The following is a 144,179-nucleotide window of genomic DNA, read 5'->3' on the forward strand; positions in this document are numbered from 1 at the left end:
ACTCCTCCTTAACCCTTGGGTGGATTACAACGAAATTTGGTGTGAAATATTATTGGGGGAGGGCAATCATATTTTATATAACTGAGACTGGTATGACCCCTAGGGTCATAGGGGCGGGGCCCCAAAAGGGAAACAACTTTGGTGATTTTTTGCTATAAAATCCTACTCCTCCTTAACCCTTGGGTGGATTACAACGAAATTTGGTGTGAAACATCATTGGAGTAGGGGAATCATATTTTATATAAATGAGGCCTATGTGACCCCTGGGGCCGAGAGAGGTGAGGCCTAAGGGCGGGGCCCAAATGGGGAACTTTGGTGAACTTTTGCTATAAAATCCTTCTCCACCTTAACCCTTGTTTGAATTACAACCAGTTTTGGTGTGAAACATTATAAGGGGATGGCAATCACAATTTATATAAATGAGGTTTGTGGGGCCCCTGGGGCCCGAGGGACGAGGCCCCAAAAGGAGAACTTAGCAAAACTTTTGCTTTAAAATCTTATTCCTTCTTTAAGCCTGTATTGATTACAACCAAATTTGATTTTAAACATCTTAAGGGAACAGCAATCATAATTTATATAAATGAACCCTGGGGAAAGAAGGGTGGGCGCCCAAAAGGAGCACTTAGATTAAATATTGCTTTAAAATGCTACTACTCATTATTGCCTTAATTGATAACAACAATATTTAGTATGAAACATCATTGGGGAAGGGAAATCCCTAAATGAGGCTTGTTCCACCAATTGGGACAGTGGGACATGCCCCAAAAATGGGAACTTGGCTGAAGATGCTGCTCCTCCTTTAGGCCAAAATGGATAAAAACCAGATTTGATCTGAACCATATTAACTGACTGGGTATAGATAATTTATGGTAATGATGCTGGATTGAGGGGTGTGTCCCTGCTGTAAGTGTTTGTCAGATGACCGTTAAGGCCCATGGACCTCTTGTTTTTCATAAAATATTACTTAAAAGAATTTGATAATAATTCAATGGTAGGAATATGACTGGTTCATTTTTCTTAGTAAAAAGATAAAACCACCTAACTTATTCATTGTACAATTTTGGACCGGGTCACCTTCTACCTAGCTGAAAATATACTCGGGTCATTTTTTTCCATAGTAGAAAGTATACCCGGGTACTTTTTCCACAGTAGAAAATATACCCGGGTCACATTTTTCCATAGTAAAAAATATACTCGGGTCACTTTTTCTCAGTAGAAAATGTACCTGGTTATTTTTTTTTTTGTAGGTGACTATAATTTTTTAACTTTTTTACCCGATCCATTAACCTATTGAAGAAATCATACTCGAGATACACATGTGTTACTTATCTGCAGCAGGAAAATAGACAGAGGCCACTTTTAATCTCATTTTCCTTCCCTAGGGTTTCCAAATCAAAACACATCTAATTTGTAATTACAGTAGAATTGCAGTACCAATTCATTGGATTGAAAGGAACGAATGAGGATGTGTGTGTAAAATATTGATCGTAGATTGAATAAACCCCAAATAATGTCTTCAAAAATGTCATAAATATCTAATTTTCTCTAAATTATCTTTAAATACTTTATGAAATATTGTTATTTTGTTTGATTACAAATCTTTAAGGGACGGACCTATCAAACTGATGCCTTCGCAACAGAATGCCTCACCCCGGCACACTTTCTGACCGGGGCATGCTGTTGGGCGATTGTTGAAATATTTGGGCCTATTTATTAAGACTTATATAAATCTGAATTATTAGAAAACACAATCTTAAGATCTGCAAAATTGAGTTATTCTCTTTAAAACAATGGGATCTTCATCCGAGTCAACAACAGTGAATCATGCATGACTTCTCACCCAGGTAAGAAAATGGCCGTCACGTGCGCGAATGGGGGTTTGTAAATATTAAGTATGAACTACATAATGTAGATTGAATCAATGTTTTATTAAAACATGGAGTTAAGACAGGGAGGGGGCTGGGGGCCAATTCCGGGTCATTTCATATTAAATAACCGTTTTCTGTGTCAACCAATGGACCAATACTATCCATTTACATTTGTATTCAAAGCTTTTTCTTAGGGTATAGGGTGTAGAGGACATTTTTCTTCTTTAAAGTTGACATTCTCTGGCACGTATCGTATCTCTCAATGAATGCTTTTATACTCTCATACAAACTTTTTCAGAAGCAGCATTCTCTAATCTTTTCGACGGCTTGGAAACTGGAGATGGCCTCCTTGTTTCATATACCCCTTCTTGATAACTTTTGAGATATCCTCTTTGTTTACGACTCTTAATCGTTTAATCTTTGCCTTTCTTTGTTTTATATAGCGTTTCATCGTCACCTCCTAAACAGAATTTTCTACATTTTCTTCTCAAGTTTCTTTTGCGTCACGCCCCCTAAAATTGAATGAATCTATCGAGAAATACACTAGAATGTAGGATTTTGCATTTACCTGCTAAATTTTTTCCCGTCCCTCCATTTTGAAAGTAAATCTAGTTGGTTATCAGTGATTTTAATTAGCAGGTGGGTAAGAAATAGTGTATATAGTTTATGAGTATAAAGTTATTGGTAAAAAGATATTTTACCTGTATTTGTGATTATTTTTGGTAGAATCAAATGATTAATATACAATTTTTTAGCTCACCTGCCCGAAGGGCAAGTGAGCTTATGCCGTGGTGCGGCGTCCATCGTCCGTCCGTCCGTCCGGCCGTCCGGCGTCAACTTTTTCATTTAAACAACTTCTTCTCAATAACCAAGAGGCCCAGGAACTTGATATTGGGCCTGTAGCATGCTGGGGGTGAAGGGCTACATAGTTTGTTCAAATAAAGGACCTTGACCTTCATTCAAGGTCACATGGGTCAAATAGGCTATAATCTTCAAACGACTTCTTCTCAATAACCAAGAGGCCCAGGGACTTGATATTGGGTCTGTAGCATGCTGGATAAAGGGCTACAAAGTTTGTTCAAATAAATGACCTTGACCTTCATTCAAGGTCACATGGGTCAAATAGGCTATAATCTTCAAACAAGTTCTTCTCAATAACCAAGAGGCCCCGGGACTTGATATTGGGCCTGTAGCATACTGGGGTGAAGGACTACAAAGTTTGTTCAAATAAATGACCTTGACCTTCATTCAAGGTCACATGGGTCAAATAGGCTATAATCTTCAAACAAGTTCTTCTCAATAACCAAGAGGCCCAGGGACTTGATATTGGGCCTGTAGCATACTGGGGTGAAGGACTACAAAGTTTGTTCAAATAAATGACCTTGACCTTCATTCAAGGTCACATGGGTCAAATAGGCTATAATCTTCAAACAACTTCTTCTCAATAACCAAGAGGCCCAAGGACGTGATATTGGGCCTGTAGCATACCAGGGTGAAGGGCTACAAAGTTTGTTCAAATAAATGATCTTGACCTTCATTCAAGGTCACATGGGTCAAATAGGCTATAATCTTCAAACGACGTCTTCTCAATAACCAAGAGGTCCAGGGACTTGATATTGAGCCTGTAGCATGCTGGGGTGAAGGGCTACAAAGTTTGTTCAAATACATGACCTTGACCTTCATTCAAGGTCACATGGGTCAAATACTAGTAGGCTTTAATCTTCAAACGATTTCTTCTCAATAACCAAGAGGCCCAAGGACTTGATATTGGGCCTGTAGCATGCTGGGGTGAAGGGCTACAAAGTTTGTTCAAATAAATGACCTTGACCTTCACTAAATGTCACATGGGTCAAATAGGCTATAATCTTCAAACAACTTCTCAATAACCAAGAGGCCCAGGGACTTGGTATTGCGTCTGTAGCATGCTTGGGTGAAGGGCTACAAAGTTTGTTCAAATGAATGACCTTGACCTTCACTAAAGGTCACATTGGTCAAATAGGCTATAATCTTCAAATGACTTCTTCTTAATAACCAAGAGGTCCAGGGACTTGATAGTAGGCTTATAGCATGCTGGGGTGAAGGGCTACCAAGTTTGTTCAAATGAATGACCTTGACTTACATTCAAGGTCACAGGGGGTGAAATCGGCTTAAATCTGTAAACAATAATTTTGCAAGAGCCAAGAGCCTCCGAGACCTGATATTAGGCCAATAGAATGCTGAAAGAAGGACTAGAAAATTTATTAATATGAATAAACCTAGCTTACTATGATATTTGAATAAAGAGGTAATCAGCATAGTATCTGTAGAAATGACCTTAATCAACTTCAAAGTTGCTGTAGAGCCAGGTGAGCGATACAGGCCCATTGGGCCTCTTGTTGTACAAAATGTATGTACATTTACATTTTGTAGATGTTAACAGGTATATCGATGGACAAAACTATGCGATATACGCTATGCAGGAATAGCTACGATCGACGTATTGCGAGCGACCATCGTTATTTCCCAAGTGTTTGATGTTTACACTTTAATATGACAGCTCATGTCCCAATTATTTTCTACTTAATCATAATTCGTCATATTAAAACCATACGCCTGTATTTGTTCTACACATGAAGAAGCATGTACATGTACAATGTATGTACACATAATTATCATTTTAGGTCCACGTCATATACATTACTTGAGGTAAGCATTTAGCCCGAGTTTTCACTGGTCCTGCCACCAGACTTAGACATTCTATCGCAGTGTTAATCTCTCTGACATATTATCAAAAATGATTTGTATAATATTAAAAATAATAATAATAATAACATGTTTCTATATAAAAGGGAATTTTAGATAATTCAGAATTCTATATTTTCTTCAGAGAGAGAATAATTTAATTACTATGTTTTCTCCAAACCCGCATTACTTAGTATCGGGATTATAGAATGTTTCCTTTACAAGGCAAGATTTTCAACATGTCCGTGGTAAACATACAGTGTATGTGCGCCGCGCTCGTATAAGTCTGTTTGTTAGGCTGATTCCCGGAACGCCTACATTTTTTGTACAGTAATCATAGCCTGTTCTGGTGAAGTCACTTAATTATAATAAGTCACCTGTATTTTACTGGTTCATTCCTGTCTAGCCAACATTCTGATTAAACACCATTCCACTCTGACCAACATTTCCATTTAAGTTTGGTGTTAGGGCCAGAGGAAACTCGGGCTAGTAATTAAGTATCCTGACATCAACAGGATAGCGGATCAACATAATCCTGTTGAAATTTCAATTGTACATTCTCGAGGGAATTTTTTCTGCATTTGGTAGTATTCATATTCCTTACTATTGTGATTGTACATGTACAACAATGGACGTAGACATATCTACCATTGTACACGTACAACAATGGACGTAGTCATATCTACCATTGTACATGTACAACAATGGACATAGTCATATCTACCATTGTACACGTACAACAATGGACGTAGACACAATGGACGTAGACATATCTACCATTGTACACGTACAACAATGGACGTAGACATATCTACCATTGTACACGTACAACAATGGACGTAGTCATATCTACCATTGTACACGTACAACAATGGACGTAGTCATATCTACCATTGTACACGTACAACAATGGACGTAGTCATATCTACCATTGTACACGTACAACAATGGACGTAGTCATATCTACCATTGTACACGTACAACAATGGACGTAGTCATATCTACCATTGTACACGTACAACAATGGACGTAGACATATCTACCATTGTACATGTACAACAATGGACGAAGACATATCTACCATTGTACATGTACAACAATGGACGTAGTCATATCTACCATTGTACACGTACAACAATGGACGTAGTCATATCTACCATTGTACACGTACAACAATGGACGTATACATATCTACCATTGTACACGTACAACAATGGACGTAGTCATATCTACCATTGTACACGTACAACAATGGACGTAGTCATATCTACCATTGTACATGTACAACAATGGACGTAGACATATCTACCATTGTACACGTACAACAATGGACGTAGTCATATCTACCATTGTACACGTACAACAATGGACGTATACATATCTACCATTGTTACATGTACAACAATGGACGTAGACATATCTACCATTGTACACGTACAACAATGGACGTATACATATCTACCATTGTACACGTACAACAATGGACGTAGACATATCTACCATTGTACACGTACAACAATGGACGTAGTCATATCTACCATTGTACACGTACAACAATGGACGTGGACATATCTACCATTGTACACGTACAACAATGGACGTAGTCATATCTACCATTGTACACGTACAACAATGGACGTAGTCATATCTACCATTGTACACGTACAACAATGGACGTAGACATATCTACCATTGTACACGTACAACAATGGACGTAGTCATATCTACCATTGTACACGTACAACAATGGACGTACGTAGTCATATCTACCATTGTACACGTACAACAATGGACGTACCTTACTACAACAATGGACGTAGACATATCTACCATTGTACACGTACAACAATGGACGTAGTCATATCTACCATTGTACACGTACAACAATGGACGTAGACATATCTACCATTGTACACGTACAACAATGGACGTAGTCATATCTACCATTGTACACTTACAACAATGGACGTACGTAGTCATATCTACCATTGTACACGTACAACAATGGACGTACCTTACTACAACAATGGACGTAGACATATTTACCATTGTACATGTACAACAATGGACGTAGACATATCTACCATTGTACATGTACAACAATGGACGTATACATATCTACCATTGTTACATGTACAACAATGGACGTAGACATATCTACCATTGTACACGTACAACAATGGACGTATACATATCTAACATTGTACACGTACAACAATGGACGTAGTCATATCTACCATTGTACACGTACAACAATGGACGTATACATATCTACCATTGTACACGTACAACAATGGACGTAGTCATATCTACCATTGTACACGTACAACAATGGACGTGGACATATCTACCATTGTACACGTACAACAATGGACGTGGACATATCTACCATTGTACACGTACAACAATGGACGTGGACATATCTACCATTGTACACGTACAACAATGGACGTAGACATATCTACCATTGTACACGTACAACAATGGACATAGACATATCTACCATTGTACACGTACAACAATGGACGTAGTCATATCTACCATTGTACACATACAACAATGGACGTAGTCATATCTACCATTGTACACGTACAACAATGGACGTATACATATCTACCATTGTACACGTACAACAATGGACGTAGTCATATCTACCATTGTACATGTACAACAATGGACGTTGACATATCTACCATTGTACACGTACAACAATGGACGTAGTCATATCTACCATTGTACACGTACAACAATGGACGTAGACATATCTACCATTGTACATGTACAACAATGGACGTAGTCATATCTACCATTGTACACGTACAACAATGGACGAAGACATATCTACCATTGTACACGTACAACAATGGACGTAGTCATATCTACCATTGTACACGTACAACAATGGACGTATACATATCTACCATTGTACATGTACAACAATGGACGAAGACATATCTACCATTGTACACGTACAACAATGGACGTAGTCATATCTACCATTGTACACGTACAACAATGGACGTATACATATCTACCATTGTACACGTACAACAATGGACGTAGTCATATCTACCATTGTACATGTACAACAATGGACGTAGACATATCTACCATTGTACACGTACAACAATGGACGTATACATATCTACCATTGTACACGTACAACAATGGACGTAGTCATATCTACCATTGTACACGTACAACAATGGACGAAAACATATCTACCATTGTACATGTACAACAATGGACGAAGACATATCTACCATTGTACACGTACAACAATGGACGTAGTCATATCTACCATTGTACACGTACAACAATGGACGTATACATATCTACCATTGTACACGTACAACAATGGACGTAGTCATATCTACCATTGTACACGTACAACAATGGACGTATACATATCTACCATTGTACACGTACAACAATGGACGTAGTCATATCTACCATTGTACATGTACAACAATGGACGTACCTTACTACAACAATGGACGTACGTAGACATATCTACCATTGTACATGTACAACAATAGACGTACCTTACTACAACAATGGACGTACGTAGACATATCTACCATTGTACACGTACAACAATAGACGTAGACATATCTACCATTGTACATGTACAACAATGGACGTAGACATATCTACCATTGTAAGTCCGTGGTACAATACTTTTACGATTACTTTACATACAGTCTGCTGATTAAATTAATTAAAACAGTTTCAACATTCTTGGACTCGTCAGGGTTTCTATGGATCAAAAGCATGGAAACCCGGAAGGGAAAACCAATACCTAAACCATGTAAGTGCCCAAGAACTAATCCTCATGTTTTTTAAGTTACATTTTTCTTTTAACTAGTCTGATATGGATCAAACTATTCTTAAGGCCGATAAAATATCAGAAACCTTCGGATTACCAAAGGACGTGTTCATGGTATCGCCTCTGAATATTTAGCCATTGGTAATTTAATTGTCGCCAGTGCGACGTCTATTTTACTCCAGGCACGTGGGTTATCTACAAAATACAGTTAAATTAAGTTCAGGAAAATTATAGTCAGAAAAACAAAAATTTCGTAAATGAAAACAAGTATTTTGTTTAATTGAAATCGTTGGTCAACGATGTGACACGATCGAAACACCAAATAAAGATGCTTGTGGCGACAAAGTATGTTATTTACAAATATTTCACAGTAATCATTATCTGAAATCTCAGAATTATTTGCAGAATCATATCGTTGCATATTTACTTCGTCATTAGATACACAGAGATCCATTATACATGATGAATAATTCATTAATAACGGCAGCGCTCGCGCACCAGGTGAAAATGAAAAGTTGATAGATGGCCCTCAGGAGAGAGATACGCGGATATCATTAACTTGCCATCCGAGTTTACAGTCAGTGTCACGGTAAAATCCGGTCACAACGACACCAGGTAAGCTATTCATTTGTAAGTCATATTCAACCACGACACCAGGTTAGTTATTCACTGGTAAATCCTATTCCACCACGGTACCAGGTAAGCTATTAATTGGTAAATCCTATTCCATCACGACACATGGGAAGTTATTAATTGGTAAATCATATTCCACCACGGTACCAGGTAAGTTATTAATTGGTTGATAAATTATATTTCTATTCGAAACCGGGTGCACGTGCTAAGAATGGGATGATGTTTGTACCGGAAACTGATAAAAGCGTCTAGGAATAAAAAGGCAAGTAATATAAATAGCCACACCATGACATACAATCACTGGCTTGTGTAAGTAAAACATATTTAGACAAATCTCTATATATACTGTGTATTGCTTTGTCAGCATCTTTTATTGTTTGACTCGACCGATGTATTGTTTGACGCGGACATTGTGTTTATTAACTCGAATAATGTGTTGCTTGCGTGAACAATGTGTTAATTGATCCAAACAATGCTTGTTTGATATGAACAATGTGTTGTTTTACTTGAGCAATGCATTTTTTGACACGAGTATTGTGTTGTTTGACGTGTACAAAGTGTTGTTTGATTCTAGCAATGTGTTGTTTGACATGAACATTGTATTTTGACTCCAGCAATGTGTTGTTTAACGTGTTAAAATTATTGTTTGATTCGAGCATGGTGTTGTTTGACGTGAACATTGTGTTTGTTGATTCTAGCAATGTGCTGTTTGACGTGAACAATGTATCTTTGACTTGAGCAAAGTGTTATTTGACGTGAACAATTTTAAGTGTTCTTGACTCTAGCATTGAGTTGTTTGACGTGAACAATGTGTTATTTGACGTAAACAATGTGTTATTTGACGTGAACAATGTGTTATTTGACGTGAACAATGTGTTATTTGACGTGAACAATGTGTTATTTGACGTGAACAACGTGTTATTTGACGTGAACAACGCATTTTTGAAGCTGGTTACCGCTGTCTTTACCGTCTGTATTTTGGTTCTTTTGTCCAATAGCACTGTCTTTACGAATGTGGGGTAGTTTAGCGAGCTATAGGTAAACGTGTCCCCCTAAGGCCATCTTACAGTTACTCCCATTATTTGACTTTTCAGGTTTTACACGACTGGATTCCGGATTATCGAGATTAGTAATCGGGCACTAATTTAGTTAAGCTGTTTTTGATTTGATACCTACTTTATATACATAATGTACTATCAATACCGCCACACCTGTCTCAGCTGAAACTCAAAATTGCATTACAATACTTAAACTGTTTGTGATTTAACTTGCAGGGCAGGACAATCACAAATAATGGATTATATGGTGATTTGGATGTGGACGTCGGTGTTTCTCGGGACTGTCACATGTACATTGGCAGTGAACAGGAAGTATGCTACCTATTCTGATAGGATAGCTGCTCGTGAGAAGGTAGTTAATGTAGAAAACGCCTTCCTTAGATTTGTTCTTGAAAAACAAATACTGTTTTGCCCAAGTATTAGTACTTGTACCGTGAAGAACTCGATGTCCTCTGTTTCATCGTGTTGCTCGCCCTGTAGTTGTGACGCTGCCTCCTCACCTATTGAACATTGCCCTGACTACACCGGAAAGGATAACCGATTTGCTTGTCTTCGACCCCAATATATCTACAAACAGAATAAGACAAAATCCAGCATCGAAAGTTATTTCATGATAAATCGATGTCCAGCTAGCTATGAAGACCCTTCTATTGAACGGTTATGTATGCGAGGGCATTCCTTAGACCCGTACAATATCACCTTGGTGTTACCAGTAACGGATATCACTAATGAAATAACATACAAGAACTTATTCTGTGCCATGTGCAACTCAAGATTAGAAGGAGATCTTATAGCCTGGTCTGGCAATGTGAACTGCTCTAGACAATCAACCTCAGAGCCTAAGACTGTTCGAGATCTTCTGGAGATCATTGCTAGTGACGACCAATGTAATATTTTGTTTGAGCCGCCAGTGAATATGTCTTTGACTAAGTGCGACACGTTGGGCAAGATTTCTGAATGTAACGTGACCGGACATTGGAGTGTATTTGATGATGACCTTGACCGGGCGTGTACTAGTTATCGGTCAGTTTACAGGACCTCGTATCAGAACATACACTGTTACATCTGTAACGTCATTGACGAACCGTACCGGTCATGTGACAGAAGAGACACCTTAACACGCTCACAACTATTTCCGTTTCCGCCGATACCGACCTTCTCTGGAGCTATTGACCCGAGTTTGATATCCGACTTACTGTTCCATCGCCATGACGACCAATCAACATGTCCTCCCGGGACTCGATATGACGGAATCAAGGTATCACTCAATGATTTACTACTTTTAGTTTTTGAATATAATTCATACCGTATCCATAGATATTGAAAGACGCATATCCCAAACATCAATATATAAACGAAATGAAATGTAACTGATGACACATACCATAGAACGTTTGTATTTCTTATTTCAGAACACTTGTCGGAAGATTTTCTGCAGCGCTCCACTTGATTACAGAAAAGACGTCTGTACAAGTATCTACAAGTCCGTCAGTCTGCGGCGATATTTCGTCAATCTTATGATAAGTCCACATTATAATGTATCCTACAAATGGCTTCCCGATCCATGGGTGGCAGGGCAACTAGCAGGCTACAGTAAGGAGTATCTCACCAACATATTATTCCCGTTACAGATAGAACAATGTTCTTTTGGTGTTGTAAATTTTGCCAAAATGATTAAAGTGGATTTTAATCTATTTCCCAGAAATAACGAAACTCGGGTCATTTATGTTAACGTTCCTACCGAATTTGTTGTTACCGGCGTGTACAATGACGTCACAATTATGAATCGGGTTATAGAAAGTGAAGTGGAAAGTTACAACACGACTATACGAAATGGCGACATCTTTTTTGACATTTCACCTCTGACGTATGACAAGATGGCGACACTAACAAGGGAGCCTGTGTTCATTAACGGTATCGAACTAACGGATATGACACAACTACCAAGCTTTAGGGGTCAAAGCAGCATGGGAGCGTGTGGGTCCCGTATGCCCACGTACAAGTTATCGAGGTTTACATTTTGTCCAAAAATAAACATTACGAATGATGAATACAATACTACGACAGTTAATGACTCCTTGTGTCTTCCAGACCTTGACCTTTGTTTCAGTCCGGAAGAATTTGAATACAGTGACGTATATATTTCATTATGCAGCGAAAAGTTCTTTGAGAGAGTTGATAAACTGTCGTTAAATAATGCAAAAAATAGCACTACAGATGATACTGTGGAAAGCCGTGTGGGACTGGCGCTGGTTAGCCTGTCTATTCTGTGTCTTGGCGTTACATTCTTGGGTGTTTTTATTATCTACAAACCTCGGACCTCTATGTCATACATGCTAATGGTGCTAGTTGTTTGCCTCATACTCTACAACATAGTGCTGCTCAGCGTTCCGTTTCCTTACGCGTCGTCTTACAGCTGTCGCGTGACAGGTGCCTCACTGCAGTTCACGTCCACCTTGTCTGTTGCCTTATTACAACTCTGTGTACTCCATGTTGGGTTCATGATGCGAGCCAATCAGCACTTCCAAAACCCCTATATTCTAAAAATAATGTATGTGTCTTATCCTGTCATCATGGCATCTATCGTTGCTTCAGTGACGTATTGGTATGTTGCCAGCCATCCACATGACGTCACTGTCCCTTGGATACCATGGGGACTGCCGTGTTACTCCGCTGTAAATTCACTCTCACTTTACATCTCGTGTTTTCCCGTCCTCGCCATGTTAGCCTTGACCTTCTTAGTTTGTCTGGCGCTAGCTGTTTACAGCTATGCCATATCCTTTGAGAAAGATGAAGTTGAACTTGTTCATGTCTTCGGTTTTTATAGCAAACTATCTTTCCTTTTGTTGCTTGTGCAGTCATTCTGGTATCTGATATCTTTCGCGCGCTGGACAGGAAATATTTACCTCTTCCTTGTAATGAACCTTATTTCATCGTTGTACATCATGTTGTGTTCTCTTACGGATTCAAAGCTTAAAGCAGTTTGCACAACTACTGTGGAGAACACTGAAACACACGATCGCAAAATAACTTCCGGTTGTCCATGCAATCCAGCTCGACGACAACCGAAGGATTTCCAGCCGATTAGTGAGGCGATTTCAGAAAATGGCGAGAGTAGGCGAACTTCGAGCCATCTGTAGCTACATTTGTATGATAAGTTTTGCAATTTGTAGTTTCACTTTAATTACACACTAATTAGTTAATTGTCGTTAAATGAAGTCTAGTCGTCCAGAAGTCCAAGGTTCAATCACTAACGAACTGTTGGCATTGCTATTTTGACAACTATGTAGGGAAATCCTTGATAATGAAATGATAAAAATATTACGAAGTGTAAAGATACATAACCATCAGGTTTGCCCGGAGTTGGTACCTAATTCAACATAAAATCAAGTGTAATGTAAATCATCGTGACAGAGAGATACAATTCACCACAGGGTATGGTGAGTTTATAGAAGATAATGCAGTATTCAGAAGGAAAGTTAGAAATATCAATATCAAGACGGAACAAACTGTAGCATTCTTTTTGATATCTCGCTACAATATAACATGTTTTCCATAGTTAAAGAAGCGTCCTGATTGATACCGCTAGAATTGTATCTTATAGCAATAACATCCATAAAGATCCTGTGAAAACATGTTCACAAACTACTGCACTTCTTTTGAAAAATTTCAGGTCAAATTAAAAGAGGAAAATAGTCAATTCATGTCAAGTTCAGGGCAATTTCAGGGCAATTTTACCTCGACGTTTTGCCTCTGTACGCACGATTTCCTTAATACAAATTCCATATGAAGACACAATTGTTGTTGATCATCAATAAACTGTGATATAAATCCTAAATCTCGAACGTCTCCAGTCATGAGTAATACTATAACAGGAGGTTTTACTCTTAATACAGCGGTTAAGGTGTAGAAATTCATATTAAAAGTATTGTTATTATTACTGTTACATAATTAATTGTCTAGTGTTTGTACGCAGAATACGGCTTTCAGATTTTTTTTCATACCTCTTTGAAAAAAATCCGAAAAATGGCGCAAAATATGTGACGTCACAATACGGCCATTGACATTGAGTATTGATTTGTGAAAAAGAATCCCTTATAAGATCAGTTCAATTGTACAAAAAACATGTTATAATTTTGAAAATCGTTTTTAAAAATTAATTATAAGCGTTGATGTCAATTATTTTTTAGTTTCATAGGGGTATCAAAAATAAAAAAAAAAATTTGCAAACTTTTGTAAGAATCCGCGTAAGGATTCATTCAGTTTGGAAACAAGTTTTTTCATACCCCAATGAAACTAAAAAAAATGACATCAATGCTTAACACAAGATTACTGTATGGTTATGATAATCATGATTTGTTTTGTGAATTTTATATAATAAAACATAAATATTTGTATTATGTGTGTACAATCCTTGTTTCTACTATAATGGGTGGATGCTATTCAACTCCCAAGGCATGAAATAATCATTAAAACTGTTGAATAACATTCAGTCGATATCACGCGTGGAATAAACTCTAAATGCGTTTTGATTGGATGACACGTTGACCCTTACCGGGACTATTTTCAATCACGTGGCTCAATGCGATTTGTTGGCTATTACTTCAAGGCCGCTTCACGATGTCCCGAAAATGATAACACAGTACTTTCCTCTGAGCTTGGTGATAGAAGGCTTCTTCTGGTGAACCGAAAGCCTCAAAGTGAAAAAGAGCTGAACTCGTTTAGAACTAACTTCATGTATTTGCAGTTTGTTAAGGATCATGACTTCTTTCCCTACCACATGTCTTTGCTTTCAAAAGCTTCTGATCGAAATGTTCAGCACGGGGATTTCTTTGTAATTTTTTAATTGTATTTATCTATTTGTGGTTGGTCTTGAGGACATAATGTATGTGCCATTAAATTTAAGATACTGATTGGTTTTTAAAACCAGATCATACTGGAATTACGTGTTTCTCTGAGGGAAAATTGTGTATCTATGGCAACAATTTGTGTATCTATGGCAACAATTTGTTTATGTGTACCTGTTTATGTGTACCTGTTTATGTGTACCTGTTTATATGAACCTGTTTATCTGTACCTGTTTATCTGTACATGTTTATGTGTACCTGTTTATATGTACCTGTTTATGTGTACCTGTTTATATGTACCTGTTTATGTGAACCTGTTTATATGTACCTGTTTATGTGTACCTGCTTATGTGTAATTGTTTATATGTACCTGTTTATGTGTAATTGTTTATATGTACCTGTTTATGTGTACCTGTTTATCTGTACCTGTTTATATGTACCTCTTTATGTGTACCTGTTTATATGTACATGTACCTGTTTATGTGTACCTGTTTATGTGTACCTGTTTATGTGAACCTGTTTATATGTACCTGTTAATGTGTACCTGTTTATGTATATCTGTTTGTGTACCTGTTTATATATACCTGTTTATGTGTACCTGTTTATCTGTACCTGTTTATGTGTACCTGTTTATGTGAACCTGTTTATCTGTACCTGTTTATCTGTACCTGTTTATATGTACCTGTTTATATGTACCTGTTTATGTGTACCTGTTTATTTGTAATTGTTTATATGTACCTGTTTATATGTACCTGTTATATGTACCTGTTTTTGTGTACCTGTTTTTGTGTACCTGTTTATGTGTACCTGTTTATATGTACCTGTTTATATGTACCTGTTTATGTGTACCTGTTTATATGTACCTGTTTATGTGTACTTGTTTATGTGTACCTGTTTACGTGTACCTGTTTATATGTACCTGTTTATATGTACCTGTTTATGTGTACCTGTTTATCTGTACCTGTTTATATGTACCTGTTTATGTGTACCTGTTTACGTGTACCTGTTTATATGTACCTGTTTATATGAACCTGTTTATATGTACCTGTTTATCTGTACCTGTTTATATGTACCTGTTTATGTGTACCTGTTTATGTGTACCTGTTTATGTGTACCTGTTTATATGTACCTGTTTATATGTACTTGTTTATGTGTACCTGTTTATATGTACCTGTTTATGTGTACCTGTTTATGTGTACCTGTTTACGTGTACCTGTTTATATGTACCTGTTTATATGTACCTGTTTATCTATGATAAAGGTTTCGTTAAAGTGTATCTGACGCTATTGTTGTTGTTGTTGCTGTTGGTGAGTTTGTCATGCTAATAAAATATAGAGAAACCATTTGGGACACGTCGTGAATAAAACCGCTCAATGATAACTATCAAATATTAATCAATGTTGGACTATGTTGACCGAGCTGACGTGTCAGATGGCATATTGGGAATAGAACACGTGACCGTGGGCTGATTTATAGGTATTGCACGATTACAATAAAGATTCACAATCAATTCTGGTGGCAATATACAGTATATATTAGCGACACAGCATTTTCGAACTTTAAAGGACAAATGTCATTTATTCACAAAGCAACAATTATTTCACCAAGAACTGCCACAAAATAGAGTTCCTCACGAATTATACAAACTGTGTCCTGTTTAGACGATAAGAAAGGCAGACAAAGCACATAGACATTAAACACAGGTACACGACAGCTTAATATGTATAGACAATTCCGATCGTAAAGCCAAATAATCAAGAAGCATTCTATAACCGGAGTAAGGTTCAAGATTTAATCACTGATAAAATGACATCTATCACTCTGAGACGGGTAAAATAGTGATGTATACCAGCAGTGATAAGATGACATCTATCACTCTGAGACGGGTAAAATAGTGATGTATACCAGCTGTGATAAAATGACATCTATCACTCTGGGACGGGTAAAATAGTGATGTATACCAGCTGTGATAAAATGACATCTATCACCCTGAGACGGGTAAAATAGTGATGTATACCATATGTGATAAAATGACATCTATCACTCTGAGACGGGTAAAATAGTGATGTATACCAGCTGTGATAAGATGACATCTATCACTCCGAGACGGGTAAAATAATGATGTATACCAGCTGTGACAAAATGACAGCTATCACCCTGAGACGGGTAAAATAGTGATGTATACCAGCTGTGATAAAATGACAGCTATCACTCTGTGACGGGTAAAATAGTGATGTATACCAGCTGTGATAAAATGACAGCTATCACTCTGGGACGGGTAAAATAGTGATGTATACCAGCTGTGACAAAATGACATCTATCACTCTGGGACGGGTAAAATAGTGATGTATACCAGCTGTGATAAAATGACAGCTGTCACTCTGTGACGGGTAAAATAGTGATGTATACCAGCTGTGATAAAATGACAGCTATCACTCTGGGACGAGTAAAATAGTGATGTATACCAGCTGTGATTAAATGACAGCTATCACTCTGGGACGGGTAAAATAGTGATGTATACCAGCTGTGATAAAATGACAGCTATCACCCTGGGACGGGTAAAATAGTGATGTATACCAGTTGTGATAAAATGACATCTATCACCCTGAGACGGGTAAAATAGTGATGTATACCAGCTGTGATAAAATGACATCTATCACCCTGGGACGGGTAAAATAGTGATGTATACCAGCTGTGATAAAATGACAGCTATCACTCTGGGACGGGTAAAATAGTGATGTATACCAGCTGTGATAAAATGACAGCTATCACCCTGGGACGGGTAAAATAGTGATGTATACCAGCTGTGATAAAATGACATCTATCACCCTGGGACGGGTAAAATAGTGATGTATACCAGTTGTGATAAAATGACATCTATCACCCTGAGACGGGTAAAATAGTGATGTATACCAGCTGTGATAAAATGACAGCTATCACTCTGGGACGGGTAAAATAGTGATGTATACCAGTTGTGATAAAATGACATCTATCACCATGAGACGGGTAAAATAGTGATGTATACCAGCTGTGATGAAATGACAGCTATCACTCTGGGACGGGTAAAATAGTGATGTATACCAGCTGTGATAAAATGACAGCTATCACTCTGAGACGGGTAAAATAATGATGTATACCAGGTGTGATAAAATGACATCTATCACCCTGAGACGGGTAAAATAGTGATGCATACCAGCTGTGATAAAATGACATCTATTACTCTGGGACGGGTAAAATAGTGATGTATACCAGCTGTGATAAAATGACATCTATCACTCTGGGACGGGTAAAATAGTGATGTATACCAGCTGTGATAAAATGACATCTATCACTCTGGGACGGGTAAAATAGTGATGCATACCAGCTGTGATAAAATGACATCTATTACTCTGGGACGGGTAAAATAGTGATGTATACCAGCTGTGATAAAATGACATCTATCACTCTGGGACGGGTAAAATAGTGATGTATACCAGCTGTGATAAAATGACATCTATCACTCTGAGACGGGTAAAATAGTGATGTATACCAGCTGTGCCCATTTGTTAGGTGATTAAGCTAATCAGAGTTGAACAACAATTTCAAAATCCTGATAAAATTATTTCTAGTAAAACTAACTTTACCAAATTTTATGAAACTATAACACTCGTCTATCTCTTCCTTCCTAGCCATTTTAAGGAATACAAATCCACAGATTTTAAAGTAATAGAGAAATGAAGATTTCACTAATCAAGTGATTAAGCTCATCACCTTTTGAACAACTGGGCCCAGAGTGTTAAGGTTAAAAGCAATGACCAATCGGAATAGTGATTCCTGTTTACTATCTACTCTGCATGGTAGACGGAAGAATTGTACCTGTTGATGCCATAGCATGATAAGAGGCGACTAAATATGGGATATTATCCTTTGTCGTCTTCCCAAACATCTTTCTCCTTCCAAATGTCTCCCTTGACACTGCCTCACGTTTTGCCATTAGGTGAACGTTCGCATCTGCGAGGAAGACTTTGGGTTCTGTCGCCTCGCCCAGGCATACCAAAGTATATTCAAATGGTAGTTACGACTCCTGCTAAGCACTCATCTTATTCGGAGTGGGGCGACTGGTTGTTTCAGTGCGGTCGCACTATGAAATATTCCCCCGCCGAGCGAAGAGCGAGAATGCGATAGTGCCCATGCAAATAGCGACAGTGCGCCATTGTCGCTCTTCGCATATCGCATTGTCGTTCTTTACTTGGCGCATTCTCTATCTTTTCATGGCGCACTTCCGCACTGTTCGCGCTACCACACGGAGACAAATCACGAACATACCACCGCCTCCCAACCACTGACACGCATATATCTCGCAAATAGGGGAGACCGTCCTTAACAATAAAAAAACATAACAAACCTGTTTTCTACCCTGAAACTCTGGATAGTTTGATTAGATCTGCAATGACAAAGGGTATAACACATACTGAAACAAACAATGACATAGAGGTGTCGACATACTGTTTACATTGTGACTACCACTTGTCTGAAAACCACCGATTGTAACAGGATATAATTATCATCAGTCAATAAAGAGTTTCCGATTGACTGCATAGCCTAGACCTATCATTTTAGGTATCGTGGTTAATGTCATGTATTATTTAGTTTAGGTTATATTTCCATGCAGGACATAAATTTGATCGAAATATCATTGTATTTATCAAACCTAAATGTTAGCTCTGTAATAGTTCATCCAGTCATTAACGGTACTGGTTTCATTTCCCTTCTGTCCCCAGGGGTCACATCAGCCTCATTTACATATATATATATAATATGGTTGCCCTACCCTTAGTTACCTATAACATGTAACAACCAAGTATGTAGTAGTACGTGCAGACAATGGTGTTGTTTTACCTTTGTCAAAGAGGACTTGAATGTGGCATGTTCGATACCAAAATCAAGGACCTCGAGGTCATACCAAAACGAGGCTCACAACAGTCAAACATAGGCTTAACACTAAACACCAATTTTCTCCGCATATTGTAAGGATATGACACCAGGGCCTCTAAAGGGCAACTTAGGTGATTTTTTTTTTATTTAAAACTCTACCCCTCCTTTACCCATAGTTTGATTACAACCAAATTTAATGTGAAACATCATTGGGGAGCGAAACCATATTTCATATGAATGAGGCAGGTCTGACCCCTCGAGACAGAGGGACAGGGTCCCAAAAGGGGAACTTTGCTGTAATTTATAAGTGAGGCATCACCGATCTGGTTTTAAATTTCAAAACATACCAAAAAATTTAAACAAGATTGCTTATTAGAAAAGCAGTATACATATAGTTGAAGCATTTCAATATCTTAATGTGATAATGATTTTACATATCGTTCAAGATGTATTTAATACCGTATACAAATATTAATACCGTTAAACACCGTATTTAATATTCAAAGCATGATTGCAAACTTGGATGAAAGTCAGATGGACGTTAAGGTCCTTTTGTACGACAGCCCATATACGCCTGGACAATATACACATAAGCAATTGATGTTTGTCCGAGGTTTCCAGAAAAATGTGGTCAAAAACTGCATATGCAGTTGTTTTTTGCCAAGTGTCGGACGCATTTCATCGTCAGATTTTGCTTTGCTTTTTGTTTATTTCGACAACGCAGTGTTGGCCCATAACCGCCTTGGCACATTTCGAGCTTTGCTCAGGTAACTTACATACAATTTGATAATTTCAATTTATGATGATTAGTTATAATGTTAATTCTTAGATTTTCAATCAGGTAGGATACATTATCATGGTCCCAAAGTATATATATGCTATTGTTTCCGGTTGTGTTTTGCAAAAGGAGCAGAGATTGCTGTTGGATTTGCCAATTTTGAAGAGGAAAGAGTTTGCAGTAAGAGTTCTATGATTTATTATGTATTGAAGCCAGTGAAGGTTTGAATTAATGGTGGTATTGAAAGGGGGATGTATATTTCTTTTCCATGTATCTTCATTAAAGTTAAAAATATGGTTCCATTCCTTTGTGCTGTAGGTTTTTAATTGTTTTTGCGAAGTGCTTTTTGAAAATTCCTGAGCGCTTTTTTTGTTTCTATAAGTATGGAAATAAGAGTTAAGGCTGGAAATATATATACAAATGTATATTTTTCTATCTTTCTTGTTCCTTATGAAAGGCTAGATATAATGTTCGACTGGACACTTCTACTATCAACCCAGAACATACCAAGAGGAATAACTCGTGCAAGTTGTACATGGAATGTCATATATGGCATTAAACACTTCAGATCGCACATCACATGGTGAACAAGAAACCGTTGAAACTTTCCCGGTTACATAGTACTATTTGTTAAACAAACGGTAATCCAAACATGTTCAAGGTCATCACGTGTATGTGTGACAATGTTTAATGACATTCACGCATTTTTGAAGCATTTGATGCTACTACAAAATACATTATATATTTCATGTATCAATCCTGAGAATTTATTCAACACAAATATGGCTGAATATTACTTTATTGCACAATTAACATATCTGACCATTTTACGTGTTTACAAAGTAGAGTTGTTCTACAAAATATTTTGAATATCAAATCTGTATCTTCAAATCAGTGATATATCAAAATGCTGGAACACCAATCTACGAGAATTACATATTACTTCAAAACCCTGACTCCTTTTATCAAGCTGTTTCCGATTTAACCTTTAAATAATTATTCAAGTTATGATCATCATGTTGAATTTTTCAGTTTATTTTTAAACAAGTTACATAAGATATCAATAACACAAACCGTGCGTGTACTTATCGGAGTTGTCTTTCTTTGAGTGTAAATAGAACAACAACTCTTCACGCTGACTGCTTGGTAGTCCACAGAGGACCACTTAATACTTTAGATATTTATTACGTTACAGATATCTTCTTAGTATAGTCTTTCTTTTATTCATTTATATCACCTCCAAAATATCTCGAAATAAAAAAATAAAATAAAAAAAAAACAATAAGAAACGGACAGGTTGTATTCTGGGAGTTTGGAAGTTATACAGTTTGCAGCATATACTGAACACCAAAGGAAAACCACGTTAACATATCATAACATGACAATTTTCAACTGTAGACTTTTGATGAGGTCGATAAATGGTTTTATCAACACGAGGAAAATGTTAACCGACGACGAAGATCGAGGTTGATGGAGTTTAAACATGGGAAATAGAATAATTTCAATTCTAAGTTCTTAGGGATTAAAACACCAACATACCTATATGAGAGGTACACACGAACGAGCAGCATTTTTACCAATAGATACAATGGGTTTTTTTTAAATAATGAATGCAATTGTAGCATACAGTCTCTAATAGTCCATCAAGGGTTTCTCAGTGATGCCGAGGTAGCATTTAAATAAAATGTCGCTTTATGTAAGTTAAAACGAACGAAATTATCACATTACTGAAATACTTAACGTTTAATGAATAAACCGAACCATTATCAGCTGCATGAAATTGATGCATAATGCAAATGCGGGCACAACGTTAGATATGCAATCTAAAAACTGTATCTTTAAGATTTTGACGTGGAGTACAAAATGAAATGACCTACATTTGTACGTCTGTTTAAACCCGTAAACTGTGCATGGGAAAGTTGTCGGTACATAGCTTAGTCATTGCATGTGTTTATTGGAAAACTACAAGACGTAAGTCTGCCCAAAATCTTGTTTTACACATCAAAGTCACCCCAAAAAACTGTTATTGGATACCGGAATCGCAGGTGCACGCCATTTGTAAGATTGTTTGACCACAGAAATGATTAAAAGCGAGTTCTGCCCCAGTTTGGTAATGTAGCATATCATTTATGTATGGACGTTCCGTGACTAGGACTAATTTAAGTACTATTTAGAATCCTAAGTCAGGGTATGGCACGTTCAATTAACTAACTGTTATAATACCCGGATTAAATTTGAAAGTCTTATAAATTAGGTCAGTAATGATAAAAAGAAAGTTTCATCTATTTAAAATGATGCGAATCAAAATACAGAAATTTAAAGGAAATTTTCACAAAACATCTCTTTTCTTTAAGTATTTCAAGTTGATGATTTGACACTAATCTAATGCTGTATGTTACAGAGATGTATCAACCTGGCACAGGAGACAATGCGTCTACCGCCGGCTATAATACTGCATGTTTGATCTGGGGGAACAACGTTTGATCTCGCTGGCAAATTTTAGTTCATCATTAATCCATGTTAATTATTTACGGTTTCCTGGCAGTTTCTTTAGTTATTACGCTATCGATCACTGATTAGGGAATACGTAAAAAATAACAATGGATTAAGATCAACCGTTAAAGAAATTGAACTAAATAGCTAGGTACGCGTGACTGTACCGTGTTCCAGAGAGAATTCTTTGTCAGCATAGTACTATACGGTAATTGTTCTACTAGTCTGAGGTCATTGTCTTTAATAGTTGTAGCTACTGGTACATGTGGTACCTATTTCCGGTGTCATTGTCCCTGTGATGAAACAACACGAGAATACTGACATGGAAACGAAGTGGCAATTCTAACACAATGTCGACAAAAGAAATGCAAACATAAACAACATATATCGTTGGAACTTTTTGAAAATGCATCAGAAAAATTAGGGCCCGTATTCATGAAACCAAATATGTGCTCACCCTTCGCTTAAATCATGATATAGCAGATTAAAAGAAAAACGTAAACCTTTATCTCGCTTAAAGTCTTTCCCCAATTCCTTAAAACTATTGAAATCCAAATCAATTCAGACATAAGATTTATCATCAAAAGTATTTGAGCTTGGCAATAGAATGTGTATTTGAACAGGGTAACTGTTTGGTGAATACAGGCCCAGCTGTTCCGGAAGGGTAAGCAGCTTTTGATTTATCAACGACACTCGTCACAACACCAGTCGCGACAACCGTCACAACAACCGTCACGACACCCGTCACGACACCCATCACAATACCCGTCACGACACCCGTCACGACACCCGTCACAACACCAGTCGCGACATCCGTCACAACACCCGTCACGACACCCGTCACAACACCCGTCACGACACCCGTCACGACACCCGTCACAACATCCGTCACAACACCCGTCACAACACCCGTCACAACACCAGTCGCGACATCCGTCACAACACCCGTCACGACACCCGTCACAACACCCGTCACGACATCCGTCACAACACCCGTCACGACACCCGTCACAACACCCGTCACAACACCCGTCACGACATCCGTCACAACACCCGTCACGACACCCGTCACAACACCCGTCACGATAATCTTGGCCAAGTCCATGTGCTGTCACTTTCTTAATGTAATACATGTAGGAAGTTTAGGATAACAGCAACTAAATATGTTCTTTAATAATTTCTGTTAAAACTCGATTTTTCCACTCTTTACACTAAAATTCTTCACTCAATACTTCAGGAACGCATTGGTTTTCTTGTCTCTTTTCCAAGGAAGCTGAATGGCGTTATAAGTTCATAATTTTGAATATATGACTGGAGCTTCTAGCATATACACCGAACATGAAATCGCGAGGATGATTGAATCTCTGATCGACATTAATTTGTTGATTTTGGTTACAAGACCTTCCAACATACTATTGGCATACTAATGGAACTAAGCTCTGGCCCACTGTTGCCCAAGTAGAACTTGAAATCAAGGACACTCCAGACAGATTCTTCAACATCAGCAGCTTACCCTGATCTTTACTTACAACATGACCAATTGGGAAACATTGAGCTGTATGATAAGCGTGATGATTTTAATTTCCTAAATGTTAAGTTTCTATTTCTATATAGTAACACCTCACCTCTCCCTACCTTCAGTATTTACATGTCGCGGTTGATAAAAGACCATTACCATTCCGGAGCACCTGGTCTTGTTATCCATGTTCTTTTTAAAGGGTCTTCTTACGAATATAGTTTTGTTCAAACGCTCTCGTTTTGTCGCTTTTTGGGGTTAGATTTACGGTTTCTATATTGTTGTCTTTTACACTCATATGATTGACATAGCTGAGGCAGAAATCTGTAACATTGTTACCTATATGGATTTATGATAATTCGTACAAATACAACAATGTATATAAGATCTTGTATTCAAGTTGCCACACACATCTACAAAAAATGTAGTTCGAATCCGGGTTAAGTGACAACCCCGAATGAGAGTTAGGGTAGTGAGAACGGAACCACTAGGCGGATCAACAAGTATCAAACACGTCTGACTTCATATCTCATATGGGAATACAAATGCTTCTAAATGTGATTGTAATATCGACCATACAACATTCCTATGGTTGTCATTAATCTGCATCTCTCGAAACTTTGTGTTGTTAATTTCTCCATCCGAAGTCGACACCTGTCACGTGATAATGGGAACAAGGCCTTGAATATCGAATCAACTGGGACATATGTAAACATGGTAGGTACGGATACAGGAATGTTTCTATCTAGAATCGCTATAGACGCCATCACCCTTACAATATGGTAACAAAAATAACGCATATGTGATGATTAGATTTGTGGTGGTAACCTTTAGCTGCACACACGAAGATAGATTGTTACGACGATAATTTTACTCATCTTCTCGTTCATTTAAAATACATTTGACACCATGGCAGGATACGCATTACTCTTCACTGAAATCTTTCCTGTATGGCATCATAAGTCAGTGAACCGTTCCTACAGGTACATGTCACGTGACACAGAGTACAAGGTAGAAGATCCATACATATTCCTTCTGCGGCCTTGATAAGTAATTAACTAAAACACGATAAGCGGATGATCGTTAGCGCCTCGGGCTCCCATTTATAACACAAGTACATTCTTTTTTTTTCTCAAATTAGGTCGATGAACTTTTCGGATTACATTATTCAGTATAAGAATATAGTTTATAGAATATGTCGGATAATATCAAATTGACAGGCGTGCTTATATATTCCGTGTATCAATAATGTTTAATGATTCGGTGTGGATTCTGTTAACGGTTCATTGTGTCGTTACAGCAGCATTAGAAGGCTGTAAAGTCTCGGGTGCCTTGTCTCCATTCATCTTACGCCCATCCCTTAGCTTATTCTAAATTTGATGTGTAGACATCATATATTTATATTCCACGGCTCCCAGATGTGCTGTAATTATTAAAGAAACAATTGATTATTTTTATCTAGAGTACAATGGCCTGTGGTTATCACGAGACTAGTGCTAGCATTATTCCATAGTATGGTGTCACCTGGATATCTATTTAATTACATTATAGTGTAATTCAAATTTAATAATATATCATATAGCTACAAGGTGATAGAAATGACTCGGTACTCATGGTAAAACTCCTTAGTGATGATTTTAGTTTAAACATCGAGATATATGCATGCAGCTATCAAAGTCAGCAAGGTCATTGCTGTGAGCATCATGAGGTCATAAGACACTTGTACCAGTTTGATTCATCAGGATGAGCTAAATCAAATCGTATGCAGGGTTACACGTATATTATCAGTAATGATGTATACACGAGATTGTCTAATCGCTATATATTTTGATATCAACACACGTATCAAGGCTTTTCTAAAGAATTTCTTCTTTCTTCATTCGCAATCAGGCATACGGTAGCTATTGTTATCAGGTTATTTGTTGTAATCGATTACGGAGTAAAGAAGTTCAAAGTTGTGTGGCCAGTAACAGTATATCAAAGTTGTGTGGCCAGTAACAATATATCACAGTTGTGTGGCCAATAACAATATATCAAAGTTGTGTGACTAGTAACAGTATATCAAAGTTGTGTGGCCAGTAACAGGATATCAAAGTTGTGTGGCCAGTAACAATATATCAAAGTTGTGTGGCCAGTAACAGTATATCAAAGTTGTGTGGCCAGTAACAGTATATCAAAGTTGTGTGGCCAGCAACAGTATATCAAAGTTGTGTGACTAGTAACAGTATATCAAAGTTGTGTGGCCAGTAACAGTATATCAAAGTTGTGTGGCCAGTAACAGTATATCAAAGTTGTGTGGCCAGTAAACGTATATCAAAGTTGTGTGGCCAGCAACAGTATATCAAAGTTGTGTGGCCAGTAACAGTATATCAAAGTTGTGTGGCCAGTAACAGTATATCAACGTTGTGTGGCTAGCAACAGTATATCAAAGTTGTGTGGCTAGCAACAGTATATCAAAGTTGTGTGGCCAGTAAACGTATATCAAAGTTGTGTGGCCAGCAACAGTATATCAAAGTTGTGTGGCCAGTAACAGTATATCAAAGTTGTGTGGCCAGTAACAGTATATCAAAGTTATGTGGCCAGTAACAGTATATCACAGTTGTGTGGCCAGTAACAGTATATCAAAGTTGTGTGGCCAGTAACAATATATCAAAGTTGTGTGGCCAGTAACAGTATATCAAAGTTGTGTGGCCAGTAACAGTATATCAAAGTTGTGTGGCCAGTAACAGTATATCAAAGTTGTTTGGCCAGTAACAGTATATCAAAGTTGTGTGGCCAGTATATCAAAGTTGTGTGGCCAGTAACAGTATATCAAAGTTGTGTGGCCAGTATATCAAAGTTGTGTGGCCAATAACAGTATATCAAAGTTGTGTGGCCAGTAATATCCTCTGCTCTATGCACGGTTTTTTCATATTTTTTTTGCAATATGGTAGTTTTCCGACAATGATAAAAAGATAGCTTTCATAGTTTGGGTAATCTTTTAGAGGAAAAAAGCTGAATAGATAAAAATATCGAGAAATTAGTTATTATTTAGTTGTCTGGTTTTGTATTTAGATTCATAGACCGGGGTAAAATAATATCATTATATACATAGACCGGGGTAAAATAATATCATTATATACATAGACCGGGGTAAAATAATATCATTATATACATAGACCAGGGTAAAATAATATCATTATATACATAGACCGGGGTAAAATAATATCATTATATACATAGACCGAGGTAAAATAATATCATTATATACATAGACCGGGGTAAAATAATATCATTATATGCATAGACCGGGGTAAAATAATATAATTATATATATAGACCGGGGTAAAATAATATCATTATATACATAGACCAGGGTAAAACAATATCATTATATACATAGACCAGAGTAAAATAATATCATTATATACATAGACCAGGGTAAAATAATATCATTATATACATAGACCGGGGTAAAATAATATCATTATATATATAGACCGGGGTAAAATAATATCATTATATACATAGACCGGGGTAAAATAATATTATTATATACATAGACCAGGGTAAAATAATATCATTATCGACATAGACCGGGGTAAAATAATATCATTATCGACATAGACCGGGGTAAAATAATATCATTATCGACATAGACCGGGGTAAAATAATATCATTATAATATTATACATAGACCGGGGTAAAATAATATCATTATATACATAGACCAGGGTAAAATAATATCATTATATGCATAGACCGGGGTAAAATAATATCATTATATACATAGACCAGGTTAAAATAATATCATTATCGACATAGACCGGGGTAAAATAATATCATTATATACATAGACCAGGGTAAAATAATATCATTATCGACATAGACCGGGGTAAAATAATATCATTATATACATAGACCGGGGTACAATAATATCATTATATACATAGACCGGGGTAAAATAATATCATTATATACAGAGACCGGGGTAAAATAATATCATTATATACATAGACCGGGGTAAAATAATATCATTATATACATAGACCAGGGTAAAATAATATCATTATATACATAGACCGGGGTAAAATAATATCATTATATACATGGACAACAGGGTAAAATAATATCATTATATACATAGACCGGGGTAAAATAATATCATTATATACATAGACCAGGGTAAAATAATATCATTATATACATAGACCGGGGTAAAATAATATCTTTATATGCATAGACCAGGGTAAAATAATATCATTATCGACATAAACCATGGCTTGTCAGAATGGGGGTTGTTTCCAGACAAGCTAAATCTTGTATGTTCACAGGTTGATATGGCGAGTCAGATAACGTTACTGTTTTTACCAGGATATATGTGCAAAAGTGCTGGTAACCTTTCTGTCATTCCAGACAACTTTAAGTTAGCCGGAATATTCTGATAGATATATAACTCAATAGAGTATTCATGTATTGAACACGGATTTGTAAATTGATACAGTATGAGGATAACTGCCACATTATAGTGATATGTATGATATCGTACTCTGTAGCTTGTCAGTAGCTTCTTTTCATGATATCAAAAGGGTCAATATAATGTCTGGTGTTTTCTTCGGGACATTTCCAGGTGTTGTGCCCGCTATCTCTAGCGGTCCTCGCATGGGCAACTAGCGGTTGCTAATTTTTACGACAATACTCGATGAGTTCTTGGGCCGAATAATTTCTTTACAAAAAAACCTCAAACTACACGCTATCTCCTTCCGAGAAGTTGTAGTTTATGATATGATTCATGCTTGGTATGTTTGAAGACGTTTGTTGGAGATAAATAAGTATTCTGAACTATCCTTCTTCAAATCTAAATACGCTTGCTGTCTGATTAGTGCAAGGGGCTGTAACTCATACAGGTAACACGTACAAACTCATTTTTTACGACATTGGAAAGTCACCACACAGGTTGATATAATGGCCCACCCTTCGGATACTGTTTTAGACTCGCATTTTCAATTCGAAATCAAGAAGTGAAATCTCCGATCGCAATAAAGAGGCTACATATATGGTTTAACACAGTTTGACGCTGAAATACCTGTACATCATCGAAACTGACAAGGTAGGCCCAAGTTACCAAGATCAAATATTTAATCAAGATCCAGATCAATTAATGTATAGGAAAAAACGCAGTTAATGGAATGAACGACTTTAAAAACGTAGGAATTTTTTTTTGAGGATGTGACTTAACACGGATTTGACCTAGATTTGTATGACAGGTGTCGTCGTGACCTAGATTTGTATGACGGGTGTCGTCGTGACCTAGATTTGTATGACGGGTGTCGTCGTGACCTAGGTTTGTATGGCGGGTGTCGTCGTGACCTAGATTTGTATGGCGGGTGTCGTCGTGACCTAGATTTGTATGGCGGGTGTCGTCGTTACCTAGATTTGTATGACGGGTGTCGTTGTGACCTAGATTTGTATGACGGGTGTCATCGTGACCTAGATTTGTATGACGGGTGTCGTTCTGACCTAGATTTGTATTACGAGTGTCGTCCTGACCTAGATTTGTATGGCGGGTATCGCCGTGACCAAGATTTGTATGACGGGTGTCATCGTGACCAAGATTTGTATGACGGGTGTCATCGTGACCAAGATTTGTATGACGGGTGTCGTCGTTACCTAGATTTGTATGACGGGTGTCGTCATGACCTAGATTTGTATGACGGGTGTCGTCGATGAAACAGAGGACGCTTACTGTGACGGACGGAGCACTTGAGGAGCCCCTGGTCTTATTTCCTTAAACTATTTTAGGTGTCTCCATGCAGATCCATAATTTGTTCATTTTCCCTCTCGTGTTATTGCTTTTGTTTGCTATATATCGATATTCTCTCTTGTGGATCTCTAGTTTGTTTTTATGTACAATTTGTATATTTTTATTATATATATTTAGGCAAGACAATCGTTTACAATAAAATGGTTACAAGGATCTCTATCTCACATAATATCAACACTTAATTCAATTCTAACGCAACCTTCATCTGAAATTGAAATTGCTTTTGGCAAGAAACAAATGGATTATAAAAACATTCTCCTCTCTCGCATCATATTAAAATTAATTAACTTAAATGAGACCAATTTGAAAATAGAGTGTAATGCCTCAAACGAATTCTAATCAATTTGATATTTGCTGTAAATATCGCTCGCGTGCAGTCAGAAAAAAAAAGAAAAAGAAAAATAATTATTTTATAAGCATTTTGGCAAGTAAGTAATATAATTTCCCTTCGGTGAAGCATATCAATATTGAAATGCCAGTGGCATTGGAAGATCCTGGACACGACCGATATAAATATAAATATATAAAGTTATTTTAATTCAGCGTATGGCCCTTTGTAGCCAATTAATCTCTGTCATCTTTCATAGGGAAAAATAGCTTCAGGTGAGATGTACATTTAATTTGCCAAATTTGCTTTGTTGAGAATATCTCAAGTTGTCATAAAGCCTAAAGAAAAATATGTAAAATATAGTAAGACAATCAACTTCATTTGCTAATTGTATAAAAGCATGATGAATAAAAGTCTTTTGGCGAAATTAATTTGACGAAAAATCTCTCCGGCAATTATTGAAAGACATACATTATTTTTATTATATTTTTTCAATTTGCAGAAGTGGTTTTCATTTTGGCATATTTACAAATGCCTACAGTGCATATATGGTGTACAGGTAACCTTCACGGTACAACGAAAGAACAAAGGACTACATTGTACAGAAGTACCGTCACTATTAAATACCACCCTACATGTTTACAATTGTTTCATTGGTGTGATTTGTAAATGGTAAATATTGGCATACAATAAAGAAGAATAGGAAAATAAAGAGTAAATGGTCTTAATTTAGATTATTTCTTTCGTTTAGATCTTTCCATTGTTTTATGAAAGGAGGGTTTTCAAAATGGCCTAAGAAGCAAACACGATAGCTTGTATGTGCTATTGGTAGCCTCCGGCATTTAAGTCCAAACATGTACATAAGCAAGAATATAGCGCCTTTTTTGTGAAAAAAAGTATTGTTTTGGAGGAAAAAGCTTCAATATTGATTTTTTTTAGAACAAAACATGAACATGCTGATAACATGTTAGTTATCATATCTCAGCGGACACGAACCGAAATCGCAATTTCGGCTTTTCTAATATAACTTTTAGACAAGTAGTCTGAATTCAATTAGATTTAAAGGGACATTCCGTCGTTCGGACATCAGAAACATGCACAATTTCTATCAATGAAATAGTATGAGTATGAGTATGAGTATGAGTGTTTGTGCCTACAAGTAATGAAATAAACACCAAAATGTACAGGAAAACGGCGTATCGTATACAAACACAGTATGTCTTTGCGGTAATTAGTGATACTTTGATTTTCAGGACCTCCTACTCGAAGAGCTTTGGTTTATCTTGAGAGTAAAACTGCCGTATTAATGTAAAGATTATATTTTCACTACATGGAACAAATACATATTTTTAAGTAGGTTCAATTTTGACGACCTAAACTTTATTCAAACGAAGGAATGCCCCTTTAACACTGAGCTACTTCCACACACTGTGAAAATGTTCTCCAGTTAAAGTTCAGTCGACCATGACACATTTCTTTTCGCAGCGATTGTACAGCGAAATGCCGCGACTTCGATGAGGTGGGGTCATTGCGCTGATAATGCAGGGGCATTCGCAACGCCATGTAGCCCACTGATATGGTGTACATGAAACAACAATATCCTGTTTAATTGGGTGTCTCAGAGCCACAGGGATATTGGATGACCATACCAGGAGTGGACGCCCGCGCATTACGTCGCGACGTCAATATAGAGGCATACCACTCTAGCACCTCGTAACTGATTTCAGACGACGACGACGGAGACGGCACTTCAAGTTGTCGGCACTCATGGTCGGCCAGAGTGTCCAAGAACGGTTAGGAATCGGTTGCGGGAGCTTCATTTAAGGCCAAGACGTCCCTATGTTGGTCCACTCGTACGTTACGCGGAGTCGACGCCAACGTCGAAAGCAGTGTCTGCTTGCACATGCATCTAAACGGTTTCGTTTGGCTCATTTGAGACACGTGTTGTTCACTGACGAGTCGCGCTTAGTGCTTTACATGTCAGATGGACAACAATGTGGTTATCCATGGTAATCTTACAGCAGTAAGATATCGGTATCAGGTCTTGAGACCACACGTTCTTCCTCTTATCCATCAACGTATCCTTATGTTGCAGCAGGACAGCGCGAAACCCCCATGTTGCGAGGGTTTGTCGTGACTTTCTGGCTCAAAACAACGTTCCAGTGCTTGATTGGCCACCATACCGTCCAGATAAGTCCCCAATTAAGCATGTGTGTGGGACGAGCTATACAGGAGGGTTAGGAAACACGCCAACGTCCCATGTAACGTCACTCAACTAACACAGGCCCTTATTCAGGAGTCGAATAATATTCGTCAAAGGGCAATAAACACTTTATGGGTTCAATGTAAGATGAGTAAGAGCAGCGACTGTTTTTCATTGAAATATTGTATAGTTAATGTTTATTTTGTTTTTATTAATACATAGGGACTGGCACATACACTAGTAACCCACTTAAATTATCTTCCACTTTCAAAATGGTCATCATGTTCCTTTATAACCACAAAACTGAAATGTTCTTACAACTGCTGAATTAATTTTCTGACAAGAGCACTACATGATAGATCTATGCTGGTTTACACATTAAACCTACTTATCTGGAATCTAATATGGCTTCCTCGTTCTAGAATATGATTGGTCATGTCATGTTGGTCTACATATCGTATTTCCAATTATGTAAATCGACCGTACCTAATACATGAAGGATTAGCACGCAATAATTTGCGCCTGACGTGCTTCTGATCAACTGTCAGAAGTCTTGGTACCCATCGGGCCGAAAGCTTTCTCATTGCAAGATACTTGGTTAGAATGGAAAGTACTCTTTCCTGTGAAATGCCAACTCTACTTGCTATATATCTTTATGTGACTCGTCTGTCAGTCATAACAATATCATAAACTTTATTGGCCATTTCTGGGGTTGCAAAATTGACAGGCCTTCCAGGACGGGGGTCATCCTAAAGGCTCTGTCGGCCGCGCTTAAATTCCGGCACCCACCTTTTCACTGTAGCATATGAAGGGCCATCTTTCCCTAGTGTTGCTACCATAGCATTATGGATATCCTTTGGTGTTAAACATTTTCTATGTAAATATTGGATCACTGCTATTTCACTGAGTTTGTCCATTTTGCAAAAGCTGCTTGCCTTGGTGACTTTAGAGTGTACCTCGTCGATATAAACTAACCAAATGAGACCAGTCCTCGGTTAAACGGCCCTATATATTCAGAGAATAGTGGGACTTAAAAGAAATCCTTGAATGCCTCCTTCAATATGAGGCTTACAACATATCAATCAGTCCTCGTATTTGGTATGTGCTATAGGAGATTTTCAAACTTTTGAAAGTCTCATTTATTCCCAGTTGCATCTCATTTGACAAATAGTGACTTGGCTCTTCTGGTAAGATCTGGCTCATCTTTTCATACGCTGATCTAAGGTGATGTAAACACTAACACGCCCTATTCTTTGCGTCTCGCTGTGGTGTTCTAACATATAGGTCCTCGGATTCCACTCACAGAGGCTGTTCTTATTCTATCGAGTGTCTCGAGGAGGGCTATGTTCATGAACGTCAGATAGCTCCGTTTCTTCTGGCCACAGTAGGAGATTTTCTGGAGCTTGTGATCAGAACTTTTTGAAATAAAGATGTGGATGACCTTTGATCTGGAAGGTAGCTGGAAAGTTAACATTTCTCTTCCATCAGTGCGATTTTCAATGTAAAGATCTTTCCTTATGCTATGATGTGACCTAATAGTGAGGACCAAGGACACCACAGATTATAATGAAAGGTATCAAGTTATTTATATCGCCGACAGTACCATGATTCTAAAATTACATAAAATGACATCCAAGCTAGTGAACTGTATCTTATTAACACAAACAATTGAAGTTAGAGAAATGTATCTAATTAACACCAACAAATGAAGGTAAAAGAAATGTCTCCAATTAACACAAACGAACGAAGTAAAAAATTTCTCTTATTAACACCAACAAATGATGTTAGAGAAATGTATCTAATTAACACTAACAAATGATGTTAGAGAAATGTCTCTAATTAACACCAACAAATGATGTTAGAGAAAAGTCTCTAATTAACAGTAACAAATGAATAATATTAATTACAGCTTCCTACTACTGATTAATTATGAGATCGGCAGTTACCTACAAAATATAATAGAACTTCAACTCTAAATATAAGAAATCATATTAGAAGATCGAATTTTTATGGTGGTAATAGCATCAAGCACTTTTGTTTCATTTCAAAATATTTTGTTGACTAGAAATAGATAAGGGAATTAGACAACAGGCTATGCTTATACAAGCCATCTACCCTAATGTAGAACACAATCACTCTTTGTCCGCGATGTAGTAACTTTAAATAGACACAATACAATAAATTCATCAATCATCTGGACTCAAATGAAACATTTTAACTAGTAATTCAACATTTATAATTAAAATATCATCATTTCTTTAAATAAAACTATATAGTATTGTATGTTGTATGTAGTCCGAAGCGAAAAATATTCTTCGCTGTGGAATCTATATATGCAAAATATTGATAGCAAAAAAAGTGCGTCGGCCGGGAGTTGAACCCGGATCGACTGCTTGGAAGGCAACCATGCTGACCGTTACACCACCGACGCTATACATACACACACTGATGTAAATGCTCGTATCTGTCTATCGACCTGGCTGATTACATTGCCTTGTATGTGACATCATGGTGACATTTCCAACGAACGGGCACCTGTCAACAGTGTTGAGACAATCTCAAATGTTTTCACCTGACACGGACCTTTGATTTTCAGACTTTACTCGCTGATCGTGTGTGATAATCATATATGAATGTGATATTCAATTATATCAACTTTAGTGCTCACTTACGATTCCATATGGTATTGTGATTCTTGTACTTACAGTGAACATCAACTTTTGCAATGATGAAAACTGTGTTAATGAAACAGAAAACAAAATATGTGTGTATTATTTTTGTCTTTCTTTGTCCTTCCTAAGTTGTTGACGCCAGTGTAGGATGTGTGTCGCCACGTTGATATAAAGGTCACCAAACTAAATCCCATGTAGACCTATAATGATAAACCTCTTACCCTACGCTGTGTTAACACCCTCGGTGTATCATTGGTAACACCTGTGGTGTGCCATTTTATAACTGTATCACTGTTACCTGTGGACAATATCAAACATCTTACTTGAAGTACCTTTATATCTAATTATAAGGTAAATGAAAACATGAATGTACTTATGGCACATACAAATAGGGATTGAAAGGTGTTTTTATTGCGTTTATGGTGGTATGAACGCAATGGGATACAGACATATTCTATATAGCCCGTTAGCGCTATATATTGAATATGTCTGTTTCCCATTGCGTCCATACCACCGTAAACTGCAATAAAAACATCGTTCAATGCATATATTTACAACAAACAAATCGTTGAAATAGCATACGAAGAAAATAAAAGTTGAGATGTGTTGCGACAGTTGATAACTACGACAGTCGTGGTTGCTAAGATCATATAGTTCCAGTGAATCTGCGTAAAATCCCAGTATTGTTAACAAAATTAAAAGAAAAAACTAGTACATTTAACGTTTTCAATTAATTGATATATTCACAATCCACAATTTTCACAATGGACCAACAAGTACAGTATATTCCCGATAATGGACAAACAGGTACAGTATATTCACGATAATGGTCCAACAGATACAGTATATTCACGATAATAGTCCAACAGATGCAGTACATTCCAGATAATGGACCAAAATGTACATTATATTCACGATAATGGACCAACAGATACAGTATATTTACGATAATAGACAAAAAAGAAAGTACAGTACATGTATATTCCAGATTATGGACCAACAGGTAGAGTATATTCCCGATAATGGACCAACAGGTACAGTATATTTCAGATAATGGACCAACAGATACAGTATATTCCAGATAATGGATCAGCAGGTAGAGTATATTCACGATAATGGACCAACAGGTACAGTATATTCCCGTTAATCGATCAACAGGTACAGTATATTCACGATAATGGACCAACAGGTACAGTATATTCCAGATAATGGACCAACAGGTACAGTATATTCCCGATAATGGACCAACAGGTACAGTATATTCCCGATAATGGACCAACAGGTACAGTATATTCCCGATAATAGACCAACAGGTACAGTATATTGCAGATAATGGACCAACAGGTACAGTATATTCCAGATAATGGACCAACAGGTACAGTATATTGCAGATAATGGAAATAAACAAATGACCTTATTACCAATAAATTAATCGTAAGTCTCTGATTCAATTGTTTCTAATATATATGTAGTATATTATACAAAGTACCATAACCATCATAACCTCACTTGACATCATATTGTGCTTACATGCATCATTATTTGACATTATGAAAAATAATGCGAAAATTAAAACACATATGAAAAGGATGCGTCGGCCGGGGGTTGAACCCGGATCGACTGCTTGAAAGGCAACCATGCCTTTTTTTATCTGTAAAAATATACTTTTAATGTTCCCAGCAAATAGGACCCCCGGGGTTGGGGCCCCGAAGGCTCTTCACAGTGCATATAAATCACATATTAAATCAATTTAACCATGCTGACCGTTACACAACCGACGCTAGTTATTCATAGCTCCAATGTAGACATGCTAGGATATTTCTATAGCCAGGTGGCTATTGTTTCATATTGCATGGTTTCATCTACTTCACAAATCTGTATAAGTATGGGTATTCTTTTTATTTTATTTTTTTATCAAAATTAATTCTAATAGGTAAAACATTATCATGTACTTCCGCCACGTCAATAAGAATACGTGTAAGTATTGCCGTGGGCTACACGTACCATACCATAATAATGTTGCTATATATATCACTGCTAGCGTTTCCTTTCTATCTCAGGTAATTACTTGTAGGCGCTAAATTCATTTTATTTTACCGAATTTGATAGTTTTACCAAAGTACATAAACGGTAGTTCTATTTCGTAAAACACAATATATATATGCATTGGATAATCATTGAATAATTAGACTGAAAACATGTTTAGATGCCAAAATTCTGAAAGTACGTCTGCAGAAATACAAATACTCATCATAACTTGATACTTAATTATTGAAGTCTTTTGTTGTTTTTATCTAAAATTACACAAATCAACATATCTCCTATTTGGCGAAAACAGTCTGATGTAATTCACATAGAATTGGATTGCTCGTAACTTTTAAGTCGGTCTTTTTTGCATCATTAAATATTGAGGACTGAATGTAAAATCCTGCTTTACATGTGTTATTTTCTATCATATTCTACTAATTCTAACTGACAACCTAACAGGGCATGTGAAAGATTTGTTTTTGACTTCAGCTACAGTATACTACAAGTGACCACTGAGGTTGTTTACTAAATATCAGTTATTGACATTATTGGACGTAAATACAATATCAGTTATTGACATTATTGAACGTAAATACAATATCAGTTATTGACATTATTGAACGTAAACAAATATTTGAATATGTGGTAAATACTGCACAATTAAAATACATACATATCAAAAAATATAAAAAGTGCGTCGGCCGGGAGTTGAACCCGGATCGACTGCTTGGAAGGCAACCATGCTGACCGTTACACCACCGACGCTGTATGTATTGAATTGCAAGTTAGCCAAGGTAACACCCACATTTGTCCTTTACATCTTGTTCCCTTTTTAATTTTTTCCCCCAAAAATAAGAATGTTCATGTAATAAGAAATTCTGTCAAATAGTTTTAAAAAAGAAACTCCATTTCAACAATTTTTCCGATCATACGTCAGCAAACAGCTTTTCTCCACGTCTTAAAAGTATAGGTGCACATTTTGCCTTAGGCTACACGTATCATACCATATGTTACGATCAACAGTGCTCATGTTTCCTTTCTTTCTCAAGGTAATTACACAAAGCCTTAAATCCATTTTACCGAATTCTAATACATGTAGCCTTACCAAACTATATAAAATCGCAGTTCAATTTCGGTAAACATATAAAGGAAATGAAAATTGTGTTCTTTTGAATGCATATCAAATTGTGTTGCCAAAGATAAGTGTTGCAACCTTATAAATCATGTGTCCGTTAAATGTTGACAAGCACTACAGTATGATTACAGTTATCACGGTAGTGTCCACAAACACAATATCCGGAATGTAAGTATATTTTGACGTTTAAATTGTAATTATGTGTTATAACACAATCCGTAGTGATTAAAAGATAATATATTCATGGCATAATATTGAATAAAATGTTGATATTCTGAGACCTTGCAACCTTTTCTAGTACCGTCTCATACAGGGTCATAACGAACCCCGGATATCTAAATAACTCAGCAGCATCCATCACCAGTTAGATATCTGAAAAGAATGGACAAAGGCTACACACGTTATCAGCACTTTAAAACAACCCTGTTATACAAATATACAATGAAAGTCATTTGTATTCGGTAAATCTCTTAGACTGAACATGCAAATAGAACCGTTCAGTATGAATATCTAGAACAATTGATAAGTATAAAGGCCATATAGGAAACAGCATTATACAGTTGGTTCATCTAACAATCTTCAATGGTCCTATGGCCAAATGTGTGGAGTTTTAGTCCTCTAGAATACAGTGTCACATGTCAATTCTTTCCGAACAATACCACGTTTAGAATACATACCTAATGTTTGGTATTATTTCAAAATTGTTTGATATCCAGTTTTTTGTAAGTTTTTTTTCTGGATTTCCACACGTTTGGTCCCTTATGTTTCCAACGACTCGTCGAACAACTATACAATTCTCCTTCAAAGTCAAATTTTGGGAAATGCACAAAATAACACAAGCAGATGATGACTATGTTGCGCGAAAGGGACGATCGACCTACGTACTGTTAGATTATTCATTATAAAGCTCCTACTAATGAATGTATCTTTAATAAAGTCTAATGTATCATGTCTTGTCAATAAAAATGATTCTTGTTAGGTTGAGCATCACCTTACTCACCGGGTGATACCGGAAGTTACGAATCCGACGGGGAGTATATACAAATCCGACGGGGAGTATATACAAATCCGACGGGTACAATGTAGTATCTACCCGAAGGGCGTAAGGACATGGCTGGGGTATGTTTTATAGTGATACATGGCATTTTAACATACTCTCGGAAATATGATGATACCCACGGAATTCTACGCTATTTCATTGATACACATCAGTAATTCGTTAATCTCCATAAACCTGCCGTGTTTGATTGATGCTCAATATTATCCGGCTGCCGTACTGTCAAACGACGAATTTGCTGTGATTTTTGTCAAAAATATCCAATAATCGCGATCAAAACACGATGGACAGAGTTTTGGCATTAAACATTGACTATAATCAACTATTAGTAATCAACAATTCGTTTGGATTACAGCTATAAAGTACCTTAATTGGCTAATTAAAATGGCATGAAAAAATCCGACGGGAAAATCTCTCCAATATCTTAATCCGACGGGGAATATCAGTACACAAAGTCGCGACTGTGTGATACTTAAGCATTGAACTGCTTTCATTTGGAAGTTATGGGCTGATGAATGCCAACTGGACAAAGGCAAATTTAATGAAGTGCGCTATCGCATCATGTTGAATTTGTCTTTACCCAGTTGGCATTCATCAGCCCATAACTTCCATATGAAAGCAGTTTAATGCTTATATTTACATTTGACAACGACTTTTAAAGACTATATCCAGGAATTATGAATTAAGACAGAGCAGCCTTTTCAACAGCTATCTTTCGTTATCGCCGACGTTACAATTATGACGTCACTATAGTAATGACGTCATAATAAAGATTTTGAAGTTATGGACTCGTTACCTTCAAGTGAGCTTGGTAAAGTTATATAGTTGGTCTGCAGTGTACAGTGTACAGTGTGTGTATTGCGCCAAACGCGTGTTCGGGGCTCAATTTCAAAATGTAATACGTCTATCTGAAAACTGAATGGGTCCAGTTGCTATCGATCTTATGAAGCTCAATTCCACTTATGATATTGTTCAGAATTAGCGAAACTGCCAATAAACTGAAAAACAACAACTGTATACTGTATAACTGTATACTACAATTTGATGAATAACGCTCCACGGAGCATGGGCATCTAACAGAAAATGTTTCTAACCTCCTCCGTAAGCCAAGTGAAATAATTTAAATCATTTTCGAGCTATTGTTGATCAAATATAGAATATCAATTTATGTAATCCATTACCAATGAATTTTGAAGTAGAGACTTAAATAATGTCAACACTTATTTCCTTTAATTTTCAGGAGTATGCCAACACGTAAAAAGAGTTCGTTGTGGCTTCACGCGCCCAAAAAAAAGGGTTAATTCCAATTTCGTTAACTCCAAAACTTTTATTACGCCTACAAAAAATACGCCTAAACGTCAACGGGTAGGAAGTCCCTGGATAAAATGCAAAATACCATAATCTTCCGATAACTGGGTAAATCTAGAATTATCTAGAATTGAAATTATGTGTCATATTGATTACAAATATTTGATATCTGAATGAAAATCAAATGAAAGCCCTTGTACTGATATTCCCCGTCGGAATCAGATATTGGAGAGAGATTTTCCCCGTCGAAATTTTTCGTGCCATTTTAATTAGCCAATTAAGGTACTTTATAGCTGTAATCCAAACGAATTGTTGATTACTAATAGTTTATTATAGTCAAGGTTTAATGCCAAAACTCTGTCCATCGTGTTTTGATCGCGATTATTGGATATGTTTGACAAAAATCACAGCAAATTCGTCGTTTGACAGTAGGGCAGCCGGATAATATTGAGCATCAATCCAACACGGCAAGTTTATGAGATTAACGAATTACTGATATGTATAAATGAAATAGCGTAGAATTCCGTGGGTATCATCATATTTCCGAGAGTATGTTAAAATGCTATGTATCACTATAAAACATGCCCTACTCATGTCCGTACGCCCTTCGGGTAGTACTCCCCGTCGGATTCGTAACTTCCGGTATAACCCGGTGTTACTGACAATCAGTACCACAACTCGAGATGAAACTGTCGGCAATCTTTTGCGATATGACAATTTTGATGGAAGGGGTTTTTAACAGACTATGGCTAGTATTGTAGAAAAAATCCTGATTTTTCACTCCATCTGCTTTATATATAATTATGTACCTGTGTAAATAGGATGTAATGAAGAGTCACTCACGATAAACATATATAAATTTGATAGCCATTGAATGACTAGACTGAAACATGTTTAAACGCCAAACTTCTGAAGTCCGTCTGAAGAAAAACAAATACAGTTTGTTTTGTACTCATCATCATTTGATACTTTACTATCGAAGTCTTTTGCTGTTTTTATCTCAAATTTCATCAATCAACATCTCTTCTTTTTTGCCAAAACATTTTTTATGGAATTCACATTGGATTTGATTGCTTTTCACTTTAAGTCGGTCTATTTTGCATCATTAAATGTTGAGGATTAAATGTGAAAATCCAGCTTTAAATGTGTTATTTTCTATTATATTGTAATAATTCTAAATGAAAACCCGACGGGGCATGTGTAAGATTTGTTTTTGATTTCAGCTACAGTATACTACTACTGACCATTGAGGTAGTTTACTAAATATCAGTTATTGACATTATTAAACGTAAAGAAATATGAGTTATTGACATTATTGAACGTGAACAAATATTAGTTATTGACATTATTGAACGTAAACAAATATCAGTTATTGGCATTATTGAATATGTGCTTAATACTGCACCATTAAAACACATATATATCAAAACAAAATATAAAAAGTGCGTCGGCCGGGAGTTGAACCCGGATCGACTGCTTGGAAGGCAACCATGCTGACCGTTACACCACCGACGCTGTATGTATTTAATTACAAGTTAGCCAAGGTAACACCCACATTTGTCCTTTATATCTTGTTCCCTTTTGATTTTTTTCCAACTTCAAAATAAGGATTTTAAATGAAATAAGAAATTCTGTCAAATAGTTTTAAAAAAGAAACTCCATTTCAACAATTTTTCCGATCATACGTCAGCAAACAGCTTTTCTCCACGTCAAAAAATATAGGTGCACATTTTGCCCTAGGCTACAGTATCATACCATATGTTAGATCAACACTGCTAACGTTTCCTTTCTTTCTCAAGGTAATTACACAAAGCCTTAAATTCATTTTATTTTACCGAATTCTAATATATGTAGCCTTACCAAACTATATAAAATCGCAGTTCAATTTCGGGAAACATACAAAGGAAATGAAAATTGTGTTCTTTTCAAGGCATATCAAATTGTGTTGCCAAAGATAAGTGCTGCAACCTTATAAAGCATGTGTCCGTTAAATGTTGACAAGCACTACAGTGTGATTACAGTTATCACGATCGTGTCCACAAACACAATATCCGGAATGTAAGTATATTTTGACGTTTAAATTGTAATGTGTTATATAACACAATCCGTAGTGATTAAAAGATAATATATTCATGGCATAATATTGAATAAAATGTTGATATTCTGAGACCTTGCAACCTTTTCTAGTACCGTCTCATACAGGGTCATAACAAACCCCGGATATATAAATAACTCAGCAGCATCCATCACCAGTTAGATATCTGAAAAGAATGGACAAAAGATTACACACGTTATCAGCACTTTAAAACAACCCTGTTATACAAAATATACAATGAAAGTCATTTGTATTCGGTAAATCTCTTAGACTGAACATGCAAATAGAACCGTTCAGTATGAATATCTAGAACAATTGATAAGTATAAAGGCCATATAGGAAACAGCATTATACAGTTGGTTCATCTAACGATCTTCAATGATCCTATGGCCAAATGTGTGGAGTTTTAGTCCTCTAGAATACAGTGTCACATGTCAATTCTTTCCGAAAAATACCACGTTTAGAATACATACCTAATGTTTGGTATTATTTCAAAATTGTTTGATATCCAGTTTTTTGTAAGTTTTTTTCTGGATTTCCACACGTTTGGTCCCTTATGTTTCCAACGACTCGTTGAAGAACTATACAATTCTCCTTCAAAGTCAAATTTTGGGAAATGCAAAAAATAACACAAGCAGATGATGACTATGTTACGCGAAAGGGACGATCGACGTACGTACTGTTAGGTTATTCATTATAAAGCTCCTACTAATGAATGTATCTTTAATAAAGTCTAATGTATCATGTCTTGTCAATAGAAATGATTCTTGTTAGGTTAAGCATCACCTTACTGACAATCAGTACCACAACTCGAGATGAAACTGTCGGCAATCTTTTGCGAGATGACAATTTTGATGGAAGGGGTTTTTAACAGACTATGGCTAGTATTGTAAGAAAAATCCCGATTTTTCACTCCATCTGCTTTATATATAATTATGTATCTGTGTAAATAGGATGTTATAATGAGTCACTCACGATAAACATATATAAATTTGATAACCGTTGCATGACTAGACTGAAACATGTTTAAACGCCAAACTTCTGACAGTCCGTCTGAAGAAAAAAAAATACAGTTTGTTTTGTACTCATCATCATTCGATACTTTACTATCGAAGTCTTTTGTTGTTTTTATCTCAAATTTCATAAATCAACATCTCTTCTTTTTGGCCAAAACAATTTTTATGGAATTCACATTGAATTTGATTGCTATTCACTTTAAGTCGGTCTATTTTGCATCATTAAATGTTGAGGATTGAATGTGAAAATCCAGCTTTACATGTGTTATTTTCTATTATATTGTACTAATTCTGAATGCAAACCCGACGGGGCATGTGTAAGATTTGTTTTTGACTTCAGCTACAGTATACTACTACTGACCATTTAGGTAGTTTACTAAATATCAGTTATTGACATTATTGAACGTAAACAAATATCAGTTATTGACATTATTGAACGTAAACAAATATTTGAATATGTGCTTAATACTGCACCATTCAAAACAGATCAATATGATAACAAAATATAAAAAGTGCGTCGGCCGGGAGTTGAACCCGGATCGACTGCTTGGAAGGCAACCATGCTGACCGTTACACCACCGACGCTCTATATATGTATTTAATTACAAGTTAGCCTAGGTAACACCCACATTTGTCCTTTATATCTTGTTCCCTTTTTGATTTGGTTTCCAACTTCAAAATAAGGATTTTAAATGTAATAAGAAAATTCTGTCAAATTGTTTTAAAAAAGAAACTCCATTTCAACAATTTTTCCGATCATGCGCCAGCAAACAGCTTTTCTCCACGTCAAAAAATATAGGTGCACATTTTGCCTTAGGCTACACGTATCATACCATATGTTACGATCAACACTGCTAACGTTTCCTTTCTTTCTCAAGGTAATTACACAAAGCCTTAAATGCATTTTATTTACCGAATTCTAATACATGTAGCCTTACCAAACTATATAAAATCGCAGTTCAATTTCGGTAAACATACAAAGGAAATTAAAATTGTGTTCTTTTCAATCCATATCAAATTGTGTTGCCAAAGATAAGTGCTGCAACCTTATAAATCATGTGTCCGTTAAATGTTGACAAGCAATACAGTGTGATTACAGTTATCACGATCGTGTCCACAAAAACAATTTCGGGAATGTAAGTATATTTTGACATTTAAATTGTAATTATGTCTTATAAACACAATCCGTAGTGATTAAAAGATAATATATCATGGCATAATATTGAATAAAATGTTGATATTCTGAGACCTTGCAACCTTTTCTAGTACCGTCTCATACAGGAGGGTTTCTTTCTTCGAGTTGCGAGTTGCAAAATGCGAGTTGCGAGTTGCGAGTTGCAAAATGCAACTCAGTTGCAAATTCGAGTTGCGAGTTATGTTTGGTATTATTTCAAAATTGTTTGATATCCAGTTTTTTGTAAGTTTTTTCTGGATTTCCACACGTTTTGTCCCTTATTTTTCCAACGACTCGTTGAAGAACTATACAATTCTCCTTCAAAGTCAAATTTTCGGAAAAGCAAAAATAACACAAGCAGATGATGACTATATTGCGCAAAAGGGGCGACCGACGTAGTGGTGTTAGGTAATTCATTATAAAGCTCCTACTAATGAATGTATGTAATAAAGTCTAATGTATCATGTCTTGTCAATAGAAATGATTCTTGTTCGGTTAAGCATCACCTTACTGACAATCAGTACCACAACTCGAGATGAAACTGTCGGCAATCTTTTGCGAGATGACAATTTTGATAGAGGGGCTTTTTAACAGACTATGGCTAGTATTGTAAGAAAATCCTCAGATTTTTCACTCCATCTGCTTTATATATAATTATGTACATGTGTAAATAGGATGTAATGAAGTCACTCACGATAAACATACAGGCAAACCTGCTCTAACGGCCATCTTGAATAAGCGGCCACCTCCGTTAAGCGACCAGTCTGTGGTCTTCCCGATGGAAAACACTATATAATGAACCTTAAATAAGCAGTTACCTGTCTAACGCGGCCAACGGCAACAAAAATCTGTCCGAGTCTTTGTGTCGTCCTGTATTAAGCGGCCATTTTGTATATAAATTTGATAACCATTGAATGAATAGACTGAAACATGTTTAAACGCCAAACTTCTGAGTCCGTCTGAAGTTATCATCATTTGATACTTTTCTATATATGTGTGCTTAATACTGCGCCATTAAAACACAATACCAAAACAAAATATAAAAAGTGCGTCGGCCGGGAGTTGAACCCGGATCGACTGCTTGGAAGGCAACCATGCTGACCGTTACACCACCGACGCTATACGTATTATCTAACAACTTAGACATCATAATACCCAAAGTTGTCGTATGTATCTTGTTACCTATTTGACTGTTTCCACATCCAACACAAGAATTATTAATGTAATTCGAATTTCTGTCAAATTGTTTTAAAAAGAAATTCCATTTCAGCAATATTATTCGATCATACGACAGGCAACCGATTTTCGCCACGTCGAAAAATATTTGTGTACGTATTGCCTTAGGCTACATGTATCATACCATACATGTGTGTTACGATCAACACTGCTCGTGTTTCCTTTCCGTCTCGATGTGCTTACAAGGTATACTGAATAGTTTAATCCAACAATAATATTTATCAAATGTAATGACGAAGTATAATATCAATGAAAACCTTATAGATATTCTTTTATGAGGTGATCAATCGCTAAACACTAAGGAAAATGAAGAAATATTCATTTCTGTTCAGAATTTCATTTGTAACAGTAAGTGATTTTAATAATGTCTACATCTTGATTAGTTTTCAAACCCCACTGAGGCTATATCAATTTTTCCAGAATTTAAAGTATCGAATATGTAATCAACTATTTTGTTGAGAAGTTAATTTGTCCATCTCATTATTGTGTGTAACTGTCCATGATTTAATGCTGTAATCATATTTTAGGAAAGGAATTAGTATAAGCTTTTAGCTTGTTTTCCAATCCTATATGTATACATGTATATGAATTGTTAAGTTAATTAGTATCAAGAAAAATATCAGCGATACTTAGCCATGTTGATAAGGGTTGTCGGATAGTAGTAAATGGCCTGATGTGATATTGTTTCGCATTTTTAATAATTTCAAACTGTGAAATATCTATAATATATAACGTTGTTGTACTATAGCTGTCTTCTGTAAATCTAGTTGATGAAAATGGTATATGGTATGTTAAAACTGATTAAATAGTAACGAAATGAGATGAACTCAAATTTTGTTTAAAATACAGGTAAAACACATGTAATGTCGGAGAATACAGGTAAAATCCAGGTAAGGTATACACGAAGCAGGCTATAATGACTGTCACAACATACCTACCCCTATGTTATTTTTAAAAAGTTGGAGAAGGAGAACACACCGCTTACACATAGGCTTTAAATTCATTTCATTTGACCGAATTTTAATAGCTTCACCAAACTACATAAAGCGGCAGTTCTATTTCGTAAAACATACAATGGAAATGAAAATTGCATTCTTTTCATATTAATCGTATTGCCAAATGTAATGTACAGTGTGATTGTATCAAGGCGTGTCCACAAACATAATACGGGGACTGTAAAGACAATTTTGAGTTGCGTGGCGTAATGTGTTTGAGGAACATTATTTCTTCGTCGATGCTTGGATTCAAACGAGTGTGAATTTTCAGAAGACCTAACCAAAATTTAACGAATGTTCATGTAAAGCATGAGAGACACACAAACCCGTAGTAATTAAATTACAATATACCCATGCCAAAATATTAAATAGATGTATATAATTTGAAATATTGCAACCTTTCGTTAGTAGCCTGTCATGCAGGGTCATGACATACCCCGGGTACATAAACAACATACCTCCAGCAGCAGTGGTCATAGCAAGCTATCTAAAAAGATTGGACAAAGAATATACACGTTATCAACATTTTAAAACATTCAAATATACAATTAAGATAATTCGAACTTCTATAAGGTACAATGTACTGTCATGGTCCAAGAAATCCAACAGCGGAGTTCAGGAGAATATCACTTGCAAATAGAACCTTCGAATGAAAACAATGGAAAACGACATCATACAGCTGTTTTAAAAGTGCTGTCTTGCTTGTCGTTTGTATAATCCCTCAGAAAGTATAACAATGCTAATAGTCCAAGGTACAAAACATTTTTCTGGCTCTCCTAGGACCCTTTTGGAAACTCTACTGCAAATTATGGAAAGTGAACTGTTATGAAATAATGTCATGTGTTAAAAGCATATATTCTGCTGTGACATTTTTTTTCGAAAGAATTGAGGTTTGACGTCAAGCTGTGCGATATTATCGGAGAGTAAACTTTGTGGTCATCACATCAGGGACGAATGGTAGAAGGACTTATCAGCTGTATGATGTCGTTTTCCATTGTTTATATTCGAAGGTTTATTTGCAAGTGATATTCTCCTGAATTCCGGGGTATGCCATGACCATGCATGACAGGGTATTAACGAAAGGTTGCAATATTTCAAGATATCTACATCTTTTGAATATTTTCGCATGGGTATATTGTAATCTAATGACTACGGGTTAGTGTCTCTCTCATGCTTTATATGAACACTCGTTAAGTTTAGTTTAGGCCTTCTGAAATGTAACACTCGTTTGAATCCAAGCATCGACGAAGAAGATGTTCCTCAAACACATTACCCCCGGCAACTCAAAGTTTTCTTTACCGTCCATGTATTATGTTTGTGGACACGCCTTGATCTAATCACACTGTACATTCTTGTCAACGTTTGACGGACGCATTACAACACTTACCTTTGGCAACACGCTTAATATGAAAAGAACACAATTTTCATTTCAATTGTATGTTTTACGAAATAGAACTGTCGCTTCATGTAGCTTGGTGAAGCTATTAATATTTGGTCAAATGAAATGAATTTAAAGCCTATGTGTAAGAACCTCGAGATTGGAAGGAAACACGAGCACTGTTGATCGTAACATATGGTATGATACATGTAGCCTAAGGCAAAATGTGCACAAATATTTTTCGACGTGGCGAAAATCTGTTGCCTGTCGTATGATCGGAAAATATTGTTGAATTGGGATTTCTTTTTATAACAAATTGACAAAATTTCGTATTACATTTGAAATCCTTATATTGGATGTGGAAACAATAAAATAGATTACAAGATACTAAGGACAAAGGTAGATGTCACCTCGTCTAAGTTATAAAGCAATACTTAAGTTATCATAGCGTCGGTGGTGTAACGGTCAGCATGGTTGCCTTCCAAGCAGTCGATCCGGGTTCAACTCCCGGCCGACGCACTGTTTTTTTTCTTTTATCTGTTATTTTATTATCATTAATGCATCAAGTGATTTAAGTGTTTTCCGTTTAAAATATCTAAATACCGACATGTGTACATTGCGATTGCAGTACTACTTGGAAGTCAAACCCCGGGTAAGTCACAATGTCTAAGCAGTGTTAGGGTGGTGCCAATGAAACTACTAGAGAATATCAAAAAGCATCAAACATGTCAGACCTCATACCGCAGAAGGACATACAAATGTAGAATATATGCAAATCAGATCACAATGTCGATCGTAAACTGTTAAAGTTTTTAACAATCTGCAGTTCTCATGTGAGCACCGTTGATCATGGTTTTAGGACGTTGCTATCTAGAAATGGTGAATTAAAAATTTTGAAATGGAAATCATCACTTATCATACAGCTTATATTAGTTTCTAGCTGTCTCTAATGGTTACGAGTTATGCGTCTGATGCTGGAGAGTCTGAAGTGTCCTTGATTTCAAGTTCTACAGGGTATATATGATCGACGTGGTCAAAGATTTTGATAGTAATATAAAGTAGAGCCAAAATTAACAGATGTATATTTTTTGAAATCTTGCAACCTTTCGATAGAAACTTGCCATGAAGAGTCATGACATACCCCGGGTACATAAACAACATAGCTCAAACAGAAGTGATCACCAGCAAGCTAGCTAAAAAGATTGAACAAGAATATGCACGTTATCAACACTTTAAAACATTTGAATGTACAATTCAGATAATTGGAATTTCTATAAGGTACTGCCATGGACTTGGAAACCTACCAGCGGAGTTCAGGAGAAAACCACGTGCAATGGAACATTTCAGTATGAACAATGGAAAACGGCATCATACAGCTGATTAGTCCTTCTAACCCTCTTCAATGGTGTGATGGCGACAGGGTTTACTCTCCGATAATATAGCACGGCTTGACGTCAAATCTCAATTCTTTCGACAAAAAAGAAAGAAAGAGAAAATGACACAGGTTAAGAATATAAACTTTTAATACATAACATTATTTTAAAGCAGTTCACTATCCAAAATATTCAGGCAAGTTTCCAAAAAGGTCAACGGAAAGCCAGACAAATGTTTTGTATCGGGGAATATTATTGTTGTTATACTTGTATGAAAGATTGTACAAAAGACACGCAAGACATAAGCACCTTTCAGAAAAAAAAACAAAAACAAAACAAAAACAAAAAAAACTAAACAACAAAACAAAAAAGGATAACGACGTAATAACAAAACCATAATTCAAACTAAAAATTAATAATATATACTTGCGTGGAAACTCCTGAACAGTACAGGGAGAATACGACCATATGTTCCGACAGAGGAAGCGTCTCCTGCTTCATCGGCAACACCACACGACACCCGCCATACACATCTAGGTAAATTACAGTGTAGGTCACAATGTCAAAGGAGAGATAGGGTCGTGATAATGGAATCACTAGGCATGTCAACAAACATCAAACATGTCTGACTTCATATCGCTAGATGAAATAGACTATCTCCAAATAAGATCGTGATGTCGATCGTAAAACATTCCAATAGTTTCCAACAATCCGCAACTCTCATGTAAATACCGTAAATCATGGTTTCAGGGATGTTGCTATCTAGAAATGGTGAATTAAAAATTTGGAAATTAAAATCATCACTTATCATACAGCTTATATTAGTTTCTGGTTGTCTCTAATGGTTACGTTGTAAGTAAATATCGAGTTATGCGTCTGATGCTGGAGAGTATGTAGTGTCCTTGATTTCAAGTTCTACAGGGTATATCTGATCGACGTGGTCAATAAAGGTTATGATAGTTATATATATTAGAGTCAAATTGAATAAATCAGAAAAAAATAGATATCACAAATCTACTTTAACGGAACTATTGACAAATGTTTCTTTTGTAAAATCTATTGTATCATATCTTAAAAATGAGTCTTGTTTGGTTAAAATCACACTACTACCAAGTATTACTGCAATCGCGAGATATAATTGTCGGTATTTAGATATTTCAAACGGAAAACACTTAAATGACTTGATTCATAAATAATAATTTGTTAATTATAATAACAGATAAAAGAAAAATTACAGTGCGTCGGCCGGGAGTTGAACCCGGATCGACTGCTTGGAAGGCAACCATGCTGACCGTTACACCACCGACGCTATGATAACTTAAGTATTGCCTTACAACTTAGACGAGGTGACATCTACCTTTGTCCTTGGTATCTTGTAATTAATTTATTTTTTCCACATCCAAAATAAGGATTTCAAATGTAACACGAAATTTTGTCAATTTGTTATAAAAAGAAATCCCAATTCAACAATATTTTCCGATCATACGACAGGCAATAGATTTTCGCCACGTCGAAAAATATTGGTGCACATTTTGCCTTAGGCTACATGTACATTTTATGTATCATACCATATGTTACGATCAACAGTGCTCGTGTTTCCTTGCCATCTCGATGTTCTTACACATAAGCTTTAAATTCATTGCATTTGACCAAATATTAATAGCTTCACCAAGCTACATGAAGCGGCAGTTCTATTTCGTAAAACATACAATGGAAATGAAAATTGTATTCTTTTCATATTAATCGTGTTGCCAAAGGTAAGTGTTGCAAAGCGTCCGTCAAACGTTGACAAGATGTACAGTGTGATTAGATCAAGGCGTGTCCACAAACATAATACAGGAACTGTAAAGAAAACTTTGAGTTGCGAGGGGTTATGTGTTTTGGGAACATTGTTTTTCTTTGGCGATGCTTGGATTCAAACGTGCGAGAAATTTCAGAAGATCTAAACTTAACGAATGTTCATGTAAAGCATGAGAGACACACAAACCCGTAGTAATTAAATTACAATATACCCATGCCAAAATATTAAATAGATGTATATAATTTGAAATATTGCAACCTTTCGTTAGTAGCCTGTCATGCAGGGTCATGACATACCCCGGGTACATAAACAACATACCTCCAGCAGCAGTGGTCATAGCAAGCTATCTAAAAAGATTGGGCAAAGAATATACACGTTATCAACACTTTAAAACATTCAAATATACAATTAAGATAATTCGAACTTCTATAAGGTACAATGTACTGTCATGGTCCAAGAAATCCAACAGCGGAGTTCAGGAGAATATCACTTGCAAATAGAACCTTCGAATGAAAACAATGGAAAACGACATCATACATCTGTTTTAAAAGATCCCTCAGAAAGTATAACAATGCTAATAGTCCAAGGTACAAAACATTTTTCTGGCTCTCCTAGGACCCTTTTGGAAACTCTACTGCAAATTATGGAAAGTGAAACTTGCAAATAGAACCTTCGAATGAAAACAATGGAAAACGACATCATACATCTGTTTTAAAAGATCCCTCAGAAAGTATAACAATGCTAATAGTCCAAGGTACAAAACATTTTTCTGGCTCTCCTAGGACCCTTTTGGAAACTCTACTGCAAATTATGGAAAGTGAACTGTTATGAAATAATGTCATGTGTTAAAAGCATATATTCTGCTGTGACATTTTTTTTCGAAAGAATTGAGGTTTGACGTCAAGCTGTGCGATATTATCGGAGAGTAAACTTTGTGGTCATCACATCAGGGACGAATGGTAGAAGGACTTATCAGCTGTATGATGTCGTTTTCCATTGTTTATATTCGAAGGTTTATTTGCAAGTGATATTCTCCTGAATTCCGGGGTATGCCATGACCATGCATGACAGGGTATTAACGAAAGGTTGCAATATTTCAAGATATCTACATCTTTTGAATATTTTCGCATGGGTATATTGTAATCTAATGACTACGGGTTAGTGTCTCTCTCATGCTTTATATGAACACTCGTTAAGTTTAGTTTAGGCCTTCTGAAATGTAACACTCGTTTGAATCCAAGCATCGACGAAGAAGATGTTCCTCAAACACATTACCCCCGGCAACTCAAAGTTTTCTTTACCGTCCATGTATTATGTTTGTGGACACGCCTTGATCTAATCACACTGTACATTCTTGTCAACGTTTGACGGACGCATTACAACACTTACCTTTGGCAACACGCTTAATATGAAAAGAACACAATTTTCATTTCAATTGTATGTTTTACGAAATAGAACTGCCGCTTCATGTAGCTTGGTGAAGCTATTAATATTTGGTCAAATGAAATGAATTTAAAGCCTATGTGTAGGAACCTCGAGATTGGAAGGAAACACGAACACTGTTGATCGTAACATATGGTATGATACATGTAGCCTAAGGCAAAATGTGCACAAATATTTTTCGACGTGGCGAAAATCTGTTGCCTGTCGTATGATCGGAAAATATTGTTGAATTGGGATTTCTTTTTATAACAAATTGACAAAATTTCGTATTACATTTGAAATCCTTATATTGGATGTGGAAACAATAAAACTTAAGTTATCATAGCGTCGGTGGTGTAACGGTCAGCATGGTTGCCTTCCAAGCAGTCGATCCGGGTTCAACTCCCGGCCGACGCACTGTTTTTTTCTTTTATCTCTTATTTTATTATCATTAATGCATCAAGTGATTTAAGTGTTTTCCGTTTAAAATATCTAAATACCGACATTTGTACATTGCGATTGCAGTACTACTTGGAAGTCAAACCCTGGGTAAGTCACAATGTCTAAGCAGTGTTAGGGTGGTGCCAATGAAACTACTAGAGAATATCAAAAAGCATCAAACATGTCAGACCTCATACCGCAGAAGGACATACAAATGTAGAATATATGCAAATCAGATCACAATGTCGATCGTAAACTGTTAAAGTTTTTAACAATCTGCAGTTCTCATGTGAGCACCGTTGATCATGGTTTTAGGACGTTGCTATCTAGAAATGGTGAATTAAAAATTTTGAAATTGAAATCATCACTTATCATACAGCTTATATTAGTTTCTAGCTGTCTCTAATGGTTACGAGTTATGCGTCTGATGCTGGAGAGTCTGAAGTGTCCTTGATTTCAAGTTCTACAGGATATATATGATCGACGTGGTCAAAGATTTTGATAGTAATATAAAGTAGAGCCAAAATTAACAGATGTATATTTTTTGAAATCTTGCAACCTTTCGATAGAAACTTGCCATGAAGAGTCATGACATACCCCGGGTACATAAACAACATAGCTCAAACAGAAGTGATCACCAGCAAGCTAGCTAAAAAGATTGAACAAGAATATGCACGTTATCAACACTTTAAAACATTTGAATGTACAATTCAGATAATTGGAATTTCTATAAGGTACTGCCATGGACTTGGAAACCTACCAGCGGAGTTCAGGAGAAAACCACGTGCAATGGAACATTTCAGTATGAACAATGGAAAACGGCATCATACAGCTGATTAGTCCTTCTAACCCTCTTCAATGGTGTGATGGCGACAAGGTTTACTCTCCGATAATATAGCACGGCTTGACGTCAAATCTCAATTCTTTCGACAAAAAAGAAAGAAAGAGAAAATGACACAGGTTAAGAATATAAACTTTTAATACATAACATTATTTTAAAGCAGTTCACTATCCAAAATATTCAGGCAAGTTTCCAAAAAGGTCAACGGAAAGCCAGACAAATGTTTTGTATCGGGGAATATTATTGTTGTTATACTTGTATGAAAGATTGTACAAAAGACACGCAAGACATAAGCACCTTTCAGAAAAAAAACAAAAACAAAACAAAAACAAAAAAACTAAACAACAAAACAAAAAAGGATAACGACGTAATAACAAAACCATAATTCAAACTCAAAATTAATAATATATACTTGCGTGGAAACTCCTGAACAGTACAGGGAGAATACGACCATATGTTCCGACAGAGGAAGCGTCTCCTGCTTCATCGGCAACACCACACGACACCCGCCATACACATCTAGGTAAATTACAGTGTAGGTCACAATGTCAAAGGAGAGATAGGGTCGTGATAATGGAATCAATAGGCATGTCAACAAACATCAAACATGTCTGACTTCATATCGCTAGATGAAATAGACTATCTCCAAATAAGATCGTGATGTCGATCGTAAAACATTCCAATAGTTTCCAACAATCCGCAACTCTCATGTAAATACCGTAAATCATGGTTTCAGGGATGTTGCTATCTAGAAATGGTGAATTAAAAATTAAGAAATTAAAATCATCACTTAGCATACAGCTTATATTAGTTTCTGGTTGTCTCTAATGGTTACGTTGTAAGTAAATATCGAGTTATGCGTCTGATGCTGGAGAGTCTGCAGTGTCCTTGATTTCAAGTTCTACAGGGTATATCTGATCGACGTGGTCAATAAAGGTTATGATAGTTATATATATTAGAGTCAAATTGAATAAATCAGAAAAAATAGATGTCAAAAATCTGCATTAACAGAACTATTGACAAATGTGTTTTTTGTAAAATCTGATGTATCATATCTTAGAAATGAGTCTTGTTTAGTTACAATCACACCACTACCAAGTAGTACTGCAATCGCGAGATACAAATGTCGGTATTTAGAAATTTTAAACGGAAAACACTTAAATGACTTTATGCATTAATGATAATTTGTTAATAAAAAATAACAGATAAAAGAAAAAAGCAGTGCGTCGGCCGGGAGTTGAACCCGGATCGACTGCTTGGAAGGCAACCATGCTGACCGTTACACCACCGACGCTATGATGACTTAAGAATGGCCTTACAACTTAGACGAGGTGACATCTACCTTTGTTCTTAGTATCTTGTAATTTATTTTATTGTTTCCACATCCAAAATAAGGATTTCAAATGTAACACAAAATTTTGTCAATTTGTTTTAAAAAGAAATCCCAATTCAACAATATTTTCCGATCATACGACAGCAAACAGATTTTCGCCACGTCGAAAAATATTTACGTACGTATTGCCTTAGGCTACATGTATCATACCATATGTTACGACCAACACTGCTCATGTTTCCTTTCCATCTCGATGTGCTTACACGTAGGCTTTAAATTCATTTCATTTGACCGAATTTTAATAGCTTCACCAAACTACATAAAGCGGCAGTTCTATTTCGTAAAACAAACAGTCATGCGTCCGTCTAATGTGGGCAAAAATGTACAGTGTGGTTAGATAAAAACGTGTCCATAAATACAATATTGGGACTGTAAAGAAAACTTTGAGTTGCCGGGCGTAATGTGTTTGAGGAATATTTTCTTCGTCGATGCTTGGATTCAAACGAGTGTTTTATTTCAGAAGGCCTAAACTAAGCTTAACGAATGTTCATGTAAAGCATGAGAGACACACTAACCCGTAGTAATTAAATTACAATATACCCATGCCAAAATATTAAATAGATGTATATAATTTGAAATCTTGCAACCTTTCGTTAGTACCCGGTCGTGCAGGGTCATGACATACCCCAAGTACATAAACAACATACCTCCAGCAGCAGTGGTCACCAGCAAGCTATCTAAAAAGATTGGACAAAGAATATGCACGTTATTAACACTTAAAAACATATAAATATACAATTAGGATAATTTGAATTTCTGTAATGTACTGTCATGGTCCGAGAAGTCCACCAGCGGAGCTCAGGTGAATACCACGTGCAGATATAATTTTTCAAAATTAACAATAGAAAACGACATCATACAGCTGATAAGTCCTTCTAACATTTGTCAATGATGTGATGACCACAAAGTTTACTTCCCGATAGTATTGCACGTCTTGATGTCAAATATCAATTCTTTAAAAACAAATGCACAAGTGAAGAATATATTCTTTTGATACATGACGTTATTTCAAAACAGTTCACCATTCAAAATTTCCCGTTGAGTTTCCAAAAAGGCCATAGAAGAGCCAGACAAATGTATTGTATCACGGAATATTGTTGTCGTTATACTTGTATGAAAGATAGTACAAAAGCACCTTTAAAAAAGAAACAAAAACAAAACAATACAAAAAAATAACAAAAAAGAATACTGACATAATAAAAAAAGCATAATTCAAACTAAAAACTTAAGATATATACTTGTATTGAGACTCGTGGACAGTACAGAGAGAATATGACCATATGTTCCGACAGAGGAAGCATCTTCTGTTTCATCGGTAACACCCCCACGACACCCGCCAAGCAAATCTAGGTAAAACCCCGGGTAAGTCACGATCTCAAAGAAGAGTAAGGGTGGTGGCAATGAAACTACTAGGGAATATAAAAAAAGCATCAAACATGTCAGACCTCATACCGCAGAAGGACATACAAATGTAGAATATATCCAAATTAGATCGCAATGTCGATCGTAAACTGTTAAAGTTTTTAACAATCTGCAGCTTTCATGTGAACACCGTTGATCATGGTTTTAGGATGTTGCTATCTAGAAATGGTGAATTAAAAATTTTGAAATTGAAATCATCACTTATCATACAGCTTATATTAGTTTCTAGCTGCCTCTAATGGTTACGAGGTTTGCGTCTGATTCTGGAGAGTCTGTAGTGTCCGTGATTTCAAGTTCTACAGGGTATATATGATCGACGTGGCCAAAGATTTTGATATTTATATAAAGTAGAGCCAAAATTAACAGATGTATATTTTTTGAAATCTTGCAACCTTTGGTTAGCAACTTGTCATGAAGTCATGACATACCCCGGGTACATAAACAACATAGCTCAAACAGAAGTGATCACCAGCAAGCTAGCTAAAAAGATTGAACAAAGAATATGCACGTTATCAACACTTTAAAACATTTGAATGTACAATTAAGGAATATTATTGTTGTTATACTGTACTTGTATGAAAGATTGTACAAAGGACACGCAAGACATAAGCACCTTTCAGAAAAAGAAAAAAAACAAAAAAAACAAAAAAAACAACAAAACAAAAAAAAAAGAAAAAAAGGATAACGACGTAATAACAAAACTATAATTCAAACTCAAAATTCATAATATATACATGCGTGGAGACTCCTGAACAGTATAGGGAGAATACGACCATATGTTCCGACAGAGGAAGCGTCTCCTGCTTCATCGGCAACACCACACGACACCCGCCATACACATCAAGGTAAATTACAGTGTAGGTCACAATGTCAAAGGAGAGATAGGGTCGTGATAATGGATCCACTAGGCATGTCAACAAACATCAAACATGTCTGACTTCATATCGCTAGATGAAATAGACTATCTCCAAATAAGATCATGATGTCGATCGTAAAACATTCCAATAGTTTCCAACAATCCGCAACTTTCATGTAAACACCGTAAATCATGGTTTCAGGGATGTTGTTATCTAGAAATGGTGAATTAAAAATTACGAAATTAAAATCATCGCTTATTAAACAGCTTAGTTTCATGTTGTCTCCCTTGGTTACGTTGTAAGTAAATATCGAGGTATGCGTCTGATACTGGATAGTCTGTAGTGTCCTTGATTTCAAGTTCTACAGGGTATATCTGATCGAAGTGGTCAATAAAGGTTTTGATAGGTATATATAGTAGAGTCAAAATAAATGAATTAGAAAAAAATAGATATCACAAATCTACTTTAACGGAACTATTAACAAATGTGTCTTTTGTAAAATCTATCGTATCATATCTTATAAATGAGTCTTGTTTGGTTGAAATCACACTGCTACTCAGTACTACACAGTAGTACTGAAATCGCAAGATACAAATGTCGGTATTTAGATATTTTAAACGGAAAACACTTAAAAGACTTTATTCATTAATGATAATATGATAATTAAAAATAACAGATAAAAGAAAAAAAGCAGTGCGTCGGCAGGGAGTTGAACCCGGATCGACTGCTTGGAAGGCAACCATGCTGACCGTTACACCACCGACGCTATGATTACAACTTAGGCGAGGTGACATCCATCTTTGTCCTTAGTATCTTGTAATCTAATTTATTGTTTCCACATCCAAAATAAGGATTTCCAATGTAACACAAAATTTTGTCAATTTGTTTTAAAAAGAAATCCCAATTCAACAATATTTTCCGATCATACGACAGGCAATAGATTTTCGCCACGTCGAAAAATATTTGTGCACATTTTGCCTTAGGCTACATGTATCATACCATATGTTACGATCAACAGTGTTCGTGTTTCCTTTCCATCTCGATGTGCTTACACATAGGCTTTAAATTCATTTCATTTGACCTAATTGTAATAGCTTCACCAAGCTACATGAAGCGGCAGTTCTATTTCGTAAAACATACAATTGAAATGAAAATTGTGTTCTTTTCATATTAATCGTGTTGTCAAAGGTAAGTGTTGTAATGCGTCCGTCAAACGTTGACAAGAATGTACAGTGTGAGTATATCAAGGGGTGTCCACAAACATAATACCAGTACAGTAAAGACAATTTTGAGTTGCCGGGCGTAATGTGTTTGAGGAACATCTTCTTCGTCGATGGTTGGATTCAAACGAGTGTGACATTTCAGAAGGCCTAAACTAAGCTTAACGAATGTTCATGTAAAGCATGAGAGACACACTAACCCGTAGTAATTAAATTCCATATACCCATGCCAAAATATTAAATAGATGTAGATGTCTTGAAATCTTGCAGCCTTTCGTTTGTACCCTGTCGTGCAGGGTCATGACATACCCCGGGTACATAAACAACATTCCTCCAGGAGCAGTGATCACCAGCAAGCTATCTAAAAAGATTGGACAAAGAATATACACGTTATCAACACTTTAAAACATTCAAATATACAATTAAGATAATTCTATAACTTCTATAAGGTACAATGTACTGTCATGGTCCAAGAAATCCAACAGCGGAATTCAGGAGAATATCACTTGCAAATAGAACCTTCGAATATAAACAATGGAAAACGACATCATACAGCTGATAAGTCCTTTTAACATTCGTCAATGATGTGATGACCACAAAGATTACTCTCCGATAATATCGCACGGGTTGACGTCAAATCTCAATTCTTTTGAACAAGAGATGCACAGGTTAATTAAGAATATATGCTTTTGATATATGACATATTTCAAACAGTTCACCATTCAAAATGTCCAATCGAGTTTCCAAAAAGGTCATAGAAGAGCCAGACAAATGTATTGTATCATTGAATGGTATTGTTGTTATTGTTATACTTGTATGAAAGATAGTACAAAAGCTATTGGCCCTTTAAAAAAAAAGAAGAAAAAAAAAGGAATACCGACATAATGAAAAATCATAATTCGAACTAAACATTTCTGATATAGACTTGCATGGATACTCTTGAACAGTACAGGGAGAATATAACCATATGTTCCGACAGCGGAAGCGTCTTCTATTTTATCGGTAACACCCCATGACACCCACCATACAAATCTAGGTAAAACCCGGGGTAAGTAACAATCTCAAAGAAGAGTTAGGGTGGTGACAACGAAACTATTAGGCGTATCAACAAACATTAAACACGTCTGACTTCATATCTTTTGTAAAATCTCGTGCATCATGTCGTAGAAATGTCAAGTATCTCGCAATACTTCAACCGCGAGATAAAAATGTCAAGTATCTATGTAATTTAAACGGAAAACACTTAATTGAGTCTGTGCATATATGATAATTTGTACATTAAAACACAGATAAAAAAAAAACAGTGCGTCGGCCGGCAGTTGAACCCGGATCGACTGCTTGGAAGGCAACCATGCTGACCGTTACACCACCGACGCTATGATTATTTATTTTCTTACAACTTAGACGAGGTGACATCCACATTTGTCCATGGTATCTTCTTCCTTTTTTTCATTGAATCCACATCCAAAATAAGAGTTTTAAATGTACCACCAAATTTTGTCAATTTGTTTTATAAAGAAATTCCATTTCAAAAATATTTTCCGATCATACGACAGCAAACATCTTTTCGCCACGTCAAAAATATATGTGCACATTTTGCCTTAGGCTACTCATACCATCCTATATGTTACGATTAACACTGCTCGTGTTTCCTTTCTATGTCGATGTAATTACCTGTAGGACATTTAAGGTTTTTAATTCATTTTATTTTGCTGAGTTTTAAAGACTCTACCAAATTATATGAGAATCGGTAAATCTATTTCGAAAAACCTACCATGAACATGAACATTGTATTCTTGTCAAAGGAAATAAAACTGTATAGTGAAAGTGTGTTATTACATATGTTGACAAGAATGAACATTGTGAGAGGAATTCTCACGAGCCTGTCCACAAACACAATATAGCGGCTGTGAGAAAAAATTACACGTGAAAACAGTCATTTGTAAACAATTAGCCATCAGATGATTCTTTGTTTTACTTTGTTTTCAGCTATTCAATACTGCCGTATGGATAGAAATCACATATATATCGAAATATATCAAAACATCGATCATTTCACCAGACGAATTATGGTTTGATTCAATAAACTTTTGAACATTTTCACTACTTTGTGCTTAACATATCTTTGCAAATTGATTGTTTAATTTTTTTTTAATTGCGAATTTGATTGTGTTTCCTTGTGGTAAAAGGGAATAGTGTCACCTCTCTGGAGCATATTGCTGAAGACACCAAACTGAACATCCCATCCGGTCACATTATACTAATTAAAGAAATGACGAAAAATTATCAACAATAAACTTAAAACAAGCATTCAATGGCACCAAGACTGTGATTCGGATTACACTGATAACCTGTGAACCTATTGTCCCACTCTCTATGTATCGGCAAGGGGACAGAACTCGCTTTCCTCACAGGAACCAACACTTAATTAAAGGTCAAGAGTGAGGCAGCGTCAAAGCAAACATAAGGAAGAAGAAACTTGTGAAGAAAGAAGAGAAAAGATAAGACCGAGGCATTATCATGAAAAAAGTGAGAAAAAAAGAGAAAAAAAGACAACAACAACAACAACAACAACAACAAAAATCACCTATTCTCCACTTGTGTAGAAACCTCCCGTTCTCCACTTATTGCATATAAACCTGCTGTACTCCACTTATTATATATAAACCACCTGTTCTCAACTTAGTACACAGAAACTACCTGTTCTCCATTTATTATATACAAACCACCTGTTCTCCATTCATTGTATAGAAATAACCTGTTCTCCAATTATTATATACAAACCACCTGTTCTCCATTTATTATATAGAAATAACCTGTTCTCCATTTATTATATACAAACCACCTGTTCTCCATTCATTGTATAGAAATAACCTGTTCTCCATTTATTATATACAAACCACGTGTTCTCCATTTATTATATACAAACCACCTGTTCTCCATTTATTATATAGAAATAACCTGTTCTCCAATTATTATATATAAACCACCTGTTCTCCACTAATTATATAGAAACCACCTGTTCTCCATCTATTATATAGAAATAACCTGTTCTCCATTCATTATATACAAACCACCTGTTCTCCATTTATTATATACAAACCACCTGTTCTCCATTTATTATATACAAACCACCTGTTCTCCACTTATTATATAGAAATAACCTGTTCTCCATTCATTATATACAAACCACCTGTTCTCCATTTATTATATACAAACCACCTGTTCTCCACTTATTATATAGAAATAACCTGTTCTCCATTCATTATATACAAACCACCTGTTCTCCATTTATTATATACAAACCACCTGTTCTCCATTTATTATATAGAAATAACCTGTTCTCCATTCATTATATACAAACCACCTGTTCTCCATTTATTATATAGAAATAACCTGTTCTCCATTTATTATATACAAACCACCTGTTCTCCATTTATTATATAGAAATAACCTGTTCTCCATTTATTATATACAAACCACCTGTTCTCCATTTATTATATAGAAATAACCTGTTCTCCATTTATTATATACAAACCACCTGTTCTCCATTTATTATATAGAAATAACCTGTTCTCCATTCATTATATACAAACCACCTGTTCTCCATTTATTATATAGAAATAACCTGTTCTCCATTTATTATATACAAACCACATGTTCTCCATTTATTATATACAAACCACATGTTCTCCATTTATTATATAGAAATAACCTGTTCTCCATTTATTATATAGAAATAACCTGTTCTCCATTCATTATATACAAACCACCTGTTCTCCATTTATTATATACAAACCACCTGTTCTCCACTTATTATATAGAAATAACCTGTTCTCCATTCATTATATACAAACCACCTGTTCTCCATTTATTATATAGAAATAACCTGTTCTCCATTCATTATATACAAACCACCTGTTCTCCATTTATTATATACAAACCACCTGTTCTCCATTTATTATATAGAAATAACCTGTTCTCCATTTATTATATACAAACCACCTGTTCTCCATTTATTATATAGAAATAACCTGTTCTCCATTTATTATATACAAACCACCTGTTCTCCATTTATTATATAGAAATAACCTGTTCTCCATTTATTATATACAAACCACCTGTTCTCCATTTATTATATAGAAATAACCTGTTCTCCATTCATTATATACAAACCACCTGTTCTCCATTTATTATATAGAAACCACCTGTTCTCCATTTATTATATACAAACCACCTGTTCTCCAATTATTATATAGAAATAACCTGTTCTCCATTTATTATATACAAACCACCTGTTCTCCACTTATTATATAGAAATAACCTGTTCTCCATTCATTATATACAAACCACCTGTTCTCCATTTATTATATAGAAATAACCTGTTCTCCATTTATTATATACAAACCACCTGTTCTCCATTTATTATATACAAACCACCTGTTCTCCATTTATTATATAGAAATAACCTGTTCTCCATTTATTATATACAAACCACCTGTTCTCCATTCATTATATACAAACCACCTGTTCTCCATTTATTATATAGAAATAACCTGTTCTCCATTTATTATATACAAACCACCTGTTCTCCATTTATTATATAGAAATAACCTGTTCTCCATTAATTATATACAAACCACCTGTTCTCCATTAATTAGATACAAACCAGCTGTTCTCCTATTATCATATTGAAACTAACTGTTCTCCATTTATTATACAGAAAAAAATAACATAACGGCTTAGGAATAGATAACATGTATATCCCTGATATTGACATTCTGTGTCAGGTGAGGTAACGAATTTATCTTTTTGTTTCCGGTAGTTTTTGTTTTAAGGTATAATATTGTAGGCCAGATCTTCTTCACTTCCCCTCTTGGTGTTCACATTTCTGGTAGAAGGACGAATGAATTGTATGATACAGTTTTCTTCAGTAGCCTGTTTATCTAGGTATAGTCGGTATCTCACGGAGATATAACAGTTTATCCAACACCAACGTAATAATGCTTTGTTGGGAGTTAAGGGGTTAAAGTGTCATTTGTATTTATAGTTACTTGGAGAAGAAATACTAATGATGAGATACTTTTCAAAGCTAAAAAGAAGTCTACTATTAAGATTAGATTTCCATTTCCAATATTTCAATGTCTAATTTCAATACATCGTATCTGATTCGCCTTGATATTAACAAGTTAAGAAATGTCACGTGACAGGACGAAATACTGAATATCTAGTAAATTATGTTATATCTACATACGTATTACTCAATCTTATGGAGAATCAACTGTAGTTCGATCAAACTGACAGCATGCTCCTCAGATTTGTTTTTTTCACTTTTCATTGGAATACATACATGTATGCTGCCATATCTATAGCTATTCCTATTGATGGATTACGAGCCTTTTTATCCGGGTTTAAAATTAAAAAATGGAAATCACCTACTGAATTATCATATATTTTTCAAGTGATCATTGTCTCAAGCATAATAAATCCATTGTATGTTGAAAATAACCGATGTTCTAGATTACGTTTGTATATCTAGTTTTGAAACAATAAATATACATTCACAAATAAAAATTATACATCTATGATAATCTTATTGAAAAAAGGATATTAATATTAAATGTAAAAATAAATGTGCGTCGGCCGGGAGTCGAACCCGGATCGACTGCTTGGAAGGCAACCATGCTGACCGTTACACCACCGACGCCTTGTGTAAAGGATCGTGAGTTTTCTTTGCTCGGAGCTCGCCTAAAATAACTTGCCGCTTAAAGTTTATTTTATCTTTTAATTCCGGGTCATGTAAACTCCGGTATCAGCCACGTGTGCCACGTCTACAGGGCTAAGGCCTAGCTTTAACAGGGGAACCCAGTAATACTGAGAGTCAGCCTAGCACCACACAAAGGGTTCCATTGTCACGTTAAAAAAACTGTCGACAAAGAGTTCACAATCACAAGTGTTCTCTTAAATCGACAAGTCATTTAATGTACATGTATCTTTACCTTTAATTAAAATTACACGGTCCTAAATCACTCAAATAGTCAATGGAACGTAAAACAATACAACACATACAAATTACAATGGACGGATAATTTATATGTTAGTCTTAATGGAATTCTGAAATTTAAGCCAGAACAAGAAGTATATTTCATTTATGTAGAACGCCAGTCTAACTTTATTATTTTAGTTAGACATTGGTTGTATGAATTGGTCTAGTTATATCTCTGTAAATAAAGCCACTGGTCTAAGTTATTACAGTTACTGACCAGTTGTCCAGTCCATGGTAAACACAGAATTTTGCTATGAAATCACATGTCAGGAAGGAACACTATATTTAATGTACACGCCATTAAAAATAAAGCATTTTAGTAAATTAACAAAATATGTAACGTGTTCGCCTCATACTGATCAATCATTTCTTTTATAAAAATAGCTTATTTATATAATAGGGGTATTTTATTTTATGATTTTCATCCTCAACTCGCTTAAAAGTCGCTGTAAATGGGATCTCGATTGGATGCTGTTAGTCGAAGTGTCTGAATATATGTTGGAATGGAATACCATTTAGAATAGATCACTTGTATACTTCAAACACTGCCATCCTATTGAACGACAGTCCTTGTATGTATGATGACAAGTCCACAGTTGTGCATCAAAAATAATTACTCATTATCTAATTGTTATTAAGTTCAATCTTTTAAAATAAATGTGCGTCGGCCGGGAGTCGAACCCGGATCGACTGCTTGGAAGGCAACCATGCTGACCGTTACACCACCGACGCCTTGTGTCTTGTATTTTTTTTTTCTCGATTTAAGCTGTTGAAAGAATTTACTGTTTTCAGTGATTTTAATGTTTCCGGGTTAACATGGGCATGCCACGTCAACAAGCTGTACTATAGAATTAGTAGATATCTATTAGGATGGAGTTCGCGTCGGGAGGTTATTTACTACCATGCTGGAGTATATTAATGTCCACAGAGATAGCATCATCTACATTTTCTATAACTAAATATTAGCTAGTTAACATCTGATTGACTAATACATTATCTCTGATCAAAACTGCATGTCTAGTGATGTATGGAAAGGTGGATAGAACCCCTGTATCCAAACTAACTCTTTATAGCGACGCGGTCGGTGGTCATATCTTGTTTTTTTTTCACTTGTAATTTGTGTATAAAACATGTCTCAACTGTTGCTAGTTATTGCTTGCTGTTCGGACACCCAATGGTCCATTTCACAGTCCAGAGAAAAATGAGCCTTTCCAACTGGTGTAAGAGTCATGTATAATCGGGAGTTTCCTGTTCTATTCACAGCAGATCCTTACACACATCACTTTATTAGAATTTATCAATCTAACATACTTGTATTCACCAAATCATACTCTTGTTTACTTCAAGATTAGTTTAAGTTGTAGATGCACCCATTTCTAACATTTTTCTAATTTAGATTGATAAATAATACTTGTTATATTTACGATAAATAAAAATAAATAATATCTCAATATACGATTAGTCAAAATAACAAATAGATACAAAATAACAAATAGATCAATAAAACCATTTGAAACAAGAAATATCTTTAAAAAGATAAACGGCATAGTTTTAATGCTGGTGGTTATAATGAAAAACTACTGGTGAAATAAGTTAACGAACTACATTGTAATTAATAAATGCGCAGTTTCAGCACGGATAACAAAATTATATCAGTTTGAATCATTTTTGGTGATAATAAGACTTGAAATCGTGGCAGCACAAACACACGATAGTTTACAAGGCGATATATATATTCCATCTGGGTTAGTTGGATAACGATATTATACAGTGGTTTAAATGTTAAATAACACGTTCTGTATATATTACGGCACACATATTTATGTGTAAATAAGTGTAAACATTGTTCATATAGTATAGTGACAGTAGCGATGTACTGGTACAGACTGTATAAATATTACCGAGTTTGTGGAACTATTACAGAGTTTGTGGAAATCTTATCGAGTTTGTGGAAATCTTAACGAGTTTATGTAAATATTACCGAGATTGTCATGACCTACTATCAAACAATCAAGCAGAATACGAGCGGCGTCCGTATTACTGCTGTTTTCATGTTTGAACTGTTACAGTCTATTGTACTGCTTCCCAAGTTTAATTCTAGGATTGTGTTTGACCCATTTTCCTATTATTCTCTTCATTGTACTTTAAACATATTTTATTTACACATATTTGCAAATAGGATTTGGCACAAGTTATTACAACTTATGAAGCCATTTCCTTACAATAGTTACATAGACAACAGATGATATTACAGACTGATCAACTGCAGTACGAAAGAGATATAGGCCTACATAACATTAGGCACTCACACAAAATAATATAACAAAGTCAATAAAATTTTCAAACATGTTAAATATTGTTAAAATCTTGTTAAAATCTTCCGCTGGATTTTATAAAATTTTGTACTTTGTTAAATACAACACAATTTAAATCCAAGGACATATTTTCATTTCCAAAAAGTAAAAATCTTAAAGATATATTTATATCTAAATCACTTAAATGATTTAAAAGCACAACTCGAGCATTTGTGTAAGATTGACATTCAAAGAAGAAGTGATAGGCATTCTCACAATAATAGCCACAATTTACACAATTTGAGTTTTGGACCAGATTTGAACGGTAAAGATCATGATTAAGGGAACTGCATTCATGTCTTAATTTAGTGTGAATAATATTAAGTTTTCTATCACCAATTAAGTAATAAGGGGGTACAGTGTACTGAGCATTCTCTTCATTGCGGAAGCTGTTATCGTTTTCAACCGCAGTCGACTCACATTGGAAGCCATTTTTGTTTCCATGTGTTTTAGTTTGTTGTGCGGATGCGTTTATCGTAGATGTCACAAAATTTTTGCATATTCAGATTATTTGATAACCTTTTAATAATTGATAATTGATGTTTTTATGTACATAGGCCTACATCATCGAATTCGAATGGTTATTGTTCAGAAGCTTATTTTTTTAAAAGATATACCCAATAATATGATAAAAAATACAAAATAGATATTGGTTTACCGTGAGGTCCCTTTAACTTTGTTTCGTTTTTAACTGTATATCTGCATTTTCCATTGACCGCTACATTGACCAATCACATACTTCATCTTGACCAGTAACGCCACCTGTCGCGTCATATCCGGGGCCAAACAAATATAAACGTTTATGCCGAAAAAAAAACAAAAAACATTTGAAAAAAAATACATGTGCGTCGGCCGGGAGTCGAACCCGGATCGACTGCTTGGAAGGCAACCATGCTGACCGTTACACCACCGACGCATATAAATATTCGCGGTGTTAATACGTCAAGATTCGTTTTCTGTAATGTGACTTGTTATTTTATAGATTATAATATAATTTATGATGATATTGTGATATATATTTTAATCGGAATATAGCGTCTTACATAAAGTAAAGGAAACGTTACACATTTAAAGGTGTTTCAGTTTGAATCTCGAGGGATGTACTTTAATGTATCAGATCTAAACGGCTATTCAAAATCAACTTATAAAACTGCAGATAATGGAGTTATATCATGTTAAAGTAATGTTTTGTTTTATATAACTGTATTATATCATATTAACATACAGGTAACTATTTATTTTGAAAAGTCAATAACGATTGCTTCATATCTCCCGTATTTGCAAACTATACCTGGTTACCTTTCGGCCTGGGACATTTAAAAATCTACGGCATGGTAAGGCTTAGCGTTATCAGGCAAATTTGATAAATTGACAGAAAGTTGTAACGGCAAATACAAAAAGAACTGATTAATGTTGAATTATTATTTCTAAATTACTGCTATGACTGGTTAATATCAATATAGCTGTCCTCAGTCTTCTTTATAAGGCATGCTTGCTTCTTGACCACCTGTATCTTATTATACACTGTCTCTAAGAAATAAATCAGACACTTTAAACACACACAACCTCTCCTTTAAACTTTATATAACTGTTACAGGAGACGTTAATCCGCTGTTAATGGTAGTGTGTGAGTATTTTATCGGTAACCTGTACACGTGGCTGTAGTTATGTACATATACTATTTAATGTTTAACGGGTTCTTCCGGGTGTTTACATGAACCAAGTCATAATGAAATGAACACGAAATATTTTCAAGAAATTTAAAATTATATCCTACCAACTTTAATTATAATCCTGTCGCACTTGTATTTTTACCTTATCTAAGAACGATTTAAGTTAAGGGGACGCAGTTAAAATTACGGTTTATTCCAATGACGTGATTAAGGTGACGTGTTCTTACAGATATATAGTAATAATTCAAGCTACCGATTTGATTGTCGTGATGTCACCAAACTATTCAGATGATGAAGTGATTTCTGATTTCACTTGATCATTACCCAAAAAACCATTATGGTGATATCACTATGATATACAATTATAGCCATTTGATAAGGTAGATACATAGTTTTATTAACCCGAGGGAAAATATTAACCGAGGACGAAGTAGGATATGCTTTAAGAGATAATGACAACTTCATAATTTCAGACTCTAGTACTATTTCATCTGTTTTTTGCCTTCTGCTTATCTCTCAAATCAGCTCTAGTCCCTTACATGCCACATTCAGTACCTTTTTATCACTTAAATGGCGAAAGAACATTTCTTACATACAAAATCTTCTCAAATCTGATTACGAAATTAAGAAAGCAAGAAACGCTTAAATTCAAAAGTTCGACTTAACTTTCATTTTGGAATTTAAAAAAATAAATGTGCGTCGGCCGGGAGTCGAACCCGGATCGACTGCTTGGAAGGCAACCATGCTGACCGTTACACCACCGACGCCTTATGCTTTTACTGCTGTTAGTATTTTTTTTAGCTTTTCCGAATCAGCAGCCTCAGCATGCCACGTCAACAGGTTGTACATTGTGTTTACCCACATTGGAGATGTGTACAGCAACGGAGAAACATACCATCAACCCATAATTAAAGTATCAGTACATAGTGTAATGTTTAGTGTCAGTACATAGTGTAATGTTTAGTATCAGTACATAGTGTAATGTTTAGTATCAGTACATAGTGTAATGTTTAGTGTCAGTACATAGTGTAATGTTTAGTATCAGTTCATAGTGTAATGTTTCAGTATCAGTACATAGTGTAATGTTTAGTATCAGTACATAGTGTAATGTTTTAGTATCAATACATAGTGTAATGTTTAGTATCAGTACATAGTGTAATGTTTAGTATCAGTACATAGTGTAATGTTCAGTATCAGTACATAGTGTAATGTTTAGTATCAGTACATAGTGTAATGTTTTAGTATCAGTACATAGTGTAATGTTTAGTACCAGTACATATAGTGCAATGTTTAGTATCTGTACATGGTGTAATGTTTTAGTATCAGTACATAGTGTAATGTTTTAGTATCAGTACATAGTGTAATGTTTAGTATCAGTACATAGTGTAATGTTAAGTATCAGTACATAGTGTAATATTTAGTATCAGTACATAGTGTAATGTTTAGTATCAGTACATAGTGTAATGTTTTAGTATCAGTACATAGTGTAATGTTTTAGTATCAGTACATAGTGTAATGTTTAGTATCAGTACATAGTGTAATGTTTTAGTATCAGTATATAGTGTAATGTTTAGTATCAGTACATAGTGTAATGTTTAGTATCAGTACATAGTGTAATGTTTAGTATCAATACATAGTGTAATGTTTAGTATCAATACATAGTGTAATGTTTAGTATCAGTACATAGTGTAATGTTTAGTGTCAATACATAGTGTAATGTTTTAGTATCAGTACATAGTGTAATGTTTAGTATCAGTACATAGTGTAATGTTTTAGTATCAGTACATAGTGTAATGTTTAGTATCAGTACATAGTGTAATGTTTAGTATCAGTACATAGTGTAATGTTTAGTATCAGTACATAGTGTAATGTTTAGTATCAGTACATAGACTAATGTTTAGTATCAGTATATAGTGTAATGTTTAGTATCAGTACATAGTGTGATGTTTAGTATCAGTACATACTGTAATGTTTAGTATCAGTACATACTGTAATGTTTAGTATCAGTACATAGTGTAATGTTTAGTATCAGTACATAGTGTAATGTTTAGTATCAGTACATAGTGTAATGTTTAGTATCAGTACATAGTGTAATGTTTAGTATGTTTTAGTATCAGTACATAGTGTAATGTTAAGTATCAGTAAATAGTGTAATGTGTTAGCATTAGTACATAGTGTAATGTTTAGTATCAGTACATAGTGTAATGTTTAGTATCAGTACACAGTGTAATGTTTAGTATCAGTATATAGTGTAATGTTTAGTATCAGTACATAGTGTAATGTTTAGTATCAGTACATAGTGTAATGTTTAGTATCAGTACATAGTCTATGTTTAGTATCAGTACATAGTGTAATGTTTAGTATCAGTACATAGTGTAATGTTTAGTATCAGTACATAGTGTAATGTTTAGTATCAGTACATAGTGTAATGTTTAGTATCAGTACATAGTGTAATGTTTAGTATCAGTACACAGTGTAATGTTTAGTATCAGTACATAGTGTAATGTTTTAGTAGCAGTACATAGTGTAATGTTTTAGTATCAGTACATAGTGTAATGTTTAGTATCAGTACATAGTGTAATGTTTAGTATCAGTACATAGTGTAATGTTTAGTAATCAGTACATAGTGTAATGTTTAGTATCAGTACATAGTGTAATGTTTAGTATCAGTACATAGTGTAATGTTTAGTGTCAATACATAGTGTAATGTTTAGTATCAGTACATAGTGTAATGTTTAGTATCAGTACATAGTGTAATGTTTAGTATCAGTACAGAGTGTAATGTTTAGTATCAGTACATAGTGTAATGTTTAGTATCAGTACATAGTGTAATGTTTAGTATCAGTACATAGTGTAATGTTTAGTATCAGTACATAGTGTAATGTTTAGTATCAGTACATAGTGTAATGTTTAGTATCAGTACATAGTGTAATGTTTAGTATCAGTACATAGTGTAATGTTTAGTATCAGTACATGGTGTAATGTTTTAGTATCAGTACACAGTGTAATGTTTAGTATCAGTACATAGTGTAATGTTTAGTATCAGTACATAGTGTTATGTTTAGTATCAGTACATAATGTAATGTTTAGTATCAGTACATAGATATATACTGTAGTGATATTAGTCTTGTCCGTAATAAGGAGGAATCACACTCCAACAGCCACCATGACTAATCTATAATCTGGTAGATACATAAAACATTGTATCAACGTTGATTGGTCTGAGTTGGTCACATCAATACAACATTGTACTACAGATTATTGACCTGAGTTGGTGACATCAATACAACATTGTACTACAGATTGTTGGTCTGAGTTGGTCACATCAATACAACATTGTACTACAGATTGTTGGCCTGAGTTGGTCACATCAATAAAACATTGTACTACAGATTGTTGTCCTGAGTTGGTGACATCAATACAACATTGTACTACAGATTGTTGGCCTGAGTTGGTGACATCAATACAACATTGTACTACAGATTGTTGACCTGAGTTGGTCACATCAATAAAACATTGTACTACAGATTGTTGGTCTGAGTTGGTGACATCAATACAACATTGTACTACAGATTGTTGACCTGGGTTGGTCACATCAATACAACATTGTACTATAGATTGTTGTCCTGAGTTGGTCACATCAATACAACATTGTACTACAGATTGTTGGCCTGAGTTGGTCACATCAATACAACATTGTACTACAGATTATTGACCTGAGTTGGTCACATCAATACAACATTGTACTACAGATTGTTGTCCTGAGTTGGTCACATCAATAAAACATTGTACTACAGATTGTTGACCTGAGTTGGTCACATCAATACAACATTGTACTACAGATTGTTGACCTGAGTTGGTCACACCAATACAACATTGTACTACAGATTGTTGTCATGAGTTGGTCACATCAATACAACATTGTACTACAGATTGTTGACCTGAGTTGGTCACATCAATACAACATTGTACTACAGATTGTTGGCCTGAGTTAGTCACACCAATACAACATTGTACTACAGATTGTTGACCTGAGTTGGTCACATCAATACAACATTGTACTACAGATTGTTGACCTGAGTTGGTCACATCAATAAAACATTGTACTACAGATTGTTGGCCTGAGTTGGTCACATCAATACAACACTATACTACAGCTTAATGATTTTAATTTGTCACACCAAGGAATCATTCTAGAGTACCATATTGACCTGATGTGTTTTTAATCATCTATCTAAGAAGGTATGTAACAAGTGTATTTTTAATACTCTATCTAAGAAGTTCTCTAACAAGTGTTTCTTCTAACAAGTGTTTCTTCTAACAAGTGTATTTTTAATACTCTAAGAAGTTCTCTAACACGTGTATATTTAATACTCTAAGAAGTTCTCTAACAAGTGTATATTTAATACTCTAAAAAGTTCTCTAACAAGTGTATTTTAATACTCTAAGAAGTTCTCTAACAAGTGTATATTTAATACTCTAAAGAAGTTCTCTAACAAGTGTATATTTTAATACTCTAAGAAGTTCTCTAACAAGTGTATATTTAATACTCTAAGAAGTTCTCTAACAAGTGTATATTTAATACTCTAAGAAGTTCTCTAACAAGTGTATTTTTAATACTCTATCTAAGAAGTTCTCTAACAAGTGTATACTGTATGCTTTATATTATATATCCGTAATAACTCTTAGACTGTTACTAACTTGATAATACGGGCATTATTCCCTCGGCTCTCTTTTGTACAATCATTGAATTGCAGACGTCGCCACGAGTTAATCATTCCCAGCATGGTAAAATTTAGGTTGTCATAAAGTCTTAAACATCCAAAAAGTGCATATTATATACAAAGACGACGATGATAGGACTATCACTTAAACCAGGAAGACTGTCATTTTGGTAGAAGGCAAACAAATACCTGTCTTGGAATTATTGCCATATTTTCTAACTTGAAATAAGATCATGCTTACCTTTCATTATCGTAGTCAAATGGCATTTCTGACATACATATCGAGAAAACACGAATATGTGTGAATATATGAGAGGGGGCATTGAGTGCTGAGAGTCTAACAAAACTTAATATTCAGATGCCTGTTTTTTTATTGCTATTCAAAAACCTTGAGTTCCATATTTGTCCTTTACCAGGCCAAGGTGTATTGCCGATAATCCCTTCGGCCGGTTGGACGTTACAGACACTTTAAATCTTATTTATGTCGTTGTTACAGATGAATAATTCAAAATAATTCAAAATAGTTCAATAATTCAAAACAGCGCAATGTGTATAATAGCGAATTAAAGTGTGTGTGGTTTTTTTTTTATTTATTTATGCCTGTTTATTTGTTTATTTTATTTTATTCGCAAAATACTATTGATTCCTTACATATTTTTTTCTAAAAAGTGCGTCGGCCGGGAGTTGAACCCGGATCGACTGCTTGGAAGGCAACCATGCTGACCGTTACACCACCGACGCTTTATATAACGGAAAATAGAGATATGCTGTAGTAAATACTTTAGTTCTTTCTTGGTTTCCACTCAGAAAACAGAAATATGCTGTAGTAAATACTTCTAGTCCTTTCTTGGTTTCCCTCTCAGAAAACAGAGATATGCTGTAGTAAATACTTCTAGTCCTTTCTTGGTTTCCCCCTCAGAAAACAGAGATATGCTGTAGTAAATACTTCTAGTCCTTTCTTGGCTTCCCCTCAGAAAACAGAGATATGCTGTAGTAAATACTTCTAGTCCTTTCTTGGTCTCCCCTCAGGCAATACGTATATATATACATTGGCTAGGCTGTAACGTTGTATTGATACCTAACTCGAGGCACATACATCCTACATTACTTCTGACAGGTGTCACTACAGTGGAATGAATGTCACATAATTACCTATCACCGGACAGCCAACCATAGCACACAGATCTAACGACAGGTACAAGTAGAGTTATTTAAGTTCAAATGTAATAGCATTTCTGTATTCAACTTCCACGTTTTTGTTTTTTGCTTTTTGTCTTTTATTTTCAAATCATCATGTATATAAAATCTAGCAGAACGTATTGATGTACAGCCATACATGTATGTGACAATAATCTCTCCGGATGATATTTACAAACAATACCTGTATTTGGCCTCCTCTTTAGCAATGTTCTTATAAGGGACACACATAAAATATCTCAATAATTAAAACCAACAAATTATAATTCTCAACTGCCAATGGAAATCGTTTCAAACTGAGAAGTGATTTCGGGTCAAACATTTCTGCCGTTATTTAGTTTAATTTCATTTGCTTACTCAAAAAGGAAAAAAATAATTAGAAAGTGTCCGGTTTACCGAAAATATAAAGAGATGTTATAGAACGTAATACTGATGTAAATGATAGATAGGGACCCACTCTGTTGTCTGTTATATATCTTCGTCAAATGACCTCCCCGATTACGGTGCCCCGATAGAACATTTTTGGGACGAGTTGGACAGAAGGATAAGACGTAGGCCGACCCCTCCAAACAACGTCGCTCAGTTGAGGTTGGCTCTACACGAGGAATATAATAGAATACCAATGAGGAGGGTCAATACCCTGATGCATTAAATTCACAAAAGAATCCGTGAAACCACTGCAGCTCAAATAGTCTAAAAGGGGTACATGGACGTATAGGAGTTTTAGCTATCGCGATCTTCGCCCAGCTTCATTTTGAGATTTAAACACCCGACTGTTCGCGAGTTCATCTTTAATTTCAAATTCAATTTGAAGGCGATACCTTATATAATGAAAGAGAAACACAATTAGAAATTTTCCTGTTTGTTCCATGAAATAAAAAGATGTTATAAAAAAGTAATAAATGTGTAATTGAAAGATAAGACACAACTCTGTCGTCTGTGGAAGTTTAATCCATGTACGTTTACTGCTCTCGTCAAATTTCAGGTTGAAAGTCAGAACAGATCAGCGAAACCTGAAAACGGGACCAACAGCCACGGAATGAAACAGCCACGGAATGAAACAGTCACGGAATGAAACAGCCACGGAATGAAACAGTCACGGAATGAAACAGCCACGGAATGAAACAGTCACGGAATGAAACAGCCACGGAATGAAACAGTCACGGAATGAAACAGCCACGGAATGAAACAGCCAGGGAATGATACAGTCCTTGAATTTCAGAGCTGATCAGGGAAATTTAAAAACGAGACCTACAGCCAGGAAATAATACAATCGTAGAAAGTCAGAGCTAATCAGGGAAATCTTAAACAAGATTCGTAAGACCAGCAGCGGAACATTATTTCAATTTTGTTTAAAAATAAATCTGAAAACTGTAAAGCTGATCAATGAAAATGATCATCAGTAAATTTAGATAATATTTCAAAACGTACAATCACACACTCACGTACACATACTTTCACACACATCCTCACACACGGACGGGGATATAATATACATCTACAAAAAGAAATGAGGAGTTGATCGAGGAGATTTACTATGTTTCAATACCGCCGCCCACAAAGGGATAAACAATACTAAAGTCGAAATGATAACCATAACCGGTGTGTTATATATAGTAGTCGAAGCTAAGTGTCAATGCTGCCACTGTCGATCAATAATTAATCGGTAAAGAAATATATATCAGATCGTCAAAATGAAAACTAAGACCAAAGAAACACCACGCGAAACATTCTTCCCATTGTAAAAGACATATCAGAAAGTGTAAAAGGGATAATTTCTGATTTCTGGTTGACAAAATCAAATCTTAGTTAGTTTGGTGACAATATCTTGCAACCAACCTTCACACACAAAATCATCGGGACATCATCAATCTTATATCACAGAGATACGAATCTTTTTTTTATCAATTTAGTGGTTTTACCGTTTTTAGCGTTTTAACATCTTTAATGTGGCTGCAATATAAGCTGAAAAACATGTCTCGAACAACGACTGTTTCACTCTCACTCTTCTATCGCCCTTTCACTACCCTCTCCCTATCACTCCACTCTCTCACTCTTTCCCGCTCTCACTTTCTCTCACTCAACCCCTCTTTCGCTCTTCTCTCTACCTCTCCCTCTCTCCTACAGTAACTAACCCCCCTCTCTCTCTCTCTCTCTCTCTCTCTCTCTCTCTCTCTCTCTCTCTCTCTCTCTCTCTCTCTCTCTCTCTTTTACCCCATCTATCTCCCTCTCAATCTCACCTCTCTCTTAGGATATCTCCATTGAAGTAAAAAGCATAACTGCTTTCAGCAAAGATTATTCAAACAGAGGGTGCAATCCTACCAAAGTAGGACTCTGCAAATAGAGGGTGGAATTCTACCAAAGTAGGATTCTCCAAACAGTGGATTCTGTAAACATAGGGTGCAACCCTACCAATGTATGATTCTCCAAATAAGGGTGCAAACCTACCAAAGTAGGATTCTCCAAGCAGAAGGTGCAATCCTACCAAAGTAGGATTTTGTAAACAGAGGGTGCAATCCAACCAAAGTATGATTTTGTAAACAGAGGGTGCAACCCTACCAAGGTAGTATTCTCCAAACAGAAGGTGCAACCCTACCAAAGTAGGAACATCCGATGGTGAAATACAATGGCTACATCAGTAGTGATCATTAAAAGGATCATTTGTAAATGTGTAGTGTTAGTACACTGTATCAACCTACATTCACACATGGGCAAACATAAGAGGAGGCCAGTTGTGGCTTTAGGGGACCTTTGCTTACACGGTGGTACATATTCGCACCTGTGTTTGAAAATAAAAGAGCATTCTTACTAGCGTAAACCCACCACTTTATAGCAAAGAAAATTGATTTTCCCATGTACACATATTTTCTAGACAGAATTATATATCGCTACAACCTTGTCATGTTCATAAAGGTTTCAGGGTATTTTTAGCATTTACATCATAATTTTGTTTTAAAAGTAAAGTACTGAAATAGATCTTAATCAATCCTCGATATGGTCTCCGCAGGTTGATTGGTTGGTTGGTCGGTTGGTTTATTTTGTTTAACGTCCTATTAACAGCTAAGGTCATTTAAGGACGGCCTCCCTTGCGTGTGACATGCATGCGTGTGGTGAGTGCGTATGTATGTTTTGGGAGGCTGCGGTATGTTTGTGTTAAGTCTCCTTGTGATCGGCCGGAACTTTTGCCGATTTATAGTGCTACCTCACTGAAGTATACTGCCGAAGACACCCAGCAGGACACCCCACCCGGTCACATTATACTGACAACGGGCGAACCAGTCGTCCCACTCCAAATATGCTGAGCGCTAAGCAGGAGTAGCAACTACCATTTTTAAAGACTTTGGTATGTCTCTGCTAGGGGACAGAACCCAAAGCCTTCCTTACAGTGAGGAACGCTCAACTAAAGGCCAAAAATGAGGCATTGTCAAGGGAGACATTAGGAAGAAGAAAGTTGTTCAGAAAGAAGAGAAAATATAAGATCCCAAATTTAGTCGCCTCTTACGACCATGCAATGGGGGCAGCAGGTACAAAACCATTCTTACGCCCTACCTGCAGGACATTCTCCTCAGGTAGACTACGTATCATTCACCCCTTCCCAGTACAGCTACTAGTCCCCTAGTCAAAATCGGCAGCTTACCTTGATCTTGTGACCAGTAGATAAACGTGATGATTTCAATTTCCCAATTGTTAATTTGCCATTCCTAGATAGCAACATCTCTGCTTCCCCTACCTACGGTATAAACATGTGCCAGATATTTCGATATTCAAGTACTTGATATCCGTGACAGATGTCGACTATCGACGGGAATCCAACAACACAACGTTACGAGAGATGTACGTTGACCATGTTGTCTAGCAATCCAACAAAACAACGTTACGAGACATGAACGATGACCATGTTGTCTAAGAATCCAACAACACAACGTTACGAGAGATGTACGTCGACCATGTTGTCTAGCAATCCAACAACACAACGTTACGAGAGATGAACGTTGACCATGTTGTCTAGCAATCCAACAACACAACGTTACGAGAGATGAACGTTGACCATTTTGTCTAGCAATCCAACAACACAACGTCACGAGAGATGAACGTTGACCATGTTGTCTAAGAATCCAACAACACAACGTTACGAGAGATGAACGTTGACCATGTTGTCTAGGAATCCAACAACACAACGTTACGAGAGATGTACGTTGACAATGTTGTCTAGGAATCCAACAACACAACGTCACGAGAGATGAACGTTGACCGTGTTGTCCAGCAATCCAACAACACAACGTTACGAGAGATGTACGTCGACCATGTTGTCTAGCAATCCAACAACACAACGTTACGAGAGATGAACGTTGACCATGTTGTCTAGCAATCCAACAACACAACGTTACGAGAGATGAACGTTGACCATTTTGTCTAGCAATCCAACAACACAACGTCACGAGAGATGAACGTTGACCATGTTGTCTAGAAATCCAACAACACAACGTCACGAGAGATGAACGTTGACCATGTTGTCTAGGAATCCAACAACACAACGTTACGAGAGATGTACGTTGACAATGTTGTCTAGGAATCCAACAACACAACGTCACGAGAGATGAACGTTGACCGTGTTGTCCAGCAATCCAACAACACAACGTTACGAGAGATGAACGTTGACCATTTTGTCTAGCAATCCAACAACACAACGTCACGAGAGATGAACGTTGACCATGTTGTCTAGGGACCCAACAACACAACGTTACGAGAGATGTACGTTGACCATGTTGTCTAGGAATCCAACAACACAACGTTACGAGAGATGAACGTTGACCATGTTGTCTAGCAATCCAACAACACAACGTTACGAGAGATGAACGTTGACCATGTTGTCTAGGAATCCAACAACACAACGTTACGAGAGATGTACGTTGTCTAGGAATCCAACAACACAACGTTACGAGAGATGAACGTTGTCTAGGAATCCAACAACACAACGTTACGAGAGATGAACGTTGACCGTGTTGTCTAGGAATCCAACAACACAACGTTACGAGAGATGAACGTTGACCATGTTGTCTAGCAATCCAACAACACAACGTTACGAGAGATGTACGTTGACCATGTTGTCTAGGAATCCAACAACACAACGTTACGAGAGATGAACGTTGACCATGCTGTCTGTTGAAAATCATGAGAAGATTGAACAATCCATAAAGTATGTAGTCAGAACCTATTCCATAAGCAAAACGTTAATATACTTTTGTAGAAGTCAAAATTGTACATCAAAAAGCTTGACGTTGCCAAAGTAAAGTTGACTTTACACTGAATAAGATTTTAGAATCTTCTGTAAACCATGTATTTCCTTGTGAAGTCCGACGATGTTTGTTAATATACTTAGTGGTTCCGTTGTCACCACCCTAATTCTTCTTTTGTGAATGTGACTTGGTCTGACCTAGATATATAAGGCGGGTCTGATACAACAGAAGACGCTTACCCTCCTGGAGCACTTGGTGCTTATTCCTTATACAATGTATGGGTCTCTGGGTAAATGTATAACTTTGGTGGGTATTTTGCCCTTGTTTTGTCGATTTTCAGTCCGAATTTTACCGGTTTCGGTTGATGTATACGCCCTAACGCTATGACTCCTTCAATCCGATATACTGCCTGACGAAATGGTTTATATTTTAAAGAACCTAGTCCTTAATACTCATACACGCTACAAACCAACAATGACTGTATGCGTTTTCTACCGCCATTTTACCAACACTGATTAAATTCTTTCCTTATAATAAAATCTTTCCTCTTTTTGTTTGCTCCTCCTCTGATACTTATCGTCAGATTTTTGAAGTTGGTCAGTACCATTTCAAAGTAGAAGAATAACAGAACTGTATTTGATTACACGTAGTTACCTAATCGTTACATGACCGAAACGACATAGCATTCAAATTTAGATGAAAGCAATTAAGATATCATATACAGGTAAGTACAAAAAGAGAAAAAAATACACAGACTGCTTTTAGCTCACCTGGCCTGAATGGATTTCGATAAAATTTGGTCTTGAGCATTATTGGGTAAATGAGATCTAACGTTGTATAAGCGGAGGGTGTGGCTCCCCTGTGGGCCAGAGGGGCGGGGCCCAATATGGGAAAATTGAGGTGAATCATTTAAATCCCTACTTGTCCCGAACGCCTGAATGGATTTTGATGAAATTTGGTCTGCAGCTTTATTGGTTAAATGAGATCTAATGTTGTATAAATGAAGATTGTTACATTCTTAGGGTGGGGAAAGGGGCCACAATAGGGGGAATATAGAAAAAACAGATTAAAAGTTGTTTTTCTTTTTCAGAAATGACAGTCCACCTGAACATTTTTGGGAGTTGCAGTTCAAAAGAAGGAAAATATGACTTACATAAGGGAATTTTGCTATAATCCCTTAAATATCCAGGTGAGCGATACAGGCCCCTTGGGCCTCTTGGTTTTTTATCAGTATATTATAAGAGGAAACAGTTCCAGAAAAACGACAGAATAAATACGGAAATGTTTATTGCAGGATTTATTGACTGGTTATACGAACATATAAGGGAATGACAATTTTCATTACATGTATTTGTGATTGTATTTTAAAAAAGGATTTTTGTCAGAAGCTGTAATCACACACGATAAAACATTTCCTTTTGTTGGTACAAAATGAAGCCCAAACACTGACGATCTACTGTGTTTAAAAATCAGAAAAACAGTAAAGTATCCAGTAACAACAGACGGTAACATATCTACAGTGGACAAACAAGAACTATTGGTGTTTACATACAGTGTATAGATGTTGTGAGTTTCTGTGTTGCTGCTCACATCTCCAGTGTGAGTATACAATATACAACCTGTTGACGTGGCATGCTGAGGCTGCTGAAACGGAAACGCTAAAAATACTCACAGCAGCGACAAAGATTTATCTTGAAGGTAACAAATGCATTCTTAAGGCGTCGGTGGTGTAACGGTCAGCATGGTTGCCTTCCAAGCAGTCGATCCGGGTTCGACTCCCGGCCGACGCACATTTATTTTTACATGTTTTATTTCAAAATTAAAAGTTCTTCTTTTGATTTCTTCATCAGACTTAGAAAACTTCATATTAGGAAACAGATTCGCACGACACACAGAGATGTGAGTTATTTGGTTTGTTTTTGTTTAACATCCTATTAACAGCCAGGGTCATTTAAGGACGTGCCAGGGTTTGGAGGTGGAGGAAAGCCAGAGATGTGAGTTAATGATGTAATTACAATATTATATAGTATGTAAAACATTACATGGTAGTTGGATGCTGTAGGAATTATTGAAAGTTAAAAGGTAGGGTTTCTTTCCGTCAATGTTAAATTCCAATAGGGGTCGGCCAAAAGATTGTTTACACTTAGAGACCACTATCCGAAACATTGCCCTTTTATACATTTAACCCAAATTAATCAATGGTGCACTTGCCTAATAAACTGATTACAAAATCGCATCTGAAGGAGACTTTAAACACCTAATATAATATATACATTACCGTCTTCACAATGAGAGATAGGTGTGTAGGTGGTAGGAGCGACATCAAAAACCAGGAAATCTGCTACAAGCATACGAATTCCCTAGCACAATTGGTTGCTTGATGTTTTAAAAGCAGTTGGCAATAACTTTACTGATGATCAAGAGGTTGACATGTGTGCGAAGTGTGTTAAAAATTATAAGAAACGAAAGCCGCAACCTGAAGATCAAAACGTTGGTGTTGATGATGATAACTGGCAGAATATCCCATTATTATCCAAAGAAGATGTATGTTATGACCAGTCTTCCCACGCCAAATACGTACATTGTATGAATAGTTTCGGTCAAAACCCGACCATTTTACCCAAGCGCGCAAAACACCAACTTCTCTTTCATTACAAACTGTGGTATCCTTGGTCCTCACGTATTTGTTTACATCATCTCAAAGGGAAAGATCTTAACCCCGACGTTGAAATTCGCATAGAAAGAAGAGAAATGTTGACTTCTCGGCTACCTTCCAGATCAAAGGAAATCATCAATGATCTTTTGGAGATATCACATATGCTATAATTCAGGAGTCTCCCTTTACTCTTCGTTTCTCCTCTCTGGATGATGCAGAATACAAAGACTCGACAGGCTAGACAAGAACACAATTTCTAGAAATTTCACATTTTTTTTATTGATACTGGTATTAACACTCCAAACCACGAGGATGCACTGCTTTTGTTCTATGTAAAAGTGAAGGCGGACATATCCTGGAAACAGTGTTCAACCCTTTTTAAAATGTCAGTTTCAAGTTTACTGAAACATTTCCTTCCATAGTAAAGACATTAGACATAACTTATGTTCCATTGCTCCTTGGACGTGAACATCTTACAAGAGAAAATATTCTGGAGCACAACACAGTGTTTCCTAAGTCTTTTTGGCAAGCGGGCGACTGTCATACTTGACGGTGCATACGAGCGTATATCTTTATTCCTGTGTTCTGACCACAAGTTCCACAGTATCTCCTACTGTGGCCAGAATAAGCGGATCTATTTGAAGTTTATGAGCATAGCCCTGCCTAACGGGTACATTCTGGACACACTAAAGGACCTTTTCCTGATTTTGCCGGATTTGGAATCACGTGGTTTGACAAAGATGCCGTCTTATTTAAAACCTGGACATGACGGCTTACAAGCTAACCTTGATAGATCCATAACTATATCCAGACGACTCATACATGTTAGAATACCAGAACGAGATACAAAAAAAAAAATCTATCACATCACATCACATCTCACCAGAAGGACCAGGTCGATTTTTGTCAAAATAGATGTACCTGTGGATAAGTATGACTTTCCAAAGTTAGAAATTGTACGATTGACTCGAGGCATATGTAATGCAGTGTAAAGTACAATGTTTGGATCCAGTATGGCAGCTCCGACACCATTAATCCTATAAAGGATAACCATTGCCAGTGTCCTACTGAACACAGAACTATGGACGCATGTGCCTACATGTATGTAGCCAGAGCCCTTTACTATTTAGGAAGTCACATGCATTTATTTTATTCTGTTTTGGATATGTTTTTTAGCTTATTATTTCGAATTGATTGCAATAGGAAGTTGTATTTTTGACCTTCAGGCAATTTCGCTAATGTAAAAAGAGCATGTTCTTACTCAAAATCCATCACATTTTTATCTCCTGTTCCTAATGTATTTATATGATATTTAACATGTCGTTATTAGTATAAACATGTTTAGCATTCTCAAAAAAAATAATCAATCAATCAATAGATAAATGAATGAAGAATTGATTTTGAAGTATTTTTGCCAATAACCATAGGTTTTGTTTTTAATTTTTGGCGCTAAAATGGCACTACATTCTTGCGTATGAACATGTTTGGACTTAAATGCCTATTTGAAAACGTGGGACTACGGAGGCTACCAATATCAAATACAAGCTATCGTTTCTGCTTCCTAGGCCATTTTGAAACCCCAACTTTGTTCTGTGAATTTTCATAGTTACAGTGTAGTTTACAAATACAGCTATAAATATAATATATACAGTACTGTATGTCCGTTGTTTGTTCATCAGGTTCCAAATTTCTGAGAGTGAAATCCAACAGCCACATTGATCTTGATTAAATATCTGATAAATCTTTCGTTAATGGAAATATGAAAATTATTATGAATTCCAGTTTTAGCCCTGAACTGTTAATGGGGGGGAGGGAATCACCACATCTTTGGTCGATTACAAAGTATATAGAAGACATATCTGAGACGTAGAGAGTGCGACAAACTATGCTTAGACTGTCAATGTCAACAGGAACAAAGGCTTACTACAATATCACGTCATAATTCCTATGTTTAGGTCGATATACAGAATTAATGTTTTACGATATCAATATATAAATGGCAAATGACAATCATTTCATAAGCCACGATATGCATATTTATGTAATCTTTCATATCATGATTCAACAAAAAAAAGTGCGTCGGCCGGGAGTTGAACCCGGATCGACTGCTTGGAAGGCAACCATGCTGACCGTTACACCACCGACTCTGTGTAAGGTAGTGTGTTATATGTTAAACCGTTCCTTGTCGTTGTTGCGACGTTATTCCCCTCGGGCGGTTGTGTCACCATACCGTTACTCTCCATCTGTATACATGTCTTAAGGGGAAAAAAGAAAAATAGTTATTGAACCCAGTCAAGGTGACAGCATTTGATTCAAATAAACTTTGTTGTTTAACAACTCTTAATATAATCTATGTGAAAGATATTTAGCTTTTTAGTAACACACACGGAGCTATGTTATCAGTGTTATATATCTGTTATATATCTGCCTTAGAATCACTTGATCTCCTTTGTTATTATATTTGATTTTTCAATACTTTCCATAACCATCCAAATTCTTCAGGAGAGCGTTTAATATATTGTTCGATAACACTATGGCCTGGAACTATACAGAAGCTTATATCGGGAACATATGTACGACTAAACCGAAAATTAAATGATCGACTTTCTGGTTGAAAATGTCTTATTGGTTAGAATGAAGAAGTTTCAAATAGACTATTGCCATAACAGTGCCCTTTTTTCTTTTCTTTTTTTTTTCCATTTTTTTTTCGAACGAAGCTGAAATCATCGAAGATTTAAGATTAAAAAATGTCATACCCCCAAAGAGAGTACCTAGAAATGCAACACAATCACGAAATCACAAAATCACCTGTTAATGTAGAGGTACATCAACTCGACTTTAAGCCGGGATAACACGATATTACAAGGCATACGACGAGTACAATTCATCTAAGAATATATTTGCAATTAATTACGGACATAACCTACCTGAAGGCGTGGTTCAGTTACACAGATAACAATTTCCTTATCTATTGAGACTTCGATAAGCTCGTAACTGGCCGTATTACGTAACATTGTCTACTCTGAACTGTCTAATTACTGCCGAGAAACGCTCATTACGTCAGACTAGACAAAGTGCCCTTGTTATTCCAAATCAAGTACTTGACCTGCTTAAATTACATATTGTTTGATGTGTTTCAGCCATATTTGAACTCCCCTTTACAAACGGATCCAGTAATTACTCCCTGTCTTAATAATACATAAGAGACGTGAACTTCAAACCTTTGGATTTTTTTAATTATTAAATAAAAAGATAAAAATGTGCAGTTCTAAAATTAATTACACCTACCTACCAGTATTCCTGGTATCAGTGTAATTAGTGCTACATGCCATAGGTAGATATCAATCTTGTTTTTATTGTCGGTGTTTCCTGTTTATTATCTCTCCACAAACAACTCCAATAATACTTCTATAAGCCATAAAAATATCAATTAATTCCCCTTCCGTTGTTGACTACCAGAAGGTCGTTTTGACATGTGAGGAGAACACTAGTGCTCGGGTACACCACATTGAGAAGTCCAGCATGTGGAGGCCAGAATGTCAAATATCAGTACAGCAGAACAGTCCAGCACAGCACGCAGAATATTTACAACAATGTCATTGAACATTCAATATGAAGAAACATTTTTGCATGCCATATCTTTCCTTTCAGAAGTCAAGGAGTATCAAAATTTGGTTTTAGATTTTGACCATTGTCAATTCATTAATTAAGTGTAATAAGCCAGTAATACATGTAGATAAACACGTGTGTCTGTATACTCTCTGATACTTTTGTACTGGTTTATCCTTTTAATTGTAGTTTACTCTATGTCTGTATGTATACATTACACTTTATTTTCAATGAGTTCTGATTATATTCATACCATTGAACTCACTTAAACACAGACTGTGTTTAATTTGCTCTTTTTAATCATGTATTTATTTTGACTTCTCCTAATTAATTGGTGTTATGTTGTAGAATGTTCGTCCTTAGGTTTCGCTTCAGGTGGTTACGACGCTCATTAATTGTGTTGTAATATATATAAAGATGTAAGGAACCTCGCCAGTGTGTAATTTTGGTATTTTATGTTATGTAATCCGCGATCTTATAGGTCGGCTATCATTGACATTACCGTCCGGAACCAATGAGATTGCAGGTTACATGACATGAAATCATTGGCAAGATGGTGGTCGATTTCGGCGTGGACAAAATTCTAGATGAGATGATTCGTTAAACAGTGAAATAAGCTCATGACCTACTGTAGGCCGGCTGATATACTTCGGCGTACCGACATTTTGTTTGTTGAAATAAAATTGTGATTTTTTTTTTTAAGTTATGAGGCTGTCTATGAAAAATTTAATGTTTGAGGGCTCTATTTTGGATAGAAATCTATCACGATTGAAAAATATTGCGTGATGAATGTATAAACAACCAAGAGCCATAACTCGCTAAAACTGCTGCTTTATTATCGAACATGTCAGCGATACATTATGTAGGAATGGAGAAAAAGACAAATCCCCTTCGGCGAAAATTTGATTAAAAGGCAAATTATGAATGTTTGTAAGTCATGGGTGATTACAATGTGCGTGTATATCCAGGTGATTAATCGGCATCGCCATGTTCGTAGATGTCTTGCAATTTCTACAAATTCATGAATATTTATAATGAATACGAATCATATCTACCCCACGTTATTCTTAGGGAATGATAAATGTGAAAAATTGATATCTTTATTTCCAACGAATAACCACCGAAGGTACTAATCTGTTATTTGCCTGAGAAAACTTATATAAAAACGTAAAAGGGATGTTGATGGCGCCCTGGTAGATGTTATCGGTATATCATTAGTATTGGTAACTCGGGTATGTTATGTGGGTGGATCATAAACATGAATTCATTAATAACTATAAGTCTGATGTATTACTATAACTCGTATTTGGTCACTGTTTGGCCTGGAGAGATTCCGACACGATATTTTCCGTGAAGGAGTACATATGGCCGGGTGTTGGATCGTGCAAATTGATTACACTTGAGGGTCATCTTGTAAGTATAGAGATGTAATGCCTACCCTGGTTTATGAACTGTACAGTACAAAGCTCTCCTCCTAAGAACGCAAAAAACTGCTAATCGAGGTCATGTCCAAATTACGGAAATAAACAGTTGTCACGCACAGACAAACAAAAAAAACAACAATGTAACGAACACCACATGATCAATTATCTTATTTTGAATTTACTTGTTCTATCGAACTATTGTTCACATGATGTATACATTGTGACTTATATTTTCATCTATTTAGTATTGATTATATATCTTTTTTATCAACATAATAATGCTAAGCTCCAGAAAGTGTATTTTAAGGTTCTATGGCACTACACCAAGACTGACATCAGTTCTACATAATACTGACATCTCCACGGCGTAAGACCATTCATAACCCATACGACTGCCGTCTAATTTAGGAGGAGGATAAGTAGAATGTGCGTATATATTATTGTTTAAGGGTGTATTAATCATCTTTAACCACACATCAAATTCAGCACGACCAACTTGTATTATACAGACAAGAAAACCACGATGATAATGATTGCTTTCTACAACACGAAGTTGTCAGATAAAACATTTTCAATGGGATGACAGAACGATTAAAGACGTCCCCTAACAACATGTTTAGGTAAACCCCTGATGACAGAACGGTTAAAAACGTCCCCTAACAACATGTTTAGGTAAACCCCTGATGACAGAACGATTAAAGACGTCCCCTAACAACATGTTTAGGTAAACCCCTGATGACAGAACGGTTAAAGACGTCCCCCAACAACATGTTTAGGTAAACCTCTGATGACAGAACGATTAAAGACGTCCCCTAACAACATGTTTAGGTAAACCCCTGTTGACAGAACGTTTAAAGACGTCCCCTGACAACATGTTTAGGTAAACCCCTGTTGACAGAACGATTAAAGACGTCCCCTGACAACATGTTTAGGTAAACCCCTGATGCCAGAACGATTAAAGACGTTCCCTAACAACATGTTTAGGTAAACCCCTGGTGACACCAAAATAGGATTATTTTATTGATGTCGTTAGGTCAACTAGATTAATTTATAATATATCTTTGGTAAGTTAGACATATCTTCAACGATATCTTATATATCTAACGTAAGGAGGAAAGGGCTAAAGACAGGCTAGAAATGTTTCGATTAGATTTTACTGAGGACTTGACGTTCACAGCCAGAAATTACAGAACTATACGTACAGAGGCCAGACTGGTGCTGAGGCTGGATATTTTCACAGCAACATCATCGTAAAGCTTATGTCACGATTAAAGTCTTTTTGCGAGATCAAATATGGAAATTAAGGTCGTTGGATGCCTTTTACATATGTCAACACATAATATGTTCATAACATTGCATTTAATAGCATGCAAACATTAACTATAGGCCTACCAGCAAATCTACTCAAAACTTAAATTGAAGACAATAAAAAATTAGATATCAAACACATTTCAACTTTAGGCAATATATAAATGTTAGCATGCAACTAATAAACAGATTTATCCTGCAACTGCCACCGCATTGTCGGAATACACCCACCGTATATATTTTTGCTGTATACGGCAGTGACGGAAAACAGCTGTATTTTGGAATCATAGCACGTGCGTCAGTTCGACTGACCTACTTCAAAGTGAAAGTACGTTTAAAAGGCGAACATATTTCTGTCATTTTTGACACCGTTTCACTTCAAAATGATTATTTCTGATGATTATTTTTATGTCTGTTGCAGGATAAATAGAATACATGGTCAGTGTCTTAAAATATAAGCTGTATTTTTGGCTCGGGACAGAAAGACAAAATTGGCTCGCCAAGGCTCGCCACTTTTGTCTTTCTTTACCTTCGCCAAAATACAGCTTATATTTTAAGACACTGACCATGTATTCTCTAAGTAAAATCCAGACACGGAAAAATTTAATTCTTCAGATGTCATTGATACTGTTTATATTATCACAGGAGGAGGAAACGTTGCTTGATTGATGGACATTGGAGTTGAATTAAAAAATATTCATATATCAGTGAAATAAAATATGTATGTGTATAAGTAGTAAAAACGTTAAGTATTGGAATGGGAAAGGTGATTTATTATCACATCCAGACAGTACTAACCTGACTGTATACAATTGCGTTTTTATTTATTTCCAATAAACACTTCAACAGGCACGCCATATCCCTATAGCACATTAAATCCAGTACACCTCGTACCTATTACCGGGAAAAAACACAAATTGAATGGCAAATTTGATTTATCATCAATATCACACTATAATCAAGAGAGAACAAGCATTTATAATTCAATTCAGCTTCACTTCTCTTCCGTATTTAACAGTTACTTCGCTTTCCTTATAATTTAAAATGCCTCTACTGAGGAAACTTAGCTTTAATTTGCTGAAAAAAATCATTCAAGCCTTCGTTGATCTGGAACCTTGCCAATATATGGGAAATTATGAACTTTGGTATGACCATTACAGTCAGGAATCGTGAACTTGGTCTGGCAATTATACACAGGAATTGTAAACTTTGGTGTGACCATTAGACTCAGGAATTATGAATTTTGGTGTCACCATTATACTCAGGAATTATGAATTTTGATCTGGCCATTAGACTCAGGAATCGTGAACTTTGCTGTGGACATTATACTCTGGAATATTAAATTTGGTGTGACCATTATACTCAGGAATTGTAAACTTTGGTCTGTCTATTACAGTCAGGAATCGTGAACTTTGGTCTGGCGATTATACTTAGGAATTGTGAACTTAGGACTGGTCATTAGACTCAGGAACTGTGAACTTTGGTCTGGCCGTTATCCTTAAGAATTATGAACTTTGGTCTGACTATTTTAATAAGAAATTGCGAACATAAGCTTGTCGTCATATCCTTCTTTATCACAAGTCACTGAAAAAGGAATCGTATTGATTATTTCCTCATTACCTTAAAGACATCATAGCAGATTATTTTCGTGTTGCATGTACCTTTAAATTACTGATTATCTTGTTTATTGATATGAACTTTGAATGCAAGTTAAAGATATTCACGTAACAAGGCTATGCATAAAAATCTCATCCAAAAGGAGTGACGCAATCGTTTAAATGAAAGCTTACCTCGAGGCGATTGGTGACATTCGTAATCGTCTAGCAAAATCTTACTTCAATGATATTCACGATCGTCTAACCAAATCTTACCTCGAGACGAAGGATGATATTCACGATCGTCTAACCAAATCTTACCTCGAGACGAGGGATGATATTCACGATCGTCTAACCAAATCTTACCTGGAGACGAGAGGTGATATTCACGATAGTTTAACCAAATCTTACCTCGAGACGAGGGATGATATTCTCGATCGTCTAACCAAATCTTACCTCGACACGAGGGATGATATTCACGATCGTCTAACCAAATCTTACCTCGAGACGAGGGATGATATTCACGATCGTCTAACCACATCTTACCTCGAGACGAGGGATGATGATATTCACGATAGTTTAACCAAATCTTACCTCGAGACGAGGGATGATATTCACGATCGTCTAACCAAATCTTACCTCGAGACGAGGGATGATATTCACGATCGTCTAACCAAATCTTACCTCGAGACGAGGGATGATATTCACGATCGTCTAACCAAATCTTACCTCGAGACGAGGGATGATGATATTCACGATAGTTTAACCAAATCTTACCTCGAGACGAGGGATGATATTCACGATCGTCTAACCAAATCCTAGCTCAAGATGATGGATGATATTCACGACCGTCTAACCAAATCTTACCTCGAGACGAGGGATGATATTCACGATCGTCTAACCAAATCTTACCTCGAGACGAGGGGTGGTATTCACGATCGTCTAACCAAGTCTTACCTCGAGACGAGGGATGATATTCACGATCGTCTAACCAAATCTTACCTCGAGACGAGGGATGATGATATTCACGATAGTTTAACCAAATCTTACCTCGAGACGAGGGATGATATTCACGATCGTCTAACCAAATCCTAGCTCAAGATGATGGATGATATTCACGACCGTCTAACCAAATCTTACCTCGAGACGAGGGATGATATTCACGATCGTCTAACCAAATCTTACCTCGAGACGAGGGGTGGTATTCACGATCGTCTAACCAAGTCTTACCTCGAGACGAGGGATGATATTCACGATCGTCTAACCAAATCTTACCTCGAGACGAGGGATGATATTCACGATCGTCTAACCAAATCTTACCTCGATACGATGAATGATATTCACGATCGTCTAACCAAATCTTATCTCGAGACGAGGGATGATATTCACGATCGTCTAACCAAATCTTACCTCGAGACGAGGGGTGATATTCGTAATCGTCTAACCAAATCTTACCTCGAGACGAGGAATGATATTCACGATCGTCTAACCAAATCTTACCTCGAGAAGAGGGGTGATATTCGTAATCGTCTAACCAAATCTTACCTCGAGACGAGGGATGATATTCACGATCGTCTAACCAAATCTTACCTCGAGAAGAGGGATGATATTCACGATCGTCTTACCAAATCTTACCTCGAGACGAGGGATGATATTCACGATAGTCTAACCAAATCTTACCTCGAGACGAGGGGTGATATTCGTAATCGTCTAACCAAATCTTACCTCGAGACGAGGGATGATATTCACGATTGTCTAACCAAATCTTACCTCGAGACGAGGGATGATATTCACGATCGTCTAACCAAATCTTACCTCGAGACGAAGGATGATATTCACGATCGTCTAACCAAATCTTACCTCGAGACGAGGGGTGATATTCACGATCGTCTAACCAAATCTTACCTCGAGACGAGGGGTGATATTCACGATCGTCTAACCAAATCTTAGCTCGAGACGAGGGATGATATTCACGATCATTTAACCAAATCTTACCTCGAGAAGAGGGATGATATTCGTGATTATTATACCTCAGACTTGTATCACAGCTTCTGATTAGTGAAAACCATGTCACGTGATTAAAAACATTCGTTATGTCACCCTCTCGTGAGCCCTCCAAAATCGTTATGTCACCCTCTCGTGAGCCCCAACTCGGAACTCTCTTCCGTAACGTCTTCAAAAGTAGTCGAATCAGAGAAGTTCCGAGTATTCTGCTTGACAACAACAATGGCTGCCGGCGGACGCTATCGTCTGCCAACAGAGGAGGAATTGGCGAAATTATTGCAAGAAAAGGATTCTAAAAACACCAAAAGGGTCATCAATGTGGCCGTGGATTCCTTTAGACATTTCCTATCTGCAACAGGTAGGCCTAGACCAAAGGATTGTGAAAACTTCGACGTCCATACATTGAAAGTTCAACTGGGAGAATTTTATGCCGGGTCCAGAAAGACGATGGGGTACCTCTTAAAAACTTCTTAAAAACTGTTGATAGTAATAAATAAACTTATTGATACCAAAATTAATTCACTTATGTTTTTTTCGGTATAATAAAACAATTACTGCCCTTGTTCCGAGTTGACATGAATATTTGCCCACCCTTGAGGTGTCATGTCACCCGAGGGCGTAGCCCGAGGGTGACATGACACCTCTCGGGTGGTCAAATATTCATGTCAACCCGGAACAAGGGCAATAATTGTATATTGTCTAACTCTAGACTAAAATGAGACGCTTGTTTTTGCGATAGTCTAAACTAAAGCCTACCTCTTGTTGAGGGACGATGATCTAAAAGGGATATGTACTTAGCATCTTTAAAATGTGCTATCATGAAAAAAAGTGTGGAGTCATGTCTGATCGAGAACGAGGCATATATATGTATCTTACTTTTTAATTATATTGTGACCCTACAGAACTGTGTCTGCCATTAGATGACCGGTACAAACTCTTAGGAAGGTATACGGCCATCTGTTCCTGTTGCAGGGTGAGATACACTTGTGGATGGAAGAGGAAAAATGTGTCTTGTATATATCTATTAAAGGTAACTAGAATATGTACATAATATTTCTCTGTAAGAGCAAAACTTGGAATTTGTCCAAACAGCAGATAGAGAGAGACATTAAATGGATATACTCCGGTGTGGACATCAGCTTTATACAGCCGTCGTGTCGGAATCAATCTTGGTCAAAAAAGACCATCTCGAAAAATGTCTGTTCCTTATTTCATTATCAATACCATCAAAATTGGTTTCACATAAGGTAATATGTCCCTGGTTGCAGCCTGGGTCTGATAATGCGTCCCGAGACGACATGTATCGATGTTAAAACAGAGTACGGACGGACCCCAAGGCCTGAAGAGAGACTTAGGTCACGGATAGCGCTCCTATCGCGTGTCAGTCGCTCGGACATGGCAAAGCGAAACAATTTCAGATTTTAAACAATAACACGATAATCTTCCTTTGGTTTCCTTTAGATTCTTTTGATTCTTGATTTTATCTTATTTTCAAATATTGACGATGCGCCAACTTAAGAAGGTCTAAATGACCATAAATAGAGCTGGGAGAATTAGCGGTAGCCCCACGGACCGATTCTACATCGCCTAGGGTACGCCTTAGATGAATTATTCAATATAATTATTTCTTCTGTGGTCATCCAAAACACTACAACAAAGGCGATATAATTAATTTCCATTGGATTTCTCCCACTCGTGTTGATCAAACAAAAACGGACTAGCCCATAAACACCAAATTGAATATACAGATTCGACCAAAATTCATTCCAACACTATTGTACCATGCATTATGCATAGCTATGTATTTATGAACAGATAGCGAGCGATAACGCATTGTCGTGAGCTCAGCGTCTTTAATACTTCCCGTGCCTATCTACCATTTTTCAGCCTTTTTCTTTTAACAATGCCGGATACAGATCAAAGGCGCCAACACACACACATATATATTTATTTATATATCGTTATTGAGTGTACAGGGACCGTTATCAAGGGTATCGTGGTGCGTGTTTTCAAGAAACTCTCGTCTGTATTAACAAATTCGTTATGACAATATGAAACTATTAAGAAGAATTGTGATGAATAATCGGAGCTAATACAGTCATCTAATATTACCTGGTTTAATCATCACCTGTCAAGCATGGTGTACTCAGTACCTCACACGTGTCATAAACTGTTCCAAACTCACCATGATTATTGCTCCAAGTACTTCCTTACCGGAACCGAACCAAAGTCATTCAAACGAACACTTAATTTTAATCGACTCCATAAACTGTTTAGATTTTGTCCTGTTAAAAAAGTTGTTCTTTTTTCCAATAAAGATAGTCGGATAGCCTGGTGGTGATTCTGTGTCACGAAATGCGCATGCGCAAGAATGGGTTTTACACCTGAGTGCAATCATTGCCGTCGGATTTAAAGTCTTTTCCTTGTCGACTTGTCACATGGTATCTGTGCGGGTGTTCTGTTTTATAGATTAGAATAATTTCTTAATGATCCAACAATTCGATTTACATCTTAACTACCAATCAGATTAAGAGTTATGCAGTGTCGCGGAGAAGATGCTTTGAAGGTGGGAGGCTTACATTTACTATATCCGATATACCTGACATGGTTAATATGTTCAGATTAAAATTCCTTTCTTCTTCAGATTTATGTACAAAAAGGTAAATTGTAAAAGATAGCTAGAGACTAAAAGAAATATTAAATCCGTAATTGTGTAATGGAAGGTAGCTATGGTGTTATTGCACGTAAGAGAATGTCCTGTGGTAAGTGATAGAGACTCAGTGATCAAGCCTACAGCGTCATCACTCCTAGAAGAAAAATTCAAAGTCAAGACAGTTTCAAAAAGCAAGTTTCATGAAACTAAATTATATATTACACGTGTAGTATGTTTGTTTTAAATATTTTTAAAATATCACGCCTCAAAACGAAATATGATACAACGTCAACACAAAAAGAAATGTAAACCGATCTCAGGATGTAAGTATAAACAATGAAATCAACACACAAGGACAAAATATACCACGTCGGCAACACACAAGGACAAAATATACCACGTCGTCAACACACAAGGACAAAATATACCACGTCGTCAACACACAAGGACAAAATATACCACGTCGTCAACACACAAGGACAAAATATACCACGTCGTCAACACACAAGGACAAAATATACCACGTCGGCAACACACAAGCACAAAATATACCACGTCGTCAACACACAAGGACAAAATATACCACGTCGGCAACACACAAGGACAAAATATACCACGTCGTCAACACACAAGGACAAAATATACCACGTCGGCAACACACAAGGACAAAATATACCACGTCGTCAACACACAAGGACAAAATGTACCACGTCGTCAACACACAAGGACAAAATGTACCACGTCGTCAACACACAAGGACAAAATGTACCACGTCGTCAACACACAAGGACAGAATGTACCACGTCGTCAACACACAAGGACAGAATGTACCACGTCGTCAACACACAAGGACAGAATGTACCACGTCGGCAACACACAAGGACAGAATGTACCACGTCGTCAACACACAAGGACAGAATGTACCACGTCGTCAACACACAAGGACAAAATATACCACGTCGTCAACACACAAGGACAAAATATACCACGTCGTCAACACACAGAGACAGAATGTACCACGTCGTCAACACACAAGGACAGAATGTACCACGTCGTCAACACAGAAGGACAAAATATACCACGTCGTCAACACACAAGGACAAAATATACCACGTCGTCAACACACAAGGACAGAATGTACCAAGTCGTCAACACAAACAGACAAAATATACCACGTCGGCAACACACAAGGACAACATGTACCACGTCGTCAACACACAAGGACAGAATGTACCACGTCAACACACAAGGACAAAATGTACCACGTCGGCAACACACAAGGACAAAATATACCACGTCGGCAACACACAAGGACAAAATATACCACGTCGTCAACACACAAAGACAGAATGTACCACGTCGTCAACATACAAGGACAAAATATACCACGTCGTCAACACACAAGGACAAAATATACCACGTCAATAACACACAAGGACATAATGTACCACGTCAACAACACACAAAGACAGAATGTACCACGTCAATAACACACAAGGACATAATGTACCACGTCAACAACACACAAAGACAGAATGTACCACGTCGTCAACACACAATGACATAATGTACCACGTCGGCAACACAAACAGACATAATGTACCACGTCGTCAACACACAAGGACAGAATGTACCACGTCAATAACACACAAGGACAGAATGTACCACGTCGTCAACACACAATGACTGACAGAATGTACCACGTCAATAACACACAAGGACAGAATGTACCAAGTCGTCAACACACAATGACAGAATGTACCACGTCGTCAACACACAAGGACAGAATGTACCACGTCGTCAACACACAATGACTGACAGAATGTACCACGTCAACAACACACAAGAACAGAATGTACCACGTCGTCAACACACAATGACAGAATGTACCACGTCGTCAACACACAAGGACAGAATGTACCACGTCGTCAACACACAAGGACAGACTGTGTCACGTCGGCAACACACAAGGACAGAATGTACCACGTCGTCAACACACAAGGACAGAATGTACCACGTCGTCAACACACAAGGACAAAATGTACCACGTCGGCAACACACAAGGACAGAATGTACCACGTCGGCAACACACAAGGACAAAATGTACCACGTCGGCAACACACAAGGACAAAATATACCACGTCGTCAACACACAAAGACAGAATGTACCACGTCGTCAACATACAAGGACAAAATATACCACGTCGTCAACACACAAGGACAAAATATACCACGTCAATGACACACAAGGACATAATGTACCACGTCAACAACACACAAAGACAGAATGTACCACGTCAATAACACACAAGGACATAATGTACCACGTCAACAACACACAAAGACAGAATGTACCACGTCGTCAACACACAATGACATAATGTACCACGACGGCAACACAAACAGACATAATGTACCACGTCGTCAACACACAAGGACAGAATGTACCACGTCAATAACACACAAGGACAGAATGTACCACGTCGTCAACACACAATGACTGACAGAATGTACCACGTCAATAACACACAAGGACAGAATGTACCAAGTCGTCAACACACAATGACAGAATGTACCACGTCGTCAACACACAAGGACAGAATGTACCACGTCGTCAACACACAATGACTGACAGAATGTACCACGTCAACAACACACAAGAACAGAATGTACCACGTCGTCAACACACAATGACAGAATGTACCACGTCGTCAACACACAAGGACAGAATGTACCACGTCGTCAACACACAAGGACAAAATGTACCACGTCGTCAACACACAAGGACAAAATGTACCACGTCGTCAACACACAAGGACAGAATGTACCACGTCAATAACACACAAGGACAGAATGTACCACGTCGTCAACACACAATGACAGAATGTACCACGTCAATAACACACAAGGACAGAATGTACCACGTCGTCAACACACAAGGACAGAATGTACCACGTCGTCAACACACAAGGACAGAATGTACCACGTCGGCAACACACAAGGACAGAATGTACCATGTCGTCAACACACAAGGACAGAATGTACCACGTCGTCAACACAAACAGATAGAATGTACCACGTCGTCAACACACAAGGACAGAATGTACCACGTCGTCAACACACAAGGACAGAATGTACCACGTCGTCAACACACAAGGACAGAATGTACCACGTCGTCAACACACAAGGACAGAATGTACCACGTCGTCAACACACAAGGACAGAATGTACCACGTCGTCAACACACAAGGACAGAATATACCACGTCGTCAACACACAAGGACAAAATGTACCACGTCGGCAACACACAAGGAAAAAATGTACCACGTCGTCAACACACAAGGACAAAATGTACCACGTCGTCAACACACAAGGACAGAATGTACCACGTCGTCAACACACAAGGACAGAATGTACCACGTCGTCAACACACAAGGACAAAATGTACCACGTCGTCAACACACAAGGACAGAATGTACCACGTCGGCAACACACAAGGACAAAATGTACCACGTCAACACACAAGGACAGAATGTACCATGTCGGCAACACACAAGGACAGAATGTACCACGTCGTCAACACACAATGACAGAATGTACCACGTCAATAACACACAAGGACAGAATGTACCACGTCGTCAACACACAAGGACAGAATGTACCACGTCAATAACACACAAGGACAGAATGTACCACGTCGTCAACACACAAGGACAGAATGTACCACGTCGTCAACACACAAGGACAGAATGTACCACGTCGTCAACACACAAGGACAGAATGTACCACGTCGTCAACACACAAGGACAGAATGTACCACGTCGTCAACACACAAGGACAAAATGTACCACGTCGGCAACACACAAGGAAAAAATGTACCACGTCGTCAACACACAAGGACAGAATGTACCACGTCGTCAACAACACAAACAGACAGAATGTACCATGTCGTCAACACACAAGGACAAAATGTACCACGTCGTCAACACACAAGGACAGAATGTACCACGTCGTCAACACACAAGGACAAAATGTACCACGTCGTCAACACACAAGGACAGAATGTACCACGTCGGCAACACACAAGGACAAAATGTACCACGTCAACACACAAGGACAGAATGTACCATGTCGGCAACACACAACGACAGAATGTACCACGTCGTCAACACACAATGACAGAATGTACCACGTCAATAACACACAAGGACAGAATGTACCACGTCGTCAACACAAACAGATAGAATGTACCACGTCGTCAACACACAAGGACAGAATGTACCACGTCAATAACACACAAGGACAGAATGTACCACGTCGTCAACACACAAGGACAGAATGTACCACGTCGTCAACACACAAGGACAGAATGTACCACGTCGTCAACACACAAGGACAGAATGTACCACGTCGTCAACACACAAGGACAGAATGTACCACGTCGTCAACACACAAGGACAAAATGTACCACGTCGGCAACACACAAGGAAAAAATGTACCACGTCGTCAACACACAAGGACAAAATGTACCACGTCGTCAACACACAAGGACAGAATGTACCACGTCGTCAACACACAAGGACAGAATGTACCACGTCGGCAACACACAAGGACAAAATGTACCACGTCAACACACAAGGACAGAATGTACCATGTCGGCAACACACAAGGACAGAATGTACCACGTCGTCAACACACAAGGACAAAATGTACCACGTCGGCAACACACGAGGACAGAATGTACCACGTCAACAACACACAAGGACATAATGTACCACGTCGTCAACACACAATAACAGAATGTACCACGTCAACAACACACAAGGACAGAATGTACCACGTCGTCAACAACACAAACAGACAGAATGTACCATGTCGTCAACACACAAGGACAGAATGTACCACGTCGTCAACACACAAGGACAGAATGTACCACGTCGGCAACACACAAGGACAAAATGTACCACGTCGTCAACACACAATGACAGAATGTACCACGTCGTCAACACACAAGGACAAAATGTACCACGTCAACACACAAGGACAGAATGTACCACGTCGTCAACACACAAGGACAAAATGTACCACGTCGTCAACACACAAGGACAGAATGTACCACGTCGTCAACACACAAGGACAAAATGTACCACGTCGTCAACACACAAGGACAAAATGTACCACGTCGTCAACACACAAGGACAGAATGTACCACGTCAATAACACACAAGGACAGAATGTACCACGTCGTCAACACACAATGACAGAATGTACCACGTCAATAACACACAAGGACAGAATGTACCACGTCGTCAACACACAAGGACAGAATGTACCACGTCGTCAACACACAAGGACAGAATGTACCACGTCGGCAACACACAAGGACAGAATGTACCATGTCGTCAACACACAAGGACAGAATGTACCACGTCGTCAACACAAACAGATAGAATGTACCACGTCGTCAACACACAAGGACAGAATGTACCACGTCAATAACACACAAGGACAGAATGTACCACGTCGTCAACACACAAGGACAGAATGTACCACGTCGTCAACACACAAGGACAGAATGTACCACGTCGTCAACACACAAGGACAGAATGTACCACGTCGTCAACACACAAGGACAGAATGTACCACGTCGTCAACACACAAGGACAAAATGTACCACGTCGTCAACACACAAGGAAAAAATGTACCACGTCGGCAACACACAAGGAAAAAATGTACCACGTCGTCAACACACAAGGACAAAATGTACCACGTCAACACACAAGGACAGAATGTACCACGTCGTCAACACACAAGGACAAAATGTACCACGTCGTCAACACACAAGGACAGAATGTACCACGTCGTCAACACACAAGGACAAAATGTACCACGTCGTCAACACACAAGGACAAAATGTACCACGTCGTCAACACACAAGGACAGAATGTACCACGTCAATAACACACAAGGACAGAATGTACCACGTCGTCAACACACAATGACAGAATGTACCACGTCAATAACACACAAGGACAGAATGTACCACGTCGTCAACACAAACAGATAGAATGTACCACGTCGTCAACACACAAGGACAGAATGTACCACGTCAATAACACACAAGGACAGAATGTACTACGTCGTCAACACACAAGGACAGAATGTACCACGTCGTCAACACACAAGGACAGAATGTACCACGTCGTCAACACACAAGGACAAAATGTACCACGTCGGCAACACACAAGGAAAAAATGTACCACGTCGTCAACACACAAGGACAAAATGTACCACGTCGTCAACACACAAGGACAGAATGTACCACGTCGTCAACACACAAGGACAGAATGTACCACGTCGTCAACACACAAGGACAAAATGTACCACGTCGTCAACACACAAGGACAGAATTTACCACGTCGGCAACACACAAGGACAAAATGTACCACGTCAACACACAAGGACAGAATGTACCACGTCGTCAACACACAAGGACAAAATGTACCACGTCGGCAACACACGAGGACAGAATGTACCACGTCAACAACACACAAGGACATAATGTACCACGTCGTCAACACACAATAACAGAATGTACCACGTCAACAACACACAAGGACAGAATGTACCACGTCGTCAACAACACAAACAGACAGAATGTACCATGTCAACAACACACAAGGACATAATGTACCACGTCGTCAACACACAATGAAAAAATGTACCACGTCGTCAACAACACACAAGGACAGAATGTACCACGTCGTCAACACACAAGGACAGAATGTACCACGTCGGCAACACACAAGGACAGAATGTACCACGTCGTCAACACACAAGGACAGAATGTACCACGTCGTCAACACACAAGGACAGAATGTACCACGTCGTCAACACACAAGGACAGAATGTACCACGTCGTCAACACACAAGGACAGAATGTACCACGTCGGTAGCACACAAGGACAGAATGTACCACGTCGTCAACACACAAGGACAGAATGTACCACGTCGTCAACACACAAGGACAAAATGTACCACGTCGGTAGCACACAATGACAGAATGTACGACGTCGGCAACACACAAAGACAGAATACACAACTACTTGATATTTTACTTTATGAACAATTATCATGTTCCTTTTTATAACAAAGCTCAGACAATAGACCATATTTTACACGAGGAAGGTTTAACGGAGAAATTCCAAAGCTTGCGAAGATTCTTCATATTATCATGGAAGAAAGCTGACGACTTATATAGACATGGCCTGTTGTCTAATCTTCTGGTAATGCATGCTATGTCAACATGTAATGCAGAATTTATTAATTTCTAATATGCTCGACATTTTAAATTACGCAAGGAACCTAACTTTCTTGCCTTCTACGAGAACACAGACTACGAGGTCAGTATGTACAATGTCTCCTGGGTAATAGTGCAGTAGACGGACCGGGGTAATTTTTTGTTTGTTTTGCTTGGTTTATCGCCCCGTGAACAGCCAGAGTCATTTTGAGGCGGGGTCTCCTTGTAGTAGTTGGTGACTACCTCACTTAACAACATACAGGAGGTCCAACCCGTCACATGTCTTCTTGGGTGGCAGGCATTCTAAGACGAGGAAAGAACGAGAACTTCTACAAAACCTAAGGTGACACGAACTCTATATAGTTTACAGAAAGACAAAGCCACCATGAAAGAGAAAGTGAGAGAGTAATTGTCTGAAAATTGATCCGAGCAAATCGCTCATCCAATGAGACTCTATTCAGTTGGGGTTTTTTTTTTGGTGAAATTTCCCAAAACAAATATGCAGTGTCCATATCCGACATTTTTACTAATTTAGTAATTCTAAATAAAACTTTTGTTTTGTAGTTGTTTAAAGAGTTAACAAAAATTGTGGTCATATGTATATTTAATCATTTCTGTTTTGCGGGAGAAGACGGATTATAAGTTTGAAACTTGTGTCTGATCTCGTTTGTATCAATCCAAACAATTTGGATATCAACACCTCAGATAAACAGATTGCCACACAACAAAACCTTTATACAAAACATATATACCTCAGCCATTACCCTAGTCACTTATAGAATACATTGTACGTCTCTGTGTCTACCTCATCGTACATAACCTTTATACAAAACATATATACCTCAGCCATTACCCTAGTCACTTATAGAATACATTGTACGTCTCTACATCATCGTACATAACCTTTATACAAAACATATATGCCTCAGCCATTACCCTAGTCACTTATAGAATACATTGTACGTCTCTGTGTCTACATCATCGTGCTTCCTAAAATACCATTGTCAGCTACACATCTCACAGACATGGACAACATGCCATGTACCCGTCATTCATTAATTAATTCGAATACCTGGCAATGTAAAGCGCCCGGTGCTGATTTGATAAGATTTCTCATTGCAACTTCATCTAAGTACACGGTGGAAATACCTCTTTTTTAAGGTGTGTTTGATGAATATTTGAATATCTAATAATTAATTGTTTTATTTTGGGTAACTTAATTTGTTTAATCTTTTATTGGGGATTGAGTGACCCGTATTCTGTATTCTCAGCACTGGGATCCGTTCCTGGTAACTACAATGTAACTAAATGAATCCAAATCCAGTTTCCTGTTATATGGCAATAAGGCCCGGTCAAATGTTCTCAGAAGACGTCTTTCACAGAGGTCATAATTTCAAATCGTAATATAATCATACATGTAATACAAACACAAAGGACTGCGTCGAACGTAAATGAAGCCGGGGCACGAGCGGGCACTTCAAACGGTCTCCATAAAATAGAGTAAATATCATAAATCTAATCAAAAGCGTTGTAGCATCGCGAAACCCGTGTCAGTAATGACAAATTACCAAGAAATCAAAAATTGTTTATTTCTCAGCACGAAAATATCTGTGTTATACAAATTGAATCATGACTCGCATTATGGTCGTGTTGAGTTTCGGCCTGGCACACTTAGTGTTGGTATAGCTTACGCTCTGTGGCGCTTCTCACACAGACGTTCATGAAAGGGCGCGACTCATGCAGGCTAGATCGCTCTCCTCACAAATCCATATTTCAGATGGCCATTACTTTACATCTGATATTTCTGCAGAAAATTCGTTTGTACGTTGAGACTTCCAATACCGAAGAGTATGATCCATCCAAATTTTATTACGCGTGTTGCGTGAAATAGAATTATCAGTAGAAATTGAACAAATGAGAGAAAGGGCCTCATGAATGTGACTTTACGCAGATGGAGTAACGGTCGGGTAAACTAACGGGTCAAACGCTCTTGACAGCATCCGTGCGGCTGGCTAGATTCTCCTCGTCAAAACATGCAGTGGAAACGTCAGATGGAGGATTGATGAAACCCATATGTAATTGAAAGTGAGATTCAAGCAGAGAAAATTTTTGTAGAAATTGACAACGCCGAAAAGATCAATTTTCATTTGTTATAAAACTTCCTTTCAAAGAGAAATAAATGATCAAGCTAATTTATTTTATCATTGACAGGGCAAAGATTAATGTGCGCAGTGTCCGGATCACACGAAAATTGATAGAATTGGAAAGAAATTATTTCTGTTGTTAAGTAGATCTAGTAATGAAAACTACGTCGTGTTTTCGTACACAGCAGACAGCCTGTCAGCAATCAAACTAGAAGACATATCAATTGTAAAACTATAAAACTACAATGGAGGTAGATTTGTAGATCTGTGATGTTCGCCCTACTGTGTTCAGCCTGTACCATTATACACAAGCAGGGCTTTGTCTCTACAGATCGAGGTATATATACGTCATTGTTGTCGAGAAATAGTTGACCGTCCACCTACCTGGGTACATTGTCCCTGTAATTAATGATGTAATTAACGTCACAATTGAAATTTTGCGTTTTCGAAATAGTTTCTGTCTCATTGGTTTTTCCGTAAAATTTTAGATACTGTCATCCGCTATCTACTTTGAGAGAAATATTTTATATGTTGTAAGGTGTTTGACACTCTAATAAACAATTGAACTTGAACTTGAACTCTAAAAGTGTCATGTTAGGAACCATTGCTAAACGTTCTGTCATTATTTCTGAAATCAGAAACAAATCTAAAACTCCATTATATGTATGTTTTATTGCTTACGTTTCCGTTGTAGAGTTCTAAGATAAAAATAAGAATTCGAATGTTGTAATTTACCAAGCATTTATTTTTCTGTGATCGGTTTCCGATTGAAGTTTGTCCTCTGGCGGAACCGGTAACCATTTTCCTCACAGAACATATATGATCCACCAAATGGTAGAATGGGAGGTTTAAAATGTCATTAGAAACTAAAAAAGATTCATTACAATTTTTTTCTTTTTCTGTCTTGTTTTGAACGTAAATGTATGGATTGAAATGAATTTTGTTTTAGTTCCAACAGAATCGGTTTGAATGGAACGGAGATACACTTGTACATGATTTCATAAAAGTTAAAACGTGTATTTGTTAATATAAACAATTTTCCCTTGTAGATAATCCGAATCGTCCTTGGTCGGGAATTTATAGGACGACTTGTTCCGGATTAATCGTGTATCCATATTGGCATAATAAAAAAAAAAAGACAAAAAAAAAAAATAAATAAATAAATAAATAAAAACAAAACAAAACAAAAACAAACAAAACAGGATTTTTTTTTTAATAATATCAAAATTTTCTCATACATGTAATTATGTTATTGATATTTCCAGATTTAAACATTTACAAACCGGCTGTAGTATGGATTATGCGCATACATTTTACATTTGTAACTGTTATTTGCCTCCGTTAGTTCAAATTAAGTTTATGAGATTTCGGACGAGCAAGTCTAAATGTGTGAACAGAAAATAACCAAACAATGTAACCATGGGAACAGATTGGGCAATACCTTCCCATTTTTGCATATAAATCGTACTATCAAATCCCATTGTAACATTTATATCCTAACACGAATCTATGTCTTGATATCTAAACATAAAAACAACAAACCGCAAGATCAAATTTGGTTAACAAATATCGAACTCGTGACCTTGAATCTCTCCAAACATGTTGGAGATTTATTGAAACACATTTACCTTCTAGCTGCGCATCCAAATTCTCTACAAACACGCGAGTCGCATATAATCTCTGACTAATATTACAATAATGAAATGCAAAGTTTATCAATTTCCAGTAAGACATAACCCAATTAAAGGCGCCGACTCGAGGGATATTGGATATATTTCATCCGGGATTGTCACTGAAATCTTACAAGCGCCTTCGTGATAGATTGGAGAACAGCCTTCAGACGCTTGTGTGTAAAAAATTCATGTCTTCTCAGCACCCACAGCATATAAATCTCAGTTCCTCCCAAAATGGCTAAGCGTTACGATGGATACAATCGTTTTTCATATCTAAACTTGACAGTAAATTTGATAAATGAACTTATAGATTCAAAATATACTCTTATTACATGAATCTCTCTTTATTCCGAGGCCAGAAAGTCATAAATATTGGCCTCGAGTATCCCGGTGTTTCCTTAACGCTTCCATGACTCATCGTGTCCGCCGTTGTCATGTGGGGAAGGACCAGGCCGACCGGTGATCATGCTGTAACCGAATGGTGTTGTGCTAGGTTGACCAGGTACAAATCTTAATTAAATTTCAATACACATAGAGTTCACTACCTCGGATTTGTAATTTAGAAAAATCGAAATATAGACCCATACAATAGACCAATCACGCTTACTGTATGAATAATTCAGAGCCGAAAGGACTTTTTTACTTAGCCAAATTGTACTCTCACTTTTTCGTAATGTAAAACTTTTCCCAAGATTAGAAAAAAAGCAATGAAATTCACTTTTAACAATGATAAATCGTATTAAAGAAGTTCTTTCAGCACTGGCAAGAAACCATCATACGCTGATGTTTCTCTTTAGGTTATAAAGGTCAGATTCTCAAAATCTCATGTATCCTCAAACTACACAACGGAGAACATGGTTCAGTCGATATATGGCACAACCTTCGTCATTTGTTGTTGTAGATGTTCAAAATTTTTGAAACTTTTTAAGTGATCCAATTTCATAATATATAAATACAATCTTCGTTTCGACAACCACTTCACACATTTGTGACAAGACTGCTTATGTACCCATCCTTCTGGTTACTTGGGCAATAGACTTAATTTCCAGATATCAGGCAACGATAGATAAATGTTTTACTTCTAAATATATAATAGATAATTAATGCATATGAACGAAGGTGCCCGTCTTTAATCAATCCTGTTGAAAAATCCCATGGGCTTAATCTATGTTATATTTGTTTGTATTTTGTGAGAAAACGTGAGATGAAATTAATCCTACACTCTGTAGTAATATATGATATGTAAGCACGTGCTCACGCGAGGTAAATCGGCAGTCATGTAGACGTATTGAATTTAATGTTATTTCCGACACTCCCAGATGCTACTTTGTTATCCTGTACAGATCTAGCCCCATAAACTGACGTTTAATTTGGTGTAAGACTAATTACTTGATCTATTCATCAGAATATTATATATTATTGACAAAGGGTCTCCCACGGGACACTACAGCCGGATACGTCTTGGCATTAATCTTTGTATATAAAACCTCCGGCTCTATCGTTCAAAATTTGACGAGGGTCATAGCTTTTCCTTGAACAAGTATTCCGAACAAACCTTCACGAACAACACTTTGTTTTAATAAGTGTCTTTACCGAGATGTAGCAAAAAAGACGGTTTTTGATATTAGTTATCTAATGAACTATCTTCTATAGACTTTGAAATGAATGTACCTTTGTCAATCTTTCTTCTGAACAATTGAGTTGTCTTGCTTTTATTTCAAACTCTCTGTTTGTATTTCAAAATCTGGATCTCCTCAGTTGTGTACAAAATTCACCAATGTTGTGCTTTGTACATTTTCAATGTGTACAAGATTTTCATCCATTTTAAATGTGTACAATAGTTTAATCCATTGTCTGTAAAGTCGGGGTGTAAATAATGACTTAACTGTAGATTTCTCCATTAGCTTTATCATCTTTATTATGGAGTTACATGGAACAAGAGGCCCAGAGGGCCTGTATCGTTCACTTTGTTGGATTTGACCAAACGTAGAAATAATGTTCATGTTCAATTTGTTAATATCTGTATTTGTTGATGTCAAGAAATGCTACACTGTACATAGTTATAGGGTGGTGATTTCAATGGTTTGAAAGATATATCAAGAAAACTACGTCCCTACGGGTGGGGAAAGACTCAATGGCCTACTTTTACATCATGATTGTGTTTATCTCTGTATGCCCAACACTGCTATATATAGTTATTTAGTGGGGATCTCAAGGGTTGAAACGAGTAACAATTTAAAGGATTTACCTCAATTTCCCTTATTGGGCCCCACCCCTCCGACTCCAGGGGAGCCACACTCTCCGTTTATACAACGATTGATCCATAATGCTCCAGACCGAATTTCCTCAAAATTCATTCAGGCGTTCAGGACTAGTAGGGATTTAAAGGAATTACCTCAATTTCCCCTATTGGGCCCCATCCCTCCGGCCCCAGGGGAGCCAAACCCTCCGTCTATACAACGTTTGATCTACTTTTCCGAATAATGCTCCACACCAAATTTCATCAAAATCCATTCAGGCGTTCAGGACTTGTAGGGATATAAAGGAAATGTTGACGGACGCTGCACCATGACATAAGCTCACCGGCCCTTCGTGCAAGGTGAGCTAAACACCAGGCTTCCAGAGCGGACAGTGTCCACATTAACTTGGTAGTAATATAGTTACTAGAGGTATAACACAGTCGACATGTTGCTAGTTCCAGTCAGGAGTGACTGGTGGCGGGAGTTTAGAGAGGATTACAGATGGGTCGAAAGAGGCGCTGGGTGAAGTCCGTGGTAAGTCATACTGGTCACTGGTCAAGTCTGAGAAACACTCACGACATACCGCTCACGTGACCACATACCAAATACATTCACACACACACAATGAAACTCGTGATCACATTACACGTACATATACAATGTATTTGTATACCTTGCTTACATTTTAATGTGTACAAGAATTTAATACATTTTCAAAATAAACAACAACTCCCCAATTCTATTTTGATCCCTTTTCCAAGTCTTGATCAGTAAGTCCGTCTGCCACTTTAGGAGGACTCAAAACCTTCAACATAACAAAGAACTTTCCTCCTCGGCTTACATTATACATTTCCTAAGTTATTATTTGTTTTACGACATAAGTGTCGGTAGCTAGCTGACGTTGTATCGGAATAATGGACCAGGAGAGATGTCATGCCATTGTGTCTGTGACATGACATTCCATGGTCTGGATAATGGACCAGGAGAGATGTCATGCCATTGTGTCTGTGACATGACATTCCATGGTCTGGATAATGGACCAGGAGAGATGTCATGCCATTGTGTCTGTGACATGACATTCCATGGTCTGGATAATGGACCAGGAGAGATGTCATGCCATTGTGTCTGTGACATGACATTCCGTGGTCTGGATAATGGACCCGGAGAGATGTCATGCCATTGTGTCTGTGACATGACATTCCGTGGTCTGGATAATGGACCAGGAGAGATGTCATGCCGTTGTGTCTGTGACATGACATTCCATGGTCTGGATAATGGACCAGGAGAGATGTCATGCCATTGTGTCTGCGACATGACATTCCGTGGTCTGGATAATGGACCAGAGTGATGTCATGCCAATGTGCCGGTGACATGACATTCCATGGTCTGGATAATGGACCGGGAGAGATGTCATGTCATTGTGTCTGTGACATGACATTCCGTGGTCTGTATAATGGACTGGAGAGATGTCATACCATTGTGTCTGTGACATGACATTCCAGTGTCGGTATAATGAACTGGAGATATGTCATGCCATTGTGTCTGTGACATGACATTCCGTGGTCTGGATAATGGACTGGAGAGATGTCATGCCATTGTGTCTGTGACATGACATTCCCTGGTCTGTATAATCGACCAGGAGAGATGTCATGCCATTGTGTCTGTGACATGACATTCCGTGGTCTGTATAATGGACTGGAGAGATGTCATGCTATTGTGTCTGTGACATGACATTCCGTGGTCTGGATAATGGACCAGGAGAGATGTCATGCCATTGTGTCTGTGACATGACATTCCGTGGTCTGTATAATGGACTGGAGAGATGTCATGCCATTGTGTCTGTGACATGACATTCCGTGGTCTGTATAATGGACTGGAGAGATGTCATGCCATTGTGTCTGTGACATGACATTCCGTGGTCTGTATAATGGACCAGGGGGATGTCATGCCATTGTGTCTGTGACATGACATTCCGTGGTCTGTATAATGGACTGGAGAGATGTCATGCCATTGTGTCTGTGACATGACATTCCGTGGTCTGTATAATAGAATGGAGAGATGTCATGCCATTGTGTCTGTGACATGACATTCCGTGGTCTGTATAATGGACTGGAGAGATGTCATGCTATTGTGTCTGTGACATGACATTCCATGGTCTGGATAATGGACCGGGAGAGATGTCATTCCATTGTGTCTGTGACATGACATTCCGTGGTCTGTATAATGGACTGGAGAGATGTCATTCCATTGTGTCTGTGACATGACATTCCGTGGTCTGGATAATGGACTGGAGATATGTCATGCCATTGTGTCTGTGACATGACATTCCATGGTCTGTATAATGGACCAGGAGAGATGTCATGCCATTGTGTCTGTGACATGACATTCCATGGTCTGGATAATGGACCAGGAGAGATGGCATGCCATTGTGTCTGCGACATGACATCCCGTGGTCTGGATAATGGACCAGGAGAGATGTCATGCCGTTGTGTCTGTGACATGACATTCCATGGTCTGGATAATGTGAAGCGACTGTTACGTTAGTCATATTGAAGCAGGCAGTTTCCTTAAATGGCCTAAAATGGTTCCCTCTATAGAACTTAAAATCAACGACACTGCAATTTCACCCGATTCCCTCGATCTTTACTTACAAGTAAGCTGCATGATTGTAATTTCTTAATTGTTAATTTTCCATTTCTAGATAGAAACATTCATGCTTTCCTTACCTACGGTGTACAAGGACTCCTTCCCATTATCACGATTTCCATGACAGGTGTCGACTACTTAAGGGAAAAAATATCATCCAAAGGTTCCAAGTGGATGAAGACAACGGGGAATGTGACAATGTGTATGGTCGACAGTATGATCTCATCTGGAAATATGCTTGGTAATTCCGTTGTCACCATTTTAGCTCTCATTTTGAGAATGCGACATAACCCAGAGTTGTCCTAGACATGTATGGTGGGTTTAATTTTGGTTTCGTATTGTTGGCCTGCCCTGTGTACGAAATGCAGTGTTTGTGTGTATGTTGGGAGGATGTGGTGTGTTCATGTTTGTCTCCCTTTGATAGCGCGAAACTGATTCCGACTTTATAGTGCTATCTCACTGAAGTATACTGCTGAAGACATCCAGCAGGGCACCTCACCTGGCCCCACTCCCAAATTGCAGAGCGCTAGGCAGGAGTAACAACTACCATTTTTATGGACTCTAGTATGTCTCGGCCAGGGGACACAACCATAAGCCTTTCTAACTTTTATCGATTTTGAGTTAAGATTAAGGTTGTTTAATGTGGTGGTAATATTTCCGCTTTTTAATGGGGACTCCCTTCCACCGTCCTATCTACTATCATGACACAGGTTTTTATTTACTTGGGACCCCCCACTTGGGACCCCCCCACCCCCACCCCACCTCATTCCTTCCAACTCCCCTCCGGTACAACAACTTAATTATTCCACTGGCGACCCCCTCCACCCCCTCTCTAATACATTGACTTGATTATATAACTGGCGTGATCCTCCCTCCCTTCCCCTTTTCTTTCCACTCCCCCCTCTTGTACTTCGACTCTTAATTATTCCCCTGGGCACGACCCCTTGCCCCCCACACTCCCTTCCACTCCCCCCTCAAATACAACGACTTGATTATTTTACTGATGTAAACCCCCCTTATCCACTGACGACCTCTGGTTCGGTGTGAAGAACATTAATATAATTCTGGTTTATGCCATACACAGGTACCGGGTCATAAACAGTCTGACTCCCGGCCATTAGGTCAGGTACTACGTATAGCCGTCCTGTCCGACAGCATTGGTCACTGACATATGTCCCGCCGGAATGGCTCCCAATAAGTTTACATTGCGTACATCCTGGCAATGACGTATCACTAGCCTTGACCAGAGTCCATTTATGAGCCATTTTTCATGATCAGAAGGGAAAAGAATTTAAGGTTAACACAAAAATATTACGCACATTAGCCGATCATAGACACAAAAATGTAGCCACGATTCAATACATTATCAACCTTCGTTCTCCCGGTGCGCGACACGTCAGCGGACTTAGGAGCGAGGCTGTGGGGTCACAAGCCCGAGCTACCTGTCAGCCAACAGACTCTCTCCAAAACAGTCATAGACCAGGGGAGTCGGACTTTTAAAAGATGGCCTTGTTACATTTACACAATAAAAGAAAGAAGAAAAAAACAACGCTTCAGGGCTTAGCATCTCGTTCCGAACAGCATGTTGCATTTGTTCCGAATGGTAACCGAACCAGTTTACAGCAGTTCATTGCATTGTGCACCCTATGCGCCTAACAGTCAGAAGTTTATTAACTTACTAATCCTACGTGCACACACTGCGTGTAAGGTTTTGGTTTATCTTAACAAACGAAGTTCATACATAGCCAATGGCTTCGCTAAGGATTAGATGGATGGCAATGTCCCCATTTTTTATACAATGTATCTTGCGTAGGAACTTCCGGTATGTATGACGTCATACCTCAGTTCCGGTACATATGTCCTTAGCTCGTTACGCCTAACTTAGTGTGGGTACGTGTGTCATACAGTGTCCATTACATCTATACTTATTACGACTTGTGTTTAGAAGAGGCCGCCATTTCTATAATACCATGTGTATTTATGGAGGTATGATGGGGTATTTTGTGTGGTAAATTTGTATTTGTGGAGATATGATGGGAGATTTTGTGTGGTAGATGTGTATTTGTGGAGATATGATGGGAGATTTTGTGTGGTAGATGTGTATTTGTGGAGATATGATTGGAGATTTTGTGTGGTAGATGTGTATTTGTGGGGATATGATGGGAGATTTTGCGTGGTAGATGTGTATTTGTGGGGATATGATGGGAGATTTTGCGTGGTAGATGTGTATTTGTGGGGATATGATGGGAGATTTTGCGTGGTAGATGTGTATTTGTGGGGATATGATGGGAGATTTTGTGTGGTAGATGTGTATTTGGTGAGATATCATGGGAGATTTTGCGTGGTAGATGTGTATTTGTGGGGATATGATGGGAGATTTTGTGTGGTAGATGTGTATTTGGTGAGATATGATGGGAGATTTTTTGTGGTAGATGTGTATTTGTGGGGATATGATGGGAGATTTTGTGTGGTAGTTGTGTATTTGGTGAGATATGATGGGAGATTTTGTGTGATAGTTGTGTATTTCGTGAGATATGATGGGAGATTTTGTGTGATAGTTGTGTATTTCGTGAGATATGATGGGAGATTTTGTGTGGTAGTTGTGTATTTGGTGAGATATGATGGAAGATTTTGTGTGGCAGTTGTGTATTTGGTGAGGTATGATGGGAGATTTTGTGTGGTAATGTGTATTTGTGGGGATATGATGGGAGATTTTGTGTGGTAGATGTGTATTTCTGGGGATATGATGGGAGACTTTGTGTGGTAGATGTGTATTTGGTGAGATATGATGGGAGATTTTGTGTGGTAGATGTGTATTTGTTGGGATATGATGGGAGATTTTTTGCGTGGTAGATGTGTATTTGTGGAGATATGATGGGAGACTTTGTGTGGTAGATGTGTATTTGGTGAGATATGATGGGAGATTTTGTGTGGTAGATGTGTATTTGTTGGGATATGATGGGAGATTTTGCGTGGTAGATGTGTATTTGTGGTGATATGATGGGAGACTTTGTGTGGTAGATGTGTATTTGTGGTGATATGATGGGAGATTTTGTGTGGTAGATGTGTATTTGTGGGATATGATGGGAGATTTTGCGTGGTAGATGTGTATTTGGTGATATATTATGGGAGAGTTTGTGTGGTAGATGTGTATTTGGTGAGATATGATGGGAGCTTTTGTGTAGTAGATGTATTTGTGGGAATATGATGGGAGATTTTGTGTGGAAGATGTGTATTTTTTGGGATATGATGACAGATTTTGTGTGGTAGATGTGTATATGTTGGGATATGATGGGAGATTTTGTGTGGTAGATGTGTATTTGGTGAGATATGATGGGAGATTTTGTGTGGTAGATGTGTATTTGTTGGGATATGATGTGAGATTTTGTGTGGTAAATGTGTATTTGGTGAGATATGATGGGAGATTTTGTGTGGTAGATGTGTATTTGTGGGGATATGATGGGAGACTTTGCGTGGTAGATGTGTATTTGGTGAGATATGTTGGGAGATTTTCCGTGGTAGATGTGTATTTGTGGGGATATGATGGGAGATTTTGCGTGGTAGATGTGTATTTGGTGAGATATGATGGGAGACTTTGTGTGGTAGATGTGTATTTGGTGAGATATGATGGGAGATTTTGTGTGGTAGATGTGTATTTGTGGGGATATGATGGGAGATTTTGTGTGGTAGATGTGTATTTGTGGGGATATGATGGGAGACTTTGTGTGGTAGATGTGTATTTGGTGAGATATGATGGGAGATTTTGCGTGGTAGATGTGTATTTGTGGGGATATGATGGGAGATTTTGTGTGGTAGATGTGTATTTGTGGGGATATGATGGGAGATTTTGTGTGGTAGATGTGTATTTGTGGGATATGATGGGGTATTTTGTGTGGTAGATGTGTATTTGGTGAGATATGATGGGAGATTTTGTGTGGTAGATGTGTATTTGTTGGGATATGATGTGAGATTTTGTGTGGTAAATGTGTATTTGGTGAGATATGATGGGAGATTTTGTGTGGTAGATGTGTATTGGTGGGGATATGATGGGAGACTTTGCGTGGTAGATGTGTATTTGGTGAGATATGTTGGGAGATTTTCCGTGGTAGATGTGTATTTGTGGGGATATGATGGGAGATTTTGCGTGGTAGATGTGTATTTGGTGAGATATGATGGGAGATTTTGTGTGGTAGATGTGTATTTGGTGAGATATGATGGGAGACTTTGTGTGGTAGATGTGTATTTGGTGAGATATGATGGGAGATTTTGTGTGGTAGATGTGTATTTGGTGAGATATGATGGGAGATTTTGCGTGGTAGATGTGTATTTGGTGAGATATGATGGGAGATTTTGTGTGGTAGATGTGTATTTGGTGAGATATGATGGGAGATTTTGCGTGGTAGATGTGTATTTGGTGAGATATGATGGGAGATTTTGTGTGGTAGATGTGTATTTGGTGAGATATGATGGGAGATTTTGTGTGGTAATAGATGTGTATTTGTGGGATATGATGGGAGATTTTGTGTGGTAGATGTGTATTTGTGGGATATGATGGGAGATTTTGTGTGGTAGATGTGTATTTGTGGGGATATGATGGGGGATTTTGTGTGGTAGATGTGTATTTGGTGAGATATGATGGGAGATTTTGTGTGGTAGATGTGTATTTGGTGAGATATGATGGGAGACTTTGTGTGGTAGATGTGTATTTGTGGGGATATGATGGGATACTTTGTGTGGTAGATGTGTATTTGGTGAGATATGATGGGAGATTTTGTGTGGTAGATGTGTATTTGTGGGGATATGATGGGAGACTTTGTGTGGTAGATGTGTATTTGTGGGGATATGATGGGATATTTTGTGTGGTAGATGTGTATTTGGTGAGATATGTTGGGAGATTTGTGTGGTAGATGTGTATTTGTGGGGATGTGATGGGAGATTTTGTGTGGTAGATGTGTGTTTGGTGAGATATGATGGGAGATTTTGTGTGGTAGATGTGTATTTGGTGAGATATGATGGGAGATTTTGTGTGGTAGATGTGTATTTGGTGAGATATGATGGGAGATTTTGTGTGGTAGATGTGTATTTGGTGAGATATGATGGAAGATTTTGTGTGGTAGATGTGTATTTGTGGGGATATGATGGGAGATTTTGCGTGGTAGGTGTGTATTTGTGGGATATGATGGAAGATTTTGCGTGGTAGATGTGTATTTGGTGAGATATGATGGGAGATTTTGTGTGGTAGATGTGTATTTGGTGAGATATGATGGGAGACTTTGTGTGGTAGATGTGTATTTGTGGGGATATGATGGGAGATTTTGTGTGGTAGATGTGTATTTGTGGGGATATGATGGGATATTTTGCGTGGTAGATGTGTATTTGGTGAGATATGATGGGAGACTTTGTGTGGTAGATGTGTATTTGTGGGGATATGATGGGATATTTTGTGTGGTAGATGTGTATTTGGTGAGATATGATGGGAGACTTTGTGTGGTAAATGTGTATTTGTGGGGATATGATGGGAGACTTTGTGTGGTAGATGTGTATTTGTGGGGATATGATGGGAGACTTTGTGTGGTAGATGTGTATTTGTGGGGATATGATGGGAGATTTTGTGTGGTAGATGTGTATTTGGTGAGATATGTTGGGAGATTTTGTGTGGTAGATGTGTATTTGTGGGGATATGATGGGAGATTTTGTGTGGTAGATGTGTGTTTGGTGAGATATGATGGGAGATTTTGTGTGGTAGATGTGTATTTGGTGAGATCTGATGGGAGATTTTGTGTGGTAGATGTGTATTTGGTGAGATATAATGGGAGATTTTGTGTGGTAGATGTGTATTTGTGGGGATATGATGGGATATTTTGTGTGGTAGATGAGTATTTGGTGAGATATGTTGGGAGATTTTCCGTGGTAGATGTGTATTTGTGGGGATATGATGGGAGATTTTGTGTGGTAGATGTGTATTTGGTGAGATATGATGGGAGACTTTGTGTGGTAGATGTGTATTTGTGGGGATATGATGGGATATTTTGTGTGGTAGATGTGTATTTGTGGGGATATGATGGGAGATTTTGTGTGGTAGATGTGTATTTGGTGAGATATGATGGGAGATTTTGTGTGGTAGATGTGAATTTGTTAGGATATGATGGGAGATTTTGCGTGGTAGATGTGTATTTGGTGAGATATGATGGGAGATTTTGTGTGGTAGATGTGTATTTGTGGAGATATGATGGGAGATTTTGTGTGGTAGATGTGTATTTGTGGGGATATGTTGGGAGATTTTGTGTGGTAGATGTGTATTTGGTGAGATATGATGGGAGGTTTTGTGTGGTAGATGAGTATTTGGTGAGATATGATGGGAGATTTTGTGTGGTAGATGTGTATTTGGTGAGATATGATGGGATATTTTGTGTGGTAGATGTGTATTTGGTGAGATATGATGGGAGATTTTGTGTGGTAGATGTGTATTTGGTGAGATATGATGGGAGATTTTGTGTGGTAGATGTGTATTTGTGGGGATATGATGGGAGATTTTGTTTGGTAGATGTGTATTTGTGGGGATATGATGGGAGATTTTGTGTGGTAGATGTGTATTTGTGGGGATATGATGGGAGATTTTGTGTGGTAGATGTGTATTTGGTGAGATATGATGGGAGATTTTGCGTGGTAGATGTGTATTTGTGGGGATATGATGGGAGACTTTGTGTGGTAGATGAGTATTTTTGGAGATATGATGGGAGATTTTGTGTGGTAGATGTGTATTGGTGGGGATATGATAGGAGATTTTGCGTGGTAGATGTGTATTTGTAGGGATATGATGGGAGACTGCGTGGTAGATGTGTATTCTGTCTTACAGCTTATCACACTTGTCGTTTAATGACACAACACCACTTATTAAATTGTTTCTGTTCACAAGGTTTGGCCAAACACTGAATGTTGTAATGTTTAAACTGTCATGGTGTCTGACATGGCCTGTTTTTATAGGAGGTATTATAAGCGAAACCGACTGTGAACCGGTGCATAATTAGGATTTATACAATGCCGTACCTGTCTGTTTCCCGTCTTGCCTCACTGCTGTGGGACATCGCTTATAACGCGAGATCTCGTATCGTCCCCGAGAGAGCTGTTTTGAAACGTTTTGAACATCGTGTCTCATGCTATCAGATTGCCACCTAAGGAGAATTGATCCGATTATAAGCCCATTGTTGACAGGCCTATATCATACTTTATACGAGAAAATGAATCCGTATGTCATACTGAAAACATTAAATGTAGATTTGTACGTAAAACCCAGAAACTTCAAAAAGTCAAAAAAAACAAAAGAACGGCCAAATGTTCTGAAAGGCATTTTGCTATCCGCCGATAAAATACCATTTAGACTTAACATATTGGACACATCCCCTCACCTCGTCAAATAGAGGGACTTTGAAACGGATTTGTAATGTAAGATTTTTTGTGCTCCAAATGTTGACGAAATCACACCGTTGGGAATAGTACACATAAAATGTGACGTATTCCACACCTTTGTCATTTAAATGTCCGATCAGGTGATAGTACTCACTGGCGTGGTCGCCGATATATTTCTCTAGATTCAGTAGAGTGCAGTTCCATCGCCCATCACCATGTATATCAATAACATGTGTAGACTTGATCAAACATAAACCCTTTCTGATAACCAAGCCTCGCTGTCAGCTTTGCTTTTAAATCCTTTGATGGACAAAATCATATCTACAAATGTTCCATACAAAACAAAATGAAAAAATAAACAGAGCGTTTGTTTTTTGCCTTTGATCTTGATATTGGATTACATATGATTTACCAAGCAATGGGTGCAAATAGATTAGATTGTAATCTGTTAAAAATCTAGTGTGTCATATTCATAATTAAAACGATTACGAAACGAAAATATCACAGAATGGGACAGGGTTACACTGTTGGACCATGGCATTCCGGTAACGGTGCCAAAGGAGATACAATATGTATTTGCAAGTTAGGCGCTACGAAAAGTAGTCATTCCGAAACAACCCAGAAAATGGGTATCCCGTTTGTTGGAAAGTGTGCTACAAAATAATTGTAGTTGTGTTCCTATACAGGTCATAAAAGATAATTCTGGATTCTACAGCAGGAGGTCCCCCTTGTAGCAAACAACAGTTATATTTTCTTTCTTCCTCTGTAAACATGAGTTCTTTGACGATGAGGAGCAAACGGGTTTTTGGTCAAAGCATAAAACATTTTCTCCGGACATCAAAGGTTGTCACCGCTGAAGGAAATTAAAATTTCCTGATTACATTAAACTAAGTGTACGTTTAAGATTGTCTATATTCCTAATCAAGTTCCACGTAGCGCTGACTTCTGAAAATTGTGAAATTACATCAAAACACATGTAGATGAAAATCCCTGGCCTATGTTTATCGTCAGGTTGAGGTATAATAGTAGTGTTCTTAGATCGTAAACGACACTACTATTATACCTCTCAGGTTGGCATGATAGCATGGAAATGAGGCTACCATATAAGACTTCTTTATCCCATAATGCAGTGCGAAAGCTTAACGAAAATGACCGAACGGAAACATGTCAAAAAAAAACAAAAAACAAACAAACAAACAACAACAGCAACAGCGCCCACCACAAAAAATACAACAACAAATAACGAATGGCAACAGAGCCCACCACAAAAATATACCACAACAAAACAACGGCAACAGAACCCACCACAAAAAAAAACAACCAACGGCAACAGAGCCCACCACAAAAAAATACAACAACAAAACAACAGCAACAGCGCCCACCACAAAAAATACAACAACAAAACAACAGCAACGGAGCCCACCACAAAAAATACAACAACAAAACAACGAACGGCAACAGAGCCCACCACAAAAAATACAACAAAACAACAGCAACAGAGCCCACCACAAAAAATACAGAACAACAACCAAACAACGGCAGCAGAACCCACCACAAGAAAATACAACAACAAACAACCGCAACAGAGCCAATCACAAAACAAATACAACAACCAAACAACAGCAGCAGAACCCACCACAAAACATACAACAACCAAACAATGGCAGCAGAACCCACCACAAGAAAATACAACAACAAACAACCGCAACAGAGCCCATCACAAACAAAATACAACAAGCAAACAACGGCAACAGAACCCACCACAAAAATACAACAACCAACGGCAACAGAGCCCATCACTTTTTGTACGCCATGCCCGGAACTTGACTGTTTCCTATACTCGCACTGTGAATTATATTTTTATCTCAATAACGGTATAAGGGGAGAAGGTCAAATGTTCTGCATTGGCAGTAAACATTTGATCTTAGATAAAGCCGTTGTTGTTAGGCAATATAAAGTTCATAGTCCTGTAAACCGGCCCGGGACCGGCGTACACAATTTACCCAAACCATTGACATGTAGCGGTGTTTCCACGGAATCATGTCACTCTCTCATATAGTTTCCGTCCCGGTGTATCTATAGGAAACCATTTAAAACCATTTTCCTAGTCAAGCTAGGCACCAGACTGTCAAAAAATCACTATTAAAGTAAGAATGGAGACAAAAACGATCAAATCCTTTGCTTCTTTTTTTACTTTTCCGATATCTACTTTCATGGGTGATGATCACCTTTAACGAGACATGAATATAGATCTTTATCTCCGGACCTTGACGTGACAGGAGTGTGGATCTATACCTCCGGACCTTGACGTGACAGGAGTGTGGATCTATATCTCCGGACATTGACGTGACAGGAGTGTTGATCTTTATCTCCGGACCTTGACGTGACAGGAGTGTGGATCTATATCTCTGGACCTTGACGTGACAGGAGTGTGGATCTTTATCTCTGGACCTTGACGTGACAGGAGTGTGGATCTTTATCTCTGGACCTTGACGTGACAGGAGTGTGGATCTATATCTCCGGACCTTGACGTAACAGGAGTGTGGATCTATATCCGGACCTTGACGTGACAGAAGTGTGGATCTTTATCTCCGGACCTTGACGTGACAGGAGTGTGGATCGATATATCTGGATCTTGACGTGACATGAGTGTGGATCTATATTTCCGGACGTTGACGTGACAGGAGTGTGGATCTTTATCTCTGGACCTTGACGTGACAAGAGTGTGGATCTACATCCGGACCTTGACGTGACATGAATATAGATCTATATCTCTGGACCTTGACGTGACAGGAGTGTGGATCTATATTTCCGGACATTGACGTGACAGGAGTGTGGATCTATATTTCCGGACCTTGACGTGACAGGAGTGTGGATCTTTATCTCTGGACCTTGACGTGACAAGAGTGTGGATCTATGTCCGGACCTTGACGTGACATGAATATAGATCTATATCTCTGGACCTTGACGTGACAGGAGTGTGGATCTATATTTCCGGGCATTGACGTGACAGGAGTGTGGATCTATATCTCTGGACCTTGACGTGACAGAAGTGTTGATCTATATCTCCGGACCTTGACGTGACAGGAATGTGGATCTTTATCTCTGGACCTTGACGTGACAGGAGTGTGGATCTATATCTCCGGACCTTGACGTGACAGGAGTGTGGATCTATATCTCCGGACCTTGACGTGACAGGAGTGTGGATCTTTATCTCTTGACCTTGACGAGACAGGAGTGTGGATCTATATTTCTGGACCTTGACGTGACAGGAGAGTGGATCTATATCTCCGGACCTTGACGTCACAGGAGTGTGGATCTTTATCTCTGGACCGTGACGTGGCAGGAGTTTGGATCTTTATCTCTGGACCGTGACGTAACAGGAGTGTGGATCTATATCTCTGGACCTTGACGTGACAGGAGTGTGGATCTATATCTCCGGACCTTGACGTCACAGGAGTGTGGATCTATACCTCCGGACCTTGACGTGGCAGGAGTGTGGATCTATATTTCCGGACCTTGACGTGACAGGAATGTTGATCTATATCTCTGGACCTTGACGTGACTGGAGTGTGGATCTATATATCCGGACCTTGACGTGACAGGAGTGTGGATATTTATCTCTTGACCTTGACGTGACAGAAGTGTGGATCTTTATCTCCGGACTTTGACGTGACAGGAGTGTGGATCTATACCTCCGGACCTTGACGTGACAGGATTGTGGATCTATATGTCCGGGCCTTGACGTGACAGGAGTGTGGATCTTTATCTCTGGACCGTGACGTGACAAGAGTGTGGATCTATATCCGGACCTTGACGTGACATGAATATAGATCTATATCTCTGGACCTTGACGTGACAGGAGTGTGGATCTATTTTTCCGGACCTTGACTTGACAGGAGTGTGGATCTTTATCTCCGGACCTTTGACGTGACAGGAGTGTGGATCTATACCTCCGGACCTTGACGTGACAGGAGTGTGGATCTATATTTCCGGACCTTGACGTGACAGGAGTGTGGATCTATATTTCCGGACCTTGACGTGACAGGAGTGTAGATCTATATTTCCTGACCTTGACGTTACAGGGGTGTGGATCTATACCTTCGGACCTTGACGTGACCGGAGTGTGGATCTATATATCCGGACCTTGACGTGACAGGAGTGTGGATCTATATCTCCGGACCTTGACGTGACAGGAGTGTGGATCTATATCTCTGGACCTTGACGTGACAGGAGTGTGGATCTATATCTCTGGACCTTGACGTGACAGGAGTGTGGATCTATATCTCCGGACCTTGACGTGACAGGAGTGTGGATCTATACCTCCGGACCTTGACGTGGCAGGAGTGTGGATCTATATTTCCGGACCTTGACGTGACAGGAATGTTGATCTATATCTCTGGACCTTGACGTGACTGGAGTGTGGATCTATATATCCGGACCTTGACGTGACAGGAGTGTGGATATTTATCTCTTGACCTTGACGTGACAGAAGTGTGGATCTTTATCTCCGGACTTTGACGTGACAGGAGTGTGGATCTATACTTCCGGACCTTGACGTGACAGGATTGTGGATCTATATCTCCGGGCCTTGACGTGACAGGAGTGTGGATCTATACCTCCGGACCTTGACGTGACAGGAGTGTGGATCTATATCTCCGGACCTTGACGTGACAGGAGTGTTGATCTTTATCTCCGGACCTTGACGTGACAGGAGTGTGGATCTATATCTCTGGACCTTGACGTGACAGGAGTGTGGATCTATATCTCCGGACCTTGACGTCACAGGAGTGTGGATCTTTATCTCCGGACCTTGACGTGACAGAAGTGTGGATCTTTATCTCCGGACCTTGACGTGACAGGAGTGTGGATCGATATATCTGGATCTTGACGTGACATGAGTGTGGATCTATATTTCCGGACCTTGACGTGACAGGAGTGTGGATCTTTATCTCTGGACCGTGACGTGACAAGAGTGTGGATCTATATCCGGACCTTGACGTGACATGAATATAGATCTATATCTCTGGACCTTGACGTGACAGGAGTGTGGATCTATTTTTCCGGACCTTGACTTGACAGGAGTGTGGATCTTTATCTCCGGACTTTGACGTGACAGGAGTGTGGATCTATACCTCCGGACCTTGACGTGACAGGAGTGTGGATCTATATTTCCGGACCTTGACGTGACAGGAGTGTGGATCTATATTTCCGGACCTTGACGTGACAGGAGTGTAGATCTATATTTCCGGACCTTGACGTTACAGGGGTGTGGATCTATACCTTCGGACCTTGACGTGACCGGAGTGTGGATCTATATATCCGGACCTTGACGTGACAGGAGTGTGGATCTATATCTCCGGACCTTGACGTGACAGGAGTGTGGATCTATATCTCTGGATCTTGACGTGACAGGAGTGTGGATCTTTATCTCTGGACCGTGACGTAACAGGAGTGTGGATCTATATCTCTGGACCTTGACGTGACAGGAGTGTGGATCTATATCTCCGGACCTTGACGTGACAGGAGTGTGGATCTATACCTCCGGACCTTGACGTGGCAGGAGTGTGGATCTATATTTCCGGACCTTGACGTGACAGGAATGTTGATCTATATCTCTGGACCTTGACGTGACTGGAGTGTGGATCTATATATCCGGACCTTGACGTGACAGGAGTGTGGATATTTATCCCTTGACCTTGACGTGACAGAAGTGTGGATCTTTATCTCCGGACTTTGACGTGACAGGAGTGTGGATCTATACTTCCGGACCTTGACGTGACAGGATTGTGGATCTATATCTCCGGGCCTTGACGTGACAGGAGTGTGGATCTATACCTCCGGACCTTGACGTGACAGGAGTGTGGATCTATATCTCCGGACATTGACGTGACAGGAGTGTTGATCTTTATCTCCGGACCTTGACGTGACAGGAGTGTGGATCTATATCTCTGGACCTTGACGTGACAGGAGTGTGGATCTTTATCTCTGGACCTTGACGTGACAGGAGTGTGGATCTTTATCTCTGGACCTTGACGTGACAGAAGTGTGGATCTTTATCTCCGGACCTTGACGTGACAGAAGTGTGGATCTTTATCTCCGGACCTTGACGTGACAGGAGTGTGGATCGATATATCTGGATCTTGACGTGACATGAGTGTGGATCTATATTTCCGGACGTTGACGTGACAGGAGTGTGGATCTTTATCTCTGGACCTTGACGTGACAAGAGTGTGGATCTACATCCGGACCTTGACGTGACATGAATATAGATCTATATCTCTGGACCTTGACGTGACAGGAGTGTGGATCTATATTTCCGGACATTGACGTGACAGGAGTGTGGATCTATATTTCCGGACCTTGACGTGACAGGAGTGTGGATCTTTATCTCTGGACCTTGACGTGACAAGAGTGTGGATCTATATCCGGACCTTGACGTGACATGAATATAGATCTATATCTCTGGACCTTGACGTGACAGGAGTGTGGATCTATATTTCCGGACATTGACGTGACAGGAGTGTGGATCTATATCTCTGGACCTTGACGTGACAGAAGTGTTGATCTATATCTCCGGACCTTGACGTGACAGGAATGTGGATCTTTATCTCTGGACCTTGACGTGACAGGAGTGTGGATCTATATCTCCGGACCTTGACGTGACAGGAGTGTGGATCTATATCTCCGGACCTTGACGTGACAGGAGTGTGGATCTTTATCTCTTGACCTTGACGAGACAGGAGTGTGGATCTATATTTCTGGACCTTGACGTGACAGGAGAGTGGATCTATATCTCCGGACCTTGACGTCACAGGAGTGTAGATCTATATTTCCGGACCTTGACGTTACAGGGGTGTGGATCTATACCTTCGGACCTTGACGTGACCGGAGTGTGGATCTATATATCCGGACCTTGACGTGACAGGAGTGTGGATCTATATCTCCGGACCTTGACGTGACAGGAGTGTGGATCTATATCTCTGGATCTTGACGTGACAGGAGTGTGGATCTTTATCTCTGGACCGTGACGTAACAGGAGTGTGGATCTATATCTCTGGACCTTGACGTGACAGGAGTGTGGATCTATATCTCCGGACCTTGACGTGACAGGAGTGTGGATCTATACCTCCGGACCTTGACGTGGCAGGAGTGTGGATCTATATTTCCGGACCTTGACGTGACAGGAATGTTGATCTATATCTCTGGACCTTGACGTGACTGGAGTGTGGATCTGTATATCCGGACCTTGACGTGACAGGAGTGTGGATATTTATCTCTTGACCTTGACGTGACAGATATGTGGATCTTTATCTCCGGACTTTGACGTGACAGGAGTGTGGATCTATACCTCCGGACCTTGACGTGACAGGATTGTGGATCTATATCTCCGGGCCTTGACGTGACAGGAGTGTGGATCTTTATCTCTGGACCGTGACGTGACAAGAGTGTGGATCTATATCCGGACCTTGACGTGACATGAATATAGATCTATATCTCTGGACCTTGACGTGACAGGAGTGTGGATATATTTTTCCGGACCTTGACTTGACAGGAGTGTGGATCTATATCTCCGGACCTTGACGTGACAGGAGTGTGGATCTATATCTCCGGACCTTGACGTGACAGGAGTGTGGATCTTTATATCCGGACCTTGAAGTGACAGTAGTGTAGATCTTTATCTCTGGACCTTGACGTGACAGGAGTGTTGATCTATATCTCCGGACCTTGACGTGACAGGAGTGTGGATCTATATCTCCGGACCTTGACGTGACAGGAGTGTGGATCTTTATATCCGGACCTTGAAGTGACAGTAGTGTAGATCTATACCTCCGGACCTTGACGTGACAGGAGTGTGGATCTATATCTCTGGATCTTGACGTGACAGGAGAGTTGATCTATATATCCGGACATTGACGGGACAGGAGTGTGGATCTTCATCTCTGGACTCTGACGTGACAGGAGTGTGGATCTATATGTCCGGACCTTGACGTGACAGGAGTGTGGATCTATATTTCCGGACCTTGACGTGACAGAAGTGTGGATCTATATCTCTGGACCTGGACGTGACCGGAGTGTGGATCTATATTTCTGGACCTTGACGTGACAGGAGAGTGGATCTATATCTCCGGACCTTGACGTCACAGGAGTGTGGATCTTTATCTCTGGACCGTGACGTGGCAGGAGTGTGGATCTATATTTCCGGACCTTGACGTGACAGGAATGTTGATCTATATCTCCGGACCTTGACGTGACTGGAGTGTGGATCTATATATCCGGACCTTGACGTGACAGGAGTGTGGATATTTATCTCTTGACCTTGACGTGACTGGAGTGTGGATCTATATATCCGGACCTTGACGTGACAGGAGTGTGGATATTTATCTCTTGACCTTGACGTGACAGAAGTGTGGATCTTTATCTCCGGACTTTGACGTGACAGGAGTGTGGATCTATACCTCCGGACCTTGACGTGACAGGATTGTGGATCTATATCTCCGGGCCTTGACGTGACAGGAGTGTGGATCTTTATCTCTGGACCGTGACGTGACAAGAGTGTGGATCTATATCCGGACCTTGACGTGACATGAATATAGATCTATATCTCTGGACCTTGACGTGACAGGAGTGTGGATCTATTTTTCCGGACCTTGACTTGACAGGAGTGTGGATCTATATCTCCGGACCTTGACGTGACAGGAGTGTGGATCTATATCTCCGGACCTTGACGTGACAGGAGTGTGGATCTTTATATCCGGACCTTGAAGTGACAGTAGTGTAGATCTTTATCTCTGGACCTTGACGTGACAGGAGTGCGGATCTATATCTCTGGATCTTGACGTGACAGGAGAGTTGATCTATATATCCGGACATTGACGGGACAGGAGTGTGGATCTTTATCTCTGGACTCTGACGTGACAGGAGTGTGGATCTATATGTCCGGACCTTGACGTGACAGGAGTGTGGATCTATATTTCCGGACCTTGACGTGACAGAAGTGTGGATCTATATCTCTGGACTTTGACGTGACAAGACTGTGGATCTATATTTCCGGACCTTGACGTGGCAGGAGTGTGGATCTATATTTTCGGACCTTGACGTGACAGGAGTCTGGATCTATATCTCCGGACCTTGACGTCACAGGAGTGTGGATCTATACCTCCGGACCTTGACGTGGCAGGAGTGTGGATCTATATTTCCGGACCTTGACGTGACAGGAATGTGGATCTATATCTCTGGATCTTGACGTGACAGGAGTGTGGATCTATATATCCGGACCTTGACGTGACAGGAGTGTGGATCTTTATCTCTGGACCTTGACGTGACAGGAGTGTGGATCTATATTTCTGGACCTTGGCGTGACAGGAGTGTGGATCTATATTTCTGGACCTTGACGTGGCAGGAGTGTGGATCTTTATCTCTGGACCTTGACGTGACAGGAGTGTGGATCTATATTTCCTGACCTTGACGTGACAGGAGTGTGGATATATATTTCTGGACCTTGACGTGACCGGAGTGTGGATCTATATCTCCGGACCTTGACGTGACAGGAGTGTGGATCTATATCTCCGGACCATGACGTGACAGGAGTGTGGATCTTTATCTCCGGACCTTGACGTGACAGCAGTGTAGATCTATATCTCTGGACCTTGACGTGACAGGAGTGTGGATCTTTATCTCCAGACCTTGACGTGACAGGAGTGTAGATCTATATCCGGACCTTGACATGACAGGAGTGTGGATCTATATCCGGACCATGACGTGACAGGAGTGTGGATCTTTATCTCCGGACCTTGACGTGACAGCAGTGTAGATCTATATCTCTGGACCTTGACGTGACAGGAGTGTGGATCTTTATCTCCAGACCTTGACGTGACAGGAGTGTAGATCTATATCCGGACCTTGACATGACAGGAGTGTGGATCTATATCCGGACCTTGACGTGACAGGAGTGTGGATCTTTATCTCCAGACCTTGACGTGACAGGAGTGTAGATCTATATCCGGACCTTGACATGACAGGAGTGTGGATCTATATCCGGACCTTGACGTGACAGGAGTGTGGATCATTATCTCCGGACCTCGACGTGACAGAATTGTGGATCTATATTTCCAGACCTTGACGTGACAGGAGTGTGGATCTATATTTCCGGACCTTGACGTGACAGGAGTGTGGATCTATATTTCCGGACCTTGACGTGACAGGAGTGTGGATCTATATCTCCGGACCTTGACGTGACAGGAGTGTGGATCTATATCTCCGGACCTTGACGTGACAGGAGTGTGGATCTATCTCTCCGGACCTTGACGTGACAGGAGTGTGGATCTTTATCTCTGGACCTTGACGTGACAGGAGTGTGGATCTATATCTCCGGACCTTGACGTGACAGGAGTGTGGATCTATCTCTCCGGACCTTGACGTGACAGGAGTGTGGATCTTTATCTCTGGACCTTGACGTCACAGGAGTGTGGATCTATATTTCCGGACCTTGACGTCACAGGAGTGTGGATCTATATCTCTGGACCTTGACGTGACAGGAGTGTGGATCTATACCTTCGGACCTTGACGTGACAGGAGTGTGGATCTTTATCTCTTGACCTTGACGTGACAGAAGTGTGGATCTATATCTCTGGACCTTGACGTGACAGGAGTGTGGATCTATACCTTCGGACCTTGACGTGACAAGAGTGTGGATCTATATCTCCGGACCTTGACGTCACAGAAGTGTGGATCTATATCTCCGGACCTTGACGTGATAGGAGTGTGGATCTATATCTCCGGACCTTGACGTCACAGAAGTGTGGATCTATATCTCCGGACCTTGACGTGACAGGAGTGTGGATCTTTATCTCCGGACCTTGACGTCACAGGAGTGTGGATCTATATTTCCGGACCTTGACGTCACAGGAGTGTGGATCTATATTTCCGGACCTTGACGTGACAAGAGTGTGAATCTTCTTTCGTTTTATTTTTTTCTGTGATAAGCCATACCGGTAAACGTAATTTTTTCGTCCGTTTTGAAATTAAAATTATTGTCGGCAATTTAGATTTGAATATGTATAGTCTGTAATCAGCTGTTGGGGAGGAGGAAACAGAGATATGATGGAAAGTGTTTCATCACTCGTTAATGATTCGTAAACTGTAAACTGTATTTATATTACAACAATTACGATTGTTTATCAACTTAATTTATCAACCGGAGTACCCGGGGAAAATCCATTTGGTCGGGTAGGTGACCCCATATCTTTCCACGTCCGCCTAGGTGAAAGAAAGAAAAGTATGTTACCAGGTGTGCCATCCGTCCTAACTATGATTAGCATACAAGAACACACAAACATATATCTTTAGATATCTTTGTAGAGTGAATTATCGTGCAATGTTTTAACTTATAAAATGTTTGAAAATTTTAATTTTGTCCACTATGGGTTTTTCATTGTGAAATAGAAAATTATTCGAGTATCCACGCATTGTGTCCTATTAATGAATGTATTGTAGCCTTTCCTCACTGTATTGTTTACACAAGGGTAAAAAATATGTTCAGTTTTAATCACTTCCTATCAACAAAAAATAAATAAATAGATAAATAAATAAATAAATAGATAAAATACAATCTGATTGATAGTGATTCCATTGGGAACGATTCATTATTGTATATTAAGGCCGAGGTTCAAACAGATGCTTTTGACCAGAAGTGATGACCTTGTTTTTTTGTTGTTTTTTGTTGTTTTTTTTTTTTTTTTTTTGATAATTGCTAGATTCATCCCCTAATTTTCGTATTTCCCCCTGCTATTTGTTCTGCTATTAATATACCCTGTTATATTAGCTAAATAAATACTTTACCTTAACAACTAATATTATCAATTCTGTCATTACCGACATACAATGTACCAATATCTTTGTTTTATCTCTTGTCAGTACGACTGATTCACTGTTACCCACGGGTGATGGGTATATCGATTCCGAATCAATATTTTAGAATTTAAAAGAAACTGGAATTTGTAATTAAAATTTTCAGTTAACTTTTAAATTACAGTTTTCATATCCGTTTAAAATACAAAATAATTTGACATTATTTTTACTTATTCGAGAATACAGTCCCCAGTGTAGGTATCACAGATTCTTTGTCTCCGGTTTCCATGGTCACAACTAATAACTTCTATTTGTTCTAGACGATTTAAAACACCATCAATGTAAAGTTTTCTTATAAATATTTCATTTGCAATGTTTTACTTCAGCTAAGACATATAAAGCGAATCTCATTAAAATTTAATGTAAGGTTCCGGCGCGACAAATGCGTGAGCAATATGTCTATATTGGACATTTCCCGTACGTATACATGTATATATATATATATATTGAAAGCGAAGAGAGAGATGCGAAATGAGAAAAAAAATACATACAAATTTTATATAGTCAGACAAACCATTCTCGATCTCAAACCGCATACGTAACGATTCTGATGGAGATTGCATTATGAAACAGTCGCTGGAATCCCACATTGCTCTTGAGCAAACAAATTATTCATAAAGAAACACGATTTTATTTATACAAGAAACCCCTTGAGAATTTTGTGAGCATCAAAAATGAAACTTTGCACACTTATGCAATAAAAGAAGATTTCTTGTAGTCTCCATATGGTAATTTTATCCGTGAATCATATGAAATTCGGTCCGATCGATAGTCTTCTCACGACTGCTAGTTCTAATGAGATTTTGACTGATATTCCTCCAGTCAATATCAGCATATCGACATTCATATCTCGTGCGCGCGTGCAGAGAGTCGCCCGTCTACACAAGTGATGTGATGGGCAAATTGTCATGATTATTGTTAATAAACATAAAAAGATTGACCCCGGGTCGCTCATAACGTACAAAGCAGTTATTAACAGCATCACCGGGGTCAGTGGGCAATGAGGATACGAATCGGAACATATTGATCCACTCTGTCGTTAGATATGTCTAGTTGTCGGAATCTCGGCAATAATCTGACAAATTTATAGCGGGTCTTCCATCACAAACATGCTGGGTGTGAAAATAATTATAGTTTCATCGTCTCATATAGCGTCATCGCATTTGTTTCATCTGTTCACGCGCCTGTCATATCAAGTGTAATTGTACCTACTTTGGATTATCTCCCCTGTAACACTAAAACGCTTCATCCACCATGGCCAACTCGGGATGGAACAAAACTAACGCACATTGTGTTTTTTTGTTTGTTTTTTTAAATGAATATTAAATCATATAATCTTGTACAATATCAAATTAAAATTTCCATTCTCCATATAAAGGAACTGAAATAATTGTAGCTGATAATGAAAATATAAGCGTCTCTTTTTAAAGTTTGTGCTTCCTGCCCTGATGGCCTTATGATTACTGTGATGTCACGAAGCCTTTTATTCTATGATTATTTAAAGCTACCAGCTAACTGAGATCTACTCTGATCAAGTGATTATCATGTATGGTGGTTGTCGTGTGGAAAAAGAAAAAGATTTTACATTTTACATGAATTAATCCGACAACTTTCTTCACAAGCTAGCGTGTATTCTACAACTATAAGCTGTAAATCGTTTTTTATCGCCGGGTCATCATGGGTACATCAGCCTTGGACAGCTGAACAGATGCTATCATCATAATGGACAGGCTATAATGCAATATCATTCTAAGAAAACATTCCGATCGGAGTTTTACAGAAAAGGTGCGCTCAGGGTCAGTATAGACATGAGGCCAGAAATCACATGCAGGTAACCATTCCAATCAATGACGTGCCTCGGAACACCGGGTCGGTAACTTAACCTTTCTTATCAACAAATTCCATCAGGGGCTAATGAGTGTGTCCCGTCACCGATCACGTGACTCAGTCAGCGTCCGTATCTATGCACCTGAATTGGTCAAAAAGTCATAAATGGATCAAAGAGCAAGCCAGTGATCGCAACATTAATTAGTAATTTGCATGGACGATGTATTTTTATTTCAATTGGTGTATCAATATCGAATGTTTCTTTAGACACAAAGTGAGAATCGCCTGCATAAAACATGGGTCGAGTGTGAATTTATTCGTATTTAAACGAAGTTTATGGAGTATTTATGTACTACAGAAAAGGCCGCCCACTTCGCCTCTACTTTATCACTCTCATTAGTTCAAACAAGAGTCTACGACTCTCCTACCGCCACGTGGACTGTAGGTCTGATCCATTAGGGTGAATAAATACAGGGCAACATAACTAGGGAATCGTACCTCAGATAAATAAGGGAAATATAACTACGGGGACGTACGTCAGATAAATAAGGGGAAATATAACTACGGGGACGTACGTCAGATAAATAAGGGGAAATATAACTACGTGGACGTACGTCAGATAAATAAGGGGAAATATAACTATGGGGACGTACGTCAGATAAATAAGGGGAAATATAACTACGGGGACGTACGTCAGATAAATAAGGGGAAATATAACTACGGGGACGTACGTCAGATAAATAAGGGGAAATATAACTACGGGGATGTACGTCAGATAAATAAGAGAAATATAACTACGGGGACGTACGTCAGATAAATAAGGGGAAACATAACTACGGTGACGTACGTCAGATAAATAAGGGGATAAATAACTACGGGGACATACGTCAGATAAATAAGGGGAAATATAACTACGGGGACGTACGTCAGATAAATAAGGGGAAACATAACTACGGGGACGTACGTCAGATAAATAAGGGGAAATATAACTACGGGGACGTACGTCAGATAAATAAGGGGAAATATAACTACGGGGACGTACGTCAGATAAATAAGGGGAAATATAACTACGGGGACGTACGTCAGATAAATAAGGGGAAATATAACTACGGGGATGTACGTCAGATAAATAAGAGAAATATAACTACGGGGACGTACGTCAGATAAATAAGGGGATAAATAACTGCGGAGACGTACGTCAGATAAATAAGGGGATAAATAACTACGGGGACATACGTCAGATAAATAAGGGGAAATATAACTACGGGGACGTACGTCAGATAAATAAGGGGAAATATAACTACGGGGACGTACGTCAGATAAATAAGGGGAAATATAACTACGGGGACGTACGTCAGATAAATAAGGGGAAATATAACTACGGGGACGTACGTCAGATAAATAAGGGGAAATATAACTAGGGGGACGTACGTCAGATAAATAAGGGGAAATATAACTACGGGGACGTACGTCAGATAAATAAGGGGAAATATAACTACGGGGACGTACGTCAGATAAATAAGGGGAAATATAACTACGGGGACGTACGTCAGATAAATCAGGGGAAATATAACTACGCGGACGTACGTCAGATAAATAAGGGGAAACATAACTACGGGGACGTACGTCAGATAAATAAGGGGAAATATAACTACGGGGACGTACGTCAGATAAATAAGGGGAAATATAACTACGGGGACGTACGTCAGATAAATAAGGGGAAATATAACTACGGGGACGTACGTCAGATAAATAAGGGGAAATATAACTACGGGGATGTACGTCAGATAAATAAGAGAAATATAACTACGGGGACGTACGTCAGATAAATAAGGGGAAACATAACTACGGTGACGTACGTCAGATAAATAAGGGGATAAATAACTACGGGGACATACGTCAGATAAATAAGGGGAAATATAACTACGGGGACGTACGTCAGATAAATAAGGGGAAACATAACTACGGGGACGTACGTCAGATAAATAAGGGGAAATATAACTACGGGGACGTACGTCAGATAAATAAGGGGAAATATAACTACGGGGACGTACGTCAGATAAATAAGGGGAAATATAACTAGGGGGACGTACGTCAGATAAATAAGGGGAAATATAACTACGGGGACGTACGTCAGATAAATAAGGGGAAATATAACTACGGGGACGTACGTCAGATAAATAAGGGGAAATATAACTACGGGGACGTACGTCAGATAAATCAGGGGAAATATAACTACGCGGACGTACGTCAGATAAATAAGGGGAAATATAACTACGTCGACGTACGTCAGATAAATAAGGGGATAAATAACTACGGGGACGTACGTCAGATAAATAAGGGGAAATATAAATAGGGGGACGTACGTCATATCAGATAAATAAGGGGAAATATAACTACGGAGACGTACGTCAGATAAATCAGGGGAAATATAACTACGCGGACGTACGTCAGATAAATAAGGGGAAATATAACTACGGGGACGTACGTCAGATAAATAAGGGGATAAATAACTACGGGGACGTTCATCAGATAAATAAAGGGAAATATAACTACGGGGACGTACGTCAGATAAATAAGGGGAAATATAACTACGGGGACGTACGTCAGATAAATAAGGGGAAATATAACTACTGGGATGTACGTCAGATAAATAAGGGGAAATATAACTACGGGGACATACGTCATATAAATAAAGGAAAATATAATTACGGGGACGTACGTCAGATAAATAAGGGGCAATATAACCGCGGGAACTTACGTCAGATAAATAAGGGGAAATATAACTACGGGGACGTACGTCAGATAAATAAGGGGAAATTTAACTACGGGGACATACGTCAGATAAATAAGGGGAAATATAACTACGGTGACGTACGTCAGATAAATAAGGGGAAATATAACTACGGTGACGTACGTCAGATAAATAAGGGGAAATATAACTACGGTGACGTACGTCAGATAAATAAGGGGAAATATAACTACGGTGACGTACGTCAGATAAATAAGGGGAAATATAACTACGGGGACGTACGTCAGATAAATAAGGGGAACTATGACTACGGTGACGTACGTCAGATAAATAAGGGGAAATATAACTACATTATATTTTCCATTAATTAAAAAATAGACGTCGCCGTAGTTGTTTTTTTCCATTAATTAACAAACGTACGTTCCCGTAATTATTTTTTCATTAATTAACAAAAAGTACGTCCCCGTTATTATATTTTCCATTAATTAACACACAATGTCCCCGTAGTTAAATTTTCCATTTATTTACAGACTACGTCCCCGTAATCATATTTCCCGTATTTATCTGACGTACGTCCCCGTAGCTATATTTCTCCTTATTTATCTGACGTACGTCCCCGTAGTTATATTTCCCCTTATTTATCTGACGTACGTCCCCGTAGTTATATTTCCCCTTATTTATCTGACGTACGTCCCCGTAGCTATATTTCTCCTTATTTATCTGACGTACGTCCCCGTAGTTATATTTCTCCTTATTTATCTGACATACGTCCCCGTAGTTATATTTCCCCTTATTTATCTGACGTACGTCCCCGTTATATTTCCACTTATTTATCAGACGTACGTCCCCGTAGTTATATTTCCCCTGATTTATCTGACGTACGTCCCCGTAGTTATATTTCCCCGTATTTATCTGACGTACGTCCCCGTAGCTATATTTCCCCTTATTTATCTGACGTACGTCCCCGTAGTTATATTTCCCCTTATTTATCTGACGTACGTCCCCGTAGCTATATTTCTCCTTATTTATCTGACGTACGTCCCCGTAGCTATATTTCTCCTTATTTATCTGACGTACGTCCCCGTAGCTATATTTCCCCTTATTTATCTGACGTACGTCCCCGTAGTTATATTTCCCCTTATTTATCTCACGTACGTCCCCGTAGTTATATTTCCCCTTATTTATCTGACGTATTTCCCCGTAGTTATATTTCCCTTTATTTATCTGACGTACGTCCCCGTAGTTATATTTCCACTTATTTATCTGACGTACGTCCCCGTAGTTATATTTCCCCTTATTTATCTCACGTACGTCCCCGTAGTTATATTTCCCCTTATTTATCTGACGTATTTCCCCGTAGTTATATTTCCCTTCATTTATCTGACGTACGTCCCCGTATTTATATTTCCCCTTATTTATCTGACGTACGTCCCCGTAGTTATATTTCCCCTTATTTATCTGACATATGTCCCCGTAGTTATATTTCCCCTTATTTATCTGACGTACGTCCCGGTAGTTATATTTCCCCTTATTTATCTGACGTACGTCCCCGTAGTTATATTCCCCCTTATTTATCTGACGTACGTCCCCGTAGTTATACATGTATTTCCCCTTATTTATCTGACGTACGTCCCCGTAGTTATATTTCCCCTTATTTATCTGACGTACGTCCCCGTAGTTATATTTCCTCTTATTTATCTCACGTACGTCCCCGTAGTTATATTTCCCCTTATTTATCTGACGTACATTCCCGTAGTTATATTTCCCCTGATTTATCTGACGTACGTCTCCGCAGTTATTTATCCCCTTTATTTATCTGACGTACGTCCCCGTAGTTATATTTCCCCTTATTTATCTGACGTACGTCCCCGTAGTTATATTTCCCCTTATTTATCTGACGTACGTCCCCGTAGTTATATTTCCCCTTATTTATCTGACGTACGTCCCCGTAGTTATATTTCCCCTTATTTATCTGACGTACGTCCCCGTAGTTATATTTCCCCTTATTTATCTGACGTACGTCCCCGTAGTTATATTTCCCCTTATTTATCTGACGTATGTCCACGTAGTTATATTTCCCCTTATTTATCTGACGTATGTCCACGTAGTTATATTTCCCCTTATTTATCTGACGTACGTCCCCGTAGTTATATTTCCCCTTATTTATCTGACGTACGTCCCCGTAGTTATATTTCCCCTTATTTATCTCACGTACGTCCCCGTAGTTATATTTCCCCTTATTTATCTCACGTACGTCCCGGTAGTTATATTTCCCCTGATTTATCTGACGTACGTCCCCGTAGTTATATTTCCCCTTATTTATCTCACGTACGTCCCTGTAGTTATATTTCCCCTGATTTATCTGACGTACGTCCCCGTAGTTATATTTCCCCTTATTTATCTGACGTACGTCCCCGTAGTTATATTTCCCCTTATTTATCTGACGTACCTCCCCGTAGTGATATTTCCCCTTATTTATCTGACGTACGTCCCCGTAGTTATATTTCCCCTTATTTATCTGACGTACGTCCCCGTAGTTATATTTCCCCTTATTTATCTGACGTACCTCCTCGTAGTTATAATTCCCCTTATTTATCTGACGTACGTCCCCGTAGTTATATTTCCCCATATTTATCTGACGTACCTCCCCGTAGTGATATTTCCCTTTATTTATCTGACGTACGTCCCCGTAGTTATATTTCCCCATATTTATCTGACGTACCTCCCCATAGTTATATTTCCCTTTATTTATCTGACGTACCTCCCCGTAGTTATATTTCCCTTTATTTATCTGACGTACGTCCCTGTAGTTATATTTCCCCTTATTTATCTGACGTCTGTCCCCGTAGTTATATTCCCCCTGATTTATCTGATATTTCCCTTTATTTATCTGACGTACGTCCCTGTAGTTATATTTCCCCTGATCTATCTGACGTACGTCCCCGTAGTTATATTCCCCCTGATTTATTTGACGTACGTCCCCGTATTTATATTTCCCCTTATTTATCTGACGTACGTCCCCGTAGTTATGTTTCCCCTTATTTATCTGACGTACGTCCCCGTTGTTATATTTTTCATTCATTAATATTAATTTATAGAAAATATAACTAGGTTGACTTAATCTGTTAATGAATGGGAAATATTACAACGGGGACGAACGTCTGATCAATAATTTCATATATATAAGGGGACTTACATTTGTACGTGTGATGAATCAGGGGAAATATACCTATAACTTTTTTAAATTTTCTTAGTATTGTAATCGACATTGTGACTTTTTCTTTGTGAAGTTGTTATTTTCCTTTTTACGTTTTTATTTTGTCGTACATGTGAATCTATGCTGGTCATTATGTACTTGTCATACTATCATCATCTCAGTCATCACGTTTTTACGGTCATTTTGTATTTCCAGACCCATTTGATGGTTTTCACGAGGCGCTTTGTCTATTTTTGTTGTCTTTAATTGTAATTGATCCTACAAATGATATGATACACACGAGACACGTGCTCTATTACGTACACATCGTTATACTATAGAATTACAACAATACAAGTACCCAATGAAGCGGTAACTACATTCCCGACATAATCAGGCGATTTATTAAAACCTGTTTTGTATATTTCTGTATGTATGAGGCGATCACCCTGGGACACGAGCTGCTAGTGTATGTCGATGTCATGGATTCACCACGGTACGGCTGATTGTACTGGATTGGTATGGAATATCAACCATGTAAAGTTTGAGATAAACATTTTCCGCATAGACAACTCCTAAGAGTATTTAATTGATGTTATTGTAATCCCGTATATAATCCTATTAGAGTAATGGTAACTCATTAATCCCGGTTATATAAATCATGACAGTACGTCCCAGAGTCATATATATTACCCATTTATAAACTCAAACGCCACCCACGATAATCAATTTCCCTTCATTTATCTGAACTAGTCCCCGTAAATATATTTCCCTTATTTATCGACGTACGTCAACGGAATTATATTCACTTTTTAAACTGACGACGTCCCCGTAGTTATATTTCCCTTATTTATGACGTACCCCAATTAATTTCCCCTTATTTGTCGACGTAGTCCCCGTAGTTATATTTCCCCTTATTATTTTGGGGCGTACGTCCCCATAGTTATATTTCCCCTTATTTATTCAAGTACTTTCCCGTTTGTATATTCACTTATTTATCTGATTTTACGTCCCAGTATTATATTTCCCTTATTTATCTGACGTACGTCCCCGTAGTTATATTTCACCTTATTTATCTGATGTACGTCCCCGTAGTTATATTTCCTCTTATTTATCTGACGTACGTCCCCGTAGTTATATTTCCCCATATTTATCTGACGTACGTCCCCGTAGTTATATTTCCCCTTATTTATCTGACGTACGTCCCCGTAGTTATATTTCACCTTATTTATCTGACGTTACTCCCCGTAGTTATATTTCCCCTTATTTATCTGACGTACGTCCCCGTAGTTATATTTCACCTTATTTATCTGACGTTACTCCCCGTAGTTATATTTCACCTTATATATCTGACGTACCTCCCCGTAGTTATATTTCCCCTTATTTATCTGACGTACGTCCCCATAATTATATTTCCCCTTATTTATCTGACGTACGTCCCCGTAGTTATATTTCACCTTATTTATCTGACGTACGTCCCCGGAGTTATATTTCCCCTTATTTATCTGACGTTACTCCCCGTAGTTATATTTCCCCTTATTTATCTGACGTACGTCCCCGTAGTTATATTTCCCCTTATTTATCTGACGTACGTCTCCGCAGTTATATTTCCCCTTATTTATCAGACGTACCTCCCCATAGTTATATTTCCCCTTATTTATCTGACGTACGTCCCCGTAGTTATTTATCCCCTTATTTATCTGACGTTACTCCCCGTAGTTATATTTCCCCTTATTTATCTGACGTACGTCCGCGTAGTTATATTTCCCCTTATTTATCTGACGTACGTCCCCGTAGTTATATTTCCCCTTATTTATCTGACGTACGTCCCCGTAGTTATATTTCCCCTTATTTATCTGACGTACGTCCCCGTAGTTATATTTCCCCTTATTTATCTGACGTACGTCCCCGTAGTTATATTTCCCCTTATTTATCTGACGTACGTCCCCATAGTTATATTTCCCCTTATATATCTGACGTACGTCCCCGTAGTTATATTTCCCCTTATTTATCTGACGTACGTCCCCGTAGTTATATTTCCCCTTAATTATCTGACGTACGTCCCCGTAGTTATATTTCCCCTTTTTTTATCTGACGTACGTCCCCATAGTTATATTTCCCCTTATTTATCTGACGTAACTCCCCGTAGTTATATTTCCCCCTTTTTATCTGACGTACGTCTCCGTAGTTATATTTCCCCTTATTTATCTGACGTACGTCCCCGTAGTTATATTTCCCTTTATTTATCTGACGTACGTCCCCGTAGTTATATTTCCCCTTTTTTTATCTGACGTACGTCCCCATAGTTATATTTCCCCTTATTTATCTGACGTAACTCCCCGTAGTTATATTTCCCCCTTTTTATCTGACGTACCTCCCCGTAGTTACATTTCCCCTTATTTATCTGACGTACGTCCCCGTTGTTATATTTTTCATTCATTAATATTAATTTATAGAAAATATAACTAGGTTGACTTAATCTGTTAATGAATGGGAAATATTACAACGACAACGGGGACGAAACGTCTGATAAATAATTTCATATATATAAGGGGACTTACATTTGTACGTGTGATGAATCAGGGGAAATGTACCTATAACTGTTTAAAATTTTCTTAGTATTGTAATCGACATTGTGACTTTTTCTTTGTGAAGTTGTTATTTTCCTTTTTACGTTTTTATTTTGTCGTACATGTGAATCTATGCTGGTCATTATATACTTGTCATACTATCATCATCTCAGTCATCACGTTTTTACGGTCATTTTGTATTTCCAGACCCATTTGATGGTTTTCACGAGGCGCCTTGTCTATTTTTGTTATCTTTAATTGTAATTGATCCTACAAATGATATGATACACACGAGACACGTGCTCTATTACGTACACATCGTTATACTATAGAATTACAACAATACAAGTACCCAATGAAGCGGTAAATACATTCCCGACATAATCAGGCGATTTATTAAAACCTGTTTTGTATATTTCTGTATGTATGTATCACCCTGGCACACGAGCTGCTAGTGTATGTCGATGTCATGGATTCACCACGGTACGGCTGATTGTACTGGATCGGTATGGAATATCAACCATGTAAAGTTTGAGATAAACATTTCTCGATAGACAAATACTAAGGTTTATTTGGTAATTACAAGCATTGATTATATTAATCCCGTATATAAATAATAGAAGTATATATGCATCAAGACTCATCATGCGAACCTCAACCAAACGATGAAATTCCAACATCACAATCCCACACTAAATCAAAAATATCCTACACAAACACAACAATCCCATACTAACATCACAATTCCACACTTACACCATCAAACCACACTGACACTACAACCACACATTGACACTTCAACCACATGTTGACACCATTAACCTGCACTCATACTATAATCAAAAGCTGCCACTAAAATTAAACACTGACACAGACATTATGAACTCAAACTGACACCATAAACCTACAATGACATCACTATCACAAACTGACATCACTATCACACACTGACATCATTATCACACTGACATCACTATCACACACTGACATCACTATCACAAACCGACATCACTATCACACTGACATCACTATCACACACTGACATCACTATCACACACTGACATCACTATCACACACTGACATCACTACCACACTGACATCGCTATCACACACTGACATCACTATCACACACCGACATCACTATCACACACTGACATCACTATCACACTGACATCACTATCACACACCGACATCACTATTACACACTGACATCACTATCACACACCGACATCACTATCACACACTGACATCGCTATCACACACTGACATCACTATCACACACTGACATCACTATCACACTGACATCACTATCACACTGACATCACTATCACACACTGACATTACTATCACACACTGACATCACTATCACACACTTACATCACTATTACACACTGACATCACTATCACACTGACATCACTATCACACACTGCCATCACTATTACACACTGACATCACTATCACACACTGACATAACTATCACACACTGACATCACTATCACACTGACATCACTATCACACACTGACATCACTATCACACTGACATTACTATCACACACTGACATTACTATCACACTGACATCACTATCACACACTGACATCACTATCACACACTGACATTACTATTACACTGACATCACTATTACACACTGACATCACCATTACACACTGACATCACTATCACACTGACATCACTATTACACTGACATCACTATTACACACTGACATCACTATCACACTTACATCACTATCACACTGACATCACTATTACACACTGACATTACTATCATACACTGACATCACTACCACACACTGACATCACCACCACACACTGACATTACTATCACACACTGACATCACTATCACACTGACATCACTATCACACTGACATCACTCTCACACTGACATCACTATCACACACTTACATCACTATTACACACTGACATCACTATCACACTGACATCACTATCACACTGACATCACTATCACACACTGACATCACTATCACACACTGACATCACTATCACACACTGACATCACTATCACACACTGACATCACTATCACACTGACATCACTATCACACACTGACATCACTATCACACTGACATCACTATTACACACTGACATCACTATCACACTGACATCACTATCACACTGATATCACTATCACACACTGACAT

The 144,179-nt window shown here is 37.9% G+C and overlaps 2 protein-coding genes and 18 non-coding genes across 20 annotated transcripts; 5 read left to right on the forward strand and 15 right to left on the reverse strand.

The window, feature by feature from the left end:
- Window positions 1-9,013: 9,013 nt before the first annotated feature.
- Window positions 9,014-14,241, forward strand: LOC117338130. The gene is made up of 3 exons (XM_033899341.1): window positions 9,014-9,033; window positions 10,326-11,367; window positions 11,522-14,241. Exons 2-3 carry the CDS (start codon window positions 10,345-10,347, stop codon window positions 13,247-13,249), a joined length of 2,751 nt encoding a protein of 916 aa, XP_033755232.1. The 5' UTR covers window positions 9,014-9,033; window positions 10,326-10,344; the 3' UTR covers window positions 13,250-14,241.
- A 21,109-nt stretch (window positions 14,242-35,350) lies between these two features.
- On the reverse strand, window positions 35,351-35,422 carry Trnag-ucc. Its single transcript has one exon. It is a non-coding gene; the product is annotated as a tRNA-Gly (tRNA).
- A 2,962-nt stretch (window positions 35,423-38,384) lies between these two features.
- On the reverse strand, window positions 38,385-38,456 carry Trnag-ucc. The gene has a single exon. It is a non-coding gene; the product is annotated as a tRNA-Gly (tRNA).
- Window positions 38,457-42,634: 4,178 nt separating this feature from the next.
- On the reverse strand, window positions 42,635-42,706 carry Trnag-ucc. Its single transcript has one exon. It is a non-coding gene; the product is annotated as a tRNA-Gly (tRNA).
- A 2,109-nt stretch (window positions 42,707-44,815) lies between these two features.
- On the reverse strand, window positions 44,816-44,887 carry Trnag-ucc. Its single transcript has one exon. It is a non-coding gene; the product is annotated as a tRNA-Gly (tRNA).
- Window positions 44,888-46,523: 1,636 nt separating this feature from the next.
- Window positions 46,524-46,595, reverse strand: Trnag-ucc. Its single transcript has one exon. It is a non-coding gene; the product is annotated as a tRNA-Gly (tRNA).
- Window positions 46,596-49,532: 2,937 nt separating this feature from the next.
- On the forward strand, window positions 49,533-49,604 carry Trnag-ucc. The gene has a single exon. It is a non-coding gene; the product is annotated as a tRNA-Gly (tRNA).
- Window positions 49,605-51,695: 2,091 nt separating this feature from the next.
- Window positions 51,696-51,767, reverse strand: Trnag-ucc. The gene has a single exon. It is a non-coding gene; the product is annotated as a tRNA-Gly (tRNA).
- A 2,259-nt stretch (window positions 51,768-54,026) lies between these two features.
- Window positions 54,027-54,098, forward strand: Trnag-ucc. The gene has a single exon. It is a non-coding gene; the product is annotated as a tRNA-Gly (tRNA).
- A 2,087-nt stretch (window positions 54,099-56,185) lies between these two features.
- On the reverse strand, window positions 56,186-56,257 carry Trnag-ucc. The gene has a single exon. It is a non-coding gene; the product is annotated as a tRNA-Gly (tRNA).
- A 3,072-nt stretch (window positions 56,258-59,329) lies between these two features.
- On the reverse strand, window positions 59,330-59,401 carry Trnag-ucc. Its single transcript has one exon. It is a non-coding gene; the product is annotated as a tRNA-Gly (tRNA).
- A 1,758-nt stretch (window positions 59,402-61,159) lies between these two features.
- On the reverse strand, window positions 61,160-61,231 carry Trnag-ucc. Its single transcript has one exon. It is a non-coding gene; the product is annotated as a tRNA-Gly (tRNA).
- Window positions 61,232-65,490: 4,259 nt separating this feature from the next.
- Trnag-ucc lies at window positions 65,491-65,562 on the reverse strand. Its single transcript has one exon. It is a non-coding gene; the product is annotated as a tRNA-Gly (tRNA).
- A 999-nt stretch (window positions 65,563-66,561) lies between these two features.
- On the reverse strand, window positions 66,562-66,633 carry Trnag-ucc. The gene has a single exon. It is a non-coding gene; the product is annotated as a tRNA-Gly (tRNA).
- Window positions 66,634-69,099: 2,466 nt separating this feature from the next.
- Trnag-ucc lies at window positions 69,100-69,171 on the reverse strand. Its single transcript has one exon. It is a non-coding gene; the product is annotated as a tRNA-Gly (tRNA).
- A 1,452-nt stretch (window positions 69,172-70,623) lies between these two features.
- Trnag-ucc lies at window positions 70,624-70,695 on the reverse strand. Its single transcript has one exon. It is a non-coding gene; the product is annotated as a tRNA-Gly (tRNA).
- Window positions 70,696-75,321: 4,626 nt separating this feature from the next.
- Trnag-ucc lies at window positions 75,322-75,393 on the reverse strand. The gene has a single exon. It is a non-coding gene; the product is annotated as a tRNA-Gly (tRNA).
- Window positions 75,394-82,804: 7,411 nt separating this feature from the next.
- Window positions 82,805-82,876, forward strand: Trnag-ucc. Its single transcript has one exon. It is a non-coding gene; the product is annotated as a tRNA-Gly (tRNA).
- Window positions 82,877-85,817: 2,941 nt separating this feature from the next.
- Window positions 85,818-85,889, reverse strand: Trnag-ucc. Its single transcript has one exon. It is a non-coding gene; the product is annotated as a tRNA-Gly (tRNA).
- Window positions 85,890-120,909: 35,020 nt separating this feature from the next.
- LOC117338549 (GATA zinc finger domain-containing protein 10-like) lies at window positions 120,910-121,572 on the forward strand. The gene has a single exon (XM_033899907.1). The coding sequence runs from the start codon at window positions 120,910-120,912 to the stop codon at window positions 121,570-121,572; it is 663 nt and encodes a 220-aa protein (XP_033755798.1).
- Window positions 121,573-144,179: the final 22,607 nt, after the last annotated feature.

This window comes from Pecten maximus, chromosome 11 (genome assembly GCF_902652985.1).
Source record: "Pecten maximus chromosome 11, xPecMax1.1, whole genome shotgun sequence".
NCBI classification, from domain to species: domain Eukaryota; kingdom Metazoa; phylum Mollusca; class Bivalvia; order Pectinida; family Pectinidae; genus Pecten; species Pecten maximus.

Excerpts from the sequence above, each read along its gene's own strand:
- LOC117338549 (XM_033899907.1), top strand. The coding sequence starts at position 120,910 with ATGTCAAAAAAAAACAAAAAACAAACAAACAAACAACAACAGCAACAG.
- LOC117338130 (XM_033899341.1), top strand. The coding sequence starts at position 10,345 with ATGGATTATATGGTGATTTGGATGTGGACGTCGGTGTTTCTCGGGACT. Across the intron at positions 11,368-11,521 it reads CTCGATATGACGGAATCAAG|AACACTTGTCGGAAGATTTT; the intron begins GTATCACTCAAT and ends TTCTTATTTCAG.